The sequence below is a fragment of the Lissotriton helveticus genome, chromosome 7 (genome assembly GCF_964261635.1).
Source record: "Lissotriton helveticus chromosome 7, aLisHel1.1, whole genome shotgun sequence".
In the NCBI taxonomy this organism is placed as follows: Eukaryota; Metazoa; Chordata; class Amphibia; order Caudata; family Salamandridae; genus Lissotriton; species Lissotriton helveticus.
The window spans coordinates 16,960,462-17,104,640 of record NC_136068.1 but is presented as its reverse complement, the minus strand read 5'-3'; the positions used below and the strand labels follow the sequence as shown (position 1 = coordinate 17,104,640).

The window sequence follows — 144,179 nt, the reverse complement described above, 5'->3', positions numbered from 1 at the left end:
GAAAATTCAAATGACATAATATTGAAACTATGAACTGATTCAAGTCTAGAAATATGTAAAACTAGATTCATGTTAGTCATTTCTTTCTGAAATAATAAGTATGTGTTCTGCTGGAAATCTGAGGCTAAAGCAAAATTAAATATTGGTTTGCAGTGCGGCTTCAAATACTATCAATTACCACTGATGACAATTGATGGATATTTTGCAGACACAAAACTAATTTATCTCAGATGATGTTTTCATGTCTGTTTGTAAAATGATTCTGGAAGGAAATTCTTGTTAGTAAACCATGGTTTGTGACACTGACCTCATGTTGCTGTTAAACTTTCTTTAATGCTGTTTATCAAGTCAAAGGTTGACGACACAAGTGTGATGTGGGTTGAGAGGAGAATGTACTCCCAGCTTTAATGTAACTATAAGCATAAGACAGGGGTGCGTTCTAGTGCCTTTCTCTTCTCAATATATATTAATGGGGGAGATAAGGCGCTATAACAGCTAGAAGTGGATGCCCCTAGAGTAGGCCTACGCAAGAGGTTCTTTTTGACACCTATGCGATCGGGCGTATCACATCCGTTAGTGCCCTGCCCTAAAAGCGCCACCTGGCTTGCCAAAATGCCCTTGGGATGGCCGGACAAAATAATCCACTGTCCATTTCATGTTATTTTGCGGTCTATACCGAGATATAAGTAGTCTGTTACGCCCACTTTTTCTACCCCAGAAGCTCCCCTTGTACCAGGATGCATTTAAATGGCCATGTAAACTTGAGAGTGAATTATTCCGTATACTGCTTCAATGTATATTATACATGTTATTGCTAGGGTGCTGCGAATCTTAGGGAGACTCCGTGCAAACCTCTCTCCCTTTCCTCTTACCTCTTACCTCTCGCGGCCCCCGCTCCGCGGGGGCCGCTTGTGTGGAAGGACTTGCTGCTGTTCGTGGGGGAGAGCGCTGAATCAGGACGAGGCGCTTGGTGAGCAGGAGGCGCATCGCGGGACTGCGAGGACCAGACTGATTTGCGGCGTCTCATCAGCCGCAGCTGGTCCTCTTCCCGTCACCGCCCAATGTGACTTAAGCCCCTCCCTGTCTGTGCACGCGGAACGCGCGCGGGCGTTTGCCGGGCTAAGCCCGGGCAAAGGGCGAGCCGTTTGAGGCCGTTCGAGCGCGGGTGAGACCGGACCGGGCCACCCCCCTTGGCTCTTCTCCTGCATCTTTTAACAACACTTCTGGTTGTAGTGAAAGGACCATGTCATCCAGAGAAACTAGGAGTGAATATGCCCTCGCCGGAGGAGCTCCTACTGGCACTTTGGACAACTACTTTGTTAAAGCAGGCGCCCTCCTGATTGACGAAATCACAGTACTGGAACAACGCATTTCCCAGGAAATCGAGTGGGTAAGAAGATCTTCCATGGGAACTATAGCTCAAGCAAGGACTCCTGTTAAAGAACTTGACCATATGCCACTTGGCACAGGGGTTACTGGGAATAGTGGGGTAGCGGCTATGTCAGACGTAGACATTTCGATTTCTTTTAACAATCTACCACACCCATCTACTTCACCTCAGAGCCTCACACAATCAAACCCCCCCCCCCTCATTGTTAACAATGCAAGTCCCAAAACTAGAGACACCTGCTTAAAACAGGGAGTTAGGGAAGGAGCAATCCCGAAAAGGAAAAGAGCGCCCCAAAACCCAGGTTGCCGCAAGGCTAAAGCTCCTAAGCTCAATCCCTTACTGGAGGCAGACTCAGTAGAAATTAGCAAATCTGCACCCACACTACCTGAGAATGCTCTACCGATATCCATAGTGGATTCACCCTTGCAGGCAACGGAGCACGCGAACCTTAATTCTCGCCTTACCGAAGGAGACGATATCACCATTACTAAGATTGCTGCTCTTCTAAAGTCTCTCCTCAGCCCTTTAGAAGCCAGCCTAATTAAGATCGAGGCTAGGCTATCGACCATAGAAAAATCAATGGTACAATTAGCAGATGCCCTTAAAGTTGAGAACAAGGCTGTTAGGGGCGGGGCGGAGCCTAAGAACATGAAGGGTACACTAGTTTCACCAGTGAAGAATGCTAGACAGCTGCCAAAAACCACCCAGCGCGAGCCGTTCATTGCCCACCCTATAATTCCTCACCTAACTGAGGGAGCGCCCAAACCGACTCACCCGGGGTCCAACACCTTAGCCATTCCAAGAGCCCCAGTCACGACACAAAGACTTAGGCCCCTGAGTCTTCCCCCAGAGGCGGGACCTTATGTAGTCATATTAGCTGGCATACCGGAGCTAAAACCGGAAACCATCGAAACGGCCACCTCTCTTAAGAACAAGGTGGCCAATTGGCTTTCTTTAAACCGAGCCCTCCCCCAAGGAATAGTGAGTGAGGTTCTCATGGCAAGAAGAGTACCCTGGGTTGGCAACTCAAGGAAATCAATCAATGGGGACTGTGCCGTGATTAACTTTAGGCTTCCCAGGATTGTATCCTACATTTGTGGCTGGCCACATCCTGACCAGGGGACTTCCATCCAATACTTACCTCTTTCCTTCTTTTATCCACCCAGGAAACATCTGTTCGATGAGGAGGGATGGGAGACAGTGCCTAGGCGAGGTGGTCGGGGAGGTTGGGAGAGAGGAGATTCCTACCGTCACACAGACAGACAGCCTGCCCAGTTCAACACATATAACAGGTTTAGCTGCCTGGATATGATTGATTGACACTCCCAGAAGTGGCGGGGGTGGGACATGAGCGAACCAGGGGTGACCAGGATGGTAATGTTAGTCCATTAAACGACCCCATTGATCGAACCACAGGGATTCCGACCCGTGCTGAACAGCACAAAGATCAGGAAGGCCAACACCTGCTAATGGGGATCTCGCCAATCCACCGAGAACTGCCAGGCACTAGAGGGGACCAGGCCGAAACTATATTACTCTCGGTTGGTCCTCAAGACAAGGGGACTCCCGCATGTCCCGCACCCAATCCAAGATCGCATCCTTTAAAGATACTTTCTTGGAATGTGGCCGGTGTCGGAAACAAGCTTGAATGCCCGGAGTGGAGCTCATTTGTGGGTAGCAAAGATATTTGCCTGTTCCAAGAAACCTGGGCTCGAGAGGAACACATCCGCCCAGGTTTTGCGGTATATTCCACACTTGCGAGATGGGGGGCAAGGGGAGGCCATCTGGGGGCCTTGCAATTTGGGTGGCTACACACCTAGGTTGTAAAGCAGCATCCCACCCCACAGCTTCGGTTGACATCCAATGTGTCATTCTGGAATCGACAAACTCCACCACATTGGTACTGGTAAATGTCTATTCCAGGCCGGTGAATGTAACCAGGGAATCGAGCACCATCGAGGAACTCTCCGCCCTCCTGGGCGATCTCCCACATGGAACTCCATTCCTGGAAGGAGGTGATTTAAACTCCCACTTCGAGCCTCTTCCAGGATAATCAGATGGAATACCACTGGAGGAGGATGCGTTGTGGCGAGTTTCCCCCACGGCGGCCTCCCCAGAGCTTGGACACCCCTTGCAGTACAGATTACCACTCTAACCCTTAATCATGGCATAAGGGCCTGTAATGGACGTACTAAGTCTGACATCCCCCCAAAATGTACATTTAATAAAGTGGGAAGGGAGTCAAGACTGGACTACATCTTTATTCAACTGTCTTCCTGGTCGCACATTGAGGACTTCAGGGTAATACCCAGGGAGGATAGCGACCATAACGCGCTAGAACTAGAATACTCCCTCCCTGGCACAGACATAGCAAATGGGGTTGTTTTAGACGTGCCCGACATGGGGTTGTCCTTGGCAAACAACAGACGGAGAGTGAGGTGGGAAAAGCTAGCAGCGAATCCAGAGAAGGTCGGGGCTGTATTCCCGTGTCGTTCCGATATTTGAAAGGGTGTGCGCACTAATGGTATATGTGAAAAACAAGGGCCCCCTGAATAGAAATAACGATTCCTAGGACAGGGAAATAAACAAATGTGAAAAACTTCCTAGGCAATCATAATAAGGGAACTAATGCAAGGAGGGACGGACAACTAGGTAAATGCACATACATTCATGTATTATTTATTTATCAAAACAATATTTTATACACATAATTAAAAATTACAATTTATAAATCACAATTACAAAAATAAAAAGAGTTTTAAAACAATAATGAAATCACCAACATTAAGGAAAACAACAATTAATATTTAAAACAGAAGGTGGCAAATTTATATTTATCGACGCGCGTTTCGGCGTTCAAGACAACGCCTTCTTCAGGAGCCACACAATTTTTAAAAACAGGGACAAGGTATGTCTGTCTTCGAGCCTTCACTTGATATGGCTACAATCTCTAACATACACTGCAGGATTTCCAAAAGGGGTGTGGTAGTACTTACATCAATGGTAGAAATACCTTTTTTATAAACATTTCCAAAATCCTGCGTTGAAAACGTCTAGCTGATAGAGCACGGCGCAGCGTGACAGACGGGAATATAAAACAATGATTTCGTCAATAAAATAGACGGCAGGGTCTTTAGAAACTTCAATAAGCCCAGAAGGCCGTGTTTCATGAGATTGGAACGGATACGTATTTCTTTCTTCTCTATGCTTGCTCGCTTCTCTTGACAGGATAATGTCGAGCATACGAGTCAACAAGGGATAAGTTGCATGAATTCTGCTACCGCCTGGCGTCCGGCGTCCGGTATGCCATTACCATACCGGACGCCGGACGCCAGGCGGTAGCAGAATCCATGCAACTTATCCCTTGTTGACTCGTATGCTCGACATTATCCTGTCAAGAGAAACGAGCAAGCATAGAGAAGAAAGAAATACGTATCCGTTCCAATCTCATGAAACACGGCCTTCTGGGCTTATTGAAGTTTCTAAAGACCCTGCCGTCTATTTTATTGACGAAATCATTGTTTTATATTCCCGTCTGTCACGCTGCGCCGTGCTCTATCAGCTAGACGTTTTCAACGCAGGATTTTGGAAATATTTATAAAAAAGGTATTTCTACCATTGATGTAAGAACTACCACACCCCTTTTGGAAATCCTGCAGTGTATGTTAGAGATTGTAGCCATATCAAGTGAAGGCTCGAAGACAGACATACCGTGTCCCTGTTTTTAAAAATTGTGTGGCTCCTGAAGAAGGCGGTGTCTTGAACGCCGAAACGCGTGTCGATAAATATAAATTTGCCACCTTCTGTTTAAAATATTAATTGTTTTCCTTAATGTTGGTGATTTCATTATTGTTTTAAAACTCTTTTTATTTTTGTAATTGTGATTTATAAATTGTAATTTTTAATTATGTGTATAAAATATTGTTTTGATAAATAAATAATACATGAATGTATGTGCATTTACCTAGTTGTCCGTCCCTCCTTGCATTAGTTCCCTTATTATGATTGCCTAGGAAGTTTTTCACATTTGTGCGCACTAATGGAACACCCTAACACTGGCGATGCGCACACAAAACTCTGGTTGGCACACGAGGACCTTATTAAATCCTTGGCAGAGGTTCTTTATTCTATGGGAACGACAGGGGGAGGAAGGCACAACGACCCACCTGGTATAACGCTGCATGTCGTAAAGCTAAAACTGACCTACTGATTAGCATCAAGGAGGGTAAAAGCAGAACACTCATACAGGAAAGGAGAAAGGACTACAAGCGGTTGATTACCCATGCTAAGGCCGAATGGGACTATGATAAATGGGAGAATCTGACCATCACACTAGCCGTTAGGGACTCTCGGCAGTTCTGGCGTCTAGTGAATGCCGGGTCGGAGGACCTTTCTCCTGCCATTGAGCCTAACATTTCAGCCAAGGTCTGTGGAAAATTAGTACAGTTTGGTAAACATTATCTGCGCCATCTTGCCTTTTTTACGATGCCACACTTTTTGTCGTACGCACCCGCCATTTTAGGTGCCTCGATCAGAACAACCCTTTTTTCATGCCACTGACCCCCGGCATAGCCCTCCTCCCTCACAAAGCCCGCACTCTGACAAACCCCCCGCTCGCACTTGCCTTGGGTCATAAACCCCTCTTCAGCGCAGCGTTGCCTCAGAACCCCATCCTGTTCCCAGCGCGACACCTCCCTTCATTCCTTTCATGGTCCCAGGCCCTTTTGATGCAAACCCCCTTTTCCTGTGTGCCCGTTTGTCCTCCTCGTTCCCAGGCCGACACCTAGCCCTGCCGATACTGTTTATTGCCCCTCCCCGTACAGTAGAAAGCTTCCCTCATCAAAGGACCCCCGAATCGATCAAAGCCCCCACCCTATGAGATCCGATCAAACCCCCACGTCCCATGAATCGGCGGAATGTCCAGCTGCGCGATAATCATCACCTGTTGTGACCGGGGTGGGGACTTCAACTGTAAATGTGTGTGGGAACGAGCCTGAAGGGGAGATTCAGAGGATGTCCTTTCATACTTCAAAGTATTTCAAGAATGTGTTACCTGCAATAAAGATCATGAAGATGTGTATAAGAGGCCAGGCCTCAGAGATGCGGTTAGAGCACCTCATGACGATACCTGCTGTCTGATTTGTTGTGTTCTCCTCCGGAGAGAATAAACCTTGTTTCCTGCCTTCCCGTCTCCAGCGCCTGCCTCTTCATTAATTAATATTCTATGGGTTAAAGAGGCGATACCGCCGGGCAAATATCGATTGTCCCTTGACCTTAGATTCAACAATTGGCGTCCCAAGCGTGGGGCCCATCAGCGACTCGTGGATCCAGTGGGAGAGGTCCTGACGACAGAGTGAACGACTGCAACGATCGGGAGAGCTCTTGCCCAATAGACCCTCGTCTGGCAGCCGATCATCCGAACTTCACTGGTTCCGAACAGACCTCTCTCGAGTGATCTACGGTCCTGACTGGGAACCATCAGGAGTGCTGCGAGGAATACAAAGACAAGAGGACGATCGGGCGCTGGATTCGGAAGACAAGAAACTGTCCATACGGTCCGGGTAAGGTCGTGTAGACACGACGAATCACGAAATAATTATTGATTGTTCAGAAAATACTAGTATTACTCTTTGTTGACTCATTTGGAGATTCACTGTCTGCACACGGAGAAACAGTAGGCTCTTTCCCTTTTGCAAACAGTGAAGGATAGGTAACGCAGCCGTCGTGCCTATTTTTCTCCCCCACTGGTTTTATTATTTATTTGACGGCTTATTTTCGGGAGACTCCCTCTCCCACACTGATTAACTGTTTTTGGCCCCGAACTACTGTTCGCGGATTGTTTTCTGGAGATTCTCTGTCTGCAAACAGGAAATAACAGATTCCTCTTTACGGATAGTGAAAGGGTAGAGGACGCAGACTTTTACGCGCCTACTTATTCTCCCCACTGGTTTTATTTTATTTTATTGGTTGTTTTTGTTATTGGTTCATGAGGTATTCACTGCCTGCAAACAACGTAGAATAGAAATATTCTGTCTAGTCTTTGCGCGCAGTGATAAGATAGGCAGTGCTGACTTTTTGTCCCTCGTCGTGAGCTGTCATGTCTGTCTTCTCCCCACTGGTCGATAGCTGGTTCAACCCGGACCGTTTATTAGAGGTGGATCATCTAGCTCCGCTGGAAGGCACCCCTAATAAAGACATGTTTGTAAACTATGGATTAGTTACCATAGCCTATAGTAAACTGTGGCACAGGTATACCAAAGAAAGCCAAGAGAAACAGTGGCCACTGATAGGATCCTTCGATCTTGATAAAATAGAAACGTTAGAAATAGCCCTTCGTGATAATAAGACAACGCCCGTTATGCTCGACTGCCTCGGTATGTGGCGCAAAGAAGCAATGCAACGAAAGCATAGAGACGAGGACAGAGCAGGTAAAGGAACATATCGACAGGATGACCTCAGAACACAACGTCCCGAAAGTAATCCCCCGACACTACGCACAGGACGGCCAGACTTAGGGCAAAACCAATGTGCTTTTTGTAGATATGCCGGGCACTGGAAAGCCCAATGCCCGACTCTACTGAGCGTGAATAGGAGCAGAGGACCGACAGGAATAACAGGCCGGCAGAAAGGGAAAAGGCGCGAGACAAAGATGAATCAGACTGACTTGAACAGGCCAGATAGAACCACCACGTTCGATTATGCCCGATGGCACAGATTTCGCCAAGCCGATTTCAGCGACATGTTCGAGTCCTCATAGATCCAACAACGGTAAGACGGGAAAACCCAGTGTAGCTCTAAATTGACAGACGACAAACCCCGAAGAAAACCGAAAGAATGATGTACACACATGATCAAGCATCCTTACGTTTAGCCAAGTAGGGAAAAGTTTAGGGTATTTCGAAGTAAGGGTTACACAAGTATCCTTCGCCGATAGGACTAGGGATATCACCTATGTTTGAAAACCTACTACCTCCTTTTCTTCCGCATCCTTATAGGCATATAACTAAAGCCTGCTTCATTGCTCCAACAAAAAGTATGCGCAGCATATAGAAATAAGATAATTATGGCCAATAACTGTTTTTATGTTTGTCTTGGGTCTTTTTATATAATATTTGTACTGTCTCCCCGTCTGAGTTTGTGTGTACGTAATGCATGAATCTGCGTCATCCCTCTGCCTGTGTTACCTTGGTACTTAAACTTCTGTTAGCAGAAGCTTTAGCATGGAACAACCTGGAAAGAAAGGAGTGGGAAAACGAAATCCGTAGGCCACTTATGAACTTGAACTTTTATTTAACATAACGAACAAGAAACAAATAACCATACGTAATAATAACACTTAATAATGCCCTAACAACAGAAAACATTTGAAACAAGAACGGTAAAACTAGAAAATGAAAGTCAGCAGAACATTCGCCCCCCCATTTTGGAACCTTCCTAAGTAGGGCAGGGTTACGGCTACGCCCAGCCGGCAGCAACCCATATAAGGCGGGCCCTGCTGCCAACAACCGGTCAGGAAATCATAACATAGAGTAGAGCCGGAGGAGAGGCAGGGGCCAGCGGAGTCCGGCCGCAGCGGCCCTGGGTAGCTGCAGGTAGTCCCGCCACATGTCCTCCCGGTCCGGCCACGGTGGCGCATGGGAGTTTTAGGTAGTCCCGCCACATGTCTTCCCGGTCCGGCCACCAATGGCCAGGGACCGGGGCCAACTGGATCCGGCTGCAGCCGATGAGCCAAGGAACCCGTTCATGGGGCCAGAGCAAGGGGCGTCCGGCCGACATCCGCCGGAAGCCCGGCCCAGAGAAGGACGGGACACTTCTTTCTTTTCCCCTCCGTAATGGCCGCAGCAGCACGCCCGGCGCCACTTCTGTCATGAACAAATGGCCGCGACAACTCTGGGCGGCGGGATGTCTTGTACATACCTCCACGAAAGTTAGTCCTGGTCGGGCTGGGAGGGAGAGGCGACGCGGACGAGCCTCTCCCACCTCCATGGATAGGAGGTCTCCCAGCCCCCGGCCCGGCACCGAACTCCTCCAGCCAGGCGGTGGTGCCAATACCTGCGTAGCACCGAACATACCATGGTGGCGCCCCAGTACTTGCGCAGCACCGAACATGCGCCGCAGGTGGCCATACTTCCGCAGCCCTGGGTATGGGCCTTGTGGAGCACAGGTTGTGGAGAGAACATCGTGCATGCCCATGAAAGAGAGCGGCCTGGAGTGCACCGGGAGAGGGAGACGGCACGAACGAGTCTCCCTCGCCCCCCAAGTGGGGGCATCACAGCTGCACCCTAGCCGAACGTCCCGCTTCCACAACACGGAGTTCCATTCCCTATTTGTCCCCAGAAAGGTCTCTTTCACTCTTGCAGACTCGACGAGGGGGGCTGCTGCAGGCCTCAAAATGGCGTCTGGGTCCGCTGGAAGGCGGGTCTCGGCTGCTAGAGTGATTTTGAACAGCAATGTAACTCGGGCGCTTGCCCACCGGGGCACAAGCCCCCACCTCCGACAGCACCCCCACAGCCTTGAAGATTCTACTAAAGTCCCAGGAGCCCTCGGCCCCTGCAGGTTTTCAATAAGGGACAACTGCCTTGATCGCTAAACGAAACAAGCATGACATTGCCACTCTTTCTGTTAGCATGAATTCTCGAACTGCCGAAAAGGACTCTGGTCCAACTGCCGGTTGTAGGAAGCATTTTTTCTGATGCTACTTCCGGACTAACCCGGCCCCTCCCAAAATGACGGCGGTAACAATAGGAACTTACGAACGCCACGTGGTGTTTTCTTTTTGCTAATAAAGAAAAACTTGATTTTCTGAGACATGTACCCGATCCTTTGTACGCTTAACGAGAAAGAAAGAGAATTCACTCGACGGACATATAAAGGGACTCCGTTAAAAAAATGTTGATTACAAATGTACGATGTGTTATATTTTTTATATAGCTGATGTATAACCTCGCTTATGACGCACGTACACGGTATGCATATAGGAAATCTGATTGCGACTAGTCTGACGGTGCTTCTAAATTATGAAATAAATGCCCCCCCCGATCCCCCAACCAATTTATAGACGTTTTTAGTTTCCTACGAATGAATGAATAAACCTTTCTAATGTTTTTAATGCTGCAAAATAACCCCCTACTGTACGCACTTTAGCCATTGCCGTGTCCGGCCAAGTACGACTGCACCTTCATAAATCTACATGCTGAATGATTTTGCAAAATAAAGGTTTCTCAAACTATGAACGGATATTGCATGCTTTATTTAAAATATGGGATCGGCGGGAGAGTTCTTTTCTGTGCACCCTACTCTGCTCTCTCTTTAAGGTTAATAAAAGATGGTTGCCCAGCCCCGGATGGAGGATCGGATCTGAGACACGACACTCTGCCGTCAAATATGCGACTGACTCAGGGACTCGCGCATGGAGAAAGACCTCGACTTCTGGGGATGGGTAAAAGCGAAATGGTGTAAAAAATGGAATATAAAGGTTGGGTAAAGTGAAACGATGTAAATGATAAAATATTATAAAGATACGACACTCAAAGGTACTAGGGAACAGAGTTGACCGAAGAGCTGATAAACCTTAGAACATCACAACGTTGAAAGAGGTTTAAGGACCCCAATAGCTAAATACACCTACCAACTGGAAACCTCGCACTAAGTGCTTCTGATTCTCTAACGTTTCCCTACTCACAGCCTATAAGGTCACACTGCCCCCCCCCCCCCCCCCCCCCCTTTGGCTCCAGAAACCAAAACCCCAGAGATTCTATCCCAAGGAGATAAGACGAGTATGAGGTAAGTAGAGGACTTTCGTACCCGTGCTTTTGATATGCTCGAATGTTGTCCCCCTCCCCTCCCCTCTTTTCCCCCTCTACAGGCCACACCGGAATCACGACCGAAGTATGGTGAAGATCTGAAGCCTCGCCATGTCTGATACACGAGGCGGACTAACACTGCCTGGTGGCACCTAAACACACCCAAATACTGCTCTTTTTACCAAAAGAGCCAATAAAGTTTATGACCTGATGAAAGCGATCACCCTCGATCCGTGTTGCGTGAATGAACACCTGTCACGTATGTCTGAAACGATGAGATGATGTTTGTGTATGACTGACGCGTTGACTTAACTAATTGACGGACCGAGAATGCAAGAAATGCGACACAATGGTGCCCCCTTTTTTTCTCGATGCATGTCCCCTGTACCCGGCCTAATGCTCGTCCATCCCAAACTGCATGCTTTCAAAATTCTAACACAGACCCGTAATGCCTTATGTTGCGTAATGCGCTGAATAGCCTGTCTTAATGCACGGCCACTCCCCATGTCGCACGTGTACTATTTAGCCTGTTGTTGCACATCTCTCTCTCTCTCTCTCTCTCTCTCTCTCTCTCTCTCTCTCTCTCTCTCTCTCTCTCTCTCTCTCTCTCTCTCTCTCTCTCTCTCTCTCTCGCTCTTCCGAACGACTAAGCACCTAAATTGGCAAACCGCCACCCCTAGCGCACCACCCAATTGGCTCCAAATACCGCAAGTATTTACACAAAATTTATCCTAAATAAAAAATCACCCCGACGCCGTGTCCCTACCTCTCCTTTCTGCTAAAAATTGATGAAACCGAGATTTGGCCATTAGGGAAAGGACAGGTAAGACGACTGAGGTTCCCTAATCTGACCCGAAATAAGGGAACTACATGTCAGCGGCTCCTGTGTTATAAAAAGATGCCTCAGATAACGCGACCTTCCCGAATTGTCGCAATACCCAAACAGTAAAGGTGATCGAAACATCCTCATGTTCCCGGAACGCCCCTGTTTCATATCAGCTGCCCCAGACGAGAGTTATAAAACTGTCCCTCACCCCCGGTTGTAAGAGATGGGTCGATTTACGCCCTTACCACAGTTTTTCTATGTCCCTAGTTGGTTTCCACAAACCCCGGGTTTTTTAATTAAGTAGTCAGGTTGTAAGAGGCCATGTAGAAACTAGAACGATGTTTGCAAAATTAAGATTCGACCGAAGTGAAGAAATCACTGCAATGAACCCTGTTGAAAGTAAAATGTTTAGCTGAAAGACAGGATGCATTGATAGAATAAAAAATGTTTAGCCTATGTTCATCTCTCAGAAAGATACCTATCAGACCATGGTGATAGCACATTGCGTTTTTTGATATAAAGCCCAGGAGAACGGTATAGCTTTGTAAGGCTCGTACTAGGAAGATGGGTCTCCGTCAGAAGAGCTGACGTAACTGTAATGCAATAAAAGGCACCAGATCTCGTGCCATGACCAAGCAGAAAACACCATTGCGTTCTCATTTACCTGGAGCTGGGAGAGAAATAGACTTTTGTGATTACCTTCCTCTGCCAATTCTCTAAAGACTGTCTTTTCAAACTCATTTAAGGGTACGACTGTCGGAGGAAAGAAGGACCGGATGTGGGAGCACGTGGCCTGACTACAGACTATGGAACATCTGCGACATTGGCCAAGGCGAGACCGCGACAGTAAGGAGCTGCAGGACGAGGCACTGTTTTCGACAAAATAAGAGGAAAGGGCTGACCTGATGCCCCTGCTCGATGTCCCATGTATGCCGAAAAGTCCCGACTCCCTAAACTCGGTCATGAGCCCGCCTACCTGAAATTCTCCGTCCCCCTAGTCTGTTCCCGATCTGGCCCTGCTCCATCCCCCTTTTTCTCCGACCTACCCTAAAGGACTGCTCACACGCTCATTTCTTCCATCTGAACCCTTTTTTTGACAATCAACTCAAAGGACACAAAGCGAAAAGGACCTTTTTGACCAGAAACGCGAGGAAAAGGTCGTGCCCTGCAACGCGGGACCTCGAATAGAGCTGGACCCTCAGCTCCACCGCCGGTGCTCCACAGCGCCAACAAAAGACGACGAAGAATGCTGAGAACTCATTAACTTCGAACATTGACACCCTCAATTATCGTTTCTACTACGTCTCATTTCTCTCCCAGCCACCATTGTATTGATTATGCTGCAACCAAAAATGAACATAACTTGGATATGTAATAACCTATCAGTTCCCATTATGAAATGTACTCACTGCTCTCACTACAGAATCGTTTTTGTATTGCATTACTATGACTTTCCTGCTAACAAGTTTATCAATAGGCCCGCCTCCTAAGACGAGAGATCTTAGATGTAATGTTTATAACTCCTTCACCTGGGTACCTACTTCTTTTCCTATGACCACCACAGTCGACATGAATTGGAAATAGGCCAGCAAGATGTCTTGGATATGTTAAAGGGAGGACTGTGAAAAATTAGTACAGTTTGGTAAACATTATCTGCGCCATCTTGCCTTTTTTCCGATGCCACACTTTTTGTCGTACGCACCCGCCATTTTAGGTGCCTCGATCAGAACAACCCTTTTTTCATGCCACTGACCCCCGGCATAGCCCTCCTCCCTCACAAAGCCCGCACTCTGACAAACCCCCCGCTCGCACTTGCCTTGGGTCATAAACCCCTCTTCAGCGCAGCGTTGCCTCAGAACCCCATCCTGTTCCCAGCGCGACACCTCCCTTCATTCCTTTCATGGTCCCAGGCCCTTTTGATGCAAACCCCCTTTTCCTGTGTGCCCGTTTGTCCTCCTCGTTCCCAGGCCGACACCTAGCCCTGCCGATACTGTTTATTGCCCCTCCCCGTACAGTAGAAAGCTTCCCTCATCAAAGGACCCCCGAATCGATCAAAGCCCCCACCCTATGAGATCCGATCAAACCCCCACGTCCCATGAATCGGCGGAATGTCCAGCTGCGCGATAATCATCACCTGTTGTGACCGGGGTGGGGACTTCAACTGTAAATGTGTGTGGGAACGGGCCTGAAGGGGAGATTCAGAGGATGTCCTTTCATACTTCAAAGTATTTCAAGAATGTGTTACCTGCAATAAAGATCATGAAGATGTGTATAAGAGGCCAGGCCTCAGAGATGCGGTTAGAGCACCTCATGACGATACCTGCTGTCTGATTTGTTGTGTTCTCCTCCGGAGAGAATAAACCTTGTTTCCTGCCTTCCCGTCTCCAGCGCCTGCCTCTTCATTAATTAATATTCTATGGGTTAAAGAGGCGATACCGCCGGGCAAATATCGATTGTCCCTTGACCTTAGATTCAACAGGTCTGGCAAGACCACTTCCAGGCCTTGTACATAGACGGTGATAGGGCCCCAACTGAGGTATTCCCAATCAATGGAACACAGTTGGAGGGGGATCTATTCACAGAGGCTGAGGTACGGGTGGCCATTCTAAGGTTGGCCTCTGGAAAGGCGCCGGGACTGGGCGGGCTCCCGGGCGACATTTTCAAACAGGAACCGGACATTTGGGCCCCCTACCTGTTGACAATCTTTAACGCCGTCTTGAGGGGCATGGAGGTGCCCTGTACTTGGCTGAGAGCAGAGATTGTCCCTATATTCAAGAAGGGATCGCCTCGGCTTCCATCCAACTACAGGCCCATCAGCCTTATTGACGTGTCCCAAAAACTTTTCGGCAGGCTGATACTTGACCGCCTGCAAAACTGGATTGAGGAGTTCTCCATTCTCACCCCCTACCAGGCTGGTTTCCGCAGGAAGATCTCAACAACAGACCAGATTTTCCGACTCAATCTTTTGTTTTGGAAAACTGCTACAATCGAAGGAGGCAGCCTTTATACGGTCTTCGTAGACCTGCGTGCCGCCTTCGATTTGGTCCCAAGATCCAGATTATGGACCGTGCTGGCGGAGATGGGTATCCCCTCGGACATCCTGAACATCTTGATAAGACTGCACCAAGATAACTACGCACAGGTCAGGTGTGGTAGAAATGGGATGCTCTCAGGAAGATTCCCCGTCGACAGGGGGGTGAGGCAGGGTTGCGTGCTCGCACCCACCCTGTTCTGCCTCTTTGTCAACGGGGTAGTCGACCACCTGACTAGGATAGCCAACATTGATGCTCCAAAGCTCAGCAGCAGCAGGGTGCCCGCCATCACGTTCGCGGACGACACCCTGCTGCTGTCTAAATCCCCGATGGGAATCCAACAGGTTTTGGATGGGTTTGTAGCCTTTTGTGTCGACCGGGGATTGGAGATCAATGCGCTGAAAACTGAATACATGATTCTTAGTCCTCCTTTTTCAACACGCCCCAATCCTACCATAAGCACACTGAGACTAGAGAGGGTTAACACATTTGAATACCTAGGGGTGACCATCAATCAAAATTTGACTTGGGACACACACCGGACAAAGGCTAACATTAAATTAGCCCAGTTAAAGGGTGGTATCTCAAGAATGCTAATTAGATCAACCCACAAACCCCTCGGCCCAGGGCTCCAAATCTACAAAATGCAGGCCCGGGGGCAGTCACACATGGGGGGGAGTTGTGGGGGCACATACCTGCCCAAAATCTGACAATTACTGAGAACAAATTCATTCGGCAGATGGTGGCCTTACCGCCAAGCACCCAACTCCTGCCGCTCAGATTAGATCTGGGTTTAAGAACCATCGAGGAAGAACCGGGATTAAAACCTCTAACATTCTGGCGTCGAATCTGGAGTACCCCAGAATTTATGAGCTACAGGATGGAGTTGCAAGAGATCTTATCTCTATCAAATTCAACGAACATTCCCTGGCTAAAATATATAAAAAAGATATGTGAGAGTCTGGGAAGGCCGGAATTGTGGCTCGACCCAGCTAACGCTTGTAACAGGGTTTCCTGCAAAACTTTATCAAAGGACTACTATGAATTTAAAATAACATCCTCATTACAGAACTTACGCATGGGGTCTCTAACACATTCATTTATTAAATCTAAAGACTCCTATCAACGGGAACTTGTACTTGACAAAATTAGCCCTGCTTTGACAAGAAAACTATTTTTACAGTGGAGGTATGGCACACTCCCCCTTAGAGCATTTAGCAGTACCTGGTCCCATCCCTCCACCCCAGAGGTATGTCCAGCATGCTCGTATCAACAGGAAAATGATTTGCATGTCATTTTCTTCTGTAAGGCTTATCAGAAACCAAGAAAGTATTGGCTTGTTCCCCTACTTAAAAATCTGGGGTTCAGGCACTACTTGCCCGCCTACAGAATACTAAAAACGGACGTATCACCTCCAATTGTGTTTGAGGTAGCCAAATTTTTAACTGCGATGTGGCACATTCGTACTCGTTGTATGCATTGATATAGACTCGGCACAGTTTTACATTTTTTTTATGTATTTCCGAATTCTAACTGAAACACAGTGCACATAATCTCTGTCATTTTAAAAATCTAATTTGTGATCTATGATAGGTAAACTTCTCCTATTGTCTGATTCGTTTACCAGGATGGAAACTGTAAAGTCTTTTTAATCATGGTCGATAGATTTGTAATACTTAATTGTACTGTTAAACTATTTGGATGTCATCTTTTATGATCTATTTGATCGAAATAAAGGAAAAATGAATGAAGTTATTGCTAGAAGGAAACAACTAACAGAATTGGATGATTTGAAATATGCAGATTATATCTTACTGTACCTTGAATTGTGCGGGATATATCGGGTTAAACTGTTTTTAAAAAATAGATATTTATGAAAAGGATCTGAATGGCTTTTTAGGCCTTTAGATGATATATTTATGTGCAGCTGAATACAGGATGTAAAATGGATAAAGATTTTGATTGTATAACTTTATAAACAGTTTTTCTTATTAGATTACTTTATTATAATGTATCTGTGTGAAGTCTCCCATGCCATGTATTTTAAAATTGCTTTTATGGATAAATAAATATCCGAATAAAGATTTGATGCTGATTAAGTCAATGGCGTGCAGTTAGATTGAAACTATGGACGGTGTATGGTGTTAACCCTGAAAAAAGGACAATTCTAAGAAATGTTTGTAGTAAATTTAACTGGTGAGTAGGGCTGGATATGAAATGTTTGAACTTGATTCTCTAGAAAACATATCCTTTAAAACTAAACAATGTACAGGTAAATTCAACTGTTTTTGAAATCATTTCCTTGTCTCTTCTCTGACATTACCTGATTTCAAATGATCAGCATTCACAAGGCTGTTTGAGGTTGTATCCATTTTCCTGTTTTTCTCTCTTCTTCCAAACACCCCTCCCTGTCCCCACCCCATTTATCAATTTGTTTTATTTACAATGTTCACTTTGCAAAATAAAGGCTTTTAAATGTAATGTTGGTAACCATCTTGCTATTGTTCAGTCTGCTGTTGATAGCAGGGAGAGTGAGTCTGCATGCTTTAGACACATGTGTGTGATCATTACCTACCCCTGATGCCAGGGTGATCCTCTGCACATGGTGATTCCATGAAGCCACCCTGCTTTGCCTCATTTGTATTTGTACTCATGTAGAGGTCTCCTCAAGGTGACGTTCTTCATACTCACCTATCCTTGGCTCGATGACCAGCATCCCCCGTTCCTTTTAGAGTCCCCTGGAGCCCGGTCACTTCCTATGATGCCCATGTCCCACTTTACACCAGTCTCAGAGAGGAGTCGGTTATTGCCTTTGATCTTGTATTCGATCTGGACAAAGCTAGCGGCCTTCCTTTCTTCCCCCGGTTCCTTCCTGCTTCAGGCAACTCAATAAATATGGACTTAGATCCTAAGATAAGCCTCACTTTGATGGGTACAGAAGCATATATCCCTCGTCCATCACTCACGGTTTTTATTTAATGCCACCAAAAAATTTTGTCAGCTTTGTCTGGGGACATTTGGTTGAATGCACCTGAGGCTGAATGTTGGGTGCACACCATCACTAGGATTATATCTCTGTCTCTGTACTTGATGGTCTTGGCTATCTGTGTGATGTAGGGGCCCCCTGGTGGTGTCACTGTGTCAGTGCATGATGTGCTCACTCTGCCTCCAGTCCAGAGGGTAGAGTTCCTGTTGGAACAAGCTCACTGAGTCCTCATCATCATAAAATCAAACAACCATAAAAGAATATAGAACACATAAATATAAAATAAACTCAGTAAATGTATCCAATAAAAAAGACAATAAATAAAACAGGTATGTACATAAGCTAATTAAGACACGGTCTTCTGGACACCAGGGCAGCTCGAAAGAAGCATAAAGAAGCAAACATGCCATATTCATAAGGGAGCATCTGGAGGTAGACCAAGGCCAGCCTTACTTAGGAGAAATTCAGAGGCTTCAACAGGAGGACTAAAAACAATTTCCTAGGCCTACTAAAATAGCTGAACAACATCACAAAATGAAAAGTGTCCTGTGGAGGCTTATTGTCGCAGCCGCAGGGCAGCCCAACATCAGGCAAGGCCCAGGAACCTGGAGATGACAAAAGATGATGAAGAGAGTTAAACCTGAACCTGGCCGGGAGGAATCTTTCTTGCTGGAGGCAGATCTGAGCTAGGTACGGCTCTATACCCTGAACGGTCTTCAGGGGCATATGTCCCTGAACCGACGATTTCTGCAGCTCACGCTGCTCCCTATCCATGAGAGCTCGATCCAGAAACAACCTTTTTACACATAACAATTTTCAAGAGGACAGAGAATTGGGGTCGACAAAGAGCAAAGGCAGCGTTCACACAGGGTAACCATGGGTTTTTGTGCGCCCGATCGAGGGACAAACGGTTTGCGAGAAACAATCATTTAAGTTTTCATTCCTCCCTAGTCCACTCCTTTATCCAGCACAATCGGGGGTTGAGGGCCACTATATCCGACACATAACCAAGGACAAGCTTTATCTGGACTGAGAAAGCAGGGATTAAATGTGGGACCTACACTACCTGACGTAGGAATTGGTTCTCTGCGGTTTGGATCTTACTCATGTCGATGTACCCCCAGCCCTCACCACCCTACTGTAACTGGGACACACATTCTAGCCTGAGAGATTTTTAAAGGGATCCTCAGTCACCAGGAAACTAGCCTACGTGCAAAACTAGAGACCGCCCCATGGTTTTAATGAGCTCAGATCTTTTTGTATCAATTAACGGCCGGGGAATGTGTCCAATGCCTACACCTCCCTAGGGGAGGCATAACGAGGAGAAATAACTTTATGGCCCCTCCTTTCTTCCTCATTCCATCTGGGAATGCATCATGATGGAGGTGTGGCTTGCACCTTTCTGGACCATGGCGAAGTGTACCTGTGGCAGAGAAGGGCAGGTCAGGGGACATCGGTCACTGAAGAAGAGGGTGTTGGTCCCACAGACATTGACCCAGCCGGAGGCTCAGTGGGTATCGGTCAGAGGCTTGCAGGCTTCCTACTGGGGTCTAAGGCATAGGACGGGCACTAATATTTCGCATCCCCTCTTTTCCTCTGGTGAAGTTATTTTCGTGAAAGGAGAGCTTTGTAAAAAGATTTCAAGTTTCATCATGTGTCCATCCTGTATTTATCCTCTAAGCGCGTCTTGGCCAATAGTTCCTTCTGAAACCTGCCCTGCTATTATAGAAAGAATGTGGGATTCTCCTGTGCCAGTCCACAGCTCTCCTGTCTCCTTGTAGGCAGTGCAGTCAATGCTTCAGGCAGGGTGTGCTTCCTGGTTACCTGCACCTTCTCCATCCTGCTGACTCGCTCTGTTTGAAGCCATCGCTGATTGTCTATCGGTGTCCACTTCACACTCTCTTCTTGTCACTTTGCTGTACTCCTCAGTTCGCCGTCGCCTGGTAGTCTCAGTGTCTCTTTCCTCCAATACTGCAATTCTGTCCACTTCAGCTCAGGTACTCTCCTCGGTCTCTGTTGCCATTTCTGGCCACTCCCCTTCTCACAGACCTAACTCCTCCACCGTTCACAGGAAACATGAGCAGCCGGTCAGGACCTGTCAGAGAGCTTCAGCAGGGGCGGCCTTAGGCATGTGTAAGCTGTGCACCTGCACAGGGCCACCAAACCCCAGGGGCTTCCACGCCAATATATATCCTTAATATAATAATCCTATGAGGATGGATACATATTTGCGTGGTGGCCCCTGGCAGGGATTTGGTGGCCTCTGGCTCTGTTCAACTTCCACACATCCTGCCCCCCCACCCCCCTTCACTGGCCTCCGCGCTCCGCCGTGCCCAGACCCCCTCTTCCGGGGCCCCCTACCTACGCTCCCTGCCCAGGGACGCCATGAGCCTAGAGCCGCCCCTGGCTTCAGGTTGAGACCCAATGGCGGTAGTCATCGACTGCACAGGCGCAAAGCTTCAGTTGACCGGTGGATGGAAGGGTTCTGTAGAATGTAGGCGGGGTAGGTCAGAGCTCTTTTTAGACCAGTCCGCCATGTTGTCCACCCAGGCCCTGCCCCATTAGTGAGTACATTTGACTTTTGTCGCTTGCATTTACCACCTATTTGCCAATGTTTATATTTCTGTGTGCTATCAGAAACAGATTCCTTTTTGGAATTAAGTAGTTGCATACCTACAGATATTCTAGATTTCCCCCCCCCTTTAATCAGCAAATGTAATGATCGTCTTTGGAGTCATACAACATCAGCCCTACCACAGGGATCTTATGAAAATCTGTGTGCTTGGAGTTATGAGGCTGTTGCCTTGGTATTGCAAAACCCTCTCAGCTCTTTCATTTCCGGTGCACCACATCAGAGCCTCCTCCTTTCTTCTTGGGTTCCACTAGAAGCTGAGGACCTAGCTTTTGAAGTATCCAACCTACCATAGGCACTGCTAGGCACTGCTAGGCACTACTAGTCACTGCTGGGCACTGCTAGGCACTGCTAGGTACTGCTAGGCACTGCTAGGTACTGCTAGGCACTGCTAGTCACTGCTGGGCACTGCTAGGCAGTGCTGGGCACTGCTAAGCACTGCTAGACATGCAAAACTAATTTAGTCTAATATAGTCAGTAGAGACCTAGTCGACCTCAGTCCTACGTCTACACTGCTGTTTATATTATTCCAATGGGCAGAGCCTATTGGGAATATAGGAACTACACTACAATATGAGTGGTGGGGGCTTTCTTTTTGCTGAGTATCTTTGACACATTTGGGTGAATTTGGACTTGGTCCTATCCTTTGCCTGTTCTATTCTTGCACGGGATTCCATTATCTTCTATCTATTCAAAGATAACCTAGTATATGTTATCAAATTTTGTTCTTCTCTTTATAATGTATTTAGTATTTATGTATTATTTGTTTGGGTTACAGCCCTGAGGAAGTCAAAATGCTTTTATAAGCACGACGAAACACGTGTTGGCTGCGTTGGCTGTGTTTTTGAATATTACAGTGGATGAATAAAATCTAACTGGAATACAAGGACTATATTGATTGGATCAAAGCAAGGATTGGATTATAATTGTCTTCCTGCATTGAAGAATTTGAGGACTTTGTATGTTAAAATTGTTTAATACTAATATTTGAGTGCTCAGGGAGAACTATTGTTAACTTTGTTTCAGCTCCACAATTGTGGGTCTGTGTGAGTATGATTGGTAACCATACTCTTCACCCTTAGGAGCACCGTGTAGGATAATTTTGGTAAAACATTTCCTTTAACTTGGCTGAGTGCCTTATAAACTGGTTACCAATTGTATCTGAGCTCATCTTTGTACTGTTCATTTGTCCATTTTATAAACAGCTTTTTAAAAAGTGGATTGTTCCCCCTGTAGAAACCTCAGCATTAGGAAGCACCAGGAGGCGTTCAGAATATTACAAACCGACACAATTCAGAGTGTGGTCCTTTGCCTGGCTAAGTTTTTAACAGGATGATATAGAAATTATGATAAGAAACAGGGATCAGGAGTTAGGCGATGAAGCAATATTAGCTGGAAATAGATATAGAGCTGACACAAGCCAGAGTGTGGTCCTTTGCCTGGCTATGTTTTTAACAGGATGATATAGAAATTACGATAAGAAACAGGGATCAGGAGCGAAGAAGCAATATTAGCTGGAAATAGATATATTGCCTTAGCATTTCCTGATTATAATACAAACAGGAATCTAAATGAAATTGATGAGTTCAAATCTTTATTTCGGTTAAAACAAACCATAAAAGAGTCATACAATAATACAAGACAATCTCTTAAAACATCCATCAAGTTCAAGCAATATCAATAGCTGGATAAGAAAAACAACACATGAACGACCCATGGCCTCAATACAAATTCATCTCTAAAGGGACACACAGTTTTATCAGACATTAATAATTACAAGCACACTATTAGAGTCAACTAAACTGAAAAAGGAAGTCCCTTCATTGGCCAAATACTTCAATTATGTGCATACATCAATACATATCAACAACTAGTGACAGAAAAAAGGGTAATACTAAGCAGAAATCATTCAAAACATTGTATTTATTATTTCTCTTTTTTTGTAAGTGTAAATTCATATAAAAATCGTTATAAATCAGACAATTTTATAGAAAACACATCAATTAATTATACAAATTCATAAACAACACAATAGAATCATAAAAATCACCAACAAATCAATAAATAGACCCCATGGTGTCAGACATACAAGCAACTTACTCTCGTGCTACCAATCATACTACAATCAAACCTCATACATGGATGAAAAAGGAACTGGTTAACAATTAGCCAGATCACACAGCTAAATTGTTCAAGGGCTCAGGGGAGGAATAGCGGCCCTTGTAGCAGGTCTACGCGCGTTTCGGTGGTTCAAGCCACCTTCATCAGGACCTTGTTCATCATTAAGTGCAGAAACCGGGGGTCAAACAGAACAAAAGACCTAAAAAGGAAAATAGATCTGTCACTCAAACATCCAGAAATTTTTTTTTTTTTAAAAACAAGGTACAACTTTCACTATTGTTATTAAACTGTGGGGGCTCATCACCGTGATTATAGTAGGCTCCTAAACTAAAAGAGCAAAAGGAACATGATTCAAATAGTTACATGGTACAAAACCTGACATGGGCCCAGAATTGCCTATTCACTCTCATATCTTATTAACAGCTTAATTTAGAGCGCCAAATAAAAGGAATATTTACAAGGAGGCCCAACCTCAAAGGCCAGTTGGGCTCGCAATTGCGCAGATGTTCGTTGCGTATACTTACACACTGGATAATTCTCATATGTTGGTGTGAGTATAAGAAGGTCAAAAAACCAGTGAGGAACCAGATCAATTAAACAGCATCTACAGAGTGTTCCTCCGCTTCCTCTCCCCATGCTGGCGTATAGGAGAAATAGAAATCTTAGGGACATGTTGGTCCACACCAGACCGCCCACGAGAAATTTCCAAAACAACCAGCTCTCTATCACTGGACTTCCGGCAGTATTGGGCAACCACAGGTGTGGCTCCTGCCACGCTTGCGAGTCAGCCATGATATCTGACACTATCACCTATAATGAAAAAGAGATTAAATTACGTTGCCTTACTAACTGTCGGAGCAGCAACATAGTGTATATCCTTTTCTGTGATTGTGGCCTGGCCTATGTTGGCGAAACAGGTCGCGAGTTTCGCGTCCGTTTCAGCGAACACAAGTCCGCCATCAGGACCAAAAAGTTATCTGCCCCGATAGTCCAACATTGTATTGATAAGTCCCATAAGGAGGATGAGATCAAATGGTCTATCCTGGAAAAAGTTACACCAAAAATGGGACAACTGAGTGAAATCACGCGTAAAAAACGTGAAACCTTTTGGATTTTCCTGCTAGACAGTGTGAAAAGAGGACTCAACGAGGAACTTTCTTGGTATGTGACCAAGTAAAATATTACCTCCTCGAGGCAGGAATTCTCAGTATGTGCCAGTGTGGAAAATTGCCATGAACCACGTAGAGAAACTGTCTCTTACTGCTCCCTCCGGGTAGTTTCAGCATAGTTAGGTTCATTGACACACTCTGAATCATTAAAGGCTTACTTGATTGCAACTTGCTACAATCATACACCCCCGCTCTTGATTATGTTACACATTACTATGTAAATTTAAAGCCTAGAATTGTGGGACCTCTGGTACTGATAACTCCATGTATGCAATTTTTTTGATACATTTTGAACCAACAAAGGCTTGTTTTATTGCAATTTACTGTAATTGCACCTTTTCTGATTATGGTACACTTTAACATGTAAATCCTTAGCCGTGAACGCATTTAATTATAGTGACTGGGCTTAGCGGTACTATTTATTTTGCCACGTTTACATTTGAAACTATACACTTATACTGACAGTAGCAAGATGGCCGCTTTTCGTAAGTACTTCGTTGATGTCTACATTAGCAGCCCTTCGTTTGTGTCCACACTTGGAGACCTGGGTCATTACACGCCCACTTCCCGCGGGATTGGAACGTCTTGGAAGGGGTATAAATCATGGCGACTATGAAGTGGCTGTCGACTGAGGGGCGCAGTGACGGAGAAGGATTTCGGCGCGTTGCCACAGACCTAAAGGTAGGCGGTTGAATTGCGGAGTCGTTCTGGAGGCACCCCCGGTTTTAGTGTTAGGCATGGCACGTTGTAGTTTCGGCGCATTCGGTATTTACCCTATGAGTGGGCCCATATAGTTTGTACTGACGCAGGATTGTCAGCCACTCAAGAAACAGTCAGTATTTTGCGCGACCGTCAGCCCGCCAGCTGCTAGTGCGTTAGTTAATGCCAAACGAACCCATGTGATATCGAGACCCGGGTTGCCAGTTGTTTACGTAGACCCATGTTCTTGTCACAACACTTACAGTCCGAAAATGATCACTCTTTATTGAAGTATGGATGCCTGCACGCTTTTAAGATAGGTGGCCTATTTAAACAACTACCTACACGCATGACTGCTTGCCAGACTATGCATTAATTTAAATAGCGTGTAACACTGGTCTTTCATCCCCTTCCATAGGGTCGCTGGCATACAATATAGCAGTTGATTAATGGACTGCACCTCCACTGTGGATAAAAGTAAGCCTACACTATTCTTTTTATGGCTTGACTGTTCGTTGCTATTTTTGGACATGCATATCATGTGTAGTGCGTTAGTGCTCACGCGGACCTCTTGTTGTTCTTTTTTTCTATGCATAGATTAGGAAGCAACAGTACTGAGTCCCTTCGCCGTTTGCTCCAATTAACTTGAGACCAACTTTTAACCTAACACACTGATGTATCTCTTGAAGTCTAACTAAACAAGGACAGACTGCGACCGCCTGGGTAGGTCACCATCAGGGCGTAATAAGGATTGGGGGCCGGCAGGAAGCATCCAGACATTATGCAATCTTTTGAAATTTGTGTACAAATTATGACACTATGGTGTTTAACATTCTCCTTGTAGCCATCAATTTGGATGAAGTCCCGAGTCTCGCATTTCATTATTGCTCCCATCATGAACTTCGTTACTGGTAAGCCCAATGTAATCAGGGTATTGGTAGAGTCTCAGCAAGTCGCTAGCACATCTTAAGTGACATCCTCCTTTAATTCCTTTGTAGATGCTGTTTAATTGATCTGGTTCCTCACTGGTTTTTTGACCTTCTTATACTCACACCAACATATGAGAATTATCCAGTGTGTAAGTATACGCAACGAACATCTGCGCAATTGCGAGCCCAACTGGCCTTTGAGGTTGGGCCTCCTTGTAAATATTCCTTTTATTTGGCGCTCTAAATTAAGCTGTTAATAAGATATGAGAGTGAATAGGCAATTCTGGGCCCATGTCAGGTTTTGTACCATGTAACTATTTGAATCATGTTCCTTTTGCTCTTTTAGTTTAGGAGCCTACTATAATCACGGTGATGAGCCCCCACAGTTTAATAACAATAGTGAAAGTTGTACCTTGTTTTTAAAAAAAAAAAAAATTCTGGATGTTTGAGTGACAGATCTATTTTCCTTTTTAGGTCTTTTGTTCTGTTTGACCCCCGGTTTCTGCACTTAATGATGAACAAGGTCCTGATGAAGGTGGCTTGAACCACCGAAACGCGCGTAGACCTGCTACAAGGGCCGCTATTCCTCCCCTGAGCCCTTGAACAATTTAGCTGTGTGATCTGGCTAATTGTTAACCAGTTCCTTTTTCATCCATGTATGAGGTTTGATTGTAGTATGATTGGTAGCACGAGAGTAAGTTGCTTGTATGTCTGACACCATGGGGTCTATTTATTGATTTGTTGGTGATTTTTATGATTCTATTGTGTTGTTTATGAATTTGTATAATTAATTGATGTGTTTTCTATAAAATTGTCTGATTTATAACGATTTTTATATGAATTTACACTTACAAAAAAAGAGAAATAATAAATACAATGTTTTGAATGATTTCTGCTTAGTATTACCCTTTTTTCTGTCACTAGTTGTTGATATGTATTGATGTATGCACATAATTGAAGTATTTGGCCAATGAAGGGACTTCCTTTTTCAGTTTAGTTGTTTCTTTCCCCTCCGTCCCTTGGCCATATTTGCTCCTTGAGGGGGTCCCATTATACATGTCACTATTAGAGTCAATCCATCAGGTTTGTGCAATGCGAGCATAAATGGGGGGAGGGAATACAATATTAAGAATTTAAGACAATAAATATAATAAATAGTGTTAAAAGATACCAGGTGCTATTATTAATTAATGCTACTAGCATTATAAAAACAATACAGTATTAAAATCATCTACAGTTTAAAGGGTGTTACATCCATTACATATTGCAAGCTGAAATGTATAAATAGTGCTTCAATAACAGACCCGCCGCTCTACACTTGGTCTCATTCGGTCAGTTTAGTTTAACTAATTAGTGACTTATCCTTACTGGACGAGCTATTACAACTACAATTTTAAGCCTCGTCTTTTTTGGACTATTGCCACCGCAAGGAAAAAGCGGCTTAAGCTGAAGACGATGGTCTGTGATGTGTCACCTTTGAACACTCTTTCCACTTCCTTAATATGTCTGAAGCCTAAAAGGTGACAGATAGGCTTTATCCACTTTTTCCTAATATGTAGGTATGCCGGGCATAAAAATAAAACATGAGCCTCGTCCTCCCATGTGCCAATATCACACAGTTCACAAGTTTCTAGAAAAACATTCCCTGTAGAACCCTTATTACAAGCCCATTTTGATGTGTTAGATTTGATTTGTAGAATGCCATAACGAAACTTTAAATGCAATGATTTTGCCATAGTAGGCAAAATTTCATCCATGAAACATTCAAATTTGCTTTCAACTTTCACATCAAGGAATTTGAGGGTGAGTGCTCCAATTTTTGAGTTTTGTAGTGAAAAGTTTAAGACGTGTTCCCAGTACCTTATCCGCAAATTGTTTTTACAAGATAGAGTCAGGGAATCAGGGTCTGTCCAATAATGGTATAATCCCAACTTTAGGAACCAATTTTCAATGTGGATCAACCATGCCAACCGAGTCGTATTCTGTATTTCCATTAGTTCTTTTAGTGCTTCTCTATAGTCCACTAATTCGTCCGTTGACCACAGGCGAATCCAGTATAGCAATGGACGTATAGTGGCATGGTCATCGGAGCGGTGTACATTCAAGTCCCGAGAAAAAGGCATTAAGGGGGTGCAGCGTGGTACTGCTAGTAATTGTCTAAAGAAACAATTTTCGTGTACTGAAAAAGCATCTTTGGCTGCATAGCCCCACAATTCTGCCCCATATAGTGTGGCTGATTGGGCTTTATATTTGAACAGCTCGATTGCAGGTGATACGGCTCTAGTATAACTATTCCTATGCCTTCTGGCTATAGGTGCCAGGTTTTGTGTTAAAATTAATTTAGATTTTTCAGTTTGCGGCTTCCAGTTCATTTTTGTATTAAGTGTAATACCCAAGTATTTAAAATTGTGCACATGCTCAATCTTTTCATTATTGACAGTAAATACTTTGTTAAAGCCCTTGTGGGGACTGATCGTCATAAACTTTGTTTTGGATGATTTAATTTCAAGCTTCTTGTCCATACAGTAAAGTCAGAAATTATTAAGCAGGTTCTGTAGTCCTTTTTGGGGTCTGGGAGATTAAAATGGTATCGTCTGCGAATAGCAAAGCCGGTACAGCTTGGCCACCCAACTTGGGAGAGTCATGCTCGCAGCCCAAGAGGGTGTCCGGTATGTCATTTACATACAGAGAAAAAAGAGTTGGCGCCAGCACACATCCTTGCCTGACGCCTCTCTTTATGTCTATTCGCTGCGTTAATTCTCCATTAGGGCCCCACCTAATTTTTGCGTAATTATCCTTCTGTAGCCTGATAAGTTGTTCAAGAATTTTCCTGGGGACACCCTGATTCCTTAAAGATGTCCACAGCTTTCCCCTGGGGACGAGATCAAAGGCCGCTCTGAGGTCCACAAAAGCCACATAAGGGTGAGAGTTCCTGATATTAATATATTTCCATGTTAAGCATAAAAATCTAAAAACCTGATCGACAGTGCTAATTTTCCCTCTAAAACCAGCCTGGTATTTAGTTAAAATAGAGTCTTCCTCAATCCACACATTTAGCTTGTTTGCACTTGACGAGCAAAAACCTTTTGACGGACATCTATCAGACTGATAGGCCTATAGTGCGCTGGGTTAAGTCTGTCTCCCTTTTTAAAGATAGTCACGATTTCTGCGCCCCGCCAGGTCTCAGGAATTGGGGCACCTCTCGCAATTTCATTGCTGAGAAGGTTGATGTACGGGGCCCACAGCATGTTCTCATGTTTCCAAAGGTCCCCAGGTACTTTATCTGGACCTGGTGCTTTCCCCGGGTTGATTGCATTTATGGCTGTTATGGTATCAGTCAAACTAAATGATAAGGGTGTCATGCTTAAGGTTGGTCCTATATCTTCTTCCATGCACCTTTTGCTCATTTCCACCGCATGAGTATAATGCGGAGAAGTGTTAAACCCAAATATTTTCCTCTGGGAACAAGTCCCTAGACGGTGTCCCTTCTTTCTTGCCCCTAGCTATGAGACCCCAGAATGAGGACTGGTCTTTTAGCTTGCATGCTTCCAGTAATTCAGACCAGACTTTTTCGTCCCAGCCCTTTTTTGCTAATGTCAGTGGGGCATATTAGCAAGCAATAGCGATAATTATCGCTATTGCTTGGTTCGAGCCAAAAATTTACCGCTGAGCTGCGGCGATTTTTATTGCAGATAAACCTTGGTATTACCAAGGTTTATCGCAAATGCGATAAAAATCAGCGATATTCATGCATTACCGAGCTAATGCTCTTAGCCATGTTATCCACCTCCCATTGGATTACATGGCTAAGAACTGCTCAGGGCAGGTGTTAGCTTTTGGAGATATTCGCGCTTGGCGCGAATATCTCCAAAAGTTGGTAATAGGAGATAGCGATGTTAGCAACTGTTTCCAGTCGCTAACATCTTGGCTCGCCCGCTTTGCATGTCATTAGTGATAAATATCACTGACATGCAAAGTGGGGCCCAAGATGGTCGCTATCTCCTACTAGCTGTCGCTAACTGGTGTTAGCGACAGCTAGGTAATACGGAGATAATTTTATCTCCGCTTTCTTGGCTTTTAAAGCCAAAACAGCAGAGATAAACTCCCTTGATAATATGCCCCATTGTTTTTTGTATTGCTTCCTTTTTTCTCTAACAGTGGCTATATGTTTCCCTTTTACAGCTGTTATTAGTTCCGCTTTGGCCTGGCGGCATGCTTTGTCATGCCAAAGTCCCTCCTTCGGGGGAATACTTTGCCCAGAGCATGCCCGTTTAGTTGCTTTAGTAAGCATCTCACTAAGCTCCGGTATCAATTTTCCATGCACCTCTGTTAAGGAGGTGCTCTTAATGTTTCCTAACAAAAATCGACTCGGCTGTTCCTAAAGGAGAGAAGAAGGGAAAGGTGTGGTCACAGGAAGGGTAGAGGTAGTGCTCGATGGAGGGCTACCCTGGGTATCCAATTTGTTGGATTTAATGGCCTCACACACCCTTGCGAGTGTCATGCTTCATCATAGGCTTTTGCTCCTCGTTGGGCAGGCGGTGCAATGCCCAACGGGCTCACCTCAGAGAGGGGCTCTTTGACGGAGTTCTTTTTTCCAACTGCCTATGGGTGAAGTGAGGGTGAGGGGCCAGGAAAGAAAGGGATAGTGTAGACAAGTAAATTTAAAATATGGCACAAGGTACCGGAGATCAATTTAATCTGGTGGTCCCCTGCCACAAGTAAAAACAGTGGGTAGCCTGTGATCGCAGGAAATTAGGATTCCACGTCACGATCCAGGACTACATTACATATCGTGAGGTCAACATGTGCTCTTAATGTTACCATCAGCTAGCGGGGACATGAGCTTTACATAGAGTTCATACATTTTCTTGGTAATACAACCATTTCCCATAACAACTGGCCATTTCAAGGTCCTACGATTGTTAGACTCTAAAGGGTCAGAGTTCATGTTGTAAGTTTGGGGTACTACCTCTGTGGATAGCTTAAATAATGATCTTGAAAGGGTCAAAGAGAGAGGATAGTGATCACTCTCTATGCGATCATCCACCGCCAGATCTAAAGTCATTTACCATAGGCTTATTGAGACCATTATATAGTCCAAATAACTAGCACAGCAACCCCGTCTAAAAGTGGGTTTGCTCAGGCAATCTGACGGTAAGCGTCCGTTACAAGGACGCAGGCCGTGTTCCACTGTCATTCTTAATAGTTGCAAAACCCCTCTTGTGCAAGCTACTGTAGGGCTTGCCTCGACGCCTGGGATTTTATTGGCGTTGTCTTCCAACTCAAAGGCATTTTCTAGGCCTGTTATGGGTTCAAACTTCCTATTGAAGTCACCTCCTATGATCAGCATAGTTTTTTGATCTAAACTAGAAATAATGTTATCTAGCTGAGCTATGGTCTCTGACTCCTTGTTTGATGATAAGGGTCTGTTGTAGATGTTAAAAATACAGACCTCCCTGCCCTTAACATCTTTAAACTTTATGGCCATAATATCAGGACTATTGCAATCTATTTGCTTATAGTCAATTCTCAATGTGATCTTTGCCCAAATTATCAGGCCACCAGAGGGTCTTCCTTTATTTAGATTAGTTGCAGGTATATGGAAGGACCTATAGCCTATTTTAAAATGGTTTTCCAGCCCCCATGTTTCTTGAAACAGAATGATATCGCTATTGTCGATATAATCATGCCATGCGGGTCACTCAAATTTTTCCTCATGCCTGCAATGTTCCAAGAGATTAATTTGACCTCAGCATGGACCTTACTGCCCAGTGTATTGTGTTCCATATTTGTAGCCCCTTCGATCGTCGCTATTAAGGGATTAGCATTTCCTGACTGCTCAAGCTCGATCGGATTGGGGTCTTCAGGAATAATTCGTAATTTATTGGGCTTATCCCTCATCCCCTTTGTGGGTGCAACCCTTGTATCAGCTAAATTCCTGCCTTCATTTTCTCCCAGTCAATCAACCTCCTCTAACCCATATAATCCAGTAAAGCGGTTTTTAGTGGCTAGAAAAAAATTAGTGTTAAAACCACCCATCATCTCTTCTTGCGTCATGGATTGGCGGGCCAATGGTAACATAGCCTCCAAATTGTAAAAATAGGTGAGGTCTTGTGTACCAATTGGACCCCTGTCCCTGTGGTATTGTTCATTACAGATTAGTCTCGCTACATGCCTGTCCCTAAAATTTACAATAATTGCATCCCCGGTTATATCCTTTGGTCTTCTGACAAACAGGACTTCTCCATTCATATGTCTAGGAAGCGGCCTATTTAGCCAGAATGTCACTTTGTTTATTAATTCTTGGTGGGATTCAAGTTTTTCACACCAGTGAGAACTACTACATATGGTAATGACTCTGGTGGTAAGTCAACAATAGCCAGTGAGGTTTTCGGACTACTGTCATGGCTGTCTTTTATTTTGGCTGTGCTTTCGGAACTTTTGGAACTAGTACCCCTCCCCATCTCACGTTTGCTTGCACTAATGGTGGGGCCTTGTGCGCTTTTGCCAGGAGCTGTTTTTGTCTGTTTGTTATTCTTAGAGCCATTTTGCATCGTGGTCTCTACTGTTTGCACAACGGCTTCACTAATTACATCTCCTGGCGCCGCTACAGATTCTCTAGGAGGGACCATGGCGTTCTCCATTCTCCCTCTGGATTCAGATTTTATCAAATGTTTTAGAGAGAAAAAATTATCTAGAGTAGACTGTTCAAATCTCTCCAGCCTTTCATTTACCACTTTTATCCTCTCAAGAAGGGGGAGAATCAAGGATTTTACAACATGCTCTATGTGGGCAATTGATCCTCCAACTTCCTGAGAGGGGAGGTAGAAATTATTTCCTCACTGTCATTTGGAGTTATTCGACTATCACCCAATAAGTCGACATCTGGCAGTAATGAGGTCCTGCCTACAGATGGCCCTGGCTTCGGGTTTGTAGGATCGGCAATCTTGGGTGTTTCGGGATTTCTCCCTTTCTGTGTGGATTCTGTACTTTTCCTCTTTATAATTCCTCCAATATTGGCCCGCGTCTGAGGATAAGAATTTAAGGTTTTGCGGGGAGCATCTTTTACAGGAACCCGCTCCACTGAAGAGGTCTCATTGGGGCTTAATCAGCTTACTTCCTCGTTAATTAATAAGGTGGGAGGCCTGTCTAACAAATTTGGAGAGGTGGCTTGCATTAGGGGCCCCAGGGATGAACGTCTGATATACATAGGTTCCTATGAGAGGCGCAGTTCGGTGACAGCAATTTCATACTCGAGGACCGAAGCTGCCCGGGTAATGAATTGATCCAGCGTGCCACTCATTGATCCTTCCACCCCTATTTTCTTCCCCTTTGGCATTGTTACTGAGTCCCCAACAAAGATCAAAATCCACAACAACAGTTAACAAGTTACAGACGCGGGGGATGTCCGTGAATTTATGCGCCTCCTGTGGTGAGAAGAGAAGGTCAGGGGACATCGGTCACTGAAGAAGAGGGTGTTGGTCCCACAGATATTAACCCAGCCGGAGGGACAGTGGGTATAGGTCAGAGGCTTGCAGGCTTCCTACTGGGGTCTATGGCATAGGACGGGCATTAATATTCCACATCCCCTCTTTTCCTCTGGTGAAGTTATTTTCGTGAAAGGAGAGCTTTGTAAAAAGATTTCAAGTTTCCTCATGTGTCCATCCTGTGTTTGCCCTCTATGCTCATTTTTGCCAATAGTTCCTTCTGAAACCTGCCCTGCTATTATAGAAAAAATGTGGGATTCTCCTCTGCCAGTCCACAGCTCTCCTGTCTCCTTTTAGGCAGTGCAGTCAATGCTTCAGGCAGGGTGTGCTTCCTGGTTACCTGCACCTTCTCCATCCTGCTGACTCGCTCTGTTTGAAGTCATCGCTGATTGTCTATCGGTGTCCACTGCACACTCTCTCCTTGTCGCTTTGCTGTCCTCCTCAGTTCACCGGGGTAATCAATCAATAGGGAGGAGGGAAAGAGGTCCATTCAATTCCCCATTGTAATGCTAGGATTGATCAAGAAGAAGAATGGACACTTGTAGCTTCATAACCATTGGTTGTAATTGAAGCACCCTCATAAACGCTATGATGTTAAATGCGGTATATATTTGTTATCCGCCCCTTATCAGCGTTATGGCATAGTCATCGGGTGTTCAATATAGTTATTAGGGAACAGGACGTGGACTTTAGAGTTGAGCATTAAGATAAATGTAGTTCTTGTCTGTGGGTGAGAGCTATTCACTGCCGAACAATATAGAAGGACTTTCTGTAATGATACCCGTGTTACCTGTGTGAACACCTTTGTGATACATAGACACTTATTCCCAACCAGTTCCCTGGGGTAGAATACAAAATAGAGTATTTCAATGTTCGCCATCTCAAAAACATCTATACGGTGTTACTTTTCAAAATGTTTGCTAATTGATGCCGCTGTGAATGCTATCTAGTCTGATGTCACCCCATCACGTTATTTAATCTGCGCGTAACTCACGACCAATTGTGTCTCCTCAATGTTTTCCCCGTTTGTTTATGCCCATTGCACAAAGAAATGTAATTGACGTTTCTTTGTCCATTTCTCTAATATCAGAACATATCGACAGTGCTATATTGTACAATCCTTACGTGCATAATGTGGATGTTTGTCTGTTTGTTTCTTCATTCCAGGAATTCAAACTATAAATTCAGTCAAGTGTTGAAAATTTGTACACTTTCGAAAACTACACAAATGGTGAAAGTAATTATGTGTTTTTTGTATGTCCTGACGAATGCTCTATAGACCCGGCTGGGCCAGAGAGAGCAGAAACATGTCGACCGTTCCCTAATAGATATAAGGTGATCCAGTAACCTGATTAACCACTATATCGAATAACTTATTTTAATAACGTGACCTTTCCTTTTTACATTAAAAGTTCTGTTTGGAGAGGCATTGTTTTTTACCATAGTCTTTCATATTTCTTTGCACCTTCCCTCTGGAAGTGTCCTCCAATTTCTAGACACTGCTACCCAGACCAGAGGTTGCCTCTTGGTGAGACTGGCATATAACACTATATTGAACACCCGATGACTATGCCATTACGCTGATAAGGGGCGGATAACAAATATACACCGCATTTAACATCATAGCGTTTATGAGGGTGCTTCAATTACAACCAATGGTTATGAAGCTACAAGTGTCCATTCTTCTTCTTGATCAATCCTACCTTCTCAGTTCACCCTCAAGGTGGAGCGGTAATCTCAGTGTCTCTTTCCTCAAAGACTTCAATTCTGTCCACTTCAGCTCAGGTACTCTCCTCGGTTCTCTGTTGCCATGTCTGTCCTCTCCCCTTCTCACAGACCTAACTCCTCCACTGTTCACAGGAAACATGAGCAGCCTGTCAGGACCTGTCAGAGAGCTTCAGATTGAGACACAATGGCTGTCGTTATCGACTGCACAGGGGCAAAGCTTCAGATGACCGGTGGATGTAAGGGTTCAGTAGAGCGGTAGGACAGACCAGTCCGCCATGTTGGCCACCCAGGACCTGCTCCATTAGTGAGTACGTTTGACTTTTGTCGCTTGCATTTACCACTTATTCACCAATGTTTATATTTCTGTGTGCTATCAGAAACAGATTCCTGTTTGGAATTAAGTAGTTGCCTACCTACAGAGATTCTATATTATTTGTTTTTTTCCCTTTAATGTGCAAATGTAATGATCGTTTTTGGAGTCATATATCATCAGCGCTACCACAGGGATCTTCTAAAAATCTGTGTGCTTGGAGTTATGAGGCTGTCGCCTCGGTATCTCTCAACTCTCTTCATTTCAGGTGCACTGTCAGGACCACATGTCTTATTGCCTCTGCAGAATGATTAAACTCCGAGATGAGGCACACACCACACACACACACACACGCACATATAGATACACATACATATATATACTCACACACACACACATAAACAAACACACCCACCCACCAGATAGGAACCATACTATGTCTGTGCATGCCTCTGCGTGCACTCAGAACAAATGCAGCACTGACACCACCCCGTGTAGCTGTCCTGAAATACAGAACTTCAAGCTTTTCTCACACCTGAACATACCTCACATACACTGCAGTCAATGCACATGTGCCTCACACACATGCAGGGTAGATCTGAGTAGTGCAAGCTTCTCCCATACACAACTGATACCACATAGATAACACACCACCCTTACATCTCACCAGAACAAGTATAGGACGTCCTCCTCATGCATTATCTCACAGCTGTGAGGGAAAAAGGAGATACCCCAGACAAAATACTCTGGTGCAAGGGTGCCTGCGTTGGAGGAATAATGTTTCTTGTGCAGGAAGGTGCTCCTTTCTGCACACAAAAAAAGTAAATGGACTAATTGTTCTCCTTTTATATGTGCTGCATAATGCAGCACATATGGAAAGAAAAAAAAAAGGAGGAGACATAAAGTTACTTCTCCTTGTTGTGCCTCCCCTGGGTAGGTGTAAGGTTATTTCTCCTTGTTATGTCTCCCCTGGGGAGATGTAGGCGTTTCACACACTCCCCGGTTTACAAGTCAGTGTAAATCTGGGAATGCATCAAAATCCATGGGTATTGCGGGAGAACACCCACCACAACTCCCATGAAACACATCTTTGATGCACAGTAAGGCAACGCAGCAACTTGTGCTGCTTTGCCTCACTCCATAACTACAAGTAATCTTCCCTCTGTGTCCCAGACCGCGTGTATGACCTTGTAGATATGGGTTTGCACCCAGCACCCCTGATGCGTAAAATAAAAGTGATCCACCGGCGGTGCAATGGGCCTGTAAATAAGCTCATATGACTTCATTCATCTCCAAAGTACAGTCTTGGATGGAGAACACCACATTGAATCTCAACGCAAAAAAAAATTGGATTTGTCATTCCCTCACCCCAAGCTATGAGTTTCCCATGACCTAGAACGATCACCTGAACAGCACTGGTATCTCTCCTGAATCATCACTGTGGCTAAATCCCTATGAATCACCCTAGATCCAAAACTAACCTGTAATGCACATGTTAAGCCCATAGGCAAAACAGCCCGCTACATCGAATGCCACCAGGACAGAGGGTCAGAGATTTGGCAATCTGCCAAAAAGTAGTGATACCCCATCTGCCATACCTAGAGTACCATATACATTAACACACTCTTACTGTGAGTGGTCAAGACATGCGCCACCTTTAAGATGATGTCCTGCATTTACAGAACTCTAAATAAGCCTCCTTATAGAAATACTCTGCTCTGTCCCCAAAGACAGACTAGGTCAGTGATAAGTGTAGGCATCACAAATGTACGCTTCCCCTGCATTGGGGTCTCTTCTTCATGATGTAAGGATCATGGACCTGATACACAAAGCTAGACTGCCTCTACAAATGGGAGTTAACTATTTAAACTCGAGCCAATCAATAGAGCCAGGATGCCGCCCTGCAGCCTACTCCGAAAGTCAGAATAATGCGTAAGACCTTATGTGTGCTGGGTCAGCCTGAACTTGCTGCCATGGGGTGTGAATCGTTCTACTACTTGCGCATGTATAAGGAACTGTGAAGTGGGAAGCCTGCCTTCTACCCCAGGTCCTCGAGAGATCTTAATCTACCCTCTGCATAACGGTCCCTGACTGTGTGTTCGTCTGCCACAGTCTAGTCACGCATCATGAGGGTGTAAGTAGGCCTCTGGCGGCATTTGTAGGACTGGAGAGTAGGGGCACTGCTGGCCCAACCCCAGCGAACTGCGCCCAACATTGTTGTGTGATTTGCAGTAGTGTGGGTGTTGGTCCTCTAGTGGGGCATGCCCCCAGCCAGAGCCGCAGCAGCCATCCACAATCAGGGTCTTCACCAGAGCCTCAGTTCCACTCTGTGGCTGTCCTCCAGCCAGCTGGCCAGCCATGGTGTGTGTGCTGCTATGTGGCACAGCTCAAGGTGATTGACCCGCAGTCCACCTTCCAGTGTCGGTGCTGAATAGTGTGCAGCTATGCCCTGAAATAATGCCATCCCAAATCGATTACCACAACAAGGTGTCTAGAGAACAAAACCAAGACCGGGGTTTCAGGGGCGGTATTTGCAAAATAATAAAGCAGTCTGGGCAGGATCATCATTTTCATAAGCGATACTCGTGCCAACAAAAGGGAGCCTCAGTGTGCGTCAGAATACCACCCTCGCTCGTCGGGATCTGAGCGCACCCCCAAGATTACCCTCCCGCTGTGCGTGTCCTTATAGAAAACTTGGACCCCGAGATCAGGGAACGTTCAGGGCTCCCCCAGCAGCTCATTACGTGAATCCCCTTGGGTGGAACTGTGATGATCTCGTTGATCACCTCGGGTGGGACTATGGCGATCTTATGGATCCCCTCATATGGGGCTGTGGTGATTGAGTGGATCTCCCAGGTGGGACTGCAGTGATCTCCTGGATCTGTGCTGGTGGGACTGCAGTGATCGAGTGGATCTTCTCAGGTGGGACTGTGGCGATCTCATCGATCCCCTCGTATGGAGCTACAGTGATCAAGTGGCTCTCCCAGGCGGGACTGCGGTGATCTCCTGGATCCATGCAGGTGGGACTACGGTAATCTCATGGATCCCATCGGTGGGACTGTGGTGATCTCCCTAACTGGGAAGACGCAGGACTTCTCCCAGCTGGTAAATAAGCCTGTCGCTTCTCCCTGACATTTGAGCACCGAGACCCGTCAGGGCACCCCCTCTTGCCGACATGCAGAAGAATAGGAGCATGTCACCCATGCGTAGCGAGATGTCATGTTCCACGTCATGAAGCCATGTACATAGGCCCCTCCCCTGCTGCCAAACTGCGTCAGAAAACAGCTCTACGGCCAATGCAAACAGCAGGATCTGGGCTACAGTGTCTCCATGTCCTTTCTGAGGTAGCAGGCTTGCAAAGTTAAAACATATCAAAGACATGGCGAACATTTCCTGCTAGAGAAGAGGAACTGACTTTGATTGTGAAATAAACCCACACAAAAGTTTTCAGCAGATGAGTGACCAACTCGACCACAGACCCAGTGTCTTGTGCCTGTGTGAATCTCGATGGGGTACGTGATGTTTGCCCTGTTTTTACCAGTCTCGGGCTCCCATATATAGCAGTGTAACCCATTTGGCTCACTCTGGGCCCATGTCCATGCATGTCTTAATTTTGTGCACGTTTCTCCACTGTAAGGTATCAAAGGCCTTACGCAATCCCACTGATAGTACCACTGCCTTTGGGGATGTATCTCCTCCAAGACTGTACAGGCGCTGGATGTTCAGAGAGGTGTTGCGAAGCAGAATAAAGCCATTCTGATCCTCGTGGATCAAGAAGTATATATGGGGTTGTAGGCGGGTAGCCAGGACTTTGCTAGGGATTTTGTAATCTAATGTGAGCATTGACAGGGGGCAATATGAAGAGGTGTCCATTGGGTCTTACTTGGGCTTCAACAAAGCAATCAACAGTGCTTCTCAACAGGTTGGTGTTAGGGCACCCGCTTCCCACACCGCGTTATATAGAGTCGCCTGTTGGGGTACCAGCGGTGAGCGAACAAATAGTAAAATTCCCCAGGTTGTATGCCCATACAATGGCCCCTAATCACCACTTTACATGCCTCCCAGACCACTGCTACCAGCACTGAGCCCTGATTATGAAGTAAATAATTACTAATCACTGCCCGTGGGGAGCCATGGAATACCAAGTCAGACGGGAATTCCGGTCAGAGTTGCCATGTAGGGATCGGGGTCTGCCACCTCCCCAGTGCAAGCACAACATGAAGGGGTTTTATATATGTTCGGCCCAGATATTCTAGCTGCATAGCCTGGTCTGTGACTGCTGGAGATGCTGAGATCCCACCCAGTTGAACATAGAAGTCATGCACTGGCGAGTAAAACAAATCCACAGCTTCAGGCCATGGTGGAGCCACCAAACGTCCATCAAAGGTGGTGGCTAGTTTCCAGATGGGGCAGTCTATTAGTGGGGTGATGATCTGTTCAATGATATATCCGCCACACAATTGAAATCATATCCCAGTGCTCGCTTCGGCAGCACATATACTGAAATCATATCCCAGTATCCTTTCAGCTTCTATGGACATTCTTAAGAGTGGTGCCCAGGATACTAGGAATGTGGTCTGATTGATATTGGGGGCATAAATACAGTCCAACTCCAAAGGTTTCCGCCAGAGTGCTAACAAGCAGTACTCATTTCCATTCTTCGTCAGTGAGCTGGGGCTCGCAGATGAAGGAGACCCATGCACAGATCCATATGAGTATGTCCCTGCGAAAGAGTTTCCTTGAGGCATGCAATGTCCACCCATCCATAGTACCAAGGAAGAGTGTACATGGTGTCAGTTACAGCCGAGTGCATCCCCAGGACATTCCATGTGAGGTTCACGTTGCTGAGGGTTTCCGTGGACAACATGTTGTGTGTCTCCTGGGTCTTTTAGTATGACCTGGAAGAAGGCCATGGGCCACAAGCACATCAAAACGAGGCCCAACATTATGCAGACGTGGGGGGGGGGCTGTGTGGCCAATAGTGGAACAAGTATGACAAACTCTGTGTGCCTTATGTGGCCTAAAACCCAACACTTCCTCCCACTTAACTGGGCGCACCGACAATTGTCAAGCACCCATACCCGAACAAATCAACAACTTGAGTGTCACTAAGTGTCCAGTGCCAAAGCGCACCTTGCATCTGCAGCAAGGGTCTCACTAACGTTGAATGAACTGAGGCCAAAGCATCCTCCGCTGGACACCATTACCATCAAATGTGGAGTATGGTGCACAGTATGAAAAACCAGAATAACAGTGATCATAATGGGCAGACTGGTATGCGGTCCCCTTGCATCAGGACCCCGGCAAGCAATACAGGCTCCAATGCTAGTGGGGAGTAATCAAAGGTCATCAGCCATGAAGAGTGTCAAGGACAGGCCATGAGGGGCTTCAGTGAGGGCCAAGTCTCAACTGGATCCCCCCCCCAGAGGCAACAGATCAACGATCCCTCGATCCCACTCAGCTAAGTTGGGTGGCTGCCTCCAGTGCGCCCGCTTTGGCCAGATCCATTTGTCGCTTGGCTAGACGCATCTCCAAGGAGTGCGTTCTGAAACTACATTTGCAGTGTTGGGGTGAGGTGGGAGGTCCTGGGTTCGGTCCTCCCCCATGTGATGAGACTTGATCCAGTCCCACGCCTCCCATCGGGAGTCACAGAAGAATGTGCAACATTTAGATATTAATTTGAGGCGAGCCAGAAACTGCAGCATATTTAAGACCCAAGTCTCCGGGCAATATTTCAACTCAGAGAAGGATGACCTCTGTCACTGATCAGCCCGGGTATAGTCTGGGATCAGGGCAATTTCAGCATCCCAAGTTGTAGGGGGCAGGGTGTGTGGGCCGTGTGCAACAGGTTTCCCTGTCGATAAGTAATGTTGCTACTACTGGACAGAGCTCTGCTCCTGGAGGAGGTTGCCATGCCGGTACTCGTGGGCCCTTCCCAGAACAAAGAATGGGACAGGCCCTTTGGTAACCACCCTCGTGCTGAGCCATTACTCAATGAATGCCATCATATCAGGTCCCTCTGAATCCTTGGGGAGGCCAACCATTTTAATGTTGTTGAACCTGCTGCATCTCTCCATATCTTCAGCCTGTTGATCCAACTGTGCGACTTTTGTAGTGAGATGTGTCACCTGTTTTTTTAGGTCATTTACCAATACTTGTACCACGTGGAGGATAGTCTGGGTAATTTTCACCCTGTCATGTAACTTACGATGGTCGTTGCACAGGAGATTCATGTAATTTGCCATCCGGTCGGAATTCATCTCAAGCCTCTGTTGCATGGCTGTGATGGCCTCCAGGATACGGAACAGCTTGTTGAATGAATTGGGGGGCACAGTGGGTCATCGTCCTTAAGCTTGGTTTCCTCCAGGTAGGGTGGTGTAGTGTCCGGGATGGAGTGTGTGCCTCCTGCCAGAACTTTGGTCGATTTTGTGTGCGCTGTGATGTTCACCGAGGGCTCACCAGGCAGAGAAGTGGTGGGAGGCTGGAGAACAGAGGAGAGTGGGGGCCACTGTCATCCCCGGTTTGCAAGTAGCATGATTAGCCCCACAGTAGAGCTCCCCAAGTGTTGTGCAGCCATGTAGGCCTAGGGGGAACAGGAGTGGCACTCCTCCTGTAGAAGCAGTAACTGGGGACATGAGCCTTCTGTCCCAGCCCACACCCTGCTTGTTCCTCACCCGCAGGGGTAACCAACATCACCACTCGAGGGAGCGCTGGGGAGAGTAATCTCAAGGCACTGCTCTTCTGTTTGCCTAGACAATGGCTTGTGCTGCTCTCTGTCAGCTAGGAGCCCCCAGGCAGAAAATAGAAGCAGCCCCCATGTTGCAGGCCCCAGCACGGGGGTCCCAGAGGGAATGACAGGAACCTGGACAAAATCCCCCCTCCCCCTTTCAACACAATTGGCTTACCAAATGGTGACCCCCCAGTTGGCGCATCCATCATGCCCCAGGGACTTATCACATTGTCCTTGATAGAGGGATCAAGGCCCAGCTATTCCTCCAGATTAGGCCTCATGATGTGGAACTTCGTAGGCTTGTCCATACAGTTCAGGGTTTTGGTGGGTTGCTGCTGCATCTCAGATGCGGCTGACGATGCTGGGCAGGCTGAGGGGGAGGGTGGGATGTGATTTGATGCAGCACCAACTCAATGGCCACCTCCTATATGTAGACCCACGGCAGGAGGTTTGCAGAGTCACATGGGGCTTCTAGCTCTGTTCTAAAAGCCGCAACCATCAAAGCTCTGCGTGGCCCATTCTGCCGTTACAAGCTGCAGAGTGCTCCTGGTTGGGCCTCAGTGCCTGCCATGGCAGCGCACCCTCCCCAATATGTGACGGGGTTTAAGAGGCAGGGTGCAGGATGGTTACAGCAGCCAGATCTCCTCAAGATGTGGTCATCTTCATGCACATCTGTGCCTTACCCACACCGATTTTAACCAAATCCATCTCTACAAGTCTTTGCAGACATGAGCCTGTGACACAATCCATGGGTGGATGCACAGAAATGGCAATGAACCATTTGTGGAATGCTTCCTTAAACTTAAAGCAGATTAATGCAAGGCAGAGCATTGGCCGGCATTACTTTTGGTTACAAATGAAAACAAATCACCATTTGAATTGGTTTGTGAAGATCAAACTGGATATTTATTCCAAACTCAATGTAAAATCTTTCTAAATCTGGCATTTTGTGTCTCCATGTCCTGTGTGATGTTGCAGGCTTGCAAAGTTAAAAATATAACCAAAGGCATGGGAACCGTTTCCTGCTAGAGAAGAGGAACTGACTGCGGTGGTGAAATAAACCCACACAGACGGTTTTTGCAGAAGAGTGGCCAACTCTAACCACAGACCCAGGGTGTCCACAGCTGGTGAGAGGGGAGGAGACAACCCTGCAGCAGAGGGCTGGAGGAGACTGTCTGGAGACAGGGCAAGAGCAGGCACTCTCACTGCAACTGGATCGTGAAAGGATCAGATTGTGGAAGGCTCAAGGGTCCTGTGTCTGAGGACGGGAGAGTGATTCACAGGGCAGGATCTACACACTGAACTCTTCTTCCAGCTCAAGTTTGAGCTCAGCTTGTGGTGTTTGAAGCACAATGGTGAATTCCCTGAAGAGCTGGAGGACTGATGGACGAGTTCATGTTGGCTGGGGCTGGATCCACACAGGTAAGGCAACTCACAGCGAGACTCTATGACCGGTGCCTGTAGTTTCTGCACACACAGGAGATCCCTAGGGTCACACATTGCATCATCTAGAGATAGAGGACACTGACCTCATATCATTACTAATTAATTGCTATGTCGGTAGTTTCAAAATCTAAGATTGTGGAAAGCCATGTCTCCAATAAATGACGTAAGCATGATGTAAGCAGAGAGATAAAAGTGGCAGGCGTGTTTCTGAATTGTTCTTTAATGTATTCTTTCATTGTTTTTATAAAGCACTTAAATGACCTAGAGAAGTCTTCCAAGCACCTAGGTTGGGAATTGTAGAGGGTGACGGAGTAACACAGGGTGAGTGTTCCTACAGTTACAAGATGTGCACTATTTGTGTGCACAATTGTTCCTATCTTTGCACTATTTTAGTACCATTGTGATAAGGTGACGTATGGCCTCCTAATCTCCAGGGTGAGAGTTGTTTACTGTCCATGACCTCCATCCGGGGCCATGTGCTGTGGTATCTGGGAGATCTTCATCTCTTTGCATGACCTTCATGAGACCTTGATCCACAAGGTGATGAACTGGGAGGGAGGTGAAGAGAAGGAAGTCTGATGTGTGTACAGAACCCTTTCTCTCCAGAGGGTTCCTACCTTGAGCAATATCTCCTGGAGGGTGGCGAAAAGAAGGGAGCCGGGCTGTGTGCAGAGCCCCCTCCTGTGTGTTCCTACCTTGGGGAGTGTCTCCTGGGAGGGAGGTGAGGAGAAAGGACCCGGGTGTGTGCAGAGGCCTCTCCAGAGGGTTCCTACCTTGAGGAGTGACTTCTGGGAGGGAGACGCAGAGAACCTGGTGTGTGCAGATCCCCTCCCCAGGCACCAAACAAAGAGAACTATAGCAAAATGAAGTGGCAATACCTGAACTGGAAAAAAAAGAAAATGCAAGTGCATCAGCTCAGATACCACAGAATACTAGTCAAACATCAACCAGCAATTATTTGTTAAATGCACAACAATATTCAGGTACTAAGCAGACATCTCCACAAGGAAAAACACCCAGCGATATAAGTAGTCACTCGGAGCTCGTTAGGTCTTTATTAGATGCACTTGAATCCTCTGTGAAGGCACTTAACCTGCAGTCGGATAAGCTGGATATCCAAATAGACCTAATGGTTATTACAGTGCTACATATAGCAGGGTTAAACACCAAACTGGCAAAACTTAATAAGTTAGTAACAACAGGGCAATCCAAATATACGTTAGAGCAAAGTCCCAGCGCCTGTGGTCCAATAATCGACAAGCTGAGGCTCCTTCCAACCCTCCTAGAACAAATAATAGCCCTTAGACAGCAGAGGTGCCAGGCATCAAGCCCAGAAGAGCTGACAGGAACATACAACTAGTTGCCTCCAAACAGGTGGAAAAGAAAGAAGAAGATACAAATACAACAAACATTGGCATAGCCAATAGGTCTTGCTTTTGGGACCTTTTAAGTATTGAGTTATGCAGCACAATATACTTGGTGCAACCACATCAACTGTTGCTTGGCTAAACACTTATAAGGTCCCTAAGGAGAGACCTATTGGCTATGCCAATGTTTGTTATTTTTTGTTCTTGGGGGAAACCGGGCTAGTGCCAGGAGGGTCAATAGTGAGTGGCAGGGAGGTGAGGAGTGAATGCCAGGAGGGACAAGGGTGTCTGTCAGGCCATGGAGGTGAAGGGTGAGTGCCAGAGAGGTGAGGAGTGAGTGCCAGGGAGATGAGAGGTAAGAGTCAGGAGGTTCGAGGGTGAGTGCCAGGGAGGGGAAGGGCGAGTGCTGAGAAGGGGGAAGTATGAGTGCCAGGGGTGAGGGGTAGCTGCCAGTCCAAGGGGGGGAGAAGGGCTAGTACCACAGAGGTGAAGGTTTAGTGCCAGGTCAGGGATGAAGGGTGAGTGCCAGGGAGATGAAGGTTGAGTGCCATGGAGGTGAGATGTAAGAGTCAGGAGAGTCAAAGGTGAGTGCCAGGGAGGGGAAGGGTGAGTGTAAAGGGTGAAGGGTAGCTGCCAGGCCAGGGGCATGAAGAGCTAGTGCCATGGAGGTGAAGGGTGAGTGCCAAGGGGGCGAGTAGTGAATGCCAGGAGGGAAACGGGTGAGTATCAGGGAGGTGAAGGATATGTGCAAGGGAGGGGAAGTATGAGTACCAGGAGGGTTGAGGGTGAGTGCCAGGGAGGTGACAGTTGAGTGTCATGGAGAGTCAATGCTGAGTGCAGAGAGGGAGAAGGGTGAGTGCCAGGCGCGAGGAGTGACTGCCAGGCCTGAGGGGTGAATGATGAGTGCCAGGGAGGTGAGGGGTGAGTGACAGACTGCAAAAAGTAGTGATCTGGGGTCTAGAAGGAGTTGCGGAGATCATCACCCGGTGTGTGCCAGGCTGGGACGCACAAGTGCCAAGCCAGACTTGGGTGGATGCAAGAACCTCTGAAAGGCGGATGCCAAGTCACTTGTAACCTTAGTACAGGAGTGGGGTGCGCAGCAGAGCTTGACATCTTCAAACAATAAACTATTCAAAATCCTGAAAACTCCGCTTTATGGTCTTGCAACCTTATGTGGGAAATAATTAGCAAATGAATGGGCTTCCGTAGCGTAATTGCAGCTTGTTACAGCAACTTATTGAGATAAAGTTTGTATTGCAAAAAAGCCAAAGCTAACACAATTTGAATTAGTAACTGTACGATTCGCAATGAACTAGCAACAAGTTGAAAAAACACATCAGAATTGAACAGAGGAAACAGAATAATGAAAATGGAGGCAATATTGGTCTCTTTTTCAGAGCTGACAGTTAAAAGAACTGGGTGTTTTTTAAACAACTCTTTTGAATACACTAGCGTATAGTGCCATGTGAGTGCCTCTGCCCTTCTCCTAAGGCACAACCTCTGTGTAAGAAACTAATTAGAATAATTGTTTGCTGTTTAAAACTAAGTGGGGCACGAATGCAGTTTAGTATTCTGGTTATTGCTTGAAGGAAGGATAAGAAACCTCGTTACCTTTGTATGTACCACTGATATCTATGTGGATCAGGTAAAATGCATGGAGTGGTATGGTTGACAGGAGGCGTGCAGGCTGCTTAAATATTGTAGAGATTGGATTGTCAAGAACAAGAAAACAAGAGTGAATGCTGAATAAAAGTAGAAACGCAAACACTTTCACGGCGAACGTGGCGGTGAAAGTGAAACTGATTGTGATTGTGCTACCTGCCTGAGAGGAGGCTGATAGGCAGTAAGTGGCCGGGGGCAGTGTATGTGTGTGTGTGAGTGTATGTCTGTGGTTGTGTGTGGCTGTGTGTGGTTGTGTGTGGTGGATGGTTGTGTGTGGTTGTGTGCAGTGGTATGGTTGGGTGTGGTTGGGTGTGGTTGTGGTTGTGTGTGGTTGTGGTGTGGTTGTGTGTGTGGTTGTGTGTGTGTGTTTGGTTGTGTGTGGCTTGTATGGTTGTGTGTGTGTGGTTGTGTGTGTGGTTGTGTGGTTGGTTGAGGTTGGTTGTGTGTGGGTGTGTGTGGTTGTGTGTAGATGTCTTTGTGGCTGTGTGTAGTTGTGTGCTTGTGTATGTGTGTTTGGTTGTGTGGGTGGGTGTGGTTGTGTGGGTGTGTATGGTCATGTGTGTGTGTGTGGTTGTGTGTGTGGTTGTGTGTGTGGTTGTGTGTGGTTGTGGTTGTGTGTTTGTGTGGTTGTGAGTGTGGTTGTGTATGTGGTTGTGGTTGTGTGTGTGTGTTGTTTTGTTTGTGGTTGTCTGTGTGGTTGTGTGTTTGTGTGTGTGGTTGTGTGTGTGGTTGTGGTTGTGTGTGTGTAGTGTGTGTATGGTTGTGGTTGTGCTTGTGTGTGGTTGTATGTGTGTGGTTGTGTGTGTGTGGTTGTGTGTGGTTGTAGTTGTGTGTGTGGTTGTGGGTGTGGTTGTGTGTGTATGTGGTTGTGGGTGTGGTTGTGTGTGTGGTTGTGCGTGTGGTTGTGTGTGGTTGTGTGTAGTTGTGTGTGTGTGTGGTTGTTTGAGTGTGTGTGCTTGTGTGTGTGGTTGTGTGTGTGGTTGTAATGTAATGCAATGCCAGCATTTGTAAAGCGCACAGCTACCTCCAACAGAAGTGTCCGTATACCGCTATGGAACCCTTCCTGGCTTTTTCCCTGAGAAATGTCCACTCCTGGGCACCCCCAAGGTGAAGCCAGGCATCAAGCACTGTTGGAGCCGTTGTGGATATTGAGCAAGCTATTGCCCAGAGTTGCAGAGTGGGACCCATGATTAGAATAGGCACTGAGGCGAGAATTATCAGGTTCGAGGAAATTGAGCCCAAGACCTGCCGAGGCGGGTATTGAACCCTGGTCCTGGGCCAGACCTCTGCATCAGGGTCTGCCGCTCTAACCATTAAGCCACACTTCTCTGTGTGTGTGTGTGTGTTTGTGTGTGTGTGTGGTTGGGTGTGTTTTTTGTGTGTGCGGTTGTGTGTGTGTGGTTATGTCTGGTTGTATGTGTGGTTGTGTGTGTGGTTGTTGGTGTGTGTGGTTGTGTGCGTGGTTGTGTGGTTGTGCATGTGGTTGGGGTTGTGTATGTGTGGTTGTGTGTGGTTGTGGTTGTGTGTGTGTGGTTGTGTGTTTTGGGTTGTGTGTCTGGTTGTGGTTGTGTGTGTGGTTGTGTGTGTTTGTGTGTGTGTGTCTGGTTGTGGTTGTGTGTGTGGTTATGTGTGTTTGTGTGGTAGTGTGTGTGTGTCTGTGGTGTGTTTGTGTGTGTGGTTGTGGGTGTGGTTGTGTGTGTATGTGGTTGTGGGTGTGGTTGTGTGGTTGTGTGTGTTTGTGTGTGTGTGTCTGGTTGTGGTTGTGTGTGTGGTTGTGTGTGTGGTTGTGTGTGCTTGTGTGGTTGTGTGTGTGTGTCTGTGGTGTGTTTGTGGTTGTGTGTGTGTGTGTGGTTGTGTGTGTTTGTGTGTGTGTGTCTGGTTGTGGTTGTGTGTGTGGTTGTGTGTGTGGTTGTGTGTGCTTGTGTGGCTGTGTGTGTGTGTGTCTGTGGTGTGTTTGTGTGTGTGGTTGTGGGTGTGGTTGTGTGTATGTGGTTGTGGGTGTGGTTGTGTGGTTGTGTGTGTGGTTGTGGTTGTGTGTGTGTAGTGTGTGTATGGTTGTGGTTGTGCTTGTGTGTGTGGTTGTATGTGTGTGGTTGTGAGTGTGTGGTTGTGTGTGGTTGTAGTTGTGTGTGTGGTTGTGGGTGTGGTTGTGTGTGTATGTGGTTGTGGGTGTGGTTGTGTGGTTGTGTGTGTGGTTGTGCGTGTGGTTGTGTGTGTTTGTGTGTAGTTGTGTGTGTGTGTGGTTGTTTGAGTGTGTGTGCTTGTGTGTGTGGTTGTGTGTGTGGTTGTAATGTAATGCAATGCCAGCATTTGTAAAGCGCACAGCTACCTCCAACAGAAGTGTCCGTATACCGCTATGGAACCCTTCCTGGCATTTTCCCTGAGAAATGTCCACTCCTGGGCACCCCCAAGGTGAAGCCAGGCATCCAGCACTGTTGGGGCCGTTGTGGAGATTGAGCAAGCTATTGCCCAGAGTTGCAGAGTGGGACCCATGATTAGAATAGGCACTGAGGCGAGAATTATCAGGTTCAAGGAAATTGAGCCCAAGACCCGCTGAGGCGGGTATTGAACCCCGGTCCTGGGCCAGACCTCTGCATCAGGGTCTGCCGCTCTAACCATTAAGCCACACTTCTCTGTGTGTGTTTGTGTGTGTGTGGTTGGGTGTGTTTTTTGTGTGTGCGGTTGTGTGTGTGTGGTTGTGTGTGATTGTATGTGTGGTTGTGTGTGTGGTTGTTGGTGTGTGTGGTTGTGTGCGTGGTTGTGTGGTTGTGCATGTGGTTGGGGTTGTGTATGTGTGGTTGTGTGTGGTTGTGGTTGTGTGTGTGTGGTTGTGTGTTTTGGGTTGTGTGTCTGGTTGTGGTTGTGTGTGTGTGTGGTTGTGTGTGTTTGTGTGTGTGTGTCTGGTTGTGTGTGTGGTTATGTGTGTTTGTGTGGTTGTGTGTGTGTGTCTGTGGTGTGTTTGTGTGTGTGGTTGTGGGTGTGGTTGTGTGTGTATGTGGTTGTGGGTGTGGTTGTGTGGTTGTGTGTGTGGTTGTGTGTGTGTGTGTGTGTGTTTGGGTGTGTTTGTGTGTGTGTGTCTGGTTGTGGTTGTGTGTGTGGTTGTGTTTGCTTGTGTGGTTGAGTGTGTGTGTCTGTGGTGTGTTTGTGTGTGTGGTTGTGGGTGTGGTTGTGTGTGTATGTGGTTGTGGGTGTGGTTGTGTGGTTGTGTGTGTGGTTGTGGTTGTGTGTGTGTGTGGTTGTGTGTGTTTGTGTGTGTGTGTGTCTGGTTGTGGTTGTGTGTGTGGTTGTGTGTGTGGGTGTGGTTGTGTGCGTGGTTGAGTCTTTGGCTGTAGTTGTGTGTGGGGTTGCTTGTGTGTGGTTGTATGTGTGGATGGGCATGTGGTTGTGTAAGTGGCTGTGGTGTGTGTGTGTGGTTGTGTGTGTGTGGTTGTGTTTGTGGTTGTGTGTGGTTTGTGTGTGTGGTTTTGTGTGTGGTTGTGTGGTTGAGTGTGTGTGTGTGTGGTTGTGTGGTTGTGTGGTTGTGGTTGTGTGTGTGTGGTTGTGTGTGTGTGGTTGTGTGTTTGGTTGTGTGTTTGGTTGTGTGTGTGGTTGTGTGTGTGGTTGTGTCTGTGGTTGTGTGTGTAGTTGTGTGGGTGTGTGGTTGTGTTTGTGGTTGTAAGTGTGGTTATGTGTGCGGGTGTGGTTGTGGGTGTGGTTGTGTGTGTGGTTGTGTGTGGTTGTGTGTGTGTGGTTGTGTGTGTGGTTGTGTGTGTGGTTGTGCATGTGGTTGTGGTTGTGTGTGTGGTTATGTGTGTGGTTGTGTTTGTGTTGTTGTGTGTGTTGGGTTGTGTGTCTGGTTGTGGTTGTATGTGTTTGTGTGTGTGTCTGTGATGTGTTTGTGCGTGTGGTTGTATGTGTGGTTGTGTGTGTGGTTGGGTAGTTGGGTGAGGTTGTGTGTGGTTGTTTGTATGTATGGTTGTACGTGTGGTTGGGCGTGTGGTTGTACGTGTGGTTGTACGTGTGGTTGTGTGTGTGGTTGTGTGTGTGTGTGTGTTTGTGGTTGTGTGTGTGGTTGTGTGTGTGTGTCTGTGTGTGGTTGTGTGTGTGGTTGTGTGAGTTTAGTTGTGTGTGTGTGGTTGTGTGTGGGTTGTGTGTGGTTGAGTGGTTGTGTGTGGTTGTGTGTGTGTATATGTGTGGTTGTGTGTGTGTGGTTGTGTGGTTGTGTTTGTGTGTGGATGTGTGTTTCGTTGTGTGTGTGGTTGTGTGCGTGGTTGTATGTGTGGTTGTATGTGTGGTTGAGTGTGTGGTTGTGTGTATGTGGTTGTGTATGTGTGGTTGTGTGTGTGGTTTTGGTTGGGTGTGTGGTTCTGTGTGTGTGAATGTGTGTGTGTGTGGTGGTATGGTTGTGTTTGTATGTGTGGTTGTGTGTGTGTGTGGTTGAGTGTGTGGTTGTGTGTGTGTGAATATGTGTGTGTGTGGTGGTATGGTTGTGTTTGTATGTGTGGTTGTGTGTGTGTGTGGTTGTGTGTGTGGTTTTGGTTGGGTGTGTGGTTGTGTGTGTGTGAATGTGTGTGTGTGTGGTTGTATGGTTGTGTTTGTATGTGTGGTTGTGTGTGTGGTTGTGTGTGTATGTGTGTGGTTGTGTGTGTGTGATTGTGTGTGTGTAATTGTGTGTGTGTGGTTTTGTGGATGTGTGTGGGTGTGTGGTTGTGTGTGGTCGTGTGGGTGTGGTTGTATGGGTGTGGTTGTGTGCTTGCTTGTGTGTGGCTGTGTGTGTGGTTGTATGTGTGTGGTTGTGTGTGTGGTTGAGGTTGTGTGTGAGGTTGTGGTTGTCTGTGTGGTTGTGTGTGTGGTTGTGGTTGTGTGTGGTTGTGTGTGTGGTTGTGTGTGTGTGGTTGTATATGTGTGGTTGTGTGTGTGGTTGTGTGTGTGTTGGTGTCTGTGTGGTTTTGGGTGTGTGTGTGGTTGTGTGATTGGGTGTGGTTGTGTGTGTGGTTATGATTGTGTGTGTGTGGTTATGTATGTTTGTGTCTGTTGTTGCATGTGGTTGTGTGGTTGTGTGTGGTTGTGTGTGGTGGTATGGTTGGGTGTGGTTGGGTGTGGTTGTGGTGTGGTTGTGTGTGTGGTTGTGTGTGTGTGTGTGTGGTTGTGTGGCTGTGTGTGTGTGGTTGTGTGTGGTTGGTTGAGGTTGGTTGTGTGTGTAGTTGTGTGTGGGCATGTGTGTGGTTGTGTGTGGATGTGTGTGTGATTGTGTGTGTGGTTGTGTGTGTGTGCTTGTGTATGTGTGTGGTTGTATGTGTGGTTGTGTGTGTGTGGTTGTGTGGGTGTGTGTGGTTGTGTGGGTGTGTGGTTGTGTGTGGTTGTGTGTGTGGTTGTGATTGTGTGTGTGGTTGTGTATGTGGTTGTGTGTGTGGTTGTGTGTGTGGTTCTGGTTGTGTGTGGTTGTGGTTGTGTGTGTGGTTGTGTGTGTGGTTGTATGTGTGTGTTGTTTTGTTTGTGGTTTAGTGTGTGGTTTATGTGCGGTTGTGAGTGTGGTTGTGGGTGTCTGTGTGTGTGGTTGTGTGTGTGTGTGGTTGTATGTGTGGTTGTATGTGTGGTTGTGTGTGTTGTTGTGTGTGTGTGTGTGAACAGACAGAGTCCAGAGCACACAAGAAATCTTTTCGTGAGGGTAATCACAGTATGTCAATAAAGATAAGATCGCAAACAAAAGGTTCTTTCTATTGGTTTTTATAAGTGAAAACGGTCCTCCTATCAAAGGTGATCCGAGGAGCATGAAACCAGCCGACACGTGTTTCGTCAAATCGGGTAATTACCCGTGACTCTTCAGGGCTGAAAACGTTTAAAAGGGGGTGGTATCGGGGGACCGGTGATAATTCCAACCCGGTTCTAGTCGGGTTAAATCCAAGTGAAACGAGCCAAATGCGGCAGATATCATAAACAATATGGCAAGAAATCAAAAATCCCCAATAGAGGCGGGTAATGCCTTCTATTGAACAAGCGGGGCTGTAAGCCGAGAATTGCAAAAGCAGCGAGTTGTGTTGGCGGATGCAGAAACTGTGTGTGGTTGTGTGTGTGGTTGTGTGTGGTTGTGTGTGTGGTTGTTGGTGTGTGTGGTTGTGTGTGTGGTTGTGTGGTTGTGCATGTGGTTGTGGTTGTGTATGTGTGGTTGTGTGGTTGTTTTTGTGTGTGTGTGGTTGTGTGTGTTGGGTTGTGTGTCTTGTTGTGGTTGTTTGTGTGTGGTTGTGTGTGTTTGTGTGGTTGTGTGTGTGTCTGGTTGTGGTTGTGTGTGTGGTTGTGTGTGTTTGTGTGGTGTGTGAGAGTGTGTCTGTGGTGTGTTTGTGTGTGTGTGGTTGTGTGTGTGGGTGTGGTTGTGTGTGGTTGGGTAGTTGGGTGTAGTTGTGTGTGTGGTTGTTTGTGTGTGGGGTTGTATGTGTGGTTGGGCGTGTGTTTGTGTGTGTGGTTGTGTGTGTGTGGTTGTGTGTGGTTGTGTGTGGGTTGTGTGTGTGGTTGTGTGTTTGGTTGTGTGTGGTTGTGTGTGTATGTGTGTGTGGTTGCATGGTTTTGGTTGTGTGGTTGTGATTGTGTGTGTGTGGTTGTGTGTTTGGTTGTGTGTGTGGTTGTGTGTGTGGTTGTGTATGTGTGGTTGTGTGTGTGTGGTTGTGTGGTTTTGTGTGTGGTTGGGTGTGGTTGTGTGTGTGGTTGTGGGTAGTTGTGTGTGTGGTTGTTTGTGTGTGCTTTTGTGTGTGGTTGTGTGTATGTGTTTGTGTGTGTGTGTGGTTGGGTATTTTATTGTGTGTGTGGTTGTGTGTGTGTGGCTGTATGTGTGGTTGTGTGTGTGGGTGTGGTTGTGGGTGTGGTTGTGTGTGTGGTTGGGTGTGGTTGTGTGTGTGTGTGGTTGTTTGTGTGTGTGGTTGTGTGTGTGGTTGTGTGTGTGGTTGTGTTGTTGTGCATGTGATTTTGGTTGTGTGTGTGGTTGTGTGTGTTGTTGTGTATGTGGTTGTGTGTGTTGTTGTGTGTGTGTGGTTGTGTGTGTGTGGTTGTGTGTGTTGGTTTGTGTGTCTGGTTGTGGTTGTGTGTGTGGTTGTGTGTTTGTCTGTGTGTATGTGTCTGTGGTGTGTTTGTGTGTGTGTGTGGTTGTATGTGTAGTTGGGTGTGTGGTTGGGTAGTTGGGTGTGGTTGTGTGTGTGGTTGTTTGTGTTAGTGGTTGTATGTGTAGTTGGGTGTGTGGTTGGGTAGTTGGGTGTGGTTGTGTGTGTGGTTGTGTGTGTGGTTGTGGTTGTGTATGTGTGGTTGTGTGTGGTTGGGTTTGGTTGTGTGTGGTTGTGTGTGTGTGTGTGTGTGGTGGTTGTGTGTGTGTGTGGTGGTTGTGTGTGTGTGTGGTTGTGTGTGTGTGTGGTTGTGTGTGTGTATGTGGTTGTGTGTATGTGTGTGGTTGTATGTGTGGCTATATGTGTGTGTGTGGTTGTGTGTATGCGTGTGGTTATATGTGTGGCTATGTGTGTGTGTGGTTGTGTGGTTGTGTGGTTGTCTGTGTGGTTGTGTGTGTGGTTGTGGTTGTATGTTTGGTTGTGGTTATGTGTGTGGTTGATTGTGTGACATTAATACTAAAAGCATCTCAAAATAAAGGAACACAAACATCGAGTTTTGGGAAAGAGAAAGCACGATGTAAGTCAAATGGGCACAGCAAAGCATTGATACAACAACAAAACAATATCACTTAGCGAAGACTAGGTGCTGATAATGGATACACACAGCCCATCATCTTAAGAGTTCGATTGCAGCCAATGTGCACTCAAACCTGCCCCCTCCTTGTGAGTTGCACCCCATATTTCATGAGTTACTACTGCTGCACCCACCATAGCTCCTTGAGATCTAAAGCGCTACATAGGTCTATTCGACTAACCAGTGACCAACATGCTGTGCTATCAAAGAGAATGTGCCACAAGTTTCGAGCTTCCTCATCATGTCCTCATGAAAGTGCCAACGAAAGCACACCCTGAATGGTGCAACGGACATGAAGCAGCCGCTGCGATCACAACTGTGAACGTTGTCCAGTTTCACTGTAAAATTTCCTTAATGTTCCTTAAGTCACAAAACAGTAATACTAAAAGCATCGCAAAATAAAGGAACACAAACATCGAGTTTGTGGAAAGAGAAAGCACGGTGTAACTCAAACGGGCGCAGCAAAGCATTAACACAACAACAAAACAAGATCCCTTAGCAGAAGCGCTCATTCTACATATAACTAGCCCTGGAGTGGGAAATTAAAAAAAAAACACTAGCATTAACACAACGCGCGGCTCACTGAGAACATCAAAGGGGCGCCGCGAAAGTGATCGCGGGCAAAAGTGAGTGATCACGAGGGCTTAATGAGCATGACGAGGTTTGCCATATGGCGCCTCTGCATCTAAGTGCGTGCATGTGCACATGCACTGAAGCTCTAGGTTGGCCATAGTACCATTTTTTTAGCCCTCACTAAGTGACGCATCAGCAGCCCAAAACTGACGCAAGGCCTCATAAATGAGGCCCTATGATTCCGCAGAAAAACTGACCTATAAACAGGCACTGAGGAATTATCACAACAGTATGCGTGAGGAAAAAAACTATTTTTGTCTACAAAAATTCATATGGCAGCTAATAAGAGTAAAACTCTTTTTAATGTGGTAAAGAGCTTTACCTCCCCTACATCTACAAACCAACCGTTTTTTCCTACTAGTGACTGGACGGAAAGCTTGGCCCTCTTCTTTTATGAAAAAATCAAATCAATTCAGGACTCTTTTGTAGCCCAATCACCGGAGCGAGAGGATACTGAGGGTTTTCCCTCAGCCGCCTGCCCCAGCCTTAGGGTTTCTCTTGGGGAGTTCCCAGAGATTACCTTGGAGCAGTCTCTGGTGTTTATAAAAACTTTTAAATCTGGATCGCCCACAGATCCCGGCCCAGCCAAAGTGTTGTCCTCGATAGCGGATGTGATCAACCCCTGGGTGAATTCGATCTTGAACACCTCTCTACGGGAAGGGTTAATGCCTCAGGGGTGGAAACATGCTAAGATCCTTCCGCTACTGAAGAAACCCTCAGCGGACCCTGAGGCTGTATGCAACTATAGACCCATCTCGCTTTTACCTTTCTTCTCGAAGGTTTTGGAAAAATGTGTTAACAAAGTCTTAACAAACTACGTGGAGACCAATGATTTGCTACAACCTAGCCAGTCTGGCTTCAGAACTAGATTTAGTACTGAAACGGCCTTATTGGAAGTTGCAGAAACAGTTAAAGCTACATTGGATAGTGGAGGGAGAGCTGTTTTGGTGCTGTTGGATTTGTCCGCAGCTTTTGACACCGTGCCTCATCCGAGATTGCTGGAAAGACTCCGGGATAGCGGTATTGGAGGCACGGTGTTGAGTTGGTTTTCATCTTTTCTTGCCAATCGCTCTCAAACCATCTGGTCGCCTCCTTTTATGGCGGAAATTCCCCTCCTGAATGTGGGGGTGCCTCAGGGCTCTATTTTGAGGTCTACGCTATTTAACTTGCACATGGCCCCCTTGGCCCCCCTCGCTGAGAAATTTGGTGCAAAAATAGTGTCATACGCTGATGACACTCAGCTGTTGTTCACCTGCGAGAAGGGAATCGAGTTCAATGGTAATATAATTAACACCTGCCTTTCCAAAGTTTTTTCCTGGTTAAGCCATAACCATTTAAAATGCAATTCCGAGAAGTCTGAGATTATTTTCTTTGGGCCCCAACCTCCGGATATCTGGCATGAATGATGGCCCCGGGATATGTCGCCCCCTGTGTCGGCCGTTTCTTTAGTGAAAGATTTGGGAGTTAAACTGGATTCCACCCTTTATATGAAGACCCAAGTACACTCGGTAGTCGGGGTTTGGTTCGGGCTGTTGAAAATTCTGCGAAATTTCCTGCGATTGCTTTCGATCCCTTACAGGAAGACAGTGGTTCAGGCATTGATAATGTCCAGCTTGGACTATGTTAAGTCCCTCTATCTCGGTCTTCCTGAATATCTTCTGAATCGACTTCAAGTGATTCAGAACTCAGCAGCCGGAGCCATTTTCTTGACAGGTTCTAGAACCCATGTGACCCAGCTCTAGTCCTCTCTTCACTGGCTTCCAGTACGGAAAAGAATTCTGTTTAAAGCTTTGGTCCTGGTTTTTAAGGCTTTTCCTAAGATCGCAGCCCCGTATCTTAGAGATAGATTCCAGCCTTATCTCCCTCAGCGTACTCTGAGACCTTCGACCCAACTGTTGATCATTACCTCTAGAGTGTCACATGCTCGGATTGGGGGCAGATCCTTTCACGTAATTGCGCCTCGGATGTGGAATTGTCTTCCGCTTGTGATCAGACAGAGTCCGGATCTTCCTTCCTTTAGGAAAAGTCTTAAGACATGGGTCTTTCAGCTGTGATTTTTTGGTGGTGATCGGCTGTGCGTTTTGTGACGTGATATTTAGCTGTTTTAGCGCCGGGACACTCCTGGGAGTAGCCGCGCGCTCTATAAATACATAACATAACATCATGTCAAGGCTTCTACCCAAATGTAGTGCCTGTTAAACAGGGCCATTATTTACAGGTCGACCCTCCAAATGATTAAGTCTATCTTCAAATTTTGATAATTTCTGTAATTAGGGTTGGTTAATACAGATACAATAGTTTCTAGTCTTTTCTAGAAATCTTCCCCCTTTGTCCCTGACGGTGATCTTTAAAAAAAAAAAAATATATTTATACTTTTTCTCAGGAAAAGCAATATTTACATTAAGCGAGAGAATCACAAAGATCAAAAACAGTTAACCAAAAATAAATATACTACAATACACACCATAAATTGTATAATTCCATGAGCGGTTACCAAACTTGAGCGCCCCTTTCCATCGCTCTTTGGTCTTTGCATTTAGATAGACTCATCTCAAAATTAAACACATGAAGAAGGCTCGTATACCAATCCTGGTATGTCGGGGGATCCATGTCCTTCCATTTTGATGCGATCAGCATACGCACTATTGAGGTTACCATAAAACAAAAACTTATTTGCGTTGGGTCCAACTTTAGAGACGCGTCACACCCTAATAACATCAAGGTCGAAGAAAGAGGCACCACCCGAGATAAAGGTTTAAACAGAAAAATGTCTATACCCTGTTTTAGTTCATTCAGTTTAACACATTCGGGAAACATATGAATCATGTCTGCAGGCCGCTGTGCACATCTTGGACAGTAGTCGTTTCCCCTTTTCCCCCAAGCAAAAAACTTTGCCGGTGTAAAATGTAAACTGAAAGCTGTTTTGAAATGTTGGGCTTTGAGATTGGCAGATAAAAAAACCTTCTTGGACAATGCTAACTAATTATCTGCTTAAATCTACATCTGGATTCCCTAAAGCCGATGCTCAGTTAATTAAATTTCATGAATAAGGGCAGACTCTGCCCTCAAAAGAAAGGCGTCAAGTGTCCCTGAAACTCCCTGGCCGCTCTGATCCAAATTGCGTCTACTCATTTTCGCACCCTTAAATAGCTGCAGGTCTAACAGTGAGCTCAAACAGTACCTTCTGAAATGATGTTCCCACGGCCCAGGATACAGTTGTTTAGGGGGTGGCCCGTCCTTGGTGTGGGCTTCACCCGGGCCGGGCCCAGGCAAGCCCACGCGCGTCCCGTGCCGCAGGAGCCCGAGGCCCCTTTTATGTGCCACCTGGTGCTTTGTTGGGCACCTCCTGACACCTGGGACACTGGGTATTGTGGTCCCCAGAGGTAAAGTGTTGTTGTGTGGAAAAGTGCTAATACCAGGGCTCCGGTTGTCACTGCTCGGCGCTACTGGTCCGTGAGGGCTGCCGCGCTGCGGGAGCCCAGGGGCCGCTTTTGTGTGCCACCTGGTGCTGTCATTCCACGTGGGCCCCTCCTGGCGCTTGGGACACTGGGTATTGTGGGCCCCAGAGGTGATGTGTTGTTGTGCAGAATTGTGCTGCTGCAAGGGCTAATACCAGGGCTCCGGTTGTTGCTGCTCACCTCTACTGGTCCGTGAGGGCTCCCCTTAACCCTGTTCTCTGATAAAGCCTTACTGCTCCACCACCCTACCATAAATAGAGAGTAAGGTGCTATAAACTTTTACCTCTGCCTACTTTTGGGGTTCCACTGGACTATGTGCACACTACACCAAACTTTTATAAAGTATATACAGAGCCAGCTTCCTACGTCCTAGAGCTGCAGACACACATTGAATGAAGAGAAAGGAAGGCTCTGGGACACGTCATTCAATTCAGTGCTTGATTGAAATGGAAGATGGGTAACAACACATGGCTTTACAGTATAATGAATGCTATTCACTTCAATGGTGGGTTATAACATGTATTGCATGCTGGTACTATTCACATTGACTTCAGGGCTGGAAAAATAGAGAAAAATAACATGCTTTTTTTGATGTGATGGAACCCTTATTGGTAATGCCACCACCTTATATTATGATTATGCATTCAGTATAGATTGGGGTTATTGCGGGTATAGTTTTCAGGATGTGATCTCACTGTATCACCAAAGGTGTGTCCACCCACCTGACTGTACATATTTTCACTTCAATGGGTACTGTTTTATACTGTCTGCAGCATAAACGTACTTTTAATTTTGATAAGAAAAGCTCTTGGCTGGAAATGCTTCATTAAGTGTTGTTGAGATTACTAGCCACACCGCTCCCCCTTAGTAGGTCTTGGACTGTTCTGCTTCGCTACCCTGAGAGAGTCAAGTGCTATAATGGGGTACTTTATACCTAGTAAATAAACAGTTGCAGACTTATTACTGGTGAAGGAGTCCGATCCTTATTGTAGCATTTTAGCAGTCACCTTTTTAACTTGTATTACTTTTATGTCAACATTGTCCCTTATGTTTATAGCTGATGGGTCCAAGGGTGCAAGGAACCACCGACTATGACATCCATAATTGACTTGTGCATTTGGATTCTGTTACAGCAGCTCGACCTTCTTAATGATCCCTTCCCCCAGACTGAACTGTTGAGCACTCTGAAGAGGAAAACACCTTGGAACCTATTAAAAATTTCTTCACCATCCAACAACATTGCCGTTCTAGGGACCCCTTCTCCTCACCACCCCACAGCACACAAGCCGATGATCTCAAATTACTCTATGGGCATCGTCCGGTGGTGAAGCTCACTTGCTCTTCTTGTACTAATCTGCTTTGTGCGGTTTTGGCTATTTCACCAACACATTTGCCAATATATTTACATCTGCTGTTGTCAACAACATAGGGTGATAGTTGACATATTTAGGGGTATATTCTCAAGAACGTGTGATAACTACCGCAAGAGTAGCATAACGCAACTTTCAACATTGCAGCCTATCACGGGAAAATAACCCTGTGTCAATGTGGAATTCACAACGCACCGGTAGCATGCGATAGTCTGCCGAAACCCAACTACCTCGATGGAGACAAAAACACAAACCACAACCCCAAAAAGCTGCGATGGGCCAAAGCGCGATTAGGAAATCAGCGATAAGCAGTGCCAGGACTGCAACACACACTTGGCAGGCAGAAAAAAATCACAGTAAGTGTAGAAAAAACACCCAAACACAAACTGACCAACAGCCAAGCACCATGGAGTCAGCCGGGGCAGGCACAGTGGACGGGCGCAAACCCACAAGCACCCTGGATGACCAGCCCGGGACCTCGTGGACAGGGATGGGCAAGGACAAGAAGAGGTAGACAACGTTCAGTCCGCAGGCAAACAAGATCATAGTCACGGAGTTGATGGAACACCATCAACAACTGTTCGTCACCTCCAATGTGCCATTGGGCACCAAAAATGGAATATGGTGGGACATCGTGGACAAGGTGAATGCCGTTGGTGAGCATAAGAGGACAATGGACAAGGTCAAGAGGAGATGCAATGACATCAAGCAGAGGACCAGGGAGAAACTCTTCGCCAACCAGAAGGCAGCAACGCAGACTGGAGGTGGGGGCCCAGCGCCACAGCTCAAGCTGGATGACATGGAGTAGCTTGTGTCGACAGTCATCAGTGTGGAGACTGTGGCTGGAGCCGGTGGATCGGAAACTGCTCGACAGGACACAACACAACCGCAACAGGGTGAGTGACCACCAGGTACTGGTGGGATGGGTGGAGATGGGCACAATGGCACACATGCACAATCAAGCAGAGCACAGTGCACACCAACAATGAGTCTTGGTCCTCGCCCAGATCTACGGACTGTCTCAATATACTGTAGTGTAGTTCCTATCATCCCAATAGGCTCTGCGCATTGGAATAATACCTACAGCAGTAAAGGCCTAGACCAGACGTTAACTAGGTCTACTACTGTCGATACTAGACTTAAAGTTTTGGGTTTGCCAGCTTAGCTCAGAGTTCACTAGAAACTTTCTCGAATGTTCAAGGAGGACTTAACTTCCCTGATTAGACAAGAAGGGATTTAGTTTCTGACAACCATAGAACATGACAACTTTGCTCTCCCCTAATCAAGAGTAAATCTCGAGAGTCGTGTGAACAAAAGGCAAATTATTTTACTCAGTCAGTATGTGCATTCTTAGTCTCATCAGAATGTAGAGAAAAGGAAGAGACGGGCGTGTTCAATAAAAAGGTGTTATTTATTGATCAGTCTCTTTTCTCATACATGAGAAATGGATCGATATTATTGCAATACTTATAGTTAAGTAAAGTGCATACATTAAAAGCAATAGTATAAAGTAATACTGTAAAAACATTGATATGGTTTCTAAGCCATATGAAGGTTTAAAATGATTAAAATAGATTACATACATATATACATTTGACTAAACGTACTCAACTGGTGTTTCTAAATACGCCTACCCCGTGTACCTGACCTAAGTCTAATGCGTGGGCGGGAATAGAAAGTTACAGTTTAAGTTAAGTTTGTTTTTGCCAAGTGAATAACTAAAGAATTCTCTGCGAGGGGTTATTCAGTTCCGTACCTGGAAGTTTAGGATGAATGAGGAATGGTATCTCTTTCTCTGGTCTCGATATTCCAGGCTGCCTGCGAGGGCTACCCGGAAGCGCCGGTGCTGGGTCTCTCGGCAGGAGAAAGCAGCTTCTCTCAGCGCGTCAGAAAGGCGGGGCTGCTGCCAGCGGGGTCTGCTCTGCTCTGGGCTTCGGCAAGTATGGCTGCTCCGTCTCGTCACCACGCGCGTGTTTGCATAGGGCAAGATCGGTAATATTTATACCTTTAAGGTGCCGAGATTGACGTAAGGATGGACATAGATACGTCAATAAGGATGTCATACGACTTGCTCGTTAGCACATTCTTTTACTGAAGTTCTCGGTGAAATCAAAACAATGGCCGCACGGTTTTTCCAGGTTGTCATAGGTTTGATTTGTTATGAGAACTCCGTATGCCTTATCAGGGGCTGGAGGAATATCGCTTGTCTAATTAGATCGCAAGCGTTATGACCTAATCAGATAACACGTTCCTGTGCCGTAGTGTGACTGCGTCAGATAACGGTATCTGCATCATGGGGGTTTTCTGCCTCATGGGCTGACTGCTAGTTAACTGGTTGGTTTGTTTAACTAGAATAGGGTCAGGAATAGGGGGATCGATTCAGAACCTATAGGAATACATGACACCCACTCCACGCTAACTATGGACATATTTACTAATCTAGGCATAGTATAACATAGTACAACATACTATAGAGTAGTGTGTATACCTTACCACCCCAAAATACATAAATGCATTTCGAAATTTTCAAATATACGGAAAATTGCAGTCATATATATTGTATGCACTCAAGCTATGAATTAAATGCTAAAGTAATCACGCATTTGTATACATTATTGCTTATTTGGTATATGAGAAATTACACATGAAATGGCTTCTTAAATACAGAAAAAGTTTCGAGACCATTCCATCACAGAATAAAATATATGTGAACATACCAGCGGGCAGCTAATGTCTATAAAGTATCTAAAAATAGAAATCTTAGTTCTCTAGGAATAGTTTCTTACTTTAAGCAGAAGATAGTGTCCCGAAAAATGTATAAAAATTAATTTGGGGCTGCTAAAAAATTGCTGTCCGTGAACTGGAGGGAAAATTGTTCATGTGACTTTATTTTTAAAGTTGAAGGCCGAATTCAGGGAACGCCGAGTGCAAGCTTGCTCAAAAGTCTCTATTTCTGTTCGGGTGAGAACATCATATCATTCAGGCTTTCGAAAAAACTGTCAACAGCTTCATGGGAAAGTTCCACTAACTCGGAAATAGGTGTAACCATGCATTCGTGCGCATGATTGTTTCCATTGACATTCTGATTCGCATTGCTGACAGAAGGTCGTACCTGATCGATGCTGCTTTCATCTTGAACTTCACTACCCCTCAATCATAGTGGTGAAGCTTCCACGAATGCCGTCATCAGGATTGGCAGCCTTTGAGGGCAGCACAAAGCATGAACCTTTATCGGGCTCAACAATGTTTCTGCATCCATTGGCGCATCCGATTGTAGCGTCAGACAGGTGTCTAACACGCATTCTTCTCCGCATAGCAGACACCTTAATACAGGTAAAACACATCTTTGCCACATTGGTCGAAATGATAGAAACCAAGTCATGTTCAGGTCTCTAAGCCGGGAGAGTCCCAGGATTTTTGTTATCCGGTCCCGGTATCCAATGGCTAGGATTGTTTCTTCCATTGTCGCGAGAGTTTGGTCTGTGACATGGGTTGCCATAACGAAAAATAAGGACTAAGAATAGGATTCCTGCAATTAGTCCCAGGATCAGGGGAAGTCCGCCAAAAATCGAATGGACGAAATCTGGAAAAATACCCAGTATGGCTTTGAATGGTGTTAGTGCCATCGAAAATACTGTCTTAAATACCCCTGAGATCCCATTGGTATCAGAAATATTTAAGATTTCGTTAAGGATTTCCGTGAAATGTACGGGGGAATTAGTTGATAATAATGTATGTATCTCTGCAGTCGTCCTTGCGACTTGTAGATCATACGTTTCTTTTGATGACGTGAGCCTTGTAGGCGTCTGAAGAAGCACTGTTTTCATTCTGCTTAAAGTATCTATTCGAATAGAAGTAATTTTCAAATTGGGCCATGCCCTTGCCTCCCTGTCTGGAAAGGAGCTGGGAAACAATGAGCGTCCACAGCACTTGACCTTCGCAGTCGTAGTTACGAGATAAGGAGTCCCGGGCATAAGACTACAACATCTGCGGTCTACAATTAGAATGTAACTCCCATTATTATAGAGTCTTTGAAAGAATGGTTCTATCTCAGTTGCAGGTGCGCCTTGCTGGTGACATGAAAGGTTGTATGAATTCCCTTCGCAGGCTGCATGCAAACTAATTCCGTTACACAGAAGCGTGCCACTTAGTGACATCGCACAATTGTTGCCACTAAGAAACACTTTCTGTCCTTTATTACTGACACATGCATGTGAATAGGGCAGGTTCCATGTTGTTTTAATGTACCCCTTTCCCAATTTCTCGTACATGCCAGCCTGTATATATTTTTGGCAGTATTGAAACCTGAAGGTTGATATTGGAATATTTATTATCCCATGTATTATCCATTCACTGACAGGTCGTTCTGACATTGTCACTGGTAATCTTTCAAGTTTTTCAATGCTCAAGATTGTATAATCAGCACCCTTTTGTGCCATACTGATTTGTCTATCAGTAAGGTTAAAGATTTGGAATAGTGACGTTGTGTTAATTAAACGCCAAGGCACATAGCCTGAACGCAGATTTTGTAACGTCCAGCCAAGCTGTACAATAGAGCGCAATTGTGACTGACCGTGTTGTATCAACAGTAAGTCTTGCGATAATATATCGATTGCTGAAGACACAATGCTGTCCAAAGAAAAAATTCTGGAGGACAGAGTCGTTAACCCATTGTCCACTACAGAAAGTGATTTTTCCAAATTAATACGGTCAATTTCCCGTATTCTCTCTGCTGTTTCAATTTGAGTAACCTTCCAGGCCTCGTTGTATGCTGCATATACAGAGGCTGCTATGAAACGTTTTTGACGCTGTTTGCGTGGTCCCATTATGAAATCACGCAAGTCAGCACCATCAGTAAGTAAAGTTAGGTGTTGCTTAATTTCTGCCAGTGTGGAGGTTTGTAGCCATTGAAGGCATAATTTGCCCACACTGTAGGTTGTTATTATCCCTGGGTGATGTCTTTGGGGATATCTAGGGTCTGGCCTGGTCATTTTGAACCCCTGTGTTTTGTTCAGGAATCTGTCTTGACAGTTATTAGTATCTGTGGGCCAGATCAACCATTGTTTCCAATCAGGATGTGTTCTGTTTTGGTTTAATATATGGTTTACGTCTATCTCTTCATCTGTATCAGAGTTATTGCTAAACATTGTTGGCTTTGGAATAGACGGTTTATTTAAATCTTTGATTTTGGCTAAGCCAAGACAGGTGGTTTGTTGGACAGTGTCATTTAAAAATATAATTTGTTCCGGGATCATGCAGGCTCTAAACAGTGATTCTATACCCTGTACTTGCCATTCTTTTGTACCCCGAACACTTTTCAATTCAACATTTTTGTCCCAATAATCAAAACCAAAGGTATTCATTTTTTCAAAAAATGAGTCTGAATATATCAATTTTGTGTTGGTTATCATGGTTTTCATCCCTGTCTTGTTCGACAATTTAAAATAAAATGTTTCAGCATTACTTGTGTTAAAACCTGAAAAGTATGAATATTTGTCATAAACGGTTCTTGAGCTCCCTTTTGGAGGTGTAGCACAATGTTCCCATTGATTATAATTTAAAACATTTCTAGGTTGTGCAGATTTATGTAGAAAATGGTTACCATAGTGGTTATAGCAATACATACTATCATAATTTGTAGAACCCTGCAAATAATCATGTTTGGTAAATTTAGCAGACATTACTAAGTCAGACATCATATTATTAATGCTTTCGAAGTCCCAATCATCAGCAAATGAGTTCGGTTTCACAAAGTCACTCAAGGAGATCTTAATTTGGTGTGGATATTTCAGGATCTCAACCGGACCATAAATTTCATAGTCAGTGTTGTCCCAGGCTACCCCACCCGGTATCGGATTGGCTGTGAAGTTGGCTGAAGAAAGTTCTCTTTTCTCGACGTGTGAAGATGTGTGTGGTTTGAGGATCAAGTTGATTTTCTGACTTGCTGTGTCCATTTTAGCATATTTTCCCTCAATGAAGCGTCCCAAAGTTAGTACCATGATGAGCCAAAGTATGAGGATAAATGCACCAAAACCCACCCAAAATTCAATCCATGGAGAAATCAGATATGTTTCTTTCAGTTGTTTCAAAAGTTCCTTAGCTTTATCTTTAAAGGTTTTTGATGATGGCTGTGTCTTTGATTCACTGAAGCCTTCAGAGGAATCATCGAAGTTTATGAAGTAACCGGATGCAGTTCTGTCAATTGTTCCAATTGCTTCAGGATTACTGTTTCTAGCATTTTCACTTGGTACTTCATTGTAGATTGGTGTGTCTCTGCTAAATGTTTTTATTTGGGTTTTCAGAGGTCTGAGTTCTATTGCATTGTTGCATAGTCCTTGTTGTTCTTCTGTAGGCGTTTCGAATGTGATGAGCCTCTTTGTTAGGACCTCTGTACTGGTAGCAAACCTTGGTGTTCTGCTACTTATTGGGAGTCCACTTGGCCTACTGTTTGTTATCGGCCACATGATTGTGGTTTTACCAGGTCGATGGATACAACTCGGTTCTCCTTTTTACCAGCAAGTGGCGGTAGTACTACTGATCTTGTCCCGTTGACAGACAAGACAGGAACTGCTTTTCTGTAAGAAGGCCCAAATTCCTTCTTTACCGTGATCTTTTCTCTGACTAGATCCCCGACTTTTGGAATCCAGACAGGTCTTGCTGGGACAGGTGGTGGTTCTTCAGTGGTTGTTGGCTGTTGTTTCAACTTTATGTTGCTCAGGTCTTTTCTTGTTTTGTTTAAGTCCTGCAAAATAGCCAAACGGTCTTTGATATCAAAGCTTTTTTCTTTTACCACTGAAGTCTGACTATCAAGGTCAGAGATCAACATCCTAGTTCCAAATAATAATTCGTACGGACTGAATCCCTTCAGAGAATTTCTTGGCAGGTTATTTAGACTACGTTGGACACTTATTAGATGTTTGACCCACCCAGCTCCCGAACCTAATATCCTTTCCGTTATAGATTGCTTTATGCCTTGGTTTTTTCTTTACACCATCCCGTATCCCTCAGGAAGGAAGTGAGAAGATTCCCGCTGTGCTATGCTCATTTGGCCATGTTTCCCTTCAGGCTGGAGGGCTAGATTGAAAACAATGGTCAGACGTAGCATGCTCTTAGCGTATATGCCATTTAGACTCGCAAATCTTTGTATAACAGTCCAGACGTCAGCCGAGTGCCGAGGATCTACATTATAAGTGGAAACTAGCCTGTATATGTTAATCGCAAGCCATGCTCTTTACTGGTGATATTATCTGCAATCCGGTTCCACCGTATTACACTTTTTCTCTCCCCACTGCGATTTCTGTTGCAGTTTGGGCAGTTTTTTACAAACATGGTGTGGTGCAGGCTCATGCCTGGCCACCAGTACCTTGATTGTAATTCTTCCAGAGAATCTTTCAGTTTGAGGTGTCTGAGACCCTCGCCCATATGTGCGTCTGCGATTAACAAGTTTCTCCTGTCCATGTTTGGAATCACTCTATCCCCCACTCCAGGGATTCGAGCAAAAGGGACGGAGTTTGCATCGATTATGTATGTATAATTGAGTGGATAGTTGATCGGTAGCGCTGAGCAGTCGCCTTCTGATGACGTTTTCACCGCCAGCACTGTTTCACCGTCAATGTATTTTAATGTACGCTTTTTTCGAACTACGGGAGCCGATTTAGTGGCTGCCGCTGTGGCCGTTTCAGCCAATGAATTCCCTGCAACGTGAACGCCATCACGCTGATGACTCAGTGAGTGTGTCACGTGAGTCTTTGGTAGTTCTTTTTGTAAAAGAGCTATTTGTTCCCAGAGCAGTTTCTGCTTTATTGGTGCATCATTGGCATCTTTGTAACCGTTTTGAATCCATGTCTGCAAATCCTTGTTGTATGATTTGGCGCAGTAATATGAATCTGACACTATAAGTATCGGGAATTCGCGATCCGCATTATCTAGCGCCATTTTCAATGCTATTATTTCAGTTTGTTGTTCTGAATTAGTTTCAACTGAGTGTGTTTTTGTTAATAGAGGTCTTAGTTTACCTCCGCGCCACACTTCTTTTGTAATCCCACATGTGGGGTTGTATGCTTGTTCTCCCCAAACGGGGGGTTGAGCATGTCCGTCTGTATAGATTACACAGGCGTAATGTCGTAAGGGCAGAATGTCGATTGGCAGAGGGAATGTTCTTTCATATTCTAGATTTTTTAATTCTTCTAGTTCTGGATCAAAGTAATAGTATACTTTGTCCGTTGTGATTGAATTCACCCATTGCATCCATTCTGGATCCAATGTTGTTGTTGGTAAATTACACGGTGTTGTTAGTGCCTCAAAGGCTGATTCTGCTGTTCTGACTGTGATATGTCTACCGTCAGCTTGATCTTTTTCTCTAGCTATTGCGGTTTGAACTGCATGAACAATTTTTTCTTTGTTGCTGAATTTCTGTTCAGCTTCTGTGTACAAGTGTGATTTGAATGCAATTGGTACCTTTTCTTCCTCATTAGAGGTCAGGTATGTGAATCCGCATCTTCCTGGGATGACTCGAATCACAAGATTGCGTGTATTGTCACGTGTTTCTAATTTTGTTTTAATTAGCATGTCTGTTTGTAAGGATCTCAAAATTTCTGTGTGTATTTGAGTCCAATTGGATCTTTTAAAATCTGGTTTTATCAGATCATAAAGGGGTTTAACCCTTTCTGCGTAATTTGCAATGTATGTTCTTCCGAAATTTAGGAAGCCTAGAATTGACTGTAGGTTTTTTAGTGTTCTAGGTGCTTGGATTACGGCGCATTTCTCTAGGAAATTGTCAGCCAGGCTTTTGCCTTCACTTGATAATTCATATCCTAAGAACAGGACTGTCAGATGGGCAATTCTAGACTTTTTAAAGTTGAATTTATAACCCTCTGCTGCGAACCCAAGTATTATGGTGTTCACTCTTTTCAAGTGAGTATCCAAGTCATCATCTGTTAAATAAATGTCATCGACATAAGATAATGCTTCATCATCATATAGTTGTAGTAATTCTGTTACTCTTGCTGAGAATACCCCCGGGCTGTTCTTGTACCCTTGGGCTAACCGACAGAATTGTTTTTGAGTGCCATTTATTGAGAATGCAGTTAAATATCTGCTCTCTGGTGCTATGTTTTGACAAAAGAATCCATTAGAGATGTCTAAGGTTGTTTTGTATTTTTTGCGCACTATGTTATTCATTAGTGCAGCACTATGCGAGTTTTGCACTGCAAAAGTTTTGCAACATGTGTTAAGGTGTCAGTAATCCAAAACTAGACGGTATGAATTGTCTGGTTTGGAGACCGGAAACAAAGGATTGTTCATTTGTGAGGTGCAAGTTTCAATCACCCCCTGGTATTCTAGCTGATCTAGTATTTCATTTACCTGTTTTTTAGCTTCTTGCTTAATTGGGTACTGCCTTTGTGCAGTAGGTTGTGATTTTAACTGGATTTTGTGAGGAGGAGAGTCCTCATCCCATCCTACATGATTTTTATATAAAGCAGGAGCTAGAGCTACTGCCCACTTCCTAGCAAGTGTATATTTTTTATGAATCGGGATATGATTCGAGAAGGCAGGCATAATTATTTCTTCGCCATGAGGGCACTCCCTAACAAACTCTGGTGGCCAGTCTTTTTCAGCTAGAAGGATATCATAGCCCTCGGAGAGATTATCCCAAAATAGTCCCCTTATTTTCCTAGTCTTATCTCCCTCTATACGTAGTGTTATTTCGTATATCTTGTGAGGTTTGCTAACCCTGGTGTCTGCAGTTTCCACTTGAAGATATTCATTCGTGTCCACTGTCTCCAGATGATTCATAAGGACTTTGCGAGCTATGCTCACTTCTGCTGCGCTGTCTAGCATTGTCTGAGCCCATTCCCCGTTTTTCAGTTGTGTCCTCAGTATTCTCGGCATTGTTAACTACCTTGATACTGGCTACCTTCTTTTTTGGAAATTGTAATTTCTTTTTTAGCTGAGCAGGTTCCTTGTCTTTGGACTTGGCGTGCTCTTCTCTTTGTTCTGATCGTCCTCTTCTTTCCGATTTCTGCGAGGAAGTCTGAAAAGATTGAGAGGGACGTGTATCAATGTTTTGATATCTATCAGGCTTTTTTATATTATCCCTATTTCTAAGGTTATATCTTTTCCCAGAAGGGTCACTCTGGGGTGACCTTTGTCTCTGGTTTGGAGATTTTTCTCTTCGCCTAGGAGACCTTCCTCTGGACTGGAATTTCTTTTCTTTAGGATTGGATTGTTTGTTTCCATCCCAGTTCTTTTTTGGTGAATTATTATTAAAAAATATTTTTTCTGGACTTTCAGTCAGTTGCGGTTTTACTGGTATTCCACCTAAACTATCTCTACCTAGTTCCTCATAGGATTTTTCTATGATTCTGGCAATTTCAGCTGGTTGGTCCGCTATATCTGTCTCTTTTAACCTCTGGCGGATCACCACGTTTGCTGCTTCTCCCTTTATGTTGGCTAATAATATAGCCGAGACCTGCTTGAAGTCTTTCAGTAATTTCATACCAAGAGTTAAAGCGGGTTCTGGACCGTATTCGTCTTGAATTTGTTTTAGCACATCTGGTATTACCGAAATGGATGGAACACCGTGCGTTTTTGTGTAGATAGAAGCGAAGACTGTACCCCAAGTGTCACAGTCCTCTATGTGTGGTGCGATTCCCATTGGGAGACATATAGTCAGAATCCTGTGTTTTTCTAGCGGGGTGGTGTCAGGAAACACCGCCTCTATTTGGGTGATTTTTTGTGCCAACCAGAATGGTATTTGTTCCCGTTTAGCCGGTACTTTACCTAGGCAGGATTGGATGTTCTGTGGTGTAATTTTATTTGTGTTCCCCTGGTGAGGGGTCAGCTGTGGGAGTTTAATCGCTGGCTGAATTGTTGAAGTCCGCATCACATACTGGACTAATTGTCTATGAATTTTTATTAATTGTTTTAGCTGTGTTAACAGCTGTGGTGCAGGCATCTCGTTGATGTCTGGATGTGGTGTGTATCCGGCTAGGACCGGCCACGTTGCTCCTGGTCTACCTAAAGGACCGAGCCTGGTGATGTGATTATTGTGTTTTAGGGCGCCATCAAATAAGAGCAAATGCTCTTGAAATTTGAGTGGTACTTCCACCTCCTCAAAAGGAGTGTACATTTCAGGAGGTTCCTCTATTTTGTAATAGTGGAAGTACTTTGTTACAGCATTTGCTGCTGGAAAATGTATCCATGAATAGTATACCTCTGTCTGCCGATACTCGTGTGCCTCAATTACGAATATGACTGTGCCACCTCTTGGTGTCAGTCCATTTTCTATAAGTTTTAGGGTTATAGATCTCCTTTTAATGACCGGGATGAGTATTATATCCCCGTCCGCATCTAGTGCTGCAGCATCAGCTGCTGCGAGTTCAGCTGCTAATCTAACTGCCTCTCTTTCTTCTTCATTGTCTGACATTTTACTGTCTTGAAGGTTATTATGTTTGTTTGCAGATCAGGTTTCTTATGGAAACAGAGATTAGATGCACAATATTTTGGAACAGTGTATCCTTCAACGTTGACTATACCAAGAACCATACATAGGAGTTCCCTCCTGCGAGGTTTCGGAGGATATTACCTTTCACCCACTCCAGACGTCTTTGGAGTATAATGGGAAAAGGGGTCTGAGTGAGAAAGCACGACTGAGTTACTCTAAATGTCTTACGTTAGTTTTATCGCCCTTTCCAAACGCGTTGGGCGCCATGTAGTGTAGTTCCTATCATCCCAATAGGCTCTGCGCATTGGAATAATACCTACAGCAGTAAAGGCCTAGACCAGACGTTAACTAGGTCTACTACTGTCGATACTAGACTTAAAGTTTTGGGTTTGCCAGCTTAGCTCAGAGTTCACTAGAAACTTTCTCGAATGTTCAAGGAGGACTTAACTTCCCTGATTAGACAAGAAGGGATTTAGTTTCGGACAACCATAGAACATGACAACTTTGCTCTCCCCTAATCAAGAGTAAATCTCGAGAGTCGTGTGAACAAAAGGCAAATTATTTTACTCAGTCAGTACGTGCATTCTTAGTCTCATCAGAATGTAGAGAAAAGGAAGAGACGGGCGTGTTCAATAAAAAGGTGTTATTTATTGATCAGTCTCTTTTCTCATACATGAGAAATGGATCGATATTATTGCAATACTTATAGTTAAGTAAAGTGCATACATTAAAAGCAATAGTATAAAGTAATACTGTAAAAACATTGATATGGTTTCTAAGCCATATGAAGGTTTAAAATGATTAAAATAGATTACATACATATATACATTTGACTAAACGTACTCAACTGGTGTTTCTAAATACGCCTACCCCGTGTACCTGACCTAAGTCTAATGCGTGGGCGGGAATAGAAAGTTACAGTTTAAGTTAAGTTTGTTTTTGCCAAGTGAATAACTAAAGAATTCTCTGCGAGGGGTTATTCAGTTCCGTACCTGGAAGTTTAGGATGAATGAGGAATGGTATCTCTTTCTCTGGTCTCGATATTCCAGGCTGCCTGCGAGGGCTACCCGGAAGCGCCGGTGCTGGGTCTCTCGGCAGGAGAAAGCAGCTTCTCTCAGCGCGTCAGAAAGGCGGGGCTGCTGCCAGCGGGGTCTGCTCTGCTCTGGGCTTCGGCAAGTATGGCTGCTCCGTCTCGTCACCACGCGTGTGTTTGCATAGGGCAAGATCGGTAATATTTATACCTTTAAGGTGCCGAGATTGACGTAAGGATGGACATAGATACGTCAATAAGGATGTCATACGACTTGCTCGTTAGCACATTCTTTTACTGAAGTTCTCGGTGAAATCAAAACAATGGCCGCACGGTTTTTCCAGGTTGTCATAGGTTTGATTTGTTATGAGAACTCCGTATGCCTTATCAGGGGCTGGAGGAATATCGCTTGTCTAATTAGATCGCAAGCGTTATGACCTAATCAGATAACACGTTCCTGTGCCGTAGTGTGACTGCGTCAGATAACGGTATCTGCATCATGGGGGTTTTCTGCCTCATGGGCTGACTGCTAGTTAACTGGTTGGTTTGTTTAACTAGAATAGGGTCAGGAATAGGGGGATCGATTCAGAACCTATAGGAATACATGACAATACAATGCCATGCTGTCTGAGTGTCAACATGTACCATACGGCTACATACATGTGGACACATTGTAACACACCATCTCCCCTTCACATTTCAGGGGGACCGTCAACACCTCCTGTAGAGCAGTCACAGCCACTCTTCACTGATGACGAGGAGGACAACACCAGCATCGACACCCAAACCATCCCAGACATCATTAACCTCATCCGCCACTCACCTCCAGGATCAGAGCAGCCCAGCTACATCAAGGAGAGTCCACCCACTACCCAAGCCACCCAGCAGGAGACACCCACAGCCCCGGCACTCCCCCAGGACCCCCAGGAACAACACATGGCCTTCCAACGCCGGAGTGCCAAAGGGAGACCGCAGAGCAGGTGCGGTCGGGCTTTGGCCTCATGGCAACCAAACTTTATGCCATACTTGGGTATGTAGCCAGGCTCCATGGTCTCCAACGAGCCCTGACTGACATCGCTGGAATCATGACGTGGAGAGAAGAACACCTGTCCGCTCAGAGTGGCTCCAGCAATACCAGCCGTGAGCTGGCACACATGTGGAGGCTCATGAAGGACATGGTGCGGATGGAGGCGGAAAGGATGGCAGCCACTGCTGCAAATCAGCGGACTGTACCTGAGATCTACCATGCCCTGCAGATCCTCATCATGGCATTGCTTCCACAAGGCATGGCGATGATGAATGCTGCTGCCCCCACATCATCCACATCTCCGCCCCCTGGTATGTCTTTGCCTCCCAGTGCGGCAGGCCTAACCACTCTGGCATCTGATGTGTCAGTGGGACACAGTGGAGCGGACAATCCACCTCCCGCCCATGATGTGTCAGCGGCACAGAGTGCCGCAGCCGGTACAGCAACACCCACAGGTGGGGCAGAGCACACATCCAGGGACGAGGACGTGGATGTGCCTGTGATCAGAAGGACTCAGTAGCATTAATTTTTGCCACCTGACCTGTATCTGCTTCGTCCCGCATATGGCCTAATGACCTTCCACTGACCCCCGATTCACTCAGATGCACTCACCATGGACAACGACATGGACTGCCACATCCTGTTTGATGACCAATGACATGGCGACCAGACTGCGGTCTGTACCCTTCCTCTTCCGCAGTACTTGTCATCCTCGCATGAACTCTGGCTGGCCCACCACCGGCCCATATTGTGTAGTGTGTTCGGCATTGCCCTGTACCTCACCAGCTGTAGAACTGCCTGGATGTGCAATAAACATCCAGTGATGCACTGCTGTGTCATGTCTTTCATCATTCATGTATGCATCTGTGGATGAATGTAGGAACAGTGATTTCCTTTGCGTCATTGATGCTCATCCTGTGGGATGCCAGTCACAGGGTGCTACATAGCAATTTGTGCTACGGTCCAGTGGACACCACAACAGGGACACACGCATCAGCCACTTCCTTGTCCGGACATGGACTGAACCACGCCCAGTGCCCACAAGTCATTTTTGCAAGCCCTGCACTGTTCCAGCATACGGCAGGCCAGACCACTCTGCTAGTGCTCCGAGGGGGGCCTCATTGCTACCAGTCGCAGGCGTACTCGCTGGTGGTGTGCAGGTCACTGGTCTAGTTGTCAAAATGTCAGAGCCACTCCCTGAGGGCAGGTTTGCATTCACACCACACCCATTCGGCACAGGCATCACAGGCCATGTGACCCTGCAAATATAAGGGGCGACAACGTCACATACCCCTCTGTCAGTGGTGACTGGATGATGGACCCAGGCCTTGAGGCCAGCACAGGCCGACCACCACGTGGCGCTGACTGGGGTTGAACAGGGTTTGTGGCACACAGTACATTTTGGCCGGCACAGGCACCCCGTCACGGGACTCTGACTATGGTTGAACAGGGTTTATAGCACACAGTGCATTGCGGCCGGCACAGGCACCCGTCACGGGACTGTGACTTTGGGTGCACTGAGTCATTGGCACCTTAAGCTGCGGAGTGGATGTGCAGCCTGTGACGATGCCCCGTCCGGGCAGTCCGGACTGCTCAGGATTTGTGTGCCTTGCTCGACCGCAGTGTAATCCCAGTCAGCGGGCAGTGTGGGCGTACCGCCACGTGGCCTCGCTTCCAAGATCACAGTTAGTGGAACCCATTGGGCTGAGCGGCTGTGCAGGCTGTGATGGTGCCGGATGCCCTTGTATCTCCTATGCCATGGAGTTATCAAGACCCAGCACCTGACGTGAGACCTAGTGGCCTGCGCATTATGGCTGCATGGTGTGAAGGGTTCCATGTCCGCAGGCCCTGGGCTTGTGGCTTGCAGTGGCATGTGGTGGGACCTCCTGTCTAGAAGCCAGTGGCGGAAGGTGAGCAGTGAGGCCCGGGTGTGCATGGACAGGCATACTCCGATGGGCAGCGGGGGGGCTGGAGTGCCTCTGCCTGGGTGTGCATGGGTGGGCGGGCGATGTTGTCTTGTGCAAGTGTGTGTACTGTGCCAGTCATGTGTCTGGACTCTGTTTCAGATGACGGCTCTGACTGTGATGTGTGACATGGTGTACTGCTATACATACCGGCAAGTGCTTGGAGACATACCGGTGGCAGCAGGTGAGCAGTGTGGCCTGGGTACGCAGGAGCGGCAAACTCTCTCTCTCTCTCTCTCTCCCTCTCCCTCTCTCCTTCTCTCTCTCTCCCCCTCTCTTCTTCTCTCCCTCTCTCCCCCTCTCTTCTTCTCTCTTTCTCCTTCACTCTCTCTCTGTTCTTTGATGTGCGCAGGACACACCTTCTCATCATGTTTATTGTCTTGCAGACTGTGACTTACGGATTGTTCCGAAGGGAGACGCTATGTGTCTTCATTTCATTTCAGTGTTCATTTCAATAAAGTTTTAATAAAGTTTCATTGGTTGCTTCAAAAGTGAATGTGTGATGCTCATTTCTGTGACGGCACATGCATGTCACCAGTTGTGATTGTGCGACAGGTGGATTATTTCGTACATGTTTAGGTGTAGCTGATGTGGCATGTCTTTGGTCCGGGGGGTGCCAGGGAGGAGTGGTCCTGCGTGTGGTGTCGGAGGGTGTTGTGGCCCTCTTGGGTGTCCGTGCTGCATGTTCAGTTGCTCCATGGCATCTGTTTGTCTTCAGGTGTGGCATTGGGCTGTGCTCCCTTTTGTGGTGCAAGCTGTGATACGACTTTACAACAGGTCAGAGCAGGTGTTAATTTCCTGCTGCTAACGCGCCTTAGCGCGTGTTTTGTGTTCTTATCGCCGATCTGGCTTTTCATTGAGAATGTTGAGGTGTTGTATTGTTGTGGCTTTTTGCACTGGAATACCTACTCTGCATCTCATTAGGGGTAGTTGCGGAAGACCTCTGTGGCGATGTTTTTTTGCAGCTGCTATCGCGGGTAAACTGGTGCTGTGAATGGGAGGTAAATTTATAGAGACGTTAGTGGGAGATAAAGTGCCGTTATTTCAGCGATTTTTGTATGCAGGGAGATAGGTCCTGGGAAGTAAGGACAGCTGGACCATATGTAAATTCTTAAAGAAAAATAGTGCTGGCCATACAGAAATTCATAACATCTCCTTATTTAGAGTAACAAATCAACTTTAGTTAAAGATTTGTTTGGTATTATTTATTTATACCCTTTTAGTTCATTTGTTTTTTTGGTTAGAAAATAGTTTAGACAAAAATACATACCATATACATACACTTAATCAAAAAAAGAACATACTTCAAATGACTATACTTAATCACAACAACATTACATAAGACATAAATCCAAAACGTTTCATATGTACATTTGCACAATTATTTGTGTACCAACACAAATATTCATTACCTGCACTTCAAATACAGTTGATTTCCAATCAAAAGAATCAAGAAAAAATCAGGTGGAGAAAAGATAAATCAATATCATGCACAGTATGAATAAGACTGAAATGCTTAATCGATATAACAGTCATTAAGGCAGCAATTTATTACCGGATCTTTAAACAGTGCTTGTCTCCATTGGGCCGACGCGTTTCGAACTCGCTATGTTAATTCGCGTGTTCTCATCAGGGCTTTATGACTTTTCCTTACAAAAATCGTCACAGTTTGTTGGGGTTCAATTAGTTTGTGACGTTCCTGCCGTGGTTTCTTGTCTATGTGTTCCCTTCTTTAAATCCGAAATCGGTAGACATTCGGCGTTGTTTTGGGATAGTTTTGTCTTTTTTAACGTTTTGTCAAACACCCACGGGTCCCGTTTATGAGCCTGTGCTCCGGGGCTCAGCAGAAGTATTCTCACTGCTGCAGGCGTAGTCAGGCAGAGACGGCTCAATAAAAGTTTAGAGCGGTCCAAGTCCCGTTGTCTTCTGTTTTAGGCTATTCTTCCAACTCCTAGCGACATAGCATCATTATTTCAGCGATAGCTCCTTGTGAATATGCCCCAAGTGCGGTCCTAATCCAGCTTAGGAAGAACCGGTATACCTGCCCTATTGAACAAACTTTTACTTTCCCATAGTCAGCAGATTTTTGAAACTCTTGACCAGCACTTTGACTATAACTTCACCTTATATTTTGTAAGTTTTGCAGAGAAACCCTCTGCCGCTGGTTCTTCGGTCCGCCGGTCCTTGATAGCCTCCCTTATTCCTCTTCGGTGATCAGTACCTGGGTACCCTCATGGGTGACAAGTAGCGCGCTAGAAATCTACTGATTGATTAATTGATGGATCTCCCAAACGCCACCTATCTCTTGCCCAACCTTCATGTGAGTCGAGCCTTGCTATGATCTCTCTGAAGTGCAGAGGGCCTGGTGGGAGTGGAGAACCCCCTTGTTCTCTTGTGTGGGTTGAACTCCTCACCTTTGTGTCTTGAAAGTGTGTTTTGCCATCTCCCTCATCTTCAGCTGTGCTGCCGTTGACCCATCCATCCTTCCTTCTCCTCCTCTTGTGTGATGCTCTTTTCATTGCAAGGTCCTAAATTTCAGAATTCACTTCCTTTTCACATACAAAGCTCCATCGAGCAGTGGGTGTAATTCTTTCGCATGTTTCTGCTGCGATTCTCATAGGAAGGAATTGAAAGTATTTGGACTGAACTCTACAAGATATGAGAATTCATGGATCAATAACATTTATTGATAAATAACTCTCTGCTGAAGACAGGCTAATGTCAGGCTTACTCAAGCTAGCCTCAGAACCACGTTCATCAAAAGGGGTTGGCCACACTGTGATAGGCCTCGTTCCCGTCCAATGGGTAACCAGCCTGCGTAACAGGCATGTCCCTCCTCCAATGGGAAGTACAAGCTGTGGGTGGGCCGAGAGATGAGTGGCTGTTCTATGCTCTTCACTTCTCCTTAAGTAACTAAGCTTTGATGGTCGTGAAAGGTGACACAAGGACAACGCAAAGTCAACAGTAAGATTTGCAAAGCCACGCAAGGGAGATTTGTGCCACGTCACACGGCTTTGTAAAGAAATGCAACACAATAAAGTTACACATGCTGCGTTTCACTGCATTTCTACTTGGGGGGCATTATATGGGTGGAGTGTTGCCATGCGTCCACCCATGGATGACGGCACATTCCCAAATTTACAACGACGAGTAAACCAGGGAATGTGTGAACACTGGAGTGCATCGAGGAGAAGCATCTTTATTTCTCCTCATTATTTTATTCTTCCACAGAAGCTGCATTCTGCAGCGCACATAGAAAGAGAACATGTCTTGATGCCTTAATTTTGTGCAGGAAATTATCATTTCCTGCACAAAAACAATCATGTCTGTGCTGCAGGCGCTATTGTGTACCATGGGTCCTGTGTTGGCGCTAGCTGCACACCGTGCACCAGTGCAAGGGGGGAGCAGGAATGATCCATATCTTTGTAAATAGTGTGTATTTCTGCTCCCTCCCTTTCCCGCAGCGCAGAAGCGTTGCTTGATGCGCTGCAGTGTGTGAAAGGTTAGTAAATGTGCCCTACATGTAGAGAACCTGCAGGCAGGTCACTCTGTTCCAGAGACCCTCAGATCTCCAAACCCACAGATTTATTGATCCAGTCCAGTGAGCCGGCTTCGAGGAGGGAATTGATGATAGACCCCTGTTATTGACAATATCTGCCATCAGGGCTGGTGGCGGAAGTGACGCGTCTTTCATAGTAGGTGTGACCACCTCTGTGACCCTACAGCTGACTCCATGGCCCCCCTTGTGTCTGTTCAGAAGTAAAGGTTGATGGGTTAAACTGCTGAAGCCTTTGTAATGGACATTAGGGGTCTCGGGTCAGTGATGCTGCCAAGGTTTGGGGAGACTGGTCAAGGTTACTGAGTTAACAAGGAGTAGGGTAGAGACAAGACCCTTGTTTACATCACACTCTGGAGACTGGTCAAGGTTACTGAGTTAACATGGAGTAGGGTGAAGAGACAAGACCCTTGTTTACATCACACTCTTGTGACTGGTTCAGGTTACTGAGTTAACAGCGAGTAGGGTGAAGAGATAAGAGCCTTGCTAACACCACACTCTCTGTGAGAGCAGGACAGAGGCTGAGTTTATGGGAGCTTGGGTAAACTGTTGTTTAGATTTTGTATTATACGGTAACCCTGGCATAGGATAATTGTATTAACTGGGGGAATAACTATGTATATTTTATCAGGTCGTTTTTCTCGAATGAGTTGTGATAATTGTGTATTTATTTTGGATACGTTGTCTAGGACTTCGAGTGTAGAAGTTGCAGCTCTGCGCTGATATTGTGATGCTTTTGTGTAATCCATTCATATAGTTACAGTTGACTTTGTCTCTCCGCACCCACTGGCGTCTGTTGTTTTTGGGGTTCAGCCGCAGCGCCTCTAATGTTGTTTATCTTCTGTGTTTTCTTTCAGCCTGGGTGACGTCAGTGTTGGTGACGTCATTGTTCCAGTGCACAGCGGCGCGGCTGTCAATCACTCCAGATGTGGTGACGGCGGCGGTGGGAGACAACGTCACCCTGTCTGTGCGGTACAAGGGGCGTTTCGAAGATGTCGTCTGGTTCAGGAGCGGAGATGACGTCATCCTCGGTCTCCGTCACAGCCGTCCTCCTGACTATGGTCCTGGATCCACCGGCCGAGAGTCTGTGCTCCCGGACGGGTCTCTGCGGATCACAGATGTGCAGACGGATCACAGCGGAAACTACACCGTGCTAATGTACATGGACCCGGGGGGGGCACATCAGGCCACAGGACAGCTCAGAGTGCACGGTAAGGTCGCCACACCTGTCCTGGCACTGACACCACAGGCCTGGTTCTAGGGCGGTGCGATGGGTGCCACCGCACCGGGCGCTGACTTGGGGTCGGGGCATCATTTTTCCAAGTATATTATCATTTTAAAAGCACCTCCTGCTGCGGCGTTTCTGGCCTCAGCAATTCTAAGGCGTCAATTAAAATGTCAAGGAAACTCCGGTGAAGTGTTGTCTCATCCTAAGGTAGTTCAGAGGGTTAAAATGCCTGCTGCTAAGAACATGTACGATGCAAATAAAAGTGCATATAATGTAAATAGGTCAGTGGGTTCCTGCTTTTTCAATAGAGATCCTTTTGTTACTTGTCATTTATAAGTTAAAATTCTAATATTGAACATTGAGCTATTAACTGTCATCAAAGAGCTGCAAACTGCGAGGTATATGTTAGAGCCATATGCTTTTTTGCCCAGTCTTTCATCATCCTAATCTTGCCCAAAGGGTTCATTTGATTAGAAAACAATTCTTATTATTAAAGAGAACCCCTAACCATGATGTTATGTTTTACATTCTGAATTAGCGCCTTACCAGAATAAGGACTCTTAAACTATATTGCCTACCAGCATCGATGGCATGCCACTCCTACACTACTCCTTGGGGTCCTGTCTGTTGTAACATTTCCTATACACTGATTTACACACATATCATTGTCTCTGTGCAATGTGTGTGTGATGTAAAGTGCTCTGACACCATACGCTGGTATGAGAGGTGCTATAAATCGAAATGAATCTGAGAGTCAGTGGTTACGGAGACTTGAGGGGGCACCGTTGAAGGGTGCTAGTGAAGGAATCCATGGCAGAGGTGCTCATTGGGGGGCACCAAAAGACATTAACGCACCGTGCGCCACCAGTGTTAAGGCCGGCCCTGCTGCCACCTGTACACACTTGTCTTACTCCGAGAGCTCGGGGTCTTGTGTGTGACCCTCGGACACTTGTCTTACTCCAGGAGCTCAGGGTCTTGTGCGTGACCCTCGGACACTTGTGTTACTCCAGGAGCTTGGGGTCTTGTGTGACCCTCGACACTTGTCTTACTCCAGGAGCTTGGGGTCTTGTGTGTGACCCTCGACACTTGTCTTACTCCAGGAGCTCGGGGTACTGTGTGACCCTCGGACACTTGTCTTACTCCAGGAGCTCGAGGTCTTGTGTGACCCTCGGACACTTGTCTTACTCCAGGAGCTCAGGGTCTTGTGTGACCCTTGGACACTTGTCTTACTCCAGGAGCTCGGGGTCTTGTGTGTGACCCCGGACACTTGTCTTACTCCAGGAGCTCGGGGTCTTGAGTGTGAACCTCGGACACTTGTCTTACTCCAGGAGCTCGGGGTCTTGTGTGATCCTCGGACACTTGTCTTACTCCAGGAGCTCGGGGTCTTGTGTGACCCTCGGACACTTGTCTCACTCCAGGAGCTCAGGGTCTTGTGTGACCCTCGGACCCTTGTCTCACTCCAGGAGTGTCACAATGGATCCATACACCTTGACAAATCTTCTATAGTACCCAGTCAGGCCCAAGAAAGCTCTGACCTGAGTCTGGGTAGTGGGAGCAACCCCGTCTTTGATGGTCTGGATTTTGCTCTGCAATGGTTGAACTTGGCCTCCACTTACAAGGGGGTCCAAGTACACAACCTGACTCTGTCCGATCTGACACTTAGTGGCCTTGATAGTTAGGTCTGCCTTTTGCAGGGCCTCTAAAACATTTCTCAGGTGGACCAAGTGATCCTCCCAGGTGGAGCTAAAGACAGCAATATCATCTAGATGTGCTGCACTATATTCTTCCTGGCCTGTTTAAGACTTTGTTCACCAATCTTTGAAATGTGGCAGGTGCATTCTTCAGACCAAAGGGCATTACCACAAATTGATAATGTCCACAAGGGGTTGGGGGCGTGGCCAAGATGGCGGTGTGAACGGACGTGTTCCACTGTGCTCCTGCCGCCGAACGCCGCTAAATAGCATCTACAGCGTTCTCCTGGGCCCTGGGGGACCTAGCTGGGTTCTCAGAACAGGTCTCGGCTTGGAGCGGGCTTCGGTGAGGCGAGTTGCGATCCAGGTGTGAGAGGTCTGGGCCGTTGCGAGCACAGGACGTCGCGGCCTGCGGGGCCCTGAGGCGGACGGAGAGGCGAGAGCGAGGCCGAGAGGGGCGGAGCCATCAAGCCGCTGTTGCGGCTTCCTTGACGGGGGGCGGCGGGTCTGACCCGCGCGGCTGAGAGCGGGGCTTCCCGCGGCTTTCCCGAGGAGGCTCCTGCGGACCTGCCGGGTCACTCGACAGCACACCGGAAGCCTCCGAGCTGCACGGGGGACTGCAGGAGGGCGGCAGCGACGATTAAGGCTGTGACGGCTGGGCCTGGGACGTGGCCTGAGGTGAGGAGAGGGGGGAAGACGGAGACGAGCCCACGCCGCTCCGGACTGTGCCTCTGGTCGGCGGTGAGTGGCTGACTGCAGCGCTGAGCCCCCCCAGCAGCGGACTGCCGCCCTTGAGGTCTCCCCTGGCACTGGAGGTGCCACATATGCAGAGCGCCGCCATCTTGGGACAGGGTGGTCAGCACCGGGGCTCTGCTTCAGCGGAGAGCGCCCTTGGCTGCGCCTGGCCGGCACTCGCTTGTTTACACCAAAGACACACGTCTGCCCCCCCCCCCCACACACCAGAGGGTCAGGGTGGGAATCTACAAATACAGCTGCCCTAGGAATAGAGGTCCCACCCCACGCCGCGCAGCAGGGACGGAACAGCGGCGGGGTGCGGAGACCTCGGTGTGAGACTGCTGCTGAGGTGGCCCCCGGTGTGAGTTACCACGATCGTGCCCGGGAGCGGCGGCTGCGGTGTGGTGCCCTGGGGTCTGCCATATTGAGTCCCCGCACAGCCTAGTGACAGCTTCACCACGCGGACTGCGTCTGCTGGGGTGGCGCCCCACGCACTGTCTGGGGGGGACACGCAGACAATCAGATCCTGCCAGCGGGAGCACTTGGCGCAGCGGAGACCGGCGGCGGAACGAGGGAGGTGGCCATTTAGCACCGGACAGTCTGGTCCACAACCACAGGTGCTGGGACGAGCTGCTGGACTGGTCTACGCCGGGCAGTACTGCGGACTGACCGGGGAAGTATGGCGAATGGTAGGGTGCGGAAAGACAGGACCATAAAAGACTTACTCACGCCTATCTCTGCGGGGGGGGGGGGGAAAAACGGACCCTCGCGGCACTGAAAACAATGCGGCGTCTACTAAGTCAACGACCGGCGCACCAGGCCCCAGCCCCCGAAGCACTGACGAGCCGGTCACGAGATCTTTCTTGGAATCGCTCTTTGGGGGCCTACGGGAAGATCTCCAGCTTCTTAAGACTGAGTTGAAGGGAGAGATTCGTGAGCTGAGGCGAGACACGGACGCCATCGGGGAGCGAGTAGCGGATCTGGAGTCGAAGAATGACGCCCGGGACGTCGAGATGGAAGCGCTCCAGCAAGAGATCATCCGCATTCATGACCAGCAAGTCGATTTACAATCCCATGTGGAAGACTTGGAAAACAGGTCCCGGAGGCATAACATTCGAATTAGAGGAGTAAAACCCACCCCGGACACAGCGGACCTCTTCAAGTTCACGCAAGGCCTCTTCAATCACATTTTGGGCCGGTCTGCGGACTCCGTTCTTGCACTAGATAGAGCACATCGTTCTGGACCGTCTAGAGCCTCGGGCGCCTTGCCGGCAGATATTCTGGTCTGCGTCCAGGACTATCGCACCAAAGAGGAGATTCTCACCAAAGCACGACAGCTGGGCTCTGTCACCTATGGCGAACATTCGCCGACACTCTATCAAGACCTGGCGGTCATCACCCTGGAAAAGCGCAGAACATTCAGGCCGGTTACTGCTGAACTGCGACGCCTCGGAGTCACGTACAGCTGGGGACACCCTTTCCGGATTGTCTTTAAATTGAACAATAAAGTGCACCAGATTCGGTCTCTTGCAGAAGCCTGCCGGCTGTTGGGCATTGAGGAACCCGAACCAGTGGGGGACTTGCAACCGGGGAACGCTTCGGAGAACAGCACTGCGGGGCAATGGCGTCAGCAGAGACGACGGCGCAGACAGCGTCGCCCTCCCCAGGAAGAGATACAGGAAGGACAGCGGGCGGCAGTCGAGACAGCGGCAAAGGAACTTGCGGACACGGCTGATGAGTAACTGTTGAGCTGCCCCTTAATTGGCTTTGGCGGTCGGCGGCAGGAGTCGACTTGAAAGGACTGGACATGTACCCCTTTCTTCTCCAAGACCCTAAACCTTCTGAGCGTTGTGCAAATGGGAAAATTCTACTTGTTGCTGGGGGGGGATGGGCGGGATGGGATTCTGCAAGGCCAAATTGGGGTGGGTCTGCTGTGGGAGGTGGGGGGACTGTTGGGGTTTGTTTTTAAATGCCAGTTGATTTTGGGTTTGACTACCGAGTTGCTGCTCTCTGAAAATTGGGGGAGGGCCATCAGGTCTGGAATAGGCAAATGTTTGTTGTGTCACCTGCCAGCTTTTGCTCCTGGGACCCGAAGGTCACCGCTACAGGGCAGCCTTATCACACACCTTAAATGTTATGGCAGGGGTTGAGGAGCACACGCCACGATCAGGAGCGGGGAGGGCCCCACTGAGAGCGCTGACATGGAACGTCAGGGGCCTCAATGACTATAGGAAGCTGAGAAAGGTCCTTAGTTACCTGCGCAGGCATAATATAGACCTCGCTCTCCTCCAGGAGACTCACTTGCCTCTTGCTAGCAGGATGTTCCAACATAAGGGGTTGGCGGGCAATAGTATTGCAGCGGGCTTCACCACACATTCGAGAGGGACACTGATATGGGTGAACCCACGTTCCAAACTCACGTTACAAGCTCTGGAGTCGGACCCGGAGGGGAGATATGTCATTTGCAGGTGCAGGGGGCGGGGACACGATATGCTGCTTGTGAATCTCTACGGGCCGAACTACGATTCACCTGAGTTCTACACTGAATTGGCCAGGAGATGCAAAAGGTATGACTGTGCAACTGTGCTCTGGGGCGGGGACTTTAACCTGGTTCTAAACCCGGACCTAGACAGGTCCGCTGGTCCGAGCAGGAGCCCGTCGGCGGCTGCCACGGAGCTCCGCGCTGAGATGGTGCACCTAGATCTCTTGGATGTGTGGCGTAGTAGACATCACTCCAGAGGGGGGTACACACACTATTCAGCATATCATGCACTGCACACTAGAATAGATTACTGGCTTGTCTCACAGCGGCTATCCAACAACATTAGGGACTGTCTCATACTGCCACGCACACTGTCTGATCACTCTCCCCTCCTCCTGCTCCTGGAATCGCCGGTGCGCGGAATCCCCCCCTTTACGTGGCGCTTACCCCCGTACTCTTTACTGGACGAGGTGTTCCGAGGGGAGCTTGCGGAGGAAATTGAAAACTTTTTTGTTACGAATACGGGCTCTGTGGAAAGTTTTCAGACGCTGTGGGAAACCTTTAAGGTCTACATCCGCGGGGTCGCCATGGCCAAACACTCCGGTGTACTGAAATCCATTAGGCAGCGGCTAACCTATTTGGAGGGCGAGCTGAAGGACCTTGAAGGGAGGCACCAGGCGGAGCCAGAGGGAGACGCACTGGAACAGATTAAACAGCTATTGAAGGAATATCACACGGAGGCAGATAGAGAGGTACAACATATGGGCAAGTATGCCACAGCCCGTGTATATGGCGAGGGTGAACGGCCTGGTTCACTCCTGGCAAAGATGATCAAACATGAGCGGCGACCGCTGCTGATAGGTGAGTTGGTATCGAGCACGGGAGAGACCCTCACAGATGAGGAGCAGATTGTGGGGGAATTCAGGCGGTACTACTCCGCTTTATATGAATCGAAATCAACGGGGATGGACGGGGCGATAGATGACTACTTGAGTTATGTCCAGATGCCACAACTGTCTGACGCGCAGAGAGAATTCCTGATGATGCCCATTCAGAGGGAGGAAATAGTGGAGGCATTAGATAGTATGAGGGCGGGCAGTGCACCGGGCGCTGACGGACTTACTGTTGGCTTTTACAAAGCGTTTAAAGACCTTTTGGTCCCCTACCTCTCAGCATTATTCGATGACATATGTGTAGAAGGATCCATGCCCCCGACGATGCGAGAGGCACTCATCGTGACGGTACTCAAACCGGGGAAACCTACCACGGACTGCGGATCGTACAGGCCCCTCTCTTTGATTAACGTGGACGCTAAGCTATATGCGAAGGTGCTGGCTACGCGTCTCGCTCTTCTCGCCCCTACACTGGTGGCTCCGGAACAGGCAGGTTTTATCCCATCTAGGAACCTCACATACAACATACGTACAGTCCTGGGAACGATGCAGCACGTGAAACCGGAGAACAAGGCATTAGCAATATTCCTGGATATGGAGAAAGCCTTCGATTCAGTAGAGTGGCCTTTCATGTCCAGGGTACTCAGGAAACTGGGTCTCGGTGAGCCTTTTTTGCAAATGATAGGCGCCTTGTACTACAAGCCGAGGGCCAGACTACGCATTGGTGACATCGTCACAGAGGCGTTTGGGATTGGCAGGGGCACGCGACAGGGCTGCCCGCTCTCCCCATTGTTATACGCTCTAGTGGCGGAACCCCTAGCGTGTGCGCTCCGGGAGTACCACAGTCATGAAGGTATTAATTTCCCCACATACAGGATATGCATCTCCACGTACGCCGATGACACGCTTTTATATGTCCGAGACCCGGAGCTTAACCTCGCGTCGGTACTAAGGGAGGTAGTGCAATTTGGAGCCCTATCTGGACTTAGGGTAAACTGGTCGAAATCGGTGGCGTTCCCGCTGACACCGGTGACAAAGGAATTTGTCATGGATTACCCACTGCAGTGGTCAGAGGATCCGGTCAGGTATTTAGGCATAAAATTACACCCGGACCCGGAGGTTTTGATCAGGGAAAATTACGGAGTGGCTTACATGAAACTTGTGGACGATGTGGACAGATGGTGTAGGCTACCGCTGTCCCTGGCGGGTCGTATTGCGCTAATGAAAATGCTGGTGCTTCCGAGATTCCTGTTTCTTTTTTGCAACCTCCCGGTGGTGCTCTCAAAGGCGTTCTTTACAACGCTGATTCAGACCCTCACGAGGCTGGCATGGGGTGGTAAGCAGCCGAGGGTGAAGTGGCAAACCCTGACCCTCCCATATGACCAAGGCGGCCTAGGGGCCCCAGACGTGGAACATTACTACAGGGTTGCGCAAGCAATGCACCTGCACACTTGGATACATGGCGATGGTGATGTTCCACATGTGAAGCTAGAGACGCTCTTCACAAAACCCCTTCATCCAGCGTCTACGGTGTTCGAACCGGCTGCGCGACGGGTTGGCACCCTGGACTCTATTGCGAGTACGAATCACGCATGGCACTCTTTGGTGAGAAGCCGTGACTGTAAGCTACTGTATTCTCCCCTGGTCCCGATTGAGTGGGCCTTATGGCTTCCCCCCCTGAGAGAAAAGGGAGTCGCGTGCGCCCTCAAACAGCTGGGCATATTCAAGCTGGGGGACATGTTCAGGGACGGGAAGGTGGTCACCTGGGAACAGGTGGATTTACCCCAGACCGCTACGACGCTGCTGCATCGTTTCAGTCTGCATAGAGTCCGGGCAGCACTACAGGCGCAGCTGGGGCCAGCTATGGAGGAACCTGCAGAATTGCCAGAACTGACTTACGTTATAAAAACACAGTCGAGTGGCAAGTTGATAACGCGTCTATACAGAATTGGGCAGTGTCACCGAAAGCAGGAGCCTTCGAAGGCCCGCCAGGCGTGGCAGCGAGACTTACAGGTAGAGATCAGCGACGAAATGTGGCAATACTGCTGTCAGAATACGAAAAGGGTGTCGCTGAACGCCCGGCATAGGCTTGTTCAGTTTAAATTTTTACAGAGAGTGTATTACACCCCAGAACGCTTACACAGGTATGGGCTACGGCAGACACCGGAATGTGAGCGTTGCAGGGCGTCAGTGGCTGACTTCGTGCACTTGGCCTGGAATTGCCCCGGGATTAACGCCTTCTGGGAGGACGTCTTCCTTGAGTTGGGGCGGATTCTAGAGATGGAGCTCCCGGTTGATCCGGCACTAGCTCTGCTGGGGCATACCAGACCCTTGCCCCCGGCTATGCGTCGTCTAGCTGGCATAGGGTTGCTTCTGGCACGAAGAACGATAGCAATGCATTGGATGCGCGGCCCACTTCCAACTAAAAAAGAATGGGAAAGAGCTCTGCTGTATAGTTGTACCCAATCCCAATTGTATTGCGAATTACTGCCGCCGATGAGCAGACCACGGAACTTCTGGGACCAGTACCTGACGTATGTCTCAATTAGGAACGCCACGGAGGAGGATCTGGAGGAGGCGGAGGAGCAGCAGGATCGGGGGGGAGACACCGGGGACTAGATTATCTCGGGTCTGATGGTCACACAGTGAGGGTGGGACACCAGGGGACTACAGACATCGGAGATCTAGGACGCATAGGAACATGCATGTGGGATCCTTCAGGTCGAGAGCATCGAGTGAATGATTGAATGGTGGGGTGCATCGAGTGGATGATTGAATGGTGGGGTGAGGCGGGGGCGAGAGGACTAGGCTGAGGCGAGTGACATGTAAACTTGTGAAGGCAGTAGCACACGGGAAGAGGCACACCGGTAGTTGGGGGGGGGGGGTTGGGACGTTGTGGGCAAGTTGGGTTAGGGATGTTTGACATCGACCACGTAGCTGAAAGCGTGCACTGAAAGAGTCTGCCAATGCAGCGTTAGAGAAAACGAAAGCTGGCCCCCTGCAGTGCTGGAGGGTATTGATGTGGGACACTAGCACCAATGCATTAAACTGTTGACCCGGATCTGAACCCCAGGTGCCTGGAATGGGCGACGCCGATACCACTATTAGCGTAAATTCTGGAACATTGGTACAGAAATTGGTGTTGACGTGATACTAGATTGCTGCCGGCCCCAGGGTTGTAGGCGAAAGCTGTGTGCATGTATGGAAAGTGAATAAAGTTTAAAAAAATAAATAAATAAAAAAAAATGTCCACAAGGGGTTGAGAATGCTATTTTTGGCTTTGCATCATCAGCTAGTCTGATCTGCCAGTAGCCAGCTGTTAGATCAAATGTGCTCAGAAAGTTGGCTGAGGCCAACATATCTATGAGTTTATCTACTCTGGGAATTGGATGGGCATCAGTCCTAGTGACTGCATAGAGCCTCCTGTAGTCTACACATAATCTCATCTCTCGCTTACCACCCTGGGTGTGAGGTTTTGATACCAAGACTACTGGACTAGACCGAGAGCTTCAGTCCTGATACAGTCCCTTACATGATCAGGTTGCCTGTAAATCTTATTTTTAACAGGCAGACTGTCCCCAGTGTCCACTTCATGAGTGCCCTAGGTAGTCTGACTTGGAGTCAGAGAAAACATATTCCTAAACTGATTTAGAACATGTCTGCAATTAGTTTGCTGCTGGTCAGTGAGGCTGCCTGCCAAGGCTACTCCATCTACTGATCCATCTTAATGGTTCTGAGAGAGCAGGTCTGGGAGAGGGTCACTCTCTTTCTCCTGTCTTTCATCAGTAGCCATGAGCAAGCCCATGTCTGCTCTGTCAACAAATGGTTTCAATCTGTTGACATGAAGCACCCTACGGGGGCTCCTGGGACTTCCAAGATCTACCAAATGGGTAACCTCTCCGTTCTGTTCAACAATAGTGTGGGGTCCACTCCACTTGTCTTAGAGAGCTGCTGGGGCCACAGGCTCCAACACCCACACTTTCTGTCCTGCCTGGTAAACAGTCAGTACAGCCTTTTGGTCATGCCAGGCTTTCTGTAATTCCTGGCTAGCCTCAAGGTTTTTAGTTACCTTTTTTCATGTACTCAGCCATCCTGGAGCGGAGACCTAGTACATAGTCCACAATATCCTGTTTAGGGGGTTGGAGCGGTAACTCCCATCCATCCTTCACAGACATAATGGTCCTCTGACAGGGTGTCCAAACAGAAGTTCAAATGGGCTGTAGTCAACCCCCTTCTGAGGAACCTCCCTGGTTGCAGACACAAGGCAGGGTAGCAGGATGTCCCATCTCCACCAGAGATTTTCTGGGAGACCCTTAATCATAACCTTTAAGGTGTTGTTGAATCTTTCAACTAAACCATTGCACTGTGGGTGATAAGGTGTGGTGAATTCTTAGTTCACTCCACACTCCTTCCACATTGCAATCAAGTAGCTGGACATAAAGTTTGCATCTCTGTCAAATACTACTTCCTTAGGGAACCCTGATCTCGAGAACCCTCCCAAGAGGGCTCTTGCCACAACAGGTGCTGTAGTGGTCCTAAGGGGAATAGCTTCTGGGTACCTAGTGGCATGGTCCACCACCACTAGGATAAAAATATGCCCAGATGCTGTCTGACGATCCATTGGTCCAACAATGTCAATCCCCACTCTTTCAAAGGGAACCCCCACCACAGGTAGTGGTATCAGGGGGGCCTTTATAGTGCCACCTGCCTTACCACTGACTTGACAGGTTATACAAGAGCAACAAAACTCCTTTGTGTCTTCAGACGTGAGGGACCAGTGAAAGTGAGGGACAATTCTGTCCCAAGTCTTGTTCTGGCCCAGGGGTCCTGCTAAAGGAATATCATGGGCTTGACCCTTCCAGGTAGGTCACCCCCCCTCCGCACAGCACCGCCTGTGCCTCCCTGCCCAGCTGCAGCTGCTGAGGAAGTTCGAGGCCCTCCTCCACCCGAAGGCTACCACCTGCGCCTCATCCCTGGTGGCCAATGGTAGGCCGTAGGTTTGCTCATCCTCCATTGTATTGCCTGTCTTTTCTTTCATTGCTCCTGTTGTAGTGACTGCATTTTCATTGTTGTGTCTGTGACTGCTGTTGTCTGTCTCCCTCGCTGCCTGTACATGGTCTGTGCCCGTTCTCTCCCTCTGTTCCCCTCGCTGCCCCTGTGTCTCTCTGCACGGTTTCCCTTCTTCTCCCCTCGCTGCCCGGTTTTTCCTGCTGCTCCTCTCGCGGCCCCCGTGTCTCTCTACCCGTTTTTGCCTTCTGTTGCTTAGCTGCCCCTGCATTTCTGTGACCTTTCTGTTTTCTATGCCACTCATTTCCCCCAGTTTTTTGTGACCTTTCTGCCCTTTCTTGTGACCTTTTACCTTCTGTTTCACTCATTTCCCCCGTTTTCTGTGACCTTTTTGCCCTTCTTGTGAGCTTTTTGCTTTCTGTGCCACTCGTTTCCCCCTATATTCTAGTGACCTTTTTGCCCTTTTTGTAACCTTTCTGCCCTCTGTGCCACTCGTTTCCCCCTCAATGGTTGTGCCCTTTTGCCTTCTATTTCCTTCTTCACCCCTCAATGCCCCCGCCTCTGTGTCCCCTGTGGCTCCGCCCCCCTGACTGCTCATTCGCTGCCCTCGCCTTCCGCCTCCAAGCTGCTCCTCACTCCCACCTCCCCATACATGGCGGCTGCAGCGCGGTCATGCCTCTGGTGCGCGGCAAGCCCGTCTGCATCCGTCCGCACCTGTACCGCACCCAGCTCCAGAACCCCTGGCCCCTGCACCCGCCACGACGACCGCAGTCACTACAACGCCAGCACTCTGCATGCTCTCAACCCCGGACGGACCCACAATTGCTTCAAGGCCGCCCCGAAATGCACACACGGTCCCTTCACCTGCCTGAACTGCAGCTACAAAAGCCACAGAGCCCACGAACCACCCACCAAGAAAGACCTCAACCACCTCCGATGCATACTACTGAACACCCGCTCCGCATGCAAACATGCCGTCGAGCTCTGGGACCTGCCCAACACAACCTCCCCGGACGTCGCCTTCCTGACAGAGACCTGGTTGAACAACTCCTCCGCCCCCGACATCGCCATAGCCATTCCAGATGGCTACAAGATCACCTGCAGAGACCACACCAACGGAATCGGAGGAGGAATTGTCATGGTTCACAAGAACAGCATCAGGGTCTCGACTAGCACCGATGACACGCTCAGCACCGCCGAACATATGCATTTCCAGATCCACACAGACCCCAGCTCCACCCTCAGAGGCACCCTCGTCTACCGCCCCCCCGGACCCCTCCCCCAGTTCAGCGACTCCATTGCCGACTTCATCAGCACGCATGGCCTGACCTCCACCGATTACATCCTCCTCGGAGACCTGAACTTTCACCTTGAGAACAACAATGACAACAACTCACAACCCTGATGGATAACCTCGGACTGAAACAACTCATCACAACGCCCACCCAATCTGCCGGCCACACGCTCGACCCCGTCTTCTCCTCAAGCCCGCACGTCTCTGTCAGCCACACCACCGAACTCCTCTGGACGGACCACCGCTGCATCCACTTCACCTTCCAGAAACCCACCACCGCACCCAACAGATCCCCCGCTGCCACTGGAGCAAAATCACCGAAGACCAACTACTTGCAAACCTCACTCTCAGTCCACCCACTGAACCCTCTAACACTGACGTCGCTGCCCACAACCTCAGATGTTGGATCGAGGACTGCGCCAACACACTCGCCACGCTGAAGAACCACCCCCCCCACAGAGCCACCAGTAAGAGGGCCAGCTGGTTTACCTCAGAACTTCTAGATTCCAAGCAAGCCAGCCGTAAACTAGAGAAGAAATGGCACAGTGAACAAACTCTGGACAGCCACGCAGCACACAAGGACGCCGTCTGCAACCACCACCACCTCATCAGGGCTGCCAAGAAGACCTCCTTCAAAGACCACCTCGACAACAACGCAGATGACAGCAAGGAGCTCTTCAACATCGTGAAGGAACTCTCCAACCTCAGGTCCAACACCAACGACATCCCGCAGCCGCAATCCCTGTGCGGCTCCCTCGCCACCTTCTTCCACCGCAAGATAGCAGACATCCACGACAGCTTCAACACCCAGACAGCCCCAACAGACAGCAACACAACAGACCCTCTGCACACCATCGACCACGTGCCCTTGCTAGCCTGGACCAGCATGAGCGTCGATGACACTATCAAGACCATGAGCACAATCCACTCCAGCTCTCCGTCAGACCCATTCCCGCACCACGTCTTCAACAAAGCAAGCAGCTCCATCGCACCCCACCTACGCAATGTCATCAATCTCTCCCTTGAGACCGCGATCTTCCCAGAGAGCTGGAAACATGCTGAGATCAACACCCTACTCAAAAAACCCAAGGCAGACCCAAGAGACCTCAAGTTCTTCCAACCAATCTCTCTGCTCCCCTTCGCGGCCAAGGTCATCATGAAAATCGTTAACAGACAGCTAACCTGATACCTCGAAGAGAACAGAATCCTGGACCCTTCCCAGTCAGAGTTCCGTAGCAACCACAGCACCGAGACCGCCCTCATTGCCGCCACCGACGACATCACAACGGGGAGACTGCAGCACTCATCCTCCTAGACCTCTCTGCCGCCTTCGACACTGTCTGACACCGCACTCTACGTGCACGCCTCCACGCCACTGGGATCCAAGTCAAGGCTCTGGATTGGACCACCTCCTTCCGCTCCGGAAGAACCTAGAGCTTCCGCCTTCCCCCGTCCGTTGCCTCCGAGATCATCTGCGGCGTACCCAAGGATCCTCCCTCAGCCCGACACTGTTCAATATTTACATGGCCCCGCTCGCACACGTCGCCCGACAGCACAACCTCAACATTATCTCCTATGCCGACAACACTCAACTGATCTTCTCCCTCACCAAGGACCCCATTACCGCCAAAGCCAAACTCCATAAAGAAATGAAGGCCATCGCCGACTGGATGAAGATCAGCCGTCTGAAGCTGAACTCGGTCAAGACGTGGTCCTCATCCTCGGCTCCAACCCGTCAGCCTAGGACGACTCCTGGTGGCCAACGGCACTGGGGGCAGCCCCGGCCCTCACCGACCACGCACGCAACCTGGGAATCATCCTCGACTCAACGCTCTCAATGATCAAGCAAGTCAACGCTGTCTTCTCCTTCTGCTTCAACACCCTCAGTATGCTCCGCAAGATCTACAGATGGATCCCAACAGATACAAGAAAGACAGTCACCCAGGCCCTCGTCAGCAGAAGATTCGACTATGGAAATACCCTCTATGTGGGAGCCGCGACCAAGCTAATCAATCGACTACAACGCATCCAAAACGCCTCGGCACGACTGATCCTCGATGTATCACGACATGGCCACATCACCCCCCATCTGAGAAACCGGCACTGGCTCCCCGTCAACAAGAGGATATCCTTCAAGCTCCTCATCCACGAACACAAGGCATTCCTCAAGACTGACCCAGCCTACCTCAACAGACGGCTCTTTTTCTACACCCCCAACCACCAGCTATGCTCCGCCGATCTCTCGCTCACCACCGTCCCGCGCATCCGAAGAACAACCACCGGCGGGAGATCCTTTTCCCACCTCTCCGCCAAGACATGGAACACCCTCCCAATGATCCTACGACAGACCCAAGACCTGCTGACCTTCAGGAGGATACTAAAGACCTAGCTGTTCGATCAGTTGCAGCCCCACCTCCCTCTCCCATTGCCTTGAGACCCTCACGGGTATGTAGTGCGCTTAACAAATGACTGATTGATAGTTTGATTGAGTGTCAATAGGAAGCCCCTGAATTTCAGAGGTATAACCAACCTCCTGGCTGCATCGGGCTTAGAGTCTCTACTCTCTGAGTACAGGAGTCCATCATCTCAATAAATCCTATGGGTGCCACTAGCATTCCCAGCAGCCTCAGCAGCAGCTTGCTGTCTGAGGGGTTCAAGAGAAGGGTAGCTCAGCTGCTCCTGACTCAGATCTGCCCTGGAAGAGCCCCCTGTCCCCAAGAACTCAATCTGATCAGGCTCAAGCTCCTCTGGGACAGTTCCTTCTTCAGGCTCATAATCATCTCCCTCAAGAGACTGATCATCACTCTGAGTCAGGGGAGAAGGCACTGCCTTAACCCTACTGCTCCTTTTTTTAGGAAGGCACCTGGTCCATTATTCCATAATCCAGGGCCTGTCCAGTGGTAGACTTTTTGACCCTTGACCTAGTCACTGCAAGGACATGTGCTGAGATTACTAACATTTCTGCATGTGTCCTAAACTCCACTTCAGACTGGGCTGAACTCTCTAGGTCATTTCCAAGCAAGCATTCAACAGGGAGGTCTGTACTTACCACAACCTTCTTGAGGCCAGTTACCCTTCCCCAGGAGAAATTAACAACTGCCAGGGCATGGGTGGTCCTGACATTGCTAGCACTGATCACTTGGTAAGTCTCACCAAGTATGACTTGTCCAGGGTCCACAAAGTTTGGAGTCACCATGTTGACACTTGCCCCGGTGTCCCTGTAGGCTTCTGCCTCTTTCTCATTTATCAAAGGCCTCCATCACATACTAACACAGCCTGAGTTGAAACTCTGACTAGGCCAGAGCCCATCTCAGATCCCAGGGTCAACCCTACTACACCCTTTTGCTGAGAACGACCATTTGAAGCTGAATTAGGGGGAACAGTTGCCTTAGGCGCACTGGTGGCTGGAGCTGCATCCTTCTTGGTGCAGTCACTTGTCCAATGGCTATACTGCTTACAGATTTTGCACCATGGTTTCTTTTGGCCTTTGTCTTTCTTGGAAGATTGGGAATTCCCACCATTAGAAGCTTTTTGGGGACCTTGTGAAGACTTCTGGTCTTTACCCTTCTCCCAACCTTATTGATCTTGCTTCCTTTAGTCACCACCTTGGTTCTGTACCTTCTACTTCACCCTGGTTCTGACCCATTTGTCTGCCTTCTTTCCCAATTGTTGGGGAGAGGTTAGATCAGAGTCTACCAGGTGCTGATGCGACAGCTGGTTTTGACAGTTATTAAGGATCTGCTCCCTCATGAATCATGATCAGAATATACAATCCTGCATAGTCACACACTTTAATGCCCAATAACCAGCCCTCCAGAGCCTTAGTAGCACAATCAACAAAGTCAACCCAGTCCCGAGTCTGTGTCTTTTGGGTATCTCTGAACTGTATTCTATACTGCTCAGTGGTTAGGCCAGACCCATCTATTAGAGTACTCTTCAGGACTTTGTAATCATCAGCATCCTCTTCTCTGACAGTGAGGAGCTTGTCTCTACCTTTGTCTGCAAAGGAGAGCCACAAGATTGCTGCCCACTGCTCCAGGCCATCTCCAGTGCAGTTATCCATTTGTGGATGTCATCCCCATTCTGATAGGAAGGGACAATCTTGTTAAGATTTCTATGGTCATAAGACCTTTCCCTACCACTGGGGAAGTTGCTACCACCATGGGACTCTAACCCCATCTTTTTTCTAGCTATTTAAAGCTCTAGGGACTCCCTTTCTAAGGCTACTTTCTGTCTCTGTATTCTCAGTTGAGCTTCTTCAAGCCTCAGCTGTCTCTCTCTCTTCTCTGAGGAGGTGTCCCTCCTGTGAGAAGAGACAGAAGCCCTGATTGATGTACCAGAATGATCAGATTCCACTGAAGGTGATCTGGGTCTTCTAGGCATATCCCCAACTCTTCCTGGTGGGACAAAGAGGGGGCCACCTTGGCCTTCCTCTTCTTCAGTAGGAACTGGATTGTCCAGGTCTAGGTCATTGTCACCTTCCTGGCCAGCCTCAGAGTCAGAGTCCTGGTGGGGTAACTCACTGGGCTCTTCCTCTTCTGTTGTACCCACCCCACTGCCTACCCTTCCAGACTCTGTAGCCTGTCTAAAGTCATCAAGCAGCAATGCCTCTATGAGGCGTTGGGTATTGGGATTCTGTCCTAGCTTCAATTTCCTCATGGGACACAGACCCCTTAACTCTTGGAAAGGGAATGTGTCATATTTAGATGTCTTTACTTGACTGACATCTGGCAGAGATCCACTAGGTCCTGCCTTTGAAATCATGACTAGTGAGGTGTGGTGTATGCACTACCTACACTATTTGTTTACCTACTAAACCTCTTTTGAGCTGTAGAAAGGGTGTGCTTAAGCCCTTGACACACAACTCTAAGTGCAGTAGAACTTACTGTATTTAAGCTTGTATTATATGTACCTCTGGTACCTTTAGTGGTTTTCAAATTATCAAACACTGGAGATTATCTGGTAAAACAATGGCAAACTGGAATTCCACACGCTGCACACCAATGTGAGAAGTTGGCCTGGCATATGCTGTCCACTATTCTAGTGGGCACCTTGCACCAGTCCAAACGACCCTTATTGATGGTAGGTTTAAAGACAACCGATATAGAAAGCTATCCTAGTGGTAGGTGTGGAGAGCAGACTTCAGGGTAAGTCTTGAAGGAATGTAATGTTAAGCTTTAACGGGGTAAAACCCATAAAACTACCCAGCCTGTGTCAATAGTACACCACGGTTAAGAAATGGTTGTGTTAGTTCTTCAAAGTTAAACATATAGAGACAAACGATTCACCACACACGATTCTGAGTATATTCAACTGATAGAAGAGGGATACATTCATTAGATGCAATTATGACTCAAAGCATTAATGGTACCGCATGTATCGGCTCGAGTGTATACATAGTGCATGTAGTATTTACAGTGCTCACAGTGTGATAGAAGAAAGGGGTATTTAGGTAATGGGGGTGGATTGGTGATTGAGGGATAGGGTAAAGGAATGGTGAATTAGGTGCAATCACTGTTATATACAATAAAACCTTTCCAGCCTTATATAGGTCTATCGTTCCCATATATACATAGCTCATAGGTTCATATTTATTGTTTGTTTGGTTTCTATGAGTTTGTAGGTAAACGGTAGCTAAACAGTAGATGGTCTACGTTCGACCCCTGTTGGAAAGAGGGTGGTGTGCTCTTCACTGTGGGGTCTTAATCAGGACAGGGTTGTGTAGAGAGCACTTGAAGGAGGAAAGACAATCAATGACCTCTCTTTACTTAGCACGGACTGTGCTAAGTAAAGAGAGAGACCTGTCCTGTTGACTGATTCCAACCCCGGATGACAGTTTCTCCGCTGAATATTAAGAAGCTATTGAGTGCCCTACCAGGATTAGTCATTGATTGTCTTGCACTATGTATATACTCGTGCGATACATGCGGTAACATTAATGCTTTTAGTCATAATTGCATCTAATGAATGTATCAACCTGGAAATTAAATTTCCTTTTCTATCTGTTGAATATACTCAGAATCGTGTGTGGTGAATCGTTTGTCTCTATATGTTTTACTTTGAAGAACTACCACAACCATTTATTAAAGGAATGTGAAGCAGCTTGTTTTACCAGTCTATAATCTTGTGAATGACCAAATGAAAGGAGAACCACACCAGGTATAAATATATATATATATGACCTACTGGCGGTCTCCAGTAGGTAGTTATAGTTAGGACCTAGTTTCCATAGGAAATCCGCAACATTCTATTGAGAATAACTTTGGCGCCGGTGGACGAATCTTTGCGAATTTCTCAAAGAAGATGGCCTGCTCCGCACTGCTCCTTCCCTGAAAGTATGGGGGGGATTCGTCAAGTGGGGGCTGAGATGAAAGGGGGTTTTCCCCATGTTATTTTCCATAGGACGTTTAGACACGGCTACAGCTCGAACGGCTGAATGGATTTATAAGAAATTTGGTAGAAAGGTAGAGTCCGGCTCGCAGATTACGCTTTTCTTTGAATGGTGTAAATCTGTTCAGTAGTTGCTGAGAAAATTAACTTTGAAAAAATATATATTGGGCTACATTGGGCTATATATATGTTAGAGCCCAAATGTAGCCCAATGTAGCCCAATGTAGCCCAAAGATGGCCACCAGAGACAAAAAAAACCAAATGTAGCCCAAATATCAGCCAGATGTAGCCCAACTATAGCCCAATGACAGAATGTCCCAGAGTGTTCTAAAGAACAACTAGAGCGCTAACAGTCTTACTTATGACAAAAGTATGGCACACCTGAATTCATCTTGATTGGAATAAAGTGTTAACACTTAAAACATTTAATTTGCAAAGGAACAAAATGAGGGGGTTCATTTTGCCATAGAAATTATGATTAGTGCTGAAGAAAGAAAAATTAGGGCACATTTTGAGTGACTTCTCAAATCCTCTTATATTTCATTAAAAAAATTCTGATATGCAGTCTCCCAAGATGGCCACCAGAGACAAAAGAGCCCAAATGTAGCCCAAATATCAGCCAGATGTAGCCCAACTATAGCCCAATGACAGTAGTTAGGACCTAGATTCCATAGGAAATCCGCAACATTCTATTGAGAATAACTTTGGGCCGGTGGACGAATCTTTGCGAATTTCTCAAAGAAGATGGCCTGCTCCGCTCCGCTCCTTCCCTGAAAGTTTGGGGGGGATTCGTCAAGTGGGGGCTGAGATAAATGGGGGTTCACAAAATGTGTTTTCCCCATGTTATTTTCCATAGGATGTTTAGACACGGCTACAGCTCGAACGGCTGAATGGATTTATAAGAAATTTGGTAGAAAGGTAGAGTCCGGCTCGCAGATTACTCTTTTCTTTGAATGGTGTAAATTTGTTCAGTAGTTGCTGAGAAAATTAACTTTGAAAAAATATATATTGGGCTACATTGGGCTATATATATGTTAGAGCCCAAATGTAGCCCAATGTAGCCCAAGGTAGCCCAATGTAGCCCAAAGATGGCCACCAGAGACAAAAAACCAAATGTAGCCCAAATATCAGCCAGATGTAGCCCAACTATAGCCCAATGACAGAATGTCCCAGAGTGTTCTAAAGAACAACTTGAGCGCTAACAGTCTTACTTATGACAAAAGTATGGCACACCTGAAGTCATCTTGATTGGAATAAAGAGTTAACACTTAAAACATTTAATTTGCAAAGGAACAAAATGAGGGGGTTCATTTTGCCATAGAAATTATGATTAGTGCTGAAGAAAGAAAAATTAGGGCACATTTTGAGTGACTTCTCAAATCCTCTTATATTTCATTAAAAAAATTCTGATATGCAGTCTCCCAAGATGGCCACCAGAGACAAAAGAGCCCAAATGTAGCCCAAATGTCAGCCAGATGTAGCCCAACTATAGCCCAATGACAGAATGTCCCAGAGTGTTCTAAAGAACAACTAGAGCGCTAACAGTCTTACTTATGACAAAAGTATGGCACACCTGAAGTCATCTTGATTGGAATAAAGTGGTAACACTTAATACATTTAATTTGAAAAGGAACAAAATGAAGGGTTTCATTTTGCCATAGAAATTTTATATATATATATATATTCACTGAAAAAACCATAGGTTTTAAACACGTTATAGTTAGAAAGTAGCATTTAAAAAACCTATGAAATTCACTGAACAAACCATAGTTTTTACACACGTAATAGATAGGAAAATGCATTTACAAAACCTATGAAATTCACTGAAAAAACCATAGGTTTGACACCAGTTATAGTTAGCTGGAAATTTTACTCGCATAAAACCAATGAAATTCCCACGTTATAGTTAGTTGGACTCACTATAACTTGCGCGTGCAATGCACTGCTGATGACGTCACATATTACATCACTCACGACATGGTCAGTGACATCAGTCATGACATCACTGATGACACCATCCTTGTGACAGAGTGACAGACCTCTTTTCACTGTAATGTAACCATTGAAACACATATTCAAAAATAGAAACTAAAATTTTCAAAAAAATGGAGATACCCATACCAGTTACAACAACCAATTCAATAATTCCACCATCTATATACACATCCACTCATTGATCAACAGTTCTATATAGTCACTCGTACATATACTCACTCATGAAATGTAGTGATACACCTATACATCCTGTTACACACCGACAGTCATCCAAAAGATACTCTCACACATATTCACACATGCAAATAAACTATTGAACATCCATTTATTTGCATATACAGCTATACACACACAACCACCTTACTTCTATGGAAACTTACACATACTTACTCTCTTAAACAATCACTTATAGAAACACATACTTATCTAAACAGGAACTCTTACAATCTCTTTCTCTCACATATACTCACTTATATACATCAATATTCACATATATTAGATTAAAACATATGTAGTTACTGATAAAGACACTAGTGAGACAGTCATTCACTCACTAACACACACATATACACATTCTTCCACCCATACAGTCCTGCACATATGCTGTCTTCAAAACACATACAAAGAGAGAGTCAGTCATTCATGCATCTATGTGTTAAGTAATACCCCCACCAAACCATACAAACACTCATACTGATACTAACAAAAACATCTAATAACCCATATACATACACATGTAGCTACTCACCAACCCATGCAACCACTTATACACAAAGTGAAACACTAATACATATATTTAAATATTTAAACATTACTCTCTAATATATGTATTCACTAAGATACACTTAATAAACCAGTTAACCAATCAATTTTTTTTTAAAACATCCAAGTAATCACTTATTTAAACATTTATTCTTCCATCAACTTTTACATATACATATATAACACATATTTATTTTTTAAAAAGATACACATTCACTGGATAGTGTCATCAGTGATGTCATGACTGATGCCACTGACCATGTCATGAGTGATGTACTATGTGACGTCATCAGCAGTGCATTGCACGCGCAAGTTATAGTGAGTCCAACTAACTATAACGTGGGAATTTCATTGGTTTTATGCGAGTAAAATTTCCAGCTAACTATAACTGGTGTCAAACCTATGGTTTTTTCAGTGAATATATATATATATATATATATATATATATATATATATATATATATCCACCACCAAAACTCTATACATAGAGAGAAGGACTCGCACTAGGGATAACCAGGGTTTATTCCAGGCAAGGTAGGCTCGGTTGGACTCGCCATTTGTTAATGGGCCACGGACTTCGTGAAAAACGGGTCTTTTCTGGTGTTGTATATATATATATATATATATATATATATATATATATATATATATATATATATATATATATATATATATATTCACTGAAAAAACCATAGGTTATAGACCATATATAGTTAGGAATTAGCATTTACAAAACCTTATTTTACTCACACAAAACCATTGAAATTCCATATATAGTTAGTTGCACTAACTATATATCGCGCACCCGCAATCCACTGCTGATGATGTCACATATTACATCATTCATGACATGGTCAGTGACATCACTGATGACATCTCAAATGACATCACTGATGGCATCACTGATGACATCACTGATGACAACATCCAGTGACTGTATGTTTCTGTAAAGTTAAAATGTGTCTTACATATTGAAGAATGAGTGCAAGTATAAGTGTCTGGACAAAGGATTTAGTAGGTGCATGACTGAATGTATGAGTGAGTGATTAAATGTGTCTCACTGAGTGCATGGGTTAGTGACTAAACTGTCTTAATTTGTGCATCAATATGTCTGTTGTTCTGTAAACTGCTGCATGTGTTGATCAGTAGCTATATGATTAACTATATGGGTTACTGATTGATTGTCCAAGTATTTGTAAGGGAGACTGAGTGTGTGTGTGGCTGGCTGGGAGGTGTGTGACTCTGTGCAGATCAATGTGTACTTGTATCAATGATTGTATAAGAAGGTAAGTGTGTGTTAGTATATGTTTGAAAATGTAAGGTGCTCTATGTTTAACTGTATAGACAAGAAAATGGAAGTGTCATTGATTCTTTACAGGACTGACTAGGTGTGTGAGTAACTCCATGGATGAGTGGCAGACTGTGAGTGTCTGTATAGGTGTATGAGTGCATATGATAGTGTTGTAAAGATGAGTGATTGTGTGTATGAATGATTGTATGGGTGAATGAGTGAATGTGTGTGTAGACATAGGAATCAGTGAGTGCGTATGTAGTAACTAGTATTGGTGTGTCAATGGTTTCAAAAATTATACTCTGTATTTAACACTGGGTGAAACAGAGGTTATATTAAAATGTGAGGAGATGCATTGTATTGTCACATGAATGATATCATCAGTGATGTGGTCATTGATGTCAAATGAGATGTCATCAGTGATGTCATCAGTGATGTCATTTGAGATGTCATCAGTGATGTCATCAGTGATGTCACTGACCATGTCATGAATGATGTAATATGTGACATCATCAGCAGTGGATTGCGGGTGCGCGATATATAGTTAGTGCAACTAACTATATATGGAATTTCAATGGTTTTGTGTGAGTAAAATAAGGTTTTGTAAATGCTAATTCCTAACTATATATGGTCTATAACCTATGGTTTTTTCAGTGAATTTTCAAGGTTTTGTAAATGCTAATTCCTAACTATATATGGTCTATAACCTTTGGTTTTTTCAGTGAATTTCATTGGTTTTTTAACAGCTAATATTTGTAGCTGTAAAATGTATTCTTCTTTAAATCCAAAAATATATTTTATATGTTTATTAATAATTTTTTTTTTTTTATATTTTTTTTTCTTCGTTCCCGCTTCGCGAATCGGGAAGCTTCCCGTTAGCTGACCTTGATGCCGCGAAATAGACCGCGAGCCGGTAAACGTTTCTTTACCGCAACTGCCGCTTTAGAAAACAACATCGTGACGCCTCCCGTCCGCATGACGTTTCACGTTGTCGCGTGATACGTCATATGACGTGCTACGTTAGCGAACTAGTACGCTTACCGAGTCGCAAAGCACAGGTTTCTGGAAGCAAAGCGGGAGGCCCTGCAAAGCGCTTAACGTAAACACAGCAGGTCATGTGACTTGGTAATAACACTTTTCATTGGTTCATTTCACTTTTGGTTTCCTAATGATGTAAGACTAGGTCATATAATCTAAAATGAACACTTTTCATTGGTTGAGAACTCTTGTTTTTCCCAAATGATGAAAATCCCTCCTTCTTTCCTCACTCTGACTTTCATCATTGTGAGAGAAAGACCCTTTGTTACCAGTGAGCAATGGCTTCTTTAGTAGCTTCAGCTGGTGCTTCCCCACCACCTCCACCACATCCAAGGAAGAGTGGACCACCTGCTCAAGTTATAATTCAACAAGAAGAGGAAGAAGAGGAACAGGACGACGAGCACGAAGAGAGGCAGTTTTTGCCTGAGGAGCCCAGGACGTCTCACCGGAAAGAAAACTTCATTTGGCAATTTTTTTAAATTCCCAAAGGTCAGAAAAAAGTAAATGCAAGATACGTAACTTGCCTTATATGTCAAGATAGACTGTCCAGAGGGACCGACAAAAAATACAGCTTCGGAAACTACACAATGCATCGCCATATGACTAGGTGGCATCCTAACAACTACAGTGCTGCACAGTTTCGGAACGACCTAGATAATCTCCCTATTATGGCCAGAAGATCTGTTGTACCGGAAGTAACGGGACCAGAGGGCAGGGAGATGGTGCCAAATATACAAATGAGATTTGGTGAAGTAAAACACGTCTGCGTACATTGCAGTGGATTCATTTGCTACGGAGAAAGAAGCATCACTCTGATCAACAGAGCTATTGACTATCATATGCAAGTTTGTACGAAACGCCCCAAATAATAAATTCTTTTTTTTTGTTTTGTTGCTCCTGTTGAGCCCTTTACAATGAATCGTTTTCATTGCCCCCTCCAAGAAAAACCCAAAAAAATTTTAAACTGTTCAGAAAAATTCAAAAACAGTAAAAAAATGTTTAGAAAAATAATAAAAAAATATAAAACAACAAAAACAATAAAAAAAAAAGTTCTTTTCAGAACTACCTCCCCGTTATTAAAAAATTGGTACAATATTTGGAACTGTGCCAACCTCTATTTCTCGTAGTTCGCTTCCCAGTTCGCTCGCCGGTACGCGAACCGGAAGTGAACCAAAACATTTTTATTAAAAAAAGAACAGTAAGTATAAGGGAAGGAAACAGACCCTTATGTTAAAAGAAAGACAGCTATAGGGGAGTAAACTAGAGATACTATTACCCGTAATCCACTGCTGATGATGTCACATATTACATCATTCATGACATGCTCAGTGACATCATCAGCAGAGGATTGCGGGTTTTTTGGCAACGTGCCTTATCCACGGTTTAATAACGCTGCCTTTTGCTTTATATAAGTTTTCAAATTGTATGAAATATATACCAATAGGTCGTTATGAACCTTTAGGTAGTGCTTTTCTTCATGAGGTCTAGTCGCTTCCATACACATACAGATGTTTCAAAGATGATCAAGAAGTTTATCTGAATGGAGAGGAATGCACTGAGACGTCAGATCATTCACTAATGTGTAGGCACATACAGTTACACGGTTCATGCAACAAACACCGACCAAATATGGCTTGCGTGTTCCAAGGCACGCCAGTTCCTGCTATCATCCCCACGTTCAAGTTGTTGGAAAATGGTAGTTATTTGATGCTCAATAATGAAGATTGTTCTGGGTTAATTAAAAGTATTCCTTTTATCGTAACAGTAAGTGAACGGGTTATTTGCTGCAAAAATGTTCTATTTCCTCCCACACATGAACATAGGGAGTTTTCAATCTGGCCACAAATACCAACCTTGGGAGCAGATTTCAACGGCATGGCAAGAATAAGAGCTCTTTTGTCTCAGAGAGAGGTGGCCTTGAGTTCGGCCCGTGAAACTTTCGTGCTTCACATAGCGAACACCCGTACAGAGGTGCAGACCCTTTTCAATACTGATTCGCCTTTGCATTTCAGCAAGATGGTTCGGACTATCTTTAACGCGTCCTCCACAAAGGCCCTGGCGCACTTTTTTAAAGTTGTTACCAGTGGTCTCGTGACTTCATTTGAGAAAATCTTTGGAGTCATCCCTGCTTTCTTTCATTCTATTTTCTCCACTGTGCTTCGTGGATTGCCATTTTTACTTGCATTACCAGCGGACGCTCTTGTGCTTTTTTACATTTTTAAATATGGATGTCCCTCCTGTGCAAGCTCCCGCCCTGCAGCTGCTGACACTGTTCCGCAATCGCATGCTAGAATATTATGGCACAATGCCGTTGGCGATATTAAGCACGGCATATGGATTATCTTTTCGATTCTCCTACTTCACCTGTGTCCAGCCTGTATTTCACTGCCTGACCTGTGATTTCGATTGGGCCATTGATTTGTGTCTCTGCGGACCGGTTTCTCCTGACGTCGACTTTAATCAGCTGATGACTCCTATCATTACTCACGAGTTGGTTTGTCCTGGCGAAAGGACTATGGCTGTGGCATTGATGCATGGACTAATTGGTCCCTGGAATTTACTGGCGGCAACACAGTCTTTCTTGGAACAGAGCTTTCTTGAAAACCCACCGAGCTGTCCTCTGATGGTGATAGAGGATCCGGTGCTGGGAGAGCACGTATGTTCTTTTCCGCTTTTAAATTGGATGGCTGAACTCTTTTCGGATGAAGACGGTGACTTCCTATTGGAGGCTGTTGCAGCTTATTTTGCATACACAGTTATGTCATAGACCTTTTTCATGTTTGATATGCTGAGTACTAGCATTTCATTGACAATTAATTGACTTATTTGTCAAGTTTTTATTATTTAGCTTGCCTATTGGCTTAAGACTCGATAAAGTACTTGGCTGTTTTATTTTTCTTTAGCATTACATTTTCCTAGTTTTTAATGTTTTACCTTGCGGACCGTCCACATATAAACTTGCAATCTGCTCTCATGAGATGGCACTTCTATTATCTTATTCAGTTCGTTTCCGGATCATGGGGAGGTGTCATCTAGGTCCTGGATATCTTTACACCGTGTTAAGTTAGCATGGGCTCATTACCGGTTTAAACGCCATTTTTCCTTTTTTGCAACTTCTGCACACGACACTTAGTTGTTGCTTTAGCTTTCAACCTAGTAGTTCATCGTGGTTTACATGAGAATAATATGTTATTGCTCTACTATCTGCTTTGCTTGTTAAACTATATCTGTACAGCGAGTGCTGAAGTTTCAAGAACAACACGATACAGAATTGTTATGAGATCTGATCTCTACGACTTCATACTCATAACATAAGTGCAGCTTCTGCCAATTCTGGGCATGAGGCGGGTTTTATATTGCTTTGCCGAACACACATACACAACAGTTGATGCGGTTCACATGAAGAGAGAGCTGGTGTATGCTCATGTGATTCCTTCAAATCTAAGACACTAAAGTATGGGCACGCCCTAAACCAACACAAACAGACCTTCTTAGCAAATAATATAATATGTGTATTAGGGAGGGTGTTACGGTGGGGCAGGGAGGCGGGGAGGGGGAGGGGCAGGGTGGAGCCCTCTCCACCCTGCCCCTCCCCCTCCCCGCCTCCCTGCCCCACCGTAACTCCCTCCACGGCCCGCTGCTGCTTATAAGTGTTGATAACTCTTATTCATTTACAGCATGTTAACATACTGTCACCATTCGCTTTTTATGTACTAGTAACTATGCTGGTAATTTTGCTACTGATAATATGTGTACTTGTATTATCTAAGATACTACGCCTGAGAAGACGGCATTAGTAAATAAACATTTCAAATACACATGTGTTCTTCTTAACTCCATGTTCTGGTTTCTAAGAAATATATAACGACCGACTGTTCATGAGTTCCACGTATCCTGAGGTACTATAAGTTCATATTCTGGATTGTCTAAACATTGAGAGTTTGTTATATCCAATGTGACACTGTACCTAGCTTGCTAAGGGGTTTTTGATTACTAAGGTGAGTTTTGGGGCACCCTAATTCGCCGAGGTTCCAATCCTCTGTCCACAGTTCTGTGTGAGAACAGAAACCCTGCGACAGGGGCACCCCCGACCCTTGCTGGAGCTTCATCACACTTGCGATACAACTCCAGCAATACGCCACCTTTACGGCACAGATACATCACGCATCTGTGCTGTTTTTGCCCCATGATGCGCCGCATTGTAAATGCAGCACACCATAGGTGACGGAACAGCGGCACAGAATGACTAACACATCCCTGGTGATGCGCCAGTCATCATAAATCTATCCCTATACTTCTTATCTTGTTCGAGATGAACCGCCATATGTATCATCAAAGTTTTTTGCATTTCCTAAATAGCGAACTTTAAGGAATAAATAGCGATTCTTTACCATTCCTAGTTTGCGATGAGCTATTTGCTAATTACAAATTACCCATTCATTTCCTTCATTTCCATAGGGCGGTTGGACTCACTTTTAGCTCGAACGGCTGAATGGATTTCCACGAACTTGGCAAAATTGTAGGGACTGGTAGCCCGATGTGCCTTTGCTATGTCTCAAGATATATGCTCCAGTGGTTTTTACGAAAATTAACTTTGAAAAATATATATTGGGCTACATTGGCCTATATATATGTTGGAGCCCAAATGTAGCCCAATGTAGCCCAATGAAGCCCAATGAAGCCCAATGTAGCCCAATGTAGCCCAAAGATGGCCGCCAGAGACAAAAAAAAAAAAAAAAGCCCAAATATCAGCCAGATGTAGCCCAACTATAGCCCAGTGACAGAATGACCAATCAGCTTCGCAAACCTCCGTTACGCGAAGCGGAGCGCTGTTACAGATATATATCTTTTTTTGAACGTTAATTTCTCAAAATCCACTGGAGCACATATATTGAGACCTAGCAAAGGCACATCGGGCTACCAGTCCCTAATATTTTACCAAGTTTCGTGCAAATCCATTCAGCCGTTCGATTATTATTATTATTATTTTTTTTTGCCCCGCGGGGCCCTTTTAAAACCTCCACATCAAACCTAGGGGGTCAGCGAGGATCTACTATGCCCCTTATGGTCATTTGCCCCTTCGCTTTGGCCTCCTCTTGTCTCTCGATCCTACCGAGAGACAAGATGGTGGCCGCTACGGACTGTTTGGAATGTTTACAGACGCCGGAGAACCAATCAGCTTCGCTTCACAAAGCTCCGTTGCGCGAAAAGTCCGCGTACTGGAGCGCTGCCCGGTCCGCTGTTACAGATATATATCTTTTTTTAAACGTTAATTTCTCAAAATCCACTGGAGCACATATATTGAGACCTACAAAAGGCACATCGGGCTACCAGTCCCGACAATTTTGCCAAGTTTCGTGCAAATCCATTCAGCCGTTCGGGCTAAAAGTGAGGCCAACCGCCCTATGGAAAACTCAATGTTAAAAACACGTTTTGGGACCCCCCTTTTTTCTCGACCCCCCCTGGACGAACCCCCCCCAATTTTCAGGGGCTGCTCAGAAACAAAATGTGCCATTTTCCTGAAAATTTCAGCCAATTCCGTCCACAAACGCCAAAGTTATTTGACATAGAATTTTCAAAAATCCCATAGAGAAAAAATCCTAACTATATATACCTACTGGCGACCGCCAGTAGGTAATATATATATATATATATATATATATATATATATATATATATATATATATATATATATATATATATATAATGTATGTATTTAATCTAAACACATCCCTCTAGTCTATTTATGAGGCTAGAGGCAAAAGTACACACAGTAAACTTCTTTAGCACACAGTAAATTAGCACAGTGTACGTTTTGCCCTAAGGGCCTAACAAATCATATACTAAGAAAGTGGTATAAGTACCGCTATGAGCATAGAGACAATGCCTAGGACCTGTAGAACCACTGGGGCAACTAGGAACCACCCAAGGTAGGGACGCAAGAGACCCACGGGGATGCTAGCAGTGTCTAAACACAGCCGCAAATCACCATTGACTTCTATGGAGAATATTGCGGTTAGAATTTTAAAGATTAGGGACACTTAGGAGTGGACTAGGAACAAACCACTTCAGTACTGGACAGTTCGAGAGTCAAGACCCACGGGAGCACCGAAGTACTTGTGTTACGTCACCAAGGGAAGCCGCGTGCATAGGTGTCTTTTTGTGTCGGGTTTAGTCGTCGTTTCCTATGGAGAGCTGTAAAGAAGTGCTGCAGACGACCAGATGAAAAGTGTCCGGATGGACCCAAGGGTGGATAGGAGATCTGAAGAACCTGAAAGCAGAGGGGACAGAGTCTAGGTCACTAGCCAGTGACCAGGAAGGCGAGGAGAAGATGCTAACCGATATTGGATGATTTCAGGTGCAGAAGGTGAAGCTTGACTCTTCAGCTACGAGGAACAGGAGGTGTCGACGACAACCAGGCACTGGATTTGAGCTGTCCCACGTCGATGTCGACTGCTGCAGAGTCAGTATCCGGATTGGACCTAACAAGCCTTGGCAACAGCAACCTATGCAGAAAGCAAATATTGGCTTTGGAGCATACCAGCAAGGTCTGAGGGACTCACCCTTTCAAGGGGAGTCAGGGCACATCTGGAGCAACCAGAGAAGCCCAAGAAACAAAAGAGTTGCCTTTGGAGGGACCCACCAGTCTACTGTCCAGGGATTGCAAAGCGGCCTCAAGCAGAAATGCTAGAAGCAGGCCCTCGGAACACTTGTGGAGTGTAGGCCCACAATCAGATGGTGCTCAGGGCTTGGACTACAAGTAGCCCAATGCACAACTTTGGGAAAGCTCGGAAAGTAGGTGCACTCACAAATATGCATTGTGTCCAGGAGTTTCAGTCCCACGTCTCTCGTGACGGCTGCGGGTCTCAGCTTTGCTTTGATCTCGTGTCGGCCTCAGAGATGTCTGGAAGTCCATGTTCTGTGTCGCAAATTCTTCGGGATCTGGCGGGAGCCTTGGAAATGCAGACCGGCAAGATGCTTCTTTGGTGCCTGTTTGAACAGGGGAATCACTCCTTGACCCCAAGGGAGATCCTTCCGTCTTCTAGTCGAAATGGAATGTCGAAGTTCCAGGATATATGTTGCAGAGTTTCGTCCAGGGTATTCTAAAGTCCTAGGGACTGGGTTCCCATACTTATACTAAATTTAGGGGTTGGACTAACTCTAAGGTCCCACCAATGGGAGGACTTGGGGAGGGGGTTGTTACACCACTTCCCCTTTTTCCAGTTTCGTGCCAGAGCAGGGGATGAGTGGCCCCGCAACTGGTTTGAACTGGGGTATGCACAGGGACACCTTGTGTGCCCCAGGCACTGTCTGAAAAGCATTCACTGAGTGCACTCACCCTGCCCCAATACACTAAAGCCTGTCTGGCGTGGTGGTTACACCTCCCTGGACAGGAAACCTATTTTCCAGGCCTCCCCTGCCGGAGTTTCGTCCAGGAGCAGTAGGTCAGACTAGTGTCTGTGGCAGTAGCATCCATTTTGTGATGCTGGGGCTCTTTTAAACTATTACCGGTCAGGTATGTGTGTACGTGTCTTCTCCCTCTAGAAGTGTGGAATTCAACCCCCACCGCCAGGACTGGCGGGGGGTAGGATTCCAAAGTGTTTGACACCAAACACAACATGTTTTCTTTCAGCCATTCCAAAGTTAGCCTTTACTGCGAGGTTATAATGCACTTAAGAGAATATGGGACGGCGGTATCACAGAACAGGTATAAGGAAGTGATTCCAAAAGCGGCAGAGGGGCTCAGCTTATGCTAGAGCACCCTCTCACACAAAACCAAGCACTCTGCCTTCAGGATTGTCAAGGCCTGCTATAGGAGTGACTTATAGGTTAATATGTGTCTGTATTTAAAGGTAGATATAGGTAACCTATATCTTAGTAAGGGGTGCAAGCACCACCTTACCCAGGCTGCAGTAGCAGACCTGTGGTTCCATTTTGGCAGTTTCCCCAGTGGTGGCATGATACATGCTTCAGCCCCTGGTAGGCCTCTGGGGTACCTATGCCCTTGGTACCTAAGGTACCATATAGTAGAGACTCACAAGGGTAATCTAGTAACCAATATGGAGTGTACCTAATGTACATGCAATCAATTTAGAGAGAAAGCAGCTAGGCTGGGGTTCTGGTTAGCAGGGCCCCAGCCAGACTAGAGTCGATAAATCAGTGAAGCACAGTAAAAAGTGGGGGTAACCATAGTAAGCAGATCCTACTCTCCTACAGATTGTATAGTGCCTTTCCTACACTACTCTGCGTAAAGGGCCAGAAGAGAAGAGTTTTCTCCAGTGACCATGTGTGTTTGTAGCTTTGCCACCACGTCGAAAGGCACCGGTCCCCTTGAGTGAGCTGTCCATCATAGTGTGTAAAAGGCAGGAAGACGTTGCATAGCGCTAGTGTGTGTGCGGCGGGACTTCTATGTGAGTTCACAATAGGTCTCCTATTGTGGGCGTCTCGCCCTGTGCCCCGTACAAGGTTGCATCACATGTGGCGGCAGTCAACGTGCAAGTCACCCCCATCAGGCTCTGAGGTAGCAAGCACAATGGATGCGGGAACCGTCCATGAGGAGTATTGAATAGGTACAGTAAAGAGAGTAATCTGTGGCTTCCATAGTGCATGTATGTGTTTCAACAGAGGTTCTTTACACTTTCACAAAATCCACCAAAGGCCTCATCAATGTAATCCAGGAGTGGGCCTAGGACCCCGTCTCCAGAGGTGGTGTCTGGTTCAGCACCAGCTCGGGAGACCAGCTGCCACAATGCAGATGAGGGTTCAAAGTCACGCGTGGTCATCGCCCACAGCCAGTTTTTCCAGTGCCGTGCCTCCAAGAAGGCCCAGCGGGTCACTGCCAGCAGAGTCAGGAGGCTACTCCCACTCTCTGCTGGAAGTTTGTGGACACTGCGGCCAGGCCGAACAGCCACTCCAGGTGACATCTCCAAGTTGCGCCGCTCCATGAATCACGGTCCTCTCTGTCCCCACCACTCCACAGGGTTAGGGTCTCAGCAAAGATCTCTTCAAAGCATGCAATGTCATTTTCTCAGTATATAGCTTGGATTGGCGGAAGTAGAGGGCTGCGACTGGCTCCCCACCATGATGTAGTTAGATTTCTCGGGTGTGGTGTTGGAGCCCCCTCAGAGTGCGTCTGCTATGTTTGGCCATTAGCCACGCCCTAACAACTGGAGTATAATTAAGAATGTTTCACATTATTACGACATTTGTCTCCAATTTGAATAAACAACCGTCTGTATTTTGTCAATATATTTACCATGTAACAGCTTTGAATTATTTGGCACTGTAGTTTGCGGTGATTAATTTTCCTGCTCCTGAAAATAGTGAATATTCACATGCCTCTTGTTTAAGGTTAGAGGCTGATCAGAGCAGCAAATGAGGAGAAAGAACCTCCTGGTCACAGGAACTACACAGGGATTGCGCTCAAGAAATTCATGGATGCAAAGACCTCCATCAAGCATCACAGCTAATTTATGATGGTAGACATGGGGAGAAAGCACACCTGCCCAGCCTCGACTGAGCTCACCAGTTTTTGGGGCTGATTAATGCGTTACCGAATTTGAGCTTTAACTCAGGCATATGTTTACTGAGCTTGCATACCTGTAATCCCTCGACATGCGATTCCAGTAGCCCCCCCGTCCCTGCATGGTGTCAGGGCTTTTCCAAGCAATAGAAGCTGCCACTTGGAGTAATGTATTCTCTGTAATTGGGCAGGGTCACTGGCCCCTGGGCCCGGCCGGGCACGGATGGACGTAGATGGGCTTGCCTTTGGCACGCCAGCGGCAAGTCTGCTGTGAGCCCATTTTACAGCTGACATTTGAGGCGTCAGAGTTCTGAACACTCGACCCCTGACCACTGGCGCCACGCACAACTCTATGGGAGAGAGGGTTAACACTACCTCTCTACCATGCTTCCTAATAATGTTCTATGATCTCCAGGCAGTTCGGCTACGGCGCGGTGCTTACTGCGGGAATTTGTCTCCTCCCAGGTAAATGCCACAAAACAATAAGTAGGATCCCCTCAAAACACAATAAGGCACGAGAATTAAAATTAATGAAAGATTAAATTTAAAAATGATTATGCAAGGGCACTTACAATGTCTAAGAATGGACTTAGGTAATGTAGGGGTACAGGGCTCTTGCACCTGTACCCTCACTACTGGTATAGTGCACCCAGCTAGATGGGAGACTGATCTATGCCAGGGTAGTGGGTTGTAGACATGGCGCACAGGGATGTGTGCCATGTCGACTCTTCACTTTGTTCTGCACCAAAACACAAAGTCTGCAAAGGCAGTGTGTGAGTGTAAAGGTAATGGGCCTCTAAGGGTGGCACAATTAGTGGTGCAGCCCTTACGGGCCTTCCCTGGCCACAGTGCCCTGGGTACCTGTGGTAGCATTTATCAGGGACTGACCGGGGGCCAGAAAGTGTGAATTGGATTAGGTCTTCAAAGCAGTTTTAGGTAAAGAACATAGACCCTGGGCAACTGATTAGCAGGAGCCCAGGGCCCACTTAGTAAAGTACATCAGCAGTTCAGCAAAAAGTGGGGGGAACCATAAAGAAAGAGGGCACTTTCTCACACAATCCCCCCAAATGAAAGAGGATGAGACTGTGAGAACTGGGGTCACCAATTCCACAGGGGTAGCTTGGAGCGAGCGGGCAGGCACTCGAAATCTAGGTGTAAAGTAGCCGTGCAGCACACACTCACACTGAGACAGGGAACGCACACAATAACCTCTTTTCCTCTCTCTCCTTCTCTATCTTAGCAAGCTCCCATCTCAATTGCCTCTCCTCCCTCCTGTCCTTATACTCCTCTGGCGATGCACTCCTCCTAGACAAACTACTGCCTGCCCCGGAACGTCTTCCTGGCAACACATTCGCACTAACATCAATGTTCAGTAGGTCTAGCTCTTCTGGTGCGCCTGCCTACTCTTGTGTGCCCAGCTCCCCCTGTCCCCCATACCCTCTCCCCTCCAGGTGGGCCATTACTCATGCCCTCAAGCCTTTCCGAAGCTCCTCTCTCTTGGCGCTTTGCCCGACAGACACCCCCATCCCCTGACAGAAGTGCCTTATCTGTGCCACCGTATACACTTCAAGGTTGGCCAGCTCAATTTCCATTTTGACAAGTGGGGAGACAGACAATTTAAAGGAAAGACACTAGAACATAGGTAACAGGTTAAACAGGAATCTGTGCAATCACTTAGACAGTGGAGGTTCAATTCATTAGGCTTGCATTCACAACAGGTGTCCAATTGAGGCGCACGCTGAATCATTGGAGGGTGCTGCACAACTACAGGTCCTTATCCCACCGCTGCCACCAATGTGAGAACTGGGGTCACCTATTCCACAGGGCTAGCTTGGCGCGAGCGGGTAGACACCCGAAAGCTAGGTGTAAAGTAGCAGTGCAGCACACACTCACACTGAGACAGGAAACACACACAATAAAGGAAACCACACCAGCTAGTCTTTTAAAATCAATAGGCTTTTATCTAGATTGAACTCATTGTTGGTAGGTAATTCATTGCAATCAAGTTAGCATAACCTCATCAGGCAACATTTCATTGTACAGGCATCAGTAAAATCACTTCTTTGAAACTCAGGTAATACTTCTTTCAATAACCATATGCAATAATACTCTTTTAGAAACTAATCAACATTTTATTAGAGAAGCAGACATAAAACCATTCCTTCAGGGCACAGGCTATACCTCAGTACAGAAGAACAGGTACGTAATTCACTTCTTCAGAACTCAGTTAACATTTCATTATGCAGGCTTCAATATCAACGTGGGACCTCAGCAGGATCAATAAAGCAGTGTTTCAGGACCATTACGCGTAAGAACCTCTGCTGGCATGGCACATCAATATTATGAACTCAGCTCCTGCTTAAGGGCAGTCTATACAGAACAGTCCCCTAGCCAGGGGTTAACTTTTTGCACAACCAGGTTCTCAGTTCGGGCTGTCGCCCAGTTCAGAAAGTCTCGTTAGTGCAACTGGGTTAACGGGGCCCAACTACAGTTTCCTAAAGGGAAGGGGTGGTCACAGGCCCGCCGCCCTCCCCCAGGGTTATTACCTTTGTCTTCGGCCCTCCAGGGGCCCGTTCGGCGTGCGGCAAAGTCTGGGCCCACAGGGGGGCTCACGCGCTACAGGGAGCCCCCTTCCGCCTCTCTCCGGTCTTGGTCCCGGGCCTCCTTAGGCTTCCGGAGCCCAGTACCAATCCGGCGAGGCTCGGGTCAGGGTGCGCCCGCGGCCACCCATTGCAGCACGGCCTACGGAGGCGAAGTTGCGAGGCACCAATGGGAGCGCATTTGGCAGGGCGGCGCTGCTTGTGACAACTCCCTTGCCGGCTTCCAAGGCCTAGCGCGGCCTTGCTCGATATCATGGCAGCCCTCCCCAGGCTCCGGGGGCAGCTTCGGGAACTCCTTACTCCGGACGCCGGGCCACAGGCGCACTCCAGGCCAGCACCTCTGTGGGGATTGGACGCCGTATCCACAGCGGTGAATTGGCAGAGAGTGCTCCCGGGCACGGAGCTCGGGGGCACGGGGTCCCCGATAACGCAGAAGGCAGGCGGTTCTTCACAGGGCCCACAGAGGAGCCCCGGGCTACAGCGGTGAGTCGGGGAATGCAGCGCGATTCGACCACAGCGCCTAGTCTAGCACAACGTGGGGGCACAGCAGCAGTTCTGGCAATAGCGCTTCGTGAATACAGCGCTTTGTGGCAACAACAGTCTCTAGAGCCACAGCGCTCGGAGGGGCACAGCGGTAGAGCACTTTGGGGGAATAGCAGTTCAGACAGTTCAGCAAGATAGATGAGGCAGGACATCACAGGGGGAGGCACAGGTCGAGCAGGGCGCGCTTGGATGATGCAGCGCTGGTACCTGGTTGATCCCCCAGCAGTCCTCTCTGTAGGCAGGTGTTCTCTTGCGGCGCAGGGTGGTTCTTGCGCCCTTCCTAGGCAGTTTCTTGGGGGGTAGGTAGTAAGGGGGTTGAGTTGGTGAGCCAGAGTCAAGATGGTTCCCTTTGCTCACTGTAGGTGGTTCCCTGGGTTCCCCCCACACTGGGCCAGATCAGTGGGTTTGGTATAGTCCCTCACTCAACTTAGAAGGCAGTGCCTAAGCCCAGTCACTTCCAGTGGTGTAGGTTCCTCCCCTAGGCCTTACCGCCTAAACTCCTGCAGAGGTTTCCACAGGTCCAGTGATGCCCCAACCGGCAAACAGGTTTCCCTCCTTTCCCTAAATATCCCTAGGTCAGGTGACCACTCTCTAAGGTGGCAAAGTGTAACCCCTCCCCTATTCTGGAAGGTTCCAGGAGTTTCCACAGTCTGGGCTATGGGCAGAAATGGCGGGATGGCATTGCTACTGTAACTTAATCTCCCAGCCAGCTACTGGCTACTAGTCTGGGTTTAAAAAGGACACTCTACAGTAGCAGGGGCCTGTGGCAGCCATGTTGGTAGGAGAGAGCACCTGCACCTTAGCACTGATTGGCAGTGGTAAAGCGCCCAGAGACCTAGGTCAAACAAAAAGATGGTGAAAAAAACAAGGCAAGGGTGAAATAAAACGGGGTAAGACCACCCTAGGGCTGACAGGTCTAACAGAGACTAACCTTTCCATAGAAAGTCTTCATTTTCTAAGTGGATGAACATGGAAAGTACCTCTGCATTGGCATGGGCAGTCTGGTCTGTGTTCCACTACAAAGTCCATTTCCTGTGGGGAGATGGACCACGTCTACAGTTTAGGATTTTCACCTTTCATCTGCAGTAGTCATTTGAGAGGTCTGCATTAGCTAGTTGAAAGATCTGTGATCAGTTTGAACTAGGAAGTGAGTACCAAACCAATATGGCCTCAACTTCTTCAGGGACCAAACCAAACCACAGCAAAGGCTCCAACGCTGCTCCCTGGGGAGAAGCCTTCTGCTTATATAAGCAACAGGTTGATCTTGGTCTTCATCATTGGACTGGGATAGGACCGCTCCTACCCGTAGCTCAAAGGCATCAGTCTGCACTATGAACTGCTTTGTATAGTCTGGAGGTTTGAGAGTTGGTGCTTAGCCTTTTGACAGCTAACTGTCCAGTTTACCTTTTGGATCTCAAGGCGCTGGGAGATTCAGGTCTTGAGGGCTCTCCTGAACTATGTCAGCGATGGGTGTAGGCTGAGGTAGAGAGGCAGTGTTTCTAGGTCTTGGCGGTGAGGTAGGAGAAGGATCTTTATCCAGTCCTGGCTTTGTGGATCTGAGGGATGGTGGTCAGGGCCAGTTCGGTGGAGTGAAGGTGTCCAGCGGGTACGTAGAATGAGAGGCAGTGGTTCAGGTATGCTGGTCTGGCGTCGTGGAGGGCCTTGAAGGCAGGCGTGTGTGAAGAGCTTGGACCTGATTTTTTTGTTGGCTGGGAGCCAATGGTGTTCTCTCAAGTGTTCGAAGATGTGGCTGCGGTAGGGGATGTGGAGGACCAGTCTGGCTGCAGCGTTCTGAATGTTCTGTAGTTTCCTGAGGGGTTTCTGGGGGACGCCAGTGTAGAGTGTTTTGCTTTAGTCTAGTCTACTGCTGATGAGTGTGTAGGTGACCATTGTTTTGGCTTCGGTGGGCAACTATCTGAAGGTCTTTAGAAGCAGGCAAATAGAGTAGAACCATGATCAGGAGACAGTGCTGATGTGGTGGTTCATCGTGAGTGAGGAGTCCAATAAGATGCTTAGGTTTCGTGGGTTTGGGGGCTATTCCTAATGCAACGGGCCAGCAGGGGTCTTCCCACGCAGAGGTGTTGGGCCCCAGGATGAGGACTTCATTCTTGTTCGAGTTTATCTTGGGGCAGCTGTCTCTCATCCATTTAGTGACAGCCTTCATCCAATTGTGGAAGTTTTTCTGGTGATTGTGGGCTTGTTGGTGAGGGAGTGGATCAACTGGATGCTGTTGGCATAGGAGACAATGTTGAGTCCGTGGTACCTAGCTGGGCTGCGAGCGGGCCATATAAATGTTGAAGAGGGACCCTACAGCCAATGTCTGTGAGTTCTGATATTGCGACTCGCTGTGTTCCTCAGGTGAGTGAGAAGCAGATCCAGCCCAGAGCTTTGTCATGGATGCCGGCGTCATAAATTCTCGTGCTTAGGGTGCGGTGGGAGACTGTGTCAAGTCCCACCATCATACTGAAACAACGTATATATGCAGGCATATGTTATATTATAACATTCTGGCATACTCCTACAATGCGAACCCTAACCTATGTGTCTAGGGTGTATGTGCCAAGAATCCATTTACTGGATAATCCAACCCCAGTTTGAACTAGGAACCAGGTGGGCAAGAATGTAGGACCCCATCTTGGTCACAAGCTGGACACCCCTCACAGAGATGCTAGCCAGCTGCTGTGCAAAAACATCAGCCTGAAGAGACCTCTAGATGTCAGAAGAAGTGTTTCCTCTGACTATAACCGGAAACAAAACTTTTTTTAATAAAATAAGGCATCTGTGCCTTGAGCTGAGAGTGTGATCAGGCTGCCATTGTTTATGTGCTACAGATAGTTTTGTCGCCATATGGATGAACATAGCAAAACACATTTGCAAAACTTACGAGTAGGCCTCGTATATAGTGCCAAGTTGATTCATGTAAGCAAGGTTGATGTTTCTAGGAAACTAACCCAAAGTGTTGCAAATGTGTGCCAAAAGTCAAAGTGACAAGTGAAGTCCTTTTAGGTGGCACACTGTCATTGTTCCTCTGGCAGCTTCTTTGCCTCTGTTCCCAGGTCTATAATGTGGCACAGGTGCAGATGCACAGGGATTCTCTCATTTGCATGGGGGCACCCTCTGGTGATAGTGCGATATATGTGCCCTCGCTATCTGTATTGCAGAATGGGCCGTACAAGCGTATACACACCTTTTTGTAATACCAAAGAGCTCCGGGGAGTGCAAAGCAGGTGAACATGCCTGTTTTCTCCCGGGGCACTTTCTAAAATAAGGATACAGTTATTCACTATCATGTTTGAGTAGTCGAGAGTGCTGGTTCCACGACTGATGAGTGACAATGTCTTTCAGTTTAAACATGTCACTATCTTGACTCGTGGCAGTGACGATTTGTTCCAATGAACTGGCAGCTGGTGTGCTCGATTTCACAATGAAATGTATGTAGGCTTCAGTTGTCTTGAGAAATAGTCAGTTGTTTTTTGATCTTTTCCTGGACGATGCACCATTGTGTAGTTGTACTGTTGTAATCTTAGACCTCAATGTTCAATGCACGGAGGCATCTTCGCTTTTGAGTTACCAAAGATGGTCACAGGTGTGAAAGGATTTCCATATAAGAATATGTTGAAATGTTCGCAAGAACACACACTACTAAACTTTCTTTCTCCGGTTGTGAATAAGTAGGTTCAGTTTGGGACAAACCTATGCTTGAATATGCTACACTATGCCTTCGAGCATGTTGCTGACTGCTTTGCTATGCAAAGATGGCACCTAACCCAACTGGGCTAGAGTCAATAGCCTCTGTTTAAAGCTTTGCATCAAAGTATGCCATTTCAGTGGCGTTCTCTATTCCTTGTTTGATTTTCTTGATGCTTTGCTCACACTCTCGTGACCAATGAAATTAAACACTCTTTTTCGTCAAGTCTCTTAAGGGAGCACTTACAGTGGCAAGTGGCCATGTCAAGGTATGAATGTAAAATGAAAATGTCTTGTAGAGAACTGGCAGTTGACAGCGCTTGCACTCTAGCTGGATCGCCCCCATCAGAAAAGATATGGCCATAGAATTTTAACTGGTTTTACGGCACTCACATTTATCGGCATTCAAAGATAAACCTGCATCAGCTAGTAAACGACATACTTGCGTGAGAGTTTTGTCACGTTCCTTATGTGTAGCTCCAAAAACCAATATGTCATCACTATAATTGAAAGCATTCATGAAAGGATGTATGATACATGGCTTGGTTCAATGACATAATATTGACAAGCAAAATTTAGAATGGACATAATAGCGACGCCAAAATATCGAAGTACAAAATATCGTCTCCCTATCTACAACAGGTAAGTACAAAAATATCGAAGACATAGTTTGTTAAAATATAGAATGTAAAAATATCGAATTTGTAAAATATGTTAATAGTAACATTAACTTAATTAAATGATCAATATAATTAAGTAAAACATACTTAAAATTATTTAAAAGATGTTAAAAACAATAAATAATATATGTAACCTCTTAAAAAAATTTACATCACTGTTGGATAGTGGGAGGGTAAAATTTACTATTCCCTCTCCAGCGAGTGGAACAGTATTGAGAGCGTTGGATGGCTTGAGCGTAAAAATTACTATTCCCACTCCGGAGAGTGCGTGTCAGAACCTCAAATGATTTGCAAACAGTTATGGGTACTTGGTCACAAAGAAGCTCTAGTCAGAAGAAGAAAAGGTGTGCAAGAGGCAGCAGCTGGTCGGTCCTACAACATTCTCGGAATTCCAAGATGGCCGCCGATCTCGAAAACGAGTCGCAGTCTAGTTGTTGCCCCCTTTTCAGCGCACCGGTGTCCTGAGGTGATTAGAAGAGCGCGCTGAGTAAACAATGTGCACTTCACCAGAGATTTTCAGCCGAGTGCACCCGTATTTTGAAGCTCCGTTTTCAAGTGACAAAAAAAACCTTAGTTTTCGCGTCGGGTCCGCCCGGTACTTCGTCTGCAACTCCCGTCTGGAGTAGGACTTCCTTAGTAAATACTTACCACGTCAGAAATTGAAGACGTGATGTTGCCGCGTTTCTTCAGTCCACTGAACCAGGAGGAGTAAGGAGTATTCCTCGGAGGAGGAGCCCGAAAATTCAGCAGTTTCTGAAAAGAGAAGAGAACACAGAGCTTAGTGGCATAGTTTAAAAGTCGCTATTGGTTCTTAATACTTAGTTCATTAGTTCTTGGACATACTTACCTTGACTGAGAATGTTCGAGTATTGTGGGTACTAGTAGGAAGAAAGAGAGAAAGATATTAGTTACTCAATAAGACTGTGAGGAGACACTGTACATAGACGTTGAAAGATAACAAGGAGAAATAAGAAAAAACTAAAGAAGGAGAGTTACAAGAGAGTGAATCAGTAAGAGAAGTGAGTAGTCCTTCCTTTAATAGTAATATACAGAGAGAGTAGGAGAAAAAGTGCAGAGAGTAATATAAATGTTGTTTTGTAGGTTTAGTATCTACTGAGTCACGCAGAAAATGCAGAGAAGAAGAATTAGAACAAGCAATAGAAGAGGAGCTAAGTTCTTGGACACAAGGGGTATGTAAGGTGGAATGGGAAATCTGAGTAGAGATAGAACAGAGAAGGACAGAAGTTAAACATATTGTGTTTTTTCTATTATAGGTTCTCATAGAACAGGTAGTCTGCAGGTCGGACAGAAGTTAACAGAGAACAGAAAAACGAGAGAACCAGCTCCAGGACCAGTCTCTTCTTGTTTATTATTTTATCCATTTTCCCCCTTCCCCCTGGGAGGTGTTCTAGGGTCAGGGTTAATTTAAGTTGTCCTGATCCCTGGTGTATCTTTCGGAGGGAGTCGGAACCTAGAGTCTCTAGGTGAGCCCTGACAGTGCGACAGTAGGAAAAGCGTTGGATAGGGTAGGGGTAAAAATTACTATTGCGACTCCAGTGAGAGCAATAGTAGGGAAAGCGTTGGGTAGCATAGGGGTAAAAAATACTATTCACACTCCAGTGAGTGCAACTGTAGAGAAAGTGTTAGATAGCGGGAGAGTAAAAATGACTATTCCCTCTCCAGTTAGTGCAATAGTAGGGAAAGCGTTGGATAGCACAGGGGTATAAATTACTATTCCCACTCCAGTGAGTGCAACAGTAGGGAAAGCGTTGGATAACGCAGAGGTAAAAATTACTATTCCCACTCCAGAGCGTGCAACAGTAGGGAAAGCGTTGGATAGCGTACAGGTAAAAATGACTATTCCCTCTCCAGTGAGTGCAATAGTAGGGAAAGCGTTGGATAGCGTAGGGGTAAAAATTACTATTCCCACTCCAGTGAGTGCAATAGTAGGGAAAGTAATGATTTAATATTTCAATAAAAATAAGTTAATATTCAATACCAATAACACATTATTTAAAATTAATGACCAATTACAAAATATTTAATAATTGATTATTATGAATACCAAAAAATATTATGTATTACAAATGTTTTACCTATTAATAATTAATTAACAACCAATTATTTTCAATACCAAACATGTAATAAGTAATAAAACAATTACCAATTAATAATCAACAATAAATTAATTATCAATACCCAAAAATAATTTCAATAATTACTTAATTACAATTCAATTACTTCCCACCCGATTTACCCTATAGACCCACAACCCACTCAGAATAATACATTAATAAAATTAACATAATTATCAATTAATAAAAATGATTACTAATTAATAAAAATGTATTACTAATTAATTAGCAATACATTAATTATCAATACCAATAAATAAAAATAAATATTTAATTATTACAATCATATTACTTCCCACCCTATTCCCCTATAAACCCACAACCCGCTACAGAACTACAACGCAAAATTAAATTATAAATAATTAATAATTCTTAAAAATGTATATTCAATTTACTATAATTAAATTACTTTCCACCCTAATTCCCTATAAACCCACAAAGCACTATGGAAGTAAAATACTCAAAAATGATTTTACATACACTTCATAACTTTAAAAAATAATTAAACATACATAACAAAAATAATATACACTTTTAACACATATACTAACATACAAAACACTTAAAAAATTGATATTATTAAAAATTCGATATATTTTAATGCCTATATTATGTACTTCAATATTTTGACTGTTGATATTACTTACCTGCATGTCGATATTATTAACCACTATATTATGTCCATTCAATATTATGTCCATACTATATTTTGGATTCGATATTCTGTCCATTCAATATTTTTTTTCTCGATATTGTATCTAGTTACCAAATGACATCTTGGAAGAGCTCTGCGGCAGCTGACACCAAAATGTAGTCTTTTATATCAGAACAGACCGATATGTGTAGAAAAGTTTGTAATGTATTTGCAATAATCCTCGCGTTCCAGCTGATGATATCCCTTATATAAATCAGGCTAGTGAAGACCGTCACACCATTTTATTGTGTTATTGTGTCAGCGATGTGCTGACCTGGATTACCTACCTTTAAGTTAAAGCGACAAGGAGGAGCCCGGTTTGCATTCCTGGCCCCTAAGTTATGGAATTCTATCCCTCTGGAAATTAGGTCTAGCACTGATCTTTTGAAATTCAGGAAATTGCTTAAAACCTGGCTGTACAGGCAGGTGTACAATTGACCTGCTTAACGTTCCAGCTCCTTCTAGATTTAGCGCCAAGAAACCAATCGGTGAACGAGCGCTTTACAAAACATCATTAACATAACATAACATAACATTGCCTTGTTCATTAAATACGTCAAGGCAGATCCCTACAGGTCCTTCACTGTCTCTTTTGGGCTTTACCGCTATGAGAGAAACCCATGGCGTCGGGCCAGTGGAACACTCAATGATATCATGTATGAGTATTGACTCAAGTTCTTTTTCAATTGGCTTCTGCAAATGAAATGCATTCGTCTGTGTCCCTGAGCGATAGGACAGTAAGCCTCCTCTATATGTAACTGTACTTTCATAGTCTTGTGTTTTCCTAACCAATTATATAACAAAGGGAACCAACTGATATACTATTTCTTGATGAACATTCATGGAAGTACATGAATGGTAGCCTGCACTTGTGTATTCTTGTGTTTTGTCATAGTTTCAAATTAACCTTAACTTTCCTAGGGTGTTGATGCAGCCATGCATATATTTTAGTTTTCAATTGCATAAGCTGGGGAAATGGAGCTAATTCATTCTATTTGTCCTCAGGCATAATGTTTATCCACGCACCACTGTCGATGATGAAAGGTATCGAACATCCATTTATCTTTAGAGTAATCTTTGGACAATGTTTGAAAAACTTGGGTGCTTTTTCATGTCGACTTTGATTTGTACGTTTCTTCAAATGTGACTAGTACCACACATGCATTTTTCTCAGAGGTAAACATCAACATCACACAGCCATCATCTTCACTTTGACTTGATACTCATATTGAAGAACTTTTGAACAATGATTTAGATGACAATCAACTTCGTTTGGTGTTAATTTTCCTCAGCTGGTGTGCCGCTTGGCTTTGTGGATGTGCTTCGAATGTCATTTGTGGAACGTTTGGGTGGCCATTTTGTCTTTACACCATGCGGCTCAAATATGAATTTACCTTGAAAAAACTAAAGAGAAAAGGTGTTTGGCAAACCAGGAACAGTCGGTTTAATTAAACATTTCGACCAGGAGCACAGTTACTGAAGCGGTGTGCGGATTGTCTCAAAGTACAATCAATCTGAGCTCGTCTGTATACCATTATTGGGTATCATAGAAGTACTTCTGGTGATCCTTGTTTGTTAAAAGATTGCGGGCCTTGTCTGTGGAGTCATAAATAAGGCCTCTGATAACAAATGTAGGTGGACTTCGACCTTGCATGGACACAATGTGGGCCAGTAGGTAATATGTCCTGATGTCCGGCATAAGGGGCACTTCATCACTGCGTGTACTGTGTATGCTGTGTCCTGATTTGCTGCGTATTCCTAACTTCATGTGGCATCTACATTTATGGTGTTTTGGGAATGTGTGCACCCTTCTTGCTATATGTGCTTTATTGGGGCTAATTTCCCTGGACACTTTGGTGTTGCTGCGCTTATCTGGGTGAGGGAACTGAGTTTCCTGTTCGCATGTTTGTCTGCCAGCAAAATGCCACCCCTCCTGTGACCTGTTAATTAGCAACCTCAGGCCTATTTTGCACAGCCTGCCCAACCACGTATTTGTGAGTCGGGGTTGATGAAGAGTTCGTAATAGGTGAATTTGATATTAGTGATGAGATTTTGTTCGCTTATGAAAGTATATCATTATACTATTATCATTGAGTTCTAGCCTGGTTTTGGTCTTGGAGGCCTCTTGTTTCCTATGGGATGTGTCTCAGATGATATCCCCCTTACATTTGCCTTTCTAGCGGCCCTAAGTTTATTGGGGAAGTGAAATGACTCTTTATTATGTTCCAAAAAGACCTTGAGTTGAGAGCGTAGTTGAGTGTTGTCGTCAGGCTATTTGCAGTGAGACAGGCTCCCTCTCTATTGACTTGGAGGTGGTCTCAATACACCCAGATCAAGCTAGATATGATTGTGATTGTGATCTGAAACCCTGTTGGTATGGCGGTGTCAAGTACAGGAGCCATAAGGGTGGGGATAACAGGAAGTGTCAATATAATCCCAATGTGTGTGCTGGAGTAATCACCAGGGGTCCACCATGGAGATATCTGATATCATATCCCCAAGTAGCCCCCTTTGCGAGACATTCTGAGAACAAGGATGGAAAGACATCTTCATGGAAGGATTCTGGACTAAGTTCCAGTCACCTGACCACCAGCCGACCATTGCTTGGAGACCCTTTCTCCTTCATGTCCGGCTTAATAAAACCCACCTTCACACTATTTATCCGCCCGCCAGTCAAATATCACATCATCTTTCTATAAATAAACTGCAGCATGAATATAATGAATTATCTTCATTAGAAAGTTACTTGACTATTTTTTGTCCCGAATAAGGCTTGATCCAAATTGGTTAAAATAATCAGTTAACACATTGTTTAGAGTTTGACGGCCATTTAACATCACCTCTAATGCATTTAAATATATAACTTCCCACTCAGCTCATAAAGGGGTTTAAAACCATAGCTGTATTTCAGTGACCTTCCAAAACTCAAAAAAGAAAAGTGACTCTATCAGTTTGTTAAATGAAAATGTAGAAACAGCAGAACTGTGTACATACTTTTAAATAATTTGTCCTCCAAGGATTTATGTCCTAACTCCTCAGTGAACAACTCCCCATTGCTCTTGGGTAGAAAAGTGTTGCATAAATACATACACCACATATTCCTTCACCATATGTTTACAAAGATAATTTAGAATTGGATTGAAAATTTGGAGTATCAATGCTAAGAGTGGGCAATTAAAAGGCAAATGTAATGTAGTAATGTGTTTTGACTGTTTGAAATAAGCGACTTCTTGACAAAGTTTAATTACCCCACTGTAATAATGTCTCAACGTTTAAGATATAATATCAACCTTTTTAAATTCAAAAGTTTCCAACAATTGATGAATTTCTTTCTGAATAATGATATCAAATTCACTAGATTAGAGTGGAGAGTGACTGTCTCTCCACAACGTTGGCTACTCTCAGGTCATTGACGAGGGGTGGAACGGATTTTGTGATTCAGGAAATGATCAGAAATAAGGTCACATGTTTCAGTTTGGTTCTCTTCAATACTTGATTGTTAGATATTTAGGTGCATTGTCTAATGCCTTGTGGTGGTCATCTGCCAGAGAGGAGGGCGTCCTGGGCTGACTGACAAGAGGAGGATTCGCTGGAGGATTTCTGGGAATCTGAAGAGAGCATTACATGGTAGAGTGAGATTTTAAAATCAGAGAATTGTGAATATGGTAAGCATTCTGTGGATCAGTCGAGTTTGTAAGTCTTTACTGACCAATTAATAAAAATCTTTACAATCATGGAGAATAAAAGCATCAGGTTTCTTAAGACAGAGTCGTCAAAAAGAGTTTTGGAACAGATGCATTACAAATTTTAAGATAATTCAGCGATGACATGCCGTACTGAAGCACTGACATCACCTAAACATCATAAAAGTAATATTTTCTTCATTGAATTTAATTTATTTATGTAATGACTCTATATAATAATAATAAAATGTTCCATACCTTCAATCTTATCCGCCTTGCCCAGCCAAGTAATTAAAATACCTTTGTGCAATCCCTTTGAGCAAGCTGTGCTTGATACGGACACATATCATATTTAATCATTATAAATAATAACTTAATTTATAAAGTGCCTCTGCGTCTCTACTCAGAATTCAACAGCATTTTATTAGGATCTTATGCAAGGAAACCTATGTTTCAGAACAAATGTCTGAAACTATCCATAGGAGGATTCGTTGGTAAATTCAAATAAATATGATTAAAAAGTTTCAAATGTCTACGTACCTGCCTTCTTACAATTTTCTTTTTGTTTTAAAAGAGCAATTTAGGATTATAACTTTTGACTAATTTTGGGTAGATCGACCAGCTTTAATATCTAGTTGTAATGAGCTTTACTAATTACAAACTGTAAGGTTTTACCTTAACTGACACCCATCTTACACCGGTGCAATAGCAATACTAATACAACAACAAAGCTATCAATACCACCATTTATTATTCCTGTAACACAGGCAAAACATCAGCCTGGGTCAGTTTCTTCTCAGCTATAAGGGTGAACCTAACAAAATGGGTTGTTATAGCAGAGGTATTCTCTAAGAGGCATGATATAATTGCTTTGCAGCACGTTCTTACTCCTATTTCCTTAAAAATGGGTTTTAACAGTGTTTGCCTCTCTTGTCGCAATCTAGAGCAAATACATACAATATGCGATAGCATTTCATTGACTCAACCATATAATCTGCAATTTTGTGTTTGCCAATGTTGTACCCATCTCGGAGTCCCATCCTTTGTTGGATAGTGGCCAAATCTTAATATAAGATATCTATCCCTTAAAACCAGTTTTAAATGGGAGGTTAAATAGGGTTGGGGCTTGGTTTTATTATACCGTTAATTAACCAACCTAGCATCCTTTTTTTGCAATCGCCTCTTTATCCAATAAAAATTATAAAAAAATAGTTTATTGATTTAACATCTGCTTTAAATCAATGTTGTTTCTATCCAAGTGTTCCAAAGACGGGAACTTAAAAGTGTTTAGGCTCTCCGTTAAATAGGATCTCCAACCACTAGCATAGTCTTTATTTATTATTTCTTGCCAACACAAGTTGACAAAAGAGTCAGAATCTGATAGATAACATGAAAATAGACATTTGAGATACAAGGATTGTCTCACCAGAGTTTGGCTTATTAGGACAAACTCTGGTCTGTCATTGAGATTATTCTAGGGAGACGGGCAATAAATTCATACCTATAGTCACTTGGCAACAATCCAGGACAAGTTCTCTTATGATGAAAATTTGCAGTTGAGGCAATTTGACCAAGTGGATGAAGAAGTATGTTGTTTTTTTTTAAAACCATTAATTTCCCAGGTGAGCAGTTAATGACACCTTCTTGCGGAAGCTGGTGCTGGCACAGTAGATGATTGGTGATGGGACCCACTGTGACCCCCTTGTGTGACAAACCATATGCCTGAACTTTAATGTCTCCTTATATATGATTACTTGTTGAAGAAGGTTTGCAGTATGCCATTGACAGAACTGTCGCAGATGTTAATCAGAACTGTTAGGTTGGATTGAGGCTAGGACCTTTAGTTGGGCCAAAATGACTGATGGAAAGGAGGAATGGTTTTTGTGGAGCGGGGAAATTGCTTCCAAGGATAAGAAATTAGAGGACCTGGTGATGCACTTCACAATTAAGTGGTCAAAGGATTAATAGACTGAATTTCTGATTGCTTTGTAGCGCCTGAAGCTGGTGGAGATAAGATCCGGACCTCCACCCCGATGATCGTCCCCATTCCAGGGAGAGGTAGGTCAGAGTGAAGTTTGGTGTCAATTTCTTGCGTAACAAGCACTGAGGTGGACCTGTTAGTATGGGGAGCAGCACCCCGAACCCCAAAATGTGGGCACTCTGAAACTCAGACCACCTCAAATGTTACCTTTAGCGGTTCTGCTTCAATCCTCAATCTATCAATAAAGAAACTCATCCTCATTATCAGACCTAACATTAGTTTAGCTGAGTATAAATAATTAACTGGCAACATTCAGTAACTGAGTTCTAGATCCGAAATAGTTAAAGGGTTTTATTACCTAATCTCAAAATCAAGGGGTAAAGAGTAATGCAAAATATGCTGTGAAGTCTTAAATGCATAATACATAGTCAGATCCAATTATTCTATGTCCCAAATGAACAGCTACATTATAAGTGGAAAGGACAGAGTCCTTGGTAGAAAAGGAAAGTCATCTCATTATAATTGATATAATCACAAAGGAACCCAACAGCATCTCTGGCAGAAAAGGAAAGGCCTCCCAATAAATTGACATAGCCCCTACTAGACAGGAACATCTTCTAGCTCACCTAAAAAAAACTCTGTTTTATACACAATTTCAGAGCAATCAACCCCTTTGCTGTCTGACCTTGCCCCCCTAGCTAGCACCACTTATGGTAGATATAGGTTTCTCTATATCTAAGGTCACTGCACTTAAAACCTATACGTCACCCCTAAAGCAGTCCTTTTAATCCTGCAGGTAGGGTGCTCGGTTCTAAGTGTGAGGGTGCGCCTGCATGAGCGGGACACCGCTACAAATTTCGTAGTCCATTTTTCCGGGTTGTAAGTGCATCAGCCATTATGATATATAGATTGGCCAAGCGTCATTATGCAATTACCATCTCTAAACTGGCTGTAATGAACCCTGTCATGTTTGGTATCAAACATGTTGGAATCATACCACGGTGTGGGATTTATGAATGTAGGCACTATAAAGCTCCTCCGTGAGGCCTCAGTGATCCCGGTACCAGTCTTCCAGAACCAGACAGCAACCAGAGACATGTTTCTGCCCTTGTGCTGCTGAGAAAAGCTTGAGTAGGGGAAGGCAGAACAATAGATATCCTGTCACATGGAGGTGTGACGACCTCCCAGATTGGATTTAGTGTGTTGGGGCAGGGTGGGGATACATACCAGCACCACAGAGACTGCTTGAAGAGCACACTTGATGCCCTCCTTGCATACTCCAGTACAAACCAGTTCTGAGAGCCATTTACTCCCACTCTGGCGTGAAACTTGACAATGGACATGGGAATACCCTCCCCACAGTCCAGCCCCTCCTCTGGGAGGGACACCTGAATCGTGCTAACCCTTCCTTTAGGGTACTTAAGGGTTTACCTGTGGGTGAGTCCCTAGACTTGTTGTGGGACAAGATCCAGATCTGACACTACTTCTGCTTTGACCGTCTGGACACTCTGGACAACCCCAAACTTTACTCTTGGCACCAAGACTGCAACTGGGAAGACTAATGCTGCTCCTGGCCTCTGCCGCAAAGACTGTGCCTGTGCTTCAAACAGGTTCCTCCCAAGGCATGTGGACATCCAAGATACCTGAAGGTATCTTCCTTGAAGTGAAGGAGTCACTTTCCTGCATCTGCAGGCACCACAACAAATCTGACTAGTCTGCTGATCCTGGGACTCAGAAAGGCTCAGCAACACAGGTGGTGGTTCTTCAACTCCGTCAAGGCCTGCACTGTCTTCTCACTGAGTTTGAGGCCAGTATAACTCGTTGGAACCGCAGGAAAAGAACCAATGTGCATCACGTTAACTTGTCATCGCAAATGCTTATTGGCTCTTCCTCAGAGATCTTCGGGCTCGAAGTAACCTCAAACTCAATCATCTCCTGTGACAAGGATATTCCTCCTCACCACATCTCTTGCACTGTGGACCTGTGTCGTTGGCAAACTTCTAGAGGTCTTCTTGCGACTCCAGTGCCTCCGTCCTGTGGGTCCTCTTGAGGGTCTTCGTTGACTCCAGCATGATTCCCTGATTGCTCAGGGCCAGCTCTGACTCCCCTGCTTGTTGTGAGTCTTTTGGACCTTGCTGATCCCAACACTGCACCTTTTTTTGCTTGACAAGCTGTTTGCAGTTGCCAAGGCTTGTTGATGTTCCAGACGGACACCGACCCCTCAACTCTCGACATCTGATGTGAGTTAGCTTGTGAACAGCTCCTGGTCTTCCATAGCATTGCCTGGTCCACACAGCTGCAGCTCCAAGGTCACTGTCAAATCTCCTGCAACACCCAATATTGGTGGGCATTTGTCATCCATGTGTCCTGGTCACTTCTGAGTGGCATGAACTCTTTCCCCTCTGCTTGCAGGTACTTATCATCATGAATCCACCTTTGGGTTCCACTGGACACTTTACCCTTCTTTTCTAGCGGCATCTTCCTGAAATCCTCCACCGAGTTTGACGGCGGTTTCGACTCCACTTCGCACCTATGCACCCGTCTTCCCCAATGTAGGTGTCCTGGTTCTTAGGGTATCCATGGGTTGGGTGGCTCCTCAACATTTTGTCTTCCATTGGGATTCTTCATGGCCCGCTGTGAAAGGTCCTTCTTTAAAATTGCATCCGTGACTCACCCATTTATTTGAATTGAGCATGCAGGCATGTTCCCACACTGCACCAACCTCTGTGGGGTTCCTGGTTACTTATCTTGGGCCCCCAGCACTTCTACATCTTCTGGGTATAGTCATGACTTGAGTCATGGTTCGCATCCCACTATTTTAGTACATGGATTGGTCTCCCCCTGGCGACCACTGTATATTCGTGCTACTTACCTGTTTTATTTGCAAAAAATTGTGTGCATTGTGTAATTCTCTGAGTTAGAGATGTTTGCATGTGTTAGTGAGTGTCTTATAAGAAATATCTATTTTTATAAATCCAGTGTGTGGTTCTTTTTCATTTAATCCATAAAAGTAAGATTACTTTCTGGTAAAACAAGCTGCTTTGCACTTCTTCTTGACTAAGCCTGGAGGCTATTCTCCAAAACTACAGTTTAAAGAGCTTTCTAAGGTTGTCTAAGACCACTAAAATCACCATAAGGGTAGTAAGGATTAGTGCTTCCGTAAGTGAGCACCATATATTAAGCCAGCCTCCTATATTAGTCTGCAGCGATTGAGATTCAAGACTGCATTTTTTTCCAGCTAATCTTGGTGTGGATTAATTGAAAAACAATCACTAAATATTAAGCACATATAATACAGCTTAGAATTAGTAAGTTCTACTGAACTTAGAGTTGAGTAGTTAAAAGTCTGGCACAACCCTTTCTCCAACCTCAGGGAGTTTAGATTCCACGAGGGTAAGTAGGTGCAACACCTCACTACACCTACAGCCATGTCTTTAGTTGGGAGACCAGTGTACCCAAGTCTACTAAGTACAGTGGTCTAAAGTTCCAGAAGCAAAGGACCCTGTGTAGCCTTAGGAAGATAAAAACAGTTTGCAACCCCACCATGAAGCTGCTCTTTGAACTGCTGCACCAGGATGACAAAAATCCAGGAGAGGCAGATGAACAGGCTCATGTGGGTGGAGATACTCTTGAAGAGGGAGCACCGTTGGGTCCTCTAGTGACCTCAATTCAGAGTATGGGCAAGTGGAATCTAATGAGCCCAACCTGCTAACCTCTGACCCCTCAGGGAATAGGTGCATAGTGCAGAAAGCAAATAGGACATTCCCTTTGTTCCCCTGGGAGGGTTCAGAACAGACCAAGGAGGTCTCGGTCCTCCTCTATTGAATCCAATGCTTCAGGCACTTCCATAGGGACCTCGATATCTAGTAGGACAACTCTTTGGAAAGGGAATACCAAATTTTCAAACTTGAGAAAGCTAGGCTCAGACAAGAGCAGTTGTCCCTTGAAAAAGAGTCCCTGGAAGAACAGAAGACTAGGAAGAAATTGGGACTTTATTCCAATGGCGGCGGCAACAGTGTCCCTAGATTCAGAGAAAGTTCTTTTGACAATAGGAACCTGAGCAGGATAGTTCCTCCTTACCAGGAGAGGGATGATATCCATAAATGGATCACTGCTTTGGAGATGGACTGCAAGGTTCAGAGGCTCCCTCAAGAGCAGTGGGAAGCAATCATGTGGCTCTCCTTTGCTAACAAAGGTAGAGATATGCTCCTCGCTGTTAAAGAAGAAGATGCTGACAATTACTCAGTACTGAAGAGTGCTCTCATAGATGGGGTTGGATTAACCACTGAACCGTATAGGACTCCATTCAAAGAAACCCAGAAGCACACACCCAGGACTGGGTAGACTTTGTAGACAGTGCTATTAAGGCTCTGGAAGGCTGGCTTCATGGAAGCAAGGTAAAGGACTATGAAGGATTGTACAATTTGATAATGAGGGAGCATATCCTTAATAACTTTCAGAACCAACTACTGCAACAGTACCTGGTGGACTCTGATCTGACCTCTCCCCAAGAACCGGAAAAGAAGGCAGACAAATGGGTCCACCCCGGGGTCAAGCAGAAAAGCCATGGTAATGGAGGTGACCAGAAGGAACAAGATTCATCTAAACCCCAGAATAAAGGTAGGGACAAGTGTAAAGATAAAACGGAATCTTCAGAAGGGCCCCAAAAACCTGCATCTGGGGTTGAGTCCCAAAAAAAAAAAAAAAACATGGTGTTAATTATGTAAACTAAAGAACCATTGGACAAGGGATGTTGATTGTCCAAAGGCCAAGAACATTTCTACTACCACTGCTCCTAAGGTACCTGCTCCCTCTCCCCTATAGCCATGTTTCAATGGGGGACCAGGACTACTGGTCTCAGTGCACCCTGCGGCTCTTCTGCTGCCTCCAACGATGCTCACCTGGGTCAGGAGGCCCTTTAAATACCGAGCAGCTCTCCCGCTGCGAGGGACGAGCTACATTCTCACCGGCCACCCACAGAGGACTAAGTACTGTGGATTAAGGTACTGTTTCTTATCCCTACCATAAGTTAAGTTCAAGTTCAAGTTAAGAGATTTATATAGCGCGCTACATACCCATAGGGTCTCAAGGCGCTTGAGGAAGGGTGGGGAATTACTTGTCGAATATCCAAGTTTTAAGTTGCTTTCTGAATTCTAGGTGGTTCTGAGAAAGGCGAAGGTGAGTGGGAAGTGAGTTCCAGGTTTTAGCTGCTAGGTAGGAGAAGGATCTACCTCCCATGGTGGTTTTGTTGATGCGAGGTACAGTGGCAAGGGCTTGGTTGGAGGATCGTAGTTGACGTGAGGGGGTGTAGAAGGACAGTCGTGTGTTGAGGCATTCGGGTCCAAGTTCGTAAAGTGCTTTGTGTGCGTGGGTTAGGAGGCGGAAAGTAATCCTCTTATTTATGGGGAGCCAGTGGAGGTTTCTCAGGAGATGTGTTCTTTACGTGGGATGTCTAGTATGAGCCTGGCTGAAGCGTTCTGGATGCGTTGGAGTTTTTTCTGGAGTTTTGCGGTGGTACCGGCGTAAAGGGTGTTTCCGTAGTCCAGGCGGCTCGTGACCAGTGCGTGGGTGACCGTTTTTCTAGTTTCGGTGGGGATCCAGCGAAATGTTTTTTTGAGCATGCGAAGAATGTTGAAGCAAGATGATGAGACAGCGTTGACTTGTCTGGTCATCGAGAGTGAGGAGTCCAGGATGACGCCCAGGTTCCGTGCGTGGTCCGTCCGGATGGGTGCTTTTCCAAGGGCCTCTGGCCACCAAGAGTCATCCCAGGCGGAGGGGGAGGTGCCTAAGATGGGGACTTCTGTTTTGTCTGAGTTCAGTTTCAGACGGCTGTGCTTCATCCACTCTGCTACTTCTTTCATTCCTTCGTGTAAGTTGGTTTTGGCGGTGTTAGGGTCTTTGGTGAGTGAGAGGATCAGTTGAGTGTCGTCAGCGTAGGAGATGATGTTGAGATTGTGTTGGCGAGCGATGGCCGCCAGGGGGCTCATGTAGACGTTGAAGAGGGTGGGGCTGAGTGACGATCCTTGTGGCACGCCGCAGATGACTTCGGAGGCCTCTGACTTGAATGGTGGGAGGCGGACTCTTTGGGTTCTTCCGGTGAGGAACGAGGTGATCCATTCCAGTGCTTTTCCTTGAATTCCGACGTTTCTGAGGCGCTGTAGAAGGGTGCTATGACAGACTGTGTCGAAGGCAGCGGAGAGGTCGAGGAGGATGAGGGCGACTGTGTCTCCATTGTCCAGTAGAGTTCGAATGTCGTCTGTTGCTGCGATAAGTGCGGTCTCAGTGCTGTGTTTGGCTCGGAAGCCGGACTGTGAGGAGTCGAGGGATTTGTTGGTTTCAAGGAAGGTGGCGAGCTGGTTGTTGACAGCTTTCTCGATGACTTTGGCCGGGAATGGAAGAAGCGAGATGGGGCGGTAGTTTTTGAGTTCGGTGGGGTCAGCTGTGGGTTTTTTCAGAAGGGCGCTGAGTTCTGCGTGTTTCCAGCTTTCCGGGAAGGTGGCGGAGTTGAGGGAGCAGTTGATGACATCTCGGAGGTGTGGTGCTATGATGGAGTCTGCTTTGTTGAAGATGTGGTGCGGGCATGGGTCAGTTGGGGAACCTGAGTGGATGGAGTTCATCAGGTGGATGGTGTCCTCAGTGGAGATTGGGTTCCAGTCGTTAAGGATGTTCAAGGGGGGTGAGGGTCCTGCAGAAGGTTGGGTGGGTTGGTCTCCGGGTCGGTTGTCGAAGCTGTTGTGGATGTCTGCGATTTTGTTGTGGAAGAAGGAAGCTAGGGAGTCGCAGAGGGCTTGGGAGGGGGTGATGTCGTTGGAGTTGGCTGATGGGTTGGTAAATTCTTTGACGATGTTGAATAATTCCTTGCTGTTGTGGGCGTTGTTATCTAGTCGGTCTTTGAATGCGGCTTTCTTGGCAGACCGGATTAGTTGGTGGTGTATGCGGGTGGCGTTTTTGAAGGCGTCCCTGGTGCTGGTGTTTGGGTCTTTTTTCCAGGCCTTCTCGAGGGAGCGACAGAGTTTCTTCGATTTCTTAAGATTATCGTTGAACCAGCGTTTTTGCTGCCTAGTTTGATTTGACGTTTTTTCAGCGGTGCTAGGATGTCGGCGCTGTTGGATAGCCATTGGGTGAGGTTAATGGCTGCTTGGTCGGGGTTTGAGGAGTGGGCGGGGGGGTTTGGACGAAGCGATGAGGAGATCTGGTCGATGGTGATTTTGTTCCAGTTTCTTCGCAGGGTGGGTTGAGGATGGTTGTGGATTGTGGTCTTATTGTAGATAAAGTGAACGCAGCTGTGGTCCTTCCAGTGAAGAGCTGTGGTGTGACTGAATGAGACATGTTTGCTGGAGGTGAAGATGGGGTCGAGTGTATGACCTGCGATGTGGGTGGGGGTAGTGACAAGTTGTTTGAGTCTGAGGTTGGCGAGATTGTCCAGAAGGGTGGTGGTGCTGCTGTCATTGCTCTTTTCCAGGTGGAAATTGAGGTCTCCCAATAGAATGTAGTCCTCGGAGGGGAGGGCGTGTGGCGTGATAAAGTCTGTGATGTCGTCACTGATTTGTGCACGGGGTCCTGGAGGCCGGTAGAGGAGGGTGCCTCTGAGTGTGGTCTTGGGGTCGGTGTGGATCTGGAAGTGGAGGTGTTCGGCGCTGGCAAGGTTGACGTCTGAGCTGGTTGAGATGTGGATGGAGTTCTTATGGACGATATGATGCCTCCTCCTGTTTCCTTGACGCGGTCCTTACGGATGATCTTGTATCCTTCCGGGATAGCAATGGTGATGTCTGGGGCAGAAGAGGCGTTCATCCATGTTTCTGTTAGGAAGGCGACGTCCGGTGAGATGGTGTCTAGTAGATTCCAGAGGTCGATGGCGTGTCTGTGGACCGAGCGGGTGTTGAGCAGGACGCATTTAAGGTGGTTGGTGTCAAATCTCTGTTTGGTGTTAGTGGATGGGGAGTTGGTTTTGGTGCCGTCGAACTTGCAGGAGTTGCAAGAGAAGGGTCCATGGGTGTGTCCAGGAGCGGCTTGGACGCAGTTGGGGGAACGGCCGGGGTTAAGGGCTTGGAGGGTGGTGGCATCGTAAGTGATGCGAATGGGCTGGGCATTGCGGGGACCAGGGGGTCTGGCGCTGGGCGCGGGCCAGGCGCGACGGGCGTAGACGGGCTTACCTTTGGCGCACCTTCGGCGCGGCCGTAGCGCGTGGACGCTGCGCGTTGGTGCATCTGTCATAAGTGGAGAGGTGGAGGGGGGCGGAGCGTGGGAGGGGCAGCTGGGAGGCGGGAGCGAGGTCGAGGGAGGGCTCGGGTCAACCAGGAAAATGGCCGCAACAACAACAACAACGAGCAATGGGGCGCTATGAGGTCCAAAATATGTTACAGATACTGTTGTGGTGGGAGCGGGTTCGAGCGCGGAGACAGGGCAAGTAGTGACCCAGTCTCGAATAAAACACAGTCAATATTATCACAGGTAATGCACAGCAAATGTAAAACAATGCACAGTCAGCCAAAGCGCTATGATAATATTTAAACAAACGTGCGCGCTAGCTGAAAGGCAGATGCAGAGGTCAGCGCTACAGTCGGCCAAAGCGCTATGATGATATTTAAACAAACGTGCGCGCTAGCTGAAAGGCAGATGCAGAGGTCAGCGCTACAGTCAGCCAAAGCGCTATGATGATATTTAAACAAACTTGCGCGCTAGCTGAAAGGCAGATGCAGAGGTCAGCGCTACGATACCACAGGTGAAGGGTGAGGGAGGAAGAGAGGGGAGCGACCACTCGCGTTGTAGGCAAGATGGACACAGCTCTCTGTGTCCATCCAAATTGCAGAACTGTCGTTGTTGTATCATTTGACGGGGGTGTGTTAACTTAAAGTGCCACGCATTAGTAGCCCTAAGCCCAGTAATGGACATGGACTATCTACCAGTGGAAGAGCCCTGAGCCCACTAATGAACAATGAACTATGCACCAGCGGAAGAGCACTAAGCCCAATAATGGACAATCGACTATGCACCAGCGTAACAGCGCTTCGCCCAGTAATTAGACAATGGACTGTGCACCAGTGGAAGAGAGCTAAGCCCAGTAATGGACAATGGACTATGCACCAGTGGAAGAGCGATGAGCCCAGTAATGAACAATGGACTGGGCACCAGCAGTAGAGCACTAAGCCCAGTAATAGACACTGGAATATTCACCAGTGGAAGAGCTCTAAGCCCAGTAATGGACACTAGACTATGCACCAGCAGAAGAGCGCTGAGTACAGTAATGGACAATCGACTATGCACCAGTGTAACAGCGCTTCGCCCAGTAATGGACAATAGTCTATGCAGCAGTTGGAGAGCGATGAGCCCAGTAATGAACAATGGACTGGGCATCAGTGGAAGAGCGATGAGCACAGTAATGGACAGTAGAGTTTGCACATTGGAAGAGTGCTAAGGCCAGTAATGGACAATGGATTACGCACCAGTGGCAGAGCGCTAAGCCCACTAACAGACAATATACTATGCACCAGTGGAAGAAAGGTTAGCCCAGTAATTGACAATAGACCATGCCCCAGCAGAAGAGTTCTAAGTCCAGTAATGGAAAATGGACTATGCACTAGTGAAAGAATGCAATGGACTATGCACCAGTGGAAGAGCGCTAAGCCCAGTAATGAACTATGCACTAGTGGAAGAATGCTCAGCCCAGTAATGGACAATGGACTATGCACCAGTGGAAGAGTGCTAAGCCCAGTAATGAACAATGGACTATGCACCAGTGGGATAGGCTAAGCCCAGTAACTGACAATGGACTATGCACCAGCAGAATAGAGCAAAGCCCAGTAATGGACAATGAACTATGCACCAGCGGAAGAGTGCTGAGCCCAGTATTGGACAATGGACTATGCACCAGTGGAAGAGCGCTAAGCCCATTAATGGACAATGGACTATGCACCAGCGGAAGAGTGCTGAGCCCAGTAATGGACAATGGACTATGCACCAGTGGAAGAGCTCAAAGCCCAGTAATGGACAATGGACTATGCACCAGTGGGAGAGCCCAGTAATGGACAATGGACTATGCACTAGCAGAAGAGAGCTAAGCCCAGTAATGAACAATGGACTGTGCACTAGCGGAAGAGAGCTAAGCCCAGTAATGAACAATGAACTATGCACCAGTGGAAGAGCGCTAAGTCCAGTAATGAACAATGGACAATGCACTAGCGGAAGAGAGCTAAGCCCAGTAATGAACAATGAACTATGCACCAGTGAAAGAGCACTAAGCCTAGTAATGGACAATGGACTATGCACCAGTGGAAGAGCTCTAAGCCCACTAATGAACAATGGACTATGCACCAGTCGAAGAGCCCAGTAATGGAACTTCAGTGGACTATGCACCAGTGGAAGAGCTCTAAGCCCACTAATGGACAATGGACTATGTACCAACGGAAGAGCCCAGTAATGGAACTTCTGTGGAAGGACCTTGGGCATTTGTAACATTAGAAACACTAGAAAGTTTATTCACAATTCATGCATATTTAGGATATTTACAATGACATAATTTAGTCTTCATGTGCAAAGCTGCATAGGGAAAGATACACATATAGAACAGGTTGGGCGGGGGCAATTAAGAGGAGTGAGCAGAAAACCACATCCATATTAAATAAAATGGACATTTCATCAAAATGTGGCCACAAAGGTACATTAATAAACATACTGTTATACATTATTTTAAAAAAAAATCAATTGTGTTCATGTGAGGTTATTATTACCAGGTTGGATCCATTATTAAATTCATTATTCAGAAACATTTTCCATAATAATGCAAATCCTAAGACCATTTCAACTATCAAATTTTGACAAATCATATACTGCTGTTGAGGAGTGACGATAACCAGCTCAGGACCTTTAATCAAAAATACTGGTGTGTTTAAAGACTCTCTTAGACCTTTGTCTCTACTCCTTTTGTTCTTCTTTTTTTCTACATTCTTCCTGCACCTGCCAAGAGCCGGAGGAGCCTGCCACTCACAGGTTGTCTCTCTTCTTCTGGGGCTCCTCCTGCTTCAGATGCCTCTTGTTCTAGCTGGTGGGTCACCCTGGCGGTGGCTTCAGGGATGCTCCTCGGTGCTGTCGTCGCTGTCCTTGGTGTGGTTCTCTTCTATGAGAGACGCGCAAAGAAAGCAAATGGTAAGAGTCTATTCAAAGTCCCATTTCAAAGTATAAAGCAGTGAAAAATCAGGTGCAATATAATGTGGTCTTTTATTTCAGATGCAACCCCAGGCTGTATCCCCAGAGCCATCTATGAATCTGCAGTAAACTATGAGAACGTGGAGAAAGGAAACCAAGCACAGCCTTCAGTGAGTGCATTATAATGAATCTATAAATACATATGTACAGTCGGTAACCAAGATCCTACTCATAAACTCTCCAAAAAGTCACACATATTCTTACCAATCAATCAATCATTACATTTGTAGAGCACACAACTCACCCATGAGGGTCTCAAGGCGCTTGGGGGGGAGGGGTGCTGCTTCGGCTCGAACAGCCAGGTCTTGAGGAGTCTCCTGAAGGCCAGCGAGTCCTGGGTGTGTCGAAGGCGGATAGGGAAGGTCTTCCAGGTTTTGGCGGCGAGGTGGGAGAACGACCTGCCACCGGCAGTTGCTCAACAGATGCGGGGGATGGTTGTGAGGGCGAGGTCAGCGGAGCGAAGCTGGCGGGTCGGGGTGTAGAAGGTGAAGCGTTCGTTGAGGTACACTGGTCCGGTGTTGTGAAGGGCTTTGTGAGCGTGGGTGAGGAGCTTGAAGGTGATCCTCTTGTTGATGGGGAGCCAGTGTAGGTCTTTTAGGGGGGCTGTGATGTGGTTGTGGCGGGGGATGTCAAGGATGAGGCATGCAGAGGCGTTCTGTATGCGTTGCAGTCATTTCTGGAGTTTGGCTGATGTTCCTGCGTAGAGAGCGTTGCCGTAGTCCAGTTTGCTGGTGATAAGGGCCTGCGTGACTGTCCTTCTGGCACCGGTGGGGATCGATCTGTAGATCTTGCGGAGCATGCAGAGGGTGTTGAAGCAGGAGGAGGAGACAGCGTTCACTTGCTGGGTCATTGACAATGCGGAGTCTAGGATGACTCCCAGGTTGTGTGCGTGGTTGGTGGGCGTCGGTGCAGCTCCCAGTGTGGGCGGCCACTATGAGTTGTCCCAGGCACAGGGGGTGGATCCAATGATGAGGACCTCCTTTTTGTCCGAGTTCAATTTCAGGTGGCTGATTGTCATCCATTCGGCGATGGCCTTCAATCCTTCGTGGAGGTTGGTTTTGGCGGTGGTAGGATCCTTCGTGAGGGAGAGGATCAGCTGGGTGTCGTCGGTGTAGGAGACAATGTTGAGTTGTGTGATTTGGCGATGTTGGCGGGCGGTGCCATGTAGATGTTGAAGAGTGTAGGGCTGAGGGACGATCCTTGGGTTATGCCGCAGATGATCTTGTTGCGTTTACAGTGGAAAGGGGGGAGGCGGGCACTCTGGGTTCTGCCAGGGAGGAAGCAGATGGTCCAGTCCAGTGCTTTGTCATGGGTTCCTGCGTTGTGGAGGCGTGTGTGTAGGGTGTGGTGGCAGACGGTGTCGAAGGCGGCCAAGAGGTCCAGGAGGATGAGGGCCGCAGTTTCTCTGTTGTCCATCATGGCCCTGATGTCTTCGGTTGCGGCGACGAAGTCTATTTCGGTGCTGTGGTTGCTGCGCAATCCGGATTATTTTCGAGGAAGGAGGTCAGTTGTCTGTTGATGATCTTCTCAATGCCTCTCGCCGGGAACGGGTGGACGGAGATAGGACGGAAGTTCTTGCGGTCCCTGAAGTCAGCTTTGGGTTTCTTGATTACGGAGTTGATCTCGGCGTGCTCCCAGCTCTCCGGGAAGGTGGCTGTCTTGTAGGAGCTGTTGATGATCTTGCAGAGATGGGATGCAATGGTGGAGCTTGCTTTGTTGAAGATGTGGTGCAGATAGTGGTCGGATGGTGAACAAGAGTGGATGGTGTTCATGATTTTAATGGTGTCTTCGTCGTTGACGTGGGTCCAGGAGAGCAGGGGGTCGATGTCGGGGTGGCTGTGGGGCAGTGCGTCTGAGGTGTCTGTGTCTGACGGAGGGTCCTGGTTGCTGAAGCTGTCGTGGATGTCTGCGATCTTGCGGTGGAAGAAGGTGGCTAGAGAGTCGCAGAGGTCTTGTGAAGGCGGGATGTCATTGGAGCTGGGGTTGGAGAGTTCCTTCACTATGTTGAAGAGCTCTTTGCTGTTGTGTGCCTTGTTGTCATGCGCTCTTTGAAGGAGGTCCTTTTGGCGGTACGGAGGAGTTGGTGGTGTCTGCGGATGGCGCTCTTGTATGCTGAGTTGCTGTCTGGAGTCTGTTCGTGGTGCCACTTCTTGTCGAGCCTACGGCAGGCCTGTTTGGATGCTTGGAGGTCGGCGGTGAACCAGATGGCTTTTCTGTCGGTGCATCTGTTTGAGGGCTTCTTGATTGGGGCAAGAGTGTTGGCGCACTCATTGATACATTGCCTGAGTTTGAGGGCGATGGAGTTGGTGTCAGTAGTGTCCGTAGGTGGGTTTCGGGGGAGGGTGGTGGCTAGCTGGTCTTCGGTGACTTTGCTCCAGCTGTAGTGAAGGGCTCGTTGTGTGTGGTGGTGAATGGTGGGCTTCTCGAAGGTGAAGTGGACGCAGCGGTGGTCAGTCCTGTGAAGTTTGTGTTGTGGCTGAAGGTGACGTGGTTGCTGGGTGAGACGATGGGGTCAAACGTGTGTCCGGCGGAGTGGGTGGGAGTAGTGATGAGCTGTTTGAGTCCAAGGTTGGCGAGGTTGGCGAGCAGGGTGGTGGAGTTGCTAGTGTTGGTGTTCTCAAGCTGGAAGTTTAGGTCTCCAAGGAGGATGTAGTCCATGGACGCAAGGGAGTGCGTGCTGACGAAGTCGGCGATGGAGCGCTGAACCGCGTCCGGGGGGGCGGCTGGTCTGTAGATGAGGGTTCCTCTGAGGGTGGTGTTGGGGTCAGTGTGGATCTGGAAGGGCAGGTGTTCGGTGGTGAGAAGCGTGTCGTTGGAGCTGGTAGAGATTCTAAGAGTGTTTCTCTGAACGATGGCGATTCCTCCTCCGGGTCCGTTGGTGCGGTCCCTGCGGGTGATCTTGTAGCCGTCAGGGATGGCTATGGTGATGTCGGGAGCCGAGGAGGGGTTCATACCATAAAGATGTATGTACATATAACAGACATGTAGCCAAGCACAGGTTGCAGCAGTGGTTGAAGTGGGAGAAAAAAAGTTGGGGAACTATGGACAGAGAATCAGAGGGCGGGAATAACCTGTGGATTGGGTCAGTGGGCGCAGTCAGAGGCATAGCAGAAACAGCAAAATATCCTAATTTTTAATATTTATTTCCCATTTCACTAACCGGTTACAGCTTATTACGTTATTTAATGTAACCGATGGATACACATGTTTATTTAAGGTCTAATATGAGTTATTAGAAAAAACAAGGGTGGGGGAGGGTCAAGGGGAATATTTAAAGACCTGTCTGCTCATACCCCTATTCACAAGCTACAATACACAATAAAGCAGACCAGGTCTGGAGATAGTGTGTGTCTGAACCGGACTGTGATCCAGTAGGATGACTGTGTAAAAAGAAGTACTCTTGAAAAGAAATGCGGTAGAGCGCATAATGTTGTTAAAAGCACAGAGGGCTAGAATGATTCCCATCAGACCACCGATATGGTGGAAGTTGCGTCATGTGGGAATTATTTAGACAATCCATCATGCGACCGACCAGATAGTGCCGGGGCGCAAGTGGATGTCAGTAGTCTAGCTCTAGTGTTGAACCTAGACTAATGTGAAAAAAGTGCAGTGCTCGATTGCTAGTGAAAAATGGATAAAATAGGCTACGTGGATCCTTGTGGCATTGAAAAGGGAATCCAGGTGTCTACAGTTAAAAACACGCTGGGTAGTAAGACTACCCTGAAGCGCAATGTACAACGGTCGACATGTTTCAGCTGTCGGGGCATTGCCCCAGCTTTCTTCAGGACCTAAACTGGCTACTGCAAATACACAGAATAAGTTCAGTGAAAAACAATTCATTTTAGTCAACAGATCAATCAATAGATGTACTTGAAAAGTTACATATCTGGTAGGAGCCTTGCCCACTGGAGGAAGAAGGAACTGGCTTCTTCCTATTGAAAAGACAAAAAGTCTTATTTAATTACAACAATACTTAAGTACACAGAACAAACCACGTGAATACACAGTAAAGACAAACACACATGCATGAATACTTGGCATTTTGCATAATTAGAAAAAGCATATTAGCTAGATCACATGGAGGCATTTCCTCAATGTGATACTCACCCAGCTTTGTGTGGGTGAAGGCCTCACCTCACCCGG

At 46.3% G+C, this 144,179-nt stretch overlaps 1 protein-coding gene across 1 annotated transcript; it reads left to right on the top strand.

Moving 5' to 3' along the window:
- The first annotated feature begins 43,194 nt into the window (after nt 1–43,194).
- LOC144768889 (uncharacterized) lies at nt 43,195–140,161 on the top strand. Its single transcript, XM_078652902.1, has 4 exons — nt 43,195–43,264; nt 79,360–79,713; nt 139,821–139,976; nt 140,058–140,161. The coding sequence occupies exons 1-4, from the start codon at nt 43,195–43,197 to the stop codon at nt 140,159–140,161; spliced, it is 684 nt and encodes a 227-aa protein (XP_078509028.1).
- The last annotated feature ends 4,018 nt before the right edge of the window (nt 140,162–144,179 follow it).

Bases quoted from the DNA above. Each gene is read 5' to 3' on its own strand.
- LOC144768889 (XM_078652902.1), top strand. From the start codon at position 43,195: ATGGTGAATTCCCTGAAGAGCTGGAGGACTGATGGACGAGTTCATGTT. The intron at 43,265-79,359 runs GTAAGGCAACTC...GTTTTCTTTCAG, and splicing joins CTGGGGCTGGATCCACACAG to CCTGGGTGACGTCAGTGTTG. The intron at 139,977-140,057 runs GTAAGAGTCTAT...CTTTTATTTCAG, and splicing joins ACGCGCAAAGAAAGCAAATG to ATGCAACCCCAGGCTGTATC.